At 43.0% G+C, this 144179-nt stretch overlaps 2 protein-coding genes across 4 annotated transcripts in view; one reads left to right on the top strand and one right to left on the bottom strand.

Annotated features, from left to right (window-relative positions):
• The window catches only part of sap18 (Sin3A associated protein 18), an 18522-nt gene extending 1313 nt beyond the window's left edge, over positions 1 to 17209 (bottom strand). Inside the window, exons 1-3 of the mRNA XM_043691927.2 lie at positions 17076 to 17209; positions 12270 to 12379; positions 11422 to 11544 (exon numbers count right to left, since the gene is read on the bottom strand). Coding sequence (XP_043547862.1) covers positions 11422 to 11544; positions 12270 to 12379; positions 17076 to 17189 — 347 coding nt within the window. The 5' untranslated portion in view covers positions 17190 to 17209. The remainder of the gene's footprint in view (positions 1 to 11421; positions 11545 to 12269; positions 12380 to 17075) is intronic.
• Positions 17210 to 34077: 16868 nt separating this feature from the next.
• On the top strand, positions 34078 to 125685 carry lats2 (large tumor suppressor kinase 2). Of its 3 annotated transcripts, XM_087988168.1 has the most exons (10): positions 34098 to 34221; positions 36557 to 36660; positions 48208 to 48318; positions 51778 to 52268; positions 80230 to 80359; positions 85595 to 87168; positions 95572 to 96154; positions 100649 to 100831; positions 109498 to 109604; positions 123203 to 125685. In XM_087988168.1, exons 4-10 carry the CDS (start codon positions 51930 to 51932, stop codon positions 123698 to 123700), a joined length of 3414 nt encoding a protein of 1137 aa, XP_087844294.1. In that variant the 5' UTR covers positions 34098 to 34221; positions 36557 to 36660; positions 48208 to 48318; positions 51778 to 51929; the 3' UTR covers positions 123701 to 125685. The 3 variants fall into 3 exon arrangements, with proteins under 3 accessions (XP_043547856.2, XP_043547857.2, XP_087844294.1); XM_043691922.2 differs by lacking the exon at positions 36557 to 36660 and having other exon boundaries at positions 34087 to 34221; XM_043691921.2 differs by lacking the exons at positions 36557 to 36660; positions 48208 to 48318 and having other exon boundaries at positions 34078 to 34221.
• The last annotated feature ends 18494 nt before the right edge of the window (positions 125686 to 144179 follow it).

Here is a 144179-nt window from a genome sequence, read left to right as displayed (position 1 = left end):
AGATATCACTATTTCTTCAGTGTCCTTTGGTCTATAAACAGACTGTAACAGTTCAAGAAGGCAGCTCACCACTCCCTTCTCAAGGGTAATTAAGGATAGACAGCCAGCGACAGTCACATCCCGGGAGTGAATAAAAGAAACAGGCTAATTTAAGCACCTCAGAGTTAAGGCTTTGGCCACCAAATAACTCTGCATCAATTGCATTCTCAAACTTATCAGATACATATTAAATGAGTAACAAGTAACTCACCTTATGAAAATATTATTAGGAAGCAACTTGTTTTATACATAGTTTAGTGCAACATATATTTTTTGACAGAAATCCTTTCCCCTTAGACGGTGAAAAATTAGTTGGAGTGGATTTATTCACCCACTTCACCTGCCTATTGCCTCCTATCCATCTTAACCATACTGCTGACCTCCAAACTGCCACTTTAAAGCTGACAGCCAACAACATACATTTCCTGCACATCAGGATAATTCAATCAGAGCTGATATCTTTCTCAAACCCATTCTCCTGCTTTTTCCCCATAACTTTTGATGCCCTTACTAATTAAGAATTATCTACCTCTGTCCTAAAGATGCCCAATGACTTGCCCTTCACAGGCTTCTGCAGTAATCAACTTCACTCTCTGGCTGAAGAAATTCCCCCTCATTTCAGTTCAAAAGAGTTGTCCCTTAATTCTGAAGCTGTGCCCTCAGGTCCTAGTCTCTCCTACTCGAGAAAACATGTGCTCCACATCCACTCTATCCAGGCCTCTCAGTGTTCAGTAAGTTTCAATCAGATGCCCCCTCATTCTTTGAAACTCCAAGACTCAAGATCCACCAGCTTTTTATAACAAACAGAAAACAGAATAAGCTTTATAATAAATCTAGTTAACAACTTGTAACATGAAAATTCAAACAAGCACTCCTCCAAATAACACACAGAACTACAGATATTTTACAGCACAAAGAGGCTACTCAGCCTGCCATCTCTGCCCTGGCTGAATAAATTCTCATCCCATTTTTCAGCACTTGGTCTGTAGTCTTGTTGGTTACAATGCTTCAGGTGTAGACCTAAGTTCCTATTTAATAAGTTGAGGACTTCCATTTCAACATCTAAACCAGGTAGTGAATTCCAGACATTTATGGTGAAAAGGTTTTTTTTCGTATGTCCCCTCTAGCCAGACCATCAAAAATCTGCAATCCATTGGATAATTGATCTCCCAACTAGAGGAAACAGGTCTTCCCTGTCCACTCTATTCAAGGCCATCATTGTTCTGTACACTTCAAAGAAGTCACCCCTCAGTTTTCTTTGTTCTCAGGAAGACAACCCAATCTTAGGTTCTCTAAGATACGACCTTCCCTTAACAAAACTATGCCCTAAATTTAGCATTACCACACTTGCTTTTTGTGGACACGTGCCTACGAATGTGCCCAGAATTGCACTTTTAAATGCCTCCCACTGACTTTATCCAATTCAAGTTTGCCAGATCATTCCAGGTTTGTCATGCTGTCTTACCACAACTTAGAACCTTTATTCACGTTATGTCTTTTCCTCCAACCGTAATGATGCTAAATCTAACTGTATTAGGATCACAGTGTCCAAAATGATCACCACTGCTATTTCATTCACCTACCCATCTTAATTTCCTAAGACAAAAAATGTGCCATCTCTTGATAAGCTTATTACATGCTGGCTAAAAAAAAATTCTCTTGAATGTATTTTAAGAATTATGTACCCTCCTTCCCTATCAGGAAGTCTGTATCCCAAATGACATTTGGGTAGTTGAGGTTACCAACCAACTGAGTTTTAACTCAGGAATTTGCCTACGTTTGCTTCTCTCTCTCTGTTGGGGATCTATATATGTGCAGCAGTGTGGCTGCCCCTTTATTTGCTTCTGAATTTAACGCACAAGTGGCCTCATTTGACACTTCATTTAAAATAGCATCCATTCTCTCAGCTGTAATTGAAGATTTAAAGAAGAATGCTAAGCCCACCTGTTTTATCCTCCTCTCTGGCCTGCTAAACAAGCTCTATCCAGGGATGCTGAGCTGCCATCATCGTCCCTCTTTAAGCCAAGACACCACAATAGTAATGATATAATGCTGATAGATGCCTGTGTCGACCACTCCTTATGTTTTGCTATACTCCTTATGTTTGCATTACCTTTTAATACTGCCAAATTCTTGTGCTGTACATTTCTCAACCTCTGCTTCCTGTCTTTCAGAGTCACTCACTAAATTTCTGCCCCATTTCTGGCTTTGAACTTGTCCTCAGGTTTCCAGCCCCATGCCAATTTAGTTTCTACAAACTTAAGCAAACAAAATTGAGAGAGAAACTCAACAGGTTTGGCAGTATCTGTGGAGAGAAAACAAAAGTTGATGTTTCAGGTCCAGTGACCCTTCTTTAGAACGAGCAATAGCAAAAGTCCCTTCAAAGGATATTTATCCCAGTCCTGTTCAGGTGCAGACCATCTGGCTTGTACAGGTCTGACCTTCACCAGTACAGTTTGCAATGCCCCAGAAACCTGCTGCCCAGCCATGTGTTCAACCACTCAATTTTCAAAGTTCTACATTCACGAGCACATGGGACCATCACCCCTATCTAGCACAGTGAAATCTGCTTTCAGGACCTTAGCCCCACTCCTATCTAGGTCACTGATACCAATGTCAACCGTGACCTCTGGCAGATTACCTTGTTTTGCAACAACTCTATAACATACTTTACCTTGGCATTGGGGAGGCAACAGACCATTCTGGAGCCATATTAATGCCCATAGAAATGCCTGTATGACCCTCTGACTATGCAATCCCTATAACTATTGCTCCTGTATAAGTCTTCCTCCACTGTCCAGCTGCCCATAGTACCACCAACTTAGCTCGAACTGCACTCTCTTGAAGAACCATTCATCCTTACTAGTACAGCAAATGTTTTATTAACTGGCACCTATGGGACCAGGAGTATGCTGATTTGATCAAAAGGTCTATATAATCAATGTAAAAACATACACTAAGTAAAAGAAACATAATGCGGGGGGGGGGGGGGGGGGGATGCTTTATTTACAGCATAAATCACAAATAATAATGCAACCTTGCCTTAAATAAAACTTATCGGCAGAGACAGCCTTCGCATTCACACCCTCAAATGACTACTTGGACATCACGGGAGATTTAGATAATACAGTAAACTTCTGGTTTACAATTTTTGCCCATTTATCAAGAATGCAGGTTCAAACAAAGTTTACTGTATCTAAATGGTATACCAATTCGCAAGCAAGATAGACTCCTGCAATACCTGTCTATTTTCTTCTTTAGATTGCCTGACAGTCATCCATTTGCTGTCTGCCTTTATCCTTCCAACCTGTGATTACACCACAGTGATTCCAGCTGCTGTTCCATTTCTGAAATCCTGAGCTCAGGGTTTTACAGTCTGTGATACTTCCTTCAGAGTGTTATCTAGAACAAATGGTGAATCAATGGCTTCACAAATATTGCAGAATGTACACTCCATTTGGCCACTCTGACCTGCCATCCTGTAATTTTTAAAATTATATACTCTGAATAATACAAAACATAACAGTTGTCACCAATCAGCTGCTTCTGCTGTACCAAAGGAAAAGCTAACTACAGGAATGAAAACATTAGGGAAGAAAGAAATGCGTCCAGTGTCTCACCAAACTTTGTCTATCTCAACAAATTCCTACTTTCCACCCGATTGCCAAAGCAGCACTGAGGAAAGCCTCTACTTATGCTTCTTGAAAACAACTGACAAACTTCAAAGAATTAGATTAATCCAGCCATTAACTAATTACAGTTTCTCTCAGTTTGAGAGACTTAAGGTTTCAATTAAAAAAACGTTACTCAACTCAAAGTGTAATATTTAGTTAACTGATAAATTAAAAGGGAAAACTAGACTTTAGATAAAAATTACCCCTTAATTTGTTTTCACTCACTACTTCCCAGTGTAGAAAATGCCTGAAGGAGAATCACCATCACCATCAACCACCGAAACACCACCTACCCTTGTTATAAAGGGAACAAACTATTTACATTGTTATGTTGGAGTTGAATGTAGATTTCATTTTACACGAGTTAACAAATTTACAGACTTGCTGGACTCCTCCTCTTAGACACTCTACCCTGTAACCTTAACACAAGTAGATGCTTCTTGATGCCTCGGTTACTGATGTAATGAAGATTTATACATCACATTCCTTGGGATTCAACCTCTTGGCAATTCAATAAACACAAACATTTAATCTGAAGTGTAAACTATGAACTGAAGGTGGGTTTTTTTGTTAAAACAAATTGTTATACATGGAAAAAGTAAAGAACATGTATTTTTAATATTTCATAGTTTCAAAGCCAACTGTATCTTGGCAACACACATTTGGACAATTATTTAAACCAGTTTAGGACAATTTGTCCTTGGGAAAACTGTCAGGCCATTCTTTCATCAAAGTCTAGCTTTTGATAACATTTGATATGATTAAAAACTAAATGTAATCACATCTCAATGGTATGCCAGTATGTTCTACTAGAATGCTTGGTGTCAGTTCAGACTTGCTCCAATTCATTATGGAGTCAGACAAAGGTCAGTATGGATTAACCAGGACCAGGGGCATAAAAGAAAATCATTCTGTATTCATAGAATCACAGAATCTCTTTAGTGTGGAAATAGACCATTCGGCCCAACATGTTCACACCGAACCTCCAAAGAGTAACCCACCCAGACCCATTCCCCTATATTTACCCCTAACTAGTGCACCTAACCTACACATACCTGAACGCTATGGACAATTGAGCTTGGCCAATTCACCTAACATGCACATCTTTGGATTGTGGGAGGAAACCCACACAGACATGGGGAGAATGTGCAAAGTCCATGCAGTTGCCAGAGACTAGAATTGAACCTGGGTCCCTGGCACTGTGAGACAGCAGTGCTAACCATGAGCCACCATGCTGCCCTGGATGATACTGCTTTTAAAATTGAAGCAGAACTGTAACTCTTTGTGGTGACTTGAACATCAGCTGTGTATATCGGTGACTGAAGTGACAAACTAAAAAAGTAATTTACTTAGAGGATTCTTTCAAGTCTACAGGAAAGCCATGTTGAGCGAGTAGAAGTCTCAACAAATTTGCTGAACTGTCACCCTAACAGCCATTAGGAAGGGATGGCCATGCTGTTCAACAGCAGAATTGAGAATGTGTTCTGGGACATCATCAGTCTGAAGTGGCAATGTGCCTCACTCATCTGGAGGAAATAGCATTAAGACTCTTGGCCTCCTGTATCGCCTCCACATCTTGAGAGGACCTTACACTACAACAGTTTAGCAGCTATAGGCCCTGGACTAGCTGGCTCATCTGTTCCTCCTTACTTTCTCTGACTTTGCTGCACCACTGTCATGGTGATAATCCTTGCTGTAGATGGATCCATTAGTCATGGCTCCAATGATGCTGTGGAGAGAATATCTGAAACCAAACAAGTTCTTGATATAATGTGAACAGTCATTCATGTCAATCACAAATGACAGTTTAGACTAGTCCTCTACACAGTGAGACTGGAGAACTCCCAAGAAGGAAAGCTTTTGACACAGGGAGCTTTATTCTATGTATATAGAGGGAGGATTAATGAAACCTTGCCCACTTACCTCAGCTCCCACAAGAAGGACAGCATTGCATGTAAGCATGTTCACAAATAGTTACCATTCAAGGTGAGAGGAAATCAGCTCTGTGCACTTGTGCAGCCTATGAGACCTTTGAATGTTTTTGCGAATTGAAGTCTGCAAGTGGTACTTTTTAAGGTTGTCTGTGATTGCTTTTGTTTCAGAGATGACTGTGATCAGTCAGTCATGATCAATGACATGTCCAAGATTGCTTGTGGCCAAGATTTGTATTCCACATAATTGGACAGTGTGTGCATTTCATGTGCAGGGTGTAATGATTCTGTGTAAATGCCTAATTAATGCAGTTTCTCCTGAAGGGCCACACATTGCACACTGATAGAGTCTGTGTTTTCCAACAAATAAAAACTCTTACTCCATTCACTTTGGGTGTGGCTCCAGTCATTTTCCATTTCCACTGGGCATTTTTGACCCAAGTAATGATGGAAGGCAGTGGCAAGGGTTGCACTTTGCAGTGAGTCTGATAATCAAAGCCTTCCATAATGCATGTTCTCCCATCCCCTCACCGCTCAATACTAATAAACATCATATCGATTTATCAAAAACTGAGTTTCCACATGTAACAACTCAACTTTTAATTAACATTCTCATCTCCCATGTTAGTCCCTGAGCCCCAGCCCTACAGTTTAATTGTGCTAACCATCTTGTTGCACTTACCCCAATCACAGCTCCTCTGATGCACTGTTGTCTTGAGAAAATCTATAGCCTAAAAATGTCTTTAAGCATTTAGACTAAAATATATTGCTGAATTATAGAACACGCCAGAAAATAGACTGGCAGGAAGGCTCAGAAAAAGGGGGAAACTCGAGGTATAGAGTCATAGAGATGTACAGCATGGAAATAGACCCTTCGGTCCAACTCGTCCATGCCGGCCAGATATCCCAACCCAATCTAGTCCCACCTGTCAGTACCCAGCCCATATCTCTCCAAACCCTTCCTATTCATATACCCATCCAAATGCCTCTTAAAATGTTGCAATTGTACCAGCCTCCACCACTTCCTCTGCCAGCTCATTCCATACCCGTACTACCTTCTATGTGAAAAAGTTGCCGCTTAGGTCTCTTTTATATCTTTCCCTTCTCACCCTAAACCTATGCCCTCTAGTTCTGGACTCCCCGACCCCAGGGAAAAGACTTTGCCTATTTACCTTATCCATGTCCCTCATCATTTTGTAAACTTCTATAAGGTCACCCCTCAGCCTCCAACGCTCCAGGGAAAACACTCCCAGCCTGTTCAGCCTCTCCCTATAGCTCAAATCCTCCAACCCTGGCAACATCCTTGTAAATCTTTCCTGAATCCTTTCAAGTTTCACAACATCTTTCCGATAGGAAGACCAGAATTGCATGCAATATTCGAACAGTGGCCTAACCAATGTCCTGTACAGCCGCAACATGACCTCCCAACTCCTGTACTCAATACTCAATAAAGGAAAGCATACTAAATGCCTTCTTCATTATCCTATCTACCTGCGACTCCACTTTCAAGGAGCTATGAACCTGCACTCCAAGGTCTCTTTGTTCAGCAACACTCTGTAGGCACTTCCCATTATGTGTAGAAGTCCTGCTAAGATTTGCTTTCCCAAAATGCAGCACCTCACATTTATCTGAATTCAACTCCATCTGCCACTTCTCAGCCCACTGGCCCATCTGGTCAAGATCCTGTTGCAATCGGAGGGAAACCTCTTCGCTGTCCACTACATCTCCAATTTTGGTGTCATCTGCGAACTTACTAACTGTACCTCTTATGCTCGCATCCAAATCATTTATATAAATGACAAAAAGTAGAGGACCCAGCACTGATCCTTGTGGCACTCCACTGGTCACAGGCCTCCAGTCTGAAAAACATCCCTCCACACCACCCTCTGTCTTCCACCTTTGAGCCAGCGTAGAAGATAAAAACATCTGTGCTCACCAAGTGACAACAGGATGCTCTAAGACAATTAAGAACATTTGCCTTAGCATCAGTGAATCTGTGTGAGTAGGACACCCAGTGATAATTTCACAAGGGAATGGTCATGAATGTTAATGAAAGTGTTTGATTCTGACCCGGAAACGAAACTCAGTACTATCAAAGCCTTGTAATTGATGGTCAGGTTCTGTCAATTATAATGTACTCTTAGCACCCTTGCAAGCTGGGCAGACACAGAAAAACATCTTTGCTGTTACAGGACCCTGACTTGAGAGTTCAAAAGGACACTAGAGAGCGAGAGCGAGCATTTTAGTGCTGAGGCTGTTGAAGCCAGTAGAAAATTAATGCTTACTGCATACCTGCTATGGATTGAATTTAATTGCATTTTGGGACTTTATGATGATATTGAGTAGCCATTACCAGTTATTAAATACAAACACTGTAAAAGGTAATATTGATGAAGCTTTAACTTACTTGCTGTTCTTGCAGACCACCCTACAGACCTTACAGACTGCCCCACTGTCAATTCTAACTAATTAGATCTTATGTCTCATTTGAATTTGAATCACAACCCTGAAAAGAAAGCACGTTTAATTCAAAGACTAATTAATTAGTTTAAATGCAACCTTGTGGGAACATATCAACCTCAGGTACAGAATGATTCAGTACTTAAAAAGTAGGAGTCTGCTCCTAACTTAGAAATTATTCTAGGCGTAACATTGAAGAGATTCTGGCACAATGTGTCATGGGGATGTACAGCATGGAAACAGACCCTTCGGTCCAACCTGTCCATGCCGACCAGATATCCCAAACCAATCTAGTCCCACCTGTCAGCACCTGGCCCAAATCCCTCCAAACCCTTCATATTCATATACCCATCCAAATGTCTCTTAACTATTGCAATTGTACCAGCCTCCACCACATCCTCTGGCAGCCATTCCATCCACCCTCTATGTGGAAAAAGTTGCCCCTTAGGTCTCTTTTATATCTTTCCCCTCTCACCCTAAACCTATGCCCTCTAGTTCTGAACTCCCCGACCCCAGGAAAATACTTTGTCTATTTACCCTATCCATGCCCCTCATGATTTTACAAACCTCTATAAGGTCACCCCTCAGCCTCCGACACTCCAGGGAAAACAGCCCCAGCCTGTTCAACCTCTCCCTATAGCTCAAATCCTCCAAACCTGGCAACATCCTTGTAAATCTTTCCTGAACCCTTTCAAGTTTCACAACATCCTTCCGATAGTTTCCGATAGGAAGGAGACCAGAATTGCACGCAATATTCCAACAGTGGCTTGTCAGAGAGCCATTTTATGGTCAAAAGTTTGCCCTCCTTGCTAAGAAGCCATTTTGTAAAACAATTGTATCTGACATGCGAGCTGTGCAAGGTTACCTTATGAACTCTCCAATTAGCTCAGACTGGTACCTCTTTATTATAGCTTATCTCGTTAGCAGGTGCCTAACTCAGCTGGATATGTTTTTCCCACCTAATGAATGGCTTAGGGCCTGTAGGAGTGATTAGTCAAGCATGCATAGACCTGTCAATTAATTTTTCTTCCTAATGAATTATTGTTTGTCACAGTTATCTGTCTAAGAACATGCAACGTTTTTGTAACCTTTTGTATAAAGGAAGCCAGAGCTGAAAATGTGTTGCTGGAAAAGCGCAGCAGGTCAGGCAGCATCCAAGGCAGCATCCAAGGAGCAGGAGAATCGATGTTTCGGGCATGAGCCCTTCTTCAGGAAAAAGGGCTCGTGCCCAAAACGTTGATTCTCCTGCTCCTTGGATGCTTCCTGACCTGCTGCGCTTTTCCAGCAACACATTTTCAGCTCTGATCTCCAGCATCTGCAGTCCTCACTTTCTCCTATAAAGGAAGTCACTTTGTCTCAGTACATCAGAGTAGCCTGCTGGGGCACTTGAAGAACTGGTACCCTACTCTCCTAGGTTATTAGAACCTAGTTAGTTTAGCTTATAGATATCAGTGTTATGGTGTAACAGTGATGCTATTGGTAAATAAAAGGGAATGACTAAAATTAAATGAGTCCGTAAGAGGTTTTTTTATTCCAGAGAGTATGATCTCTGGGACGAACCGAGAGAGAGACTTACATGTCTGAGTCTATAAGGGATTCCCTGGGCAGTCTCAAATCTGTATTTTAACAGTCTCCCACCCTTTTTTTTTTTAAATTGAGTTGTTCCTCTTCACAAATATTGCCCCTGCTGCATCCCCATATATTCCCTTCAATTGCTCTGGTTTCCTCCCACGATCCAAAGATGTGCAGGTAGGTGAATTGGCCATGCTAAATTGCCCAGTGTTAGGTGCATTAGAGGGAAACGGGTCTGGGTGGGTTACTCTTCGGAAGGTCAGTATGGACTTGTTGGGCCGAAGAGCGTGTTTCCATACTGTAGGGAATTTAATCTAATCTAATCATGACACCAAGATTGAAGGTGTAGTGTACAGAGAAGAAGGTTACCTCAGTGTATGATGGGAGTTTAATCAGATGGGCCAATAGTTCGAGTGGCCGATGGAGTTTAATTTAGATAAATGGGAGGTGCTGCATTTTGGAAAGGCAAATGAGGGCAGAACTAATACACTTAATGAGAAGGTCCTGAGGAGCGTTGCTGAATAAGGACACCTTGGAGTTCAGTTCATAGTTCCTTGGAAGTGGAATTGCAGGTAGATAGGATAGTGAAGGCGGCATTTGGTATGCTTTCCTTTATTGGTGAGAGTATGGAGTAGAGTTGGGAGGTCATGTTGCGGCTTTACAAGACATTGGTTAAGCCACTTCTGGAAGATTATGTTCAATTCTGCTCTCCCTGCTGTAGGAAGGATTTTGTGAAATTTGAAAGGATTGAGAAATGACTTACAAAGATGTTGCCATGGTTAGAGAATTTAAGCTATAGGGAGAGGCTGAATAGGCTGGGCCTGTTATCGCTGGAGCATCAGAGGCTGAGGGGTGACCTTATAGGGCTTTATAAAATCATGAGGAGTATGCATAGGATAAATAGACAAGGTATTTTCCCTGGGATGGGGAAATCCAGAACTAGAGTGCATAGGTTGAGGGTGAGAGAGGAAAGATTTAAAAGGGATCTAAGGGGCAACTTTTTCATGCAGAGGGTGGTGCATGTATGTAATGAGCTACCAGAGGAAATGGAGAAGGCTGTTACAGTTACAACATTTAAAAGGCATATGAATAGCAAGGGTTTGGAGGGATATGGGCCAGTTGTTAGCAAATGGGACTGGAATAATGGATGAGTTGGACAGAAGGGTCTGTTTTCGTACTGTACGTTATTGACTCGGAGTACTATATTTATGCTACCTGAAAAGAACTGGCAACACCAAGAAGAGTCTCTAAACAAACACAGACAAACACAAATACAACAAGTAAATGCGCGGGGAAGAGAACAGATTTCTCCCTGTGGAGAATCATTTTGGGAAAGATACATTTTGCTAATTAGTCCTTAAAGGTAAACAAAGAGAAGATGTGGAATGTCCATCTAAAGTTATCTCCTACAAAAGCCAATGCCATAGGGATCTTTCCCAATATAGCTTGCTTCAGAAACAGTATCTTCACAGAAGGTCCTCTGGATGCTCTTGGTGAAGACAATCAAGGTTCAGAAGGTCCAGAAACAAAGTTGAAAATCTCCTTTTCTTCCACAGACTGGCTATCAATTAATCGCCAGTGCAGTCGGAAGCTAGCATTTATCACCAGACACAATGTGAATTTCAAGGAAAAGTTCTATTAAAAATAGTGTCTTTTCATTCACAATTTAAGTAAAAACAATCCAGATATGCATACTCCTTCAATTTCAAGCTCATAAAAAACGATGAATATAAAGCTACACAAACCTGTAGCCAGGTCGTTTAGGATCTGGATACACAATTGCAAAGCTGAAATGTGTTCCTTTCTTCCGGGCCTCTGGATAGACTTCCTTTACTAAACTTGTTAGTTCCTTCAGTGTAGCATCCATCCTGAATAGAAACAACAATGTAAGTATAATTTTATTAAATGCTCATGTGCACAGACTTGAATTGTAGCTTACCATGGATGGTGAGGGAACAAAGAAAACAATTGCCACTTCTAAATAAATTTAAGATGTTAGAGCAACTTTTCTCACCAAGGAAACCACTCCTCAGGAGTACAAAACACAAACATTACAACCGATATGCTTGATTAGGGAATTTCATATTATATGTCTACTTCACAGACAAAAAGGCGGCAATAAGTTTAAACTATCTGAACAAACACTTACCATGAGTTGGTGAAGAAAATGGAAGATTGAAAATTGTTTGCAATGTTTGTTTTGATCTCTATTTAAGATAAATTTATTCAGGATATTCAACAAAGTGGGCAGGGAACTGTTATAATGGTTGAATCAGAGGCATAAAGGAGACATAATGCAAATCTTATGATTGTAGGCAAGAAGAAAATTGAAATCAGAAAAGAATTTGTATAATTTGATTGACAATTATTGGAGGTATGGCCAAAAGAACTATTAGTCAATGAAGCAAGGAGTTGGCTACTGAATCAGACAAATCTTTGAAATGAAATCTAGTTAAAAAAAATTCCTTGCAAAACATGTGATAAAGACAGAATAGACTAGTAGTTAAAACACCCATTTCCAAAAGCCACAACATCATTAAGCACACCATATAATGACTGGAAGCATGTTTTACAGGAGAATTACAACACTTACCAAGTGTAGATCTGTAGTTCACTAGATGGGACATTCCCTCGAGCAAAATCATCCACTCTGTGATGTCTTCCATTGTTAGTTGTGAACACTCTCAACAGAAGAGGGCAGGTCTAAATTTTGAAACATTCAATTAAGAAAAACTAAGTTAACAAATCAACATAACTTGTTTCTTAAATCACCATAAATTGCATTACTCTTTTGCAAAATTCTATTTGGAAAGTTAAAATTAAATCCCAAATGTCATTTTTCTGTAATGATTTTGCTATTACTCAAAACATGGGCATAAATGTCAAATCTAGGTCCAAGAAATTAACAGCAGAAACACAAATTAATAAGATTTAAGGGCTTTTTTCAGCAAAGTTTGGGAAATGGTGCACAGAGATTCAGTTGTATTTTTCGCTAATAAATATCCTTTTTTTTTTCTGAATCACAGCATGTAAAGTAAACAATGTATGCTCTCCAAATTGAAAGTTAATAGTAAATTAATAATGCCAATAGACACCTTATATTTCTGAAACTCTACCGCACCCACTTTACATGATTTAAATGTATGGCATCATGAGTTAGGATTAAGCTGGATAAAGTCAGTGTTGGGGGCTGCTGAACTTATGCAAATTTATGAGTATACACAGATAAACATCTTCGTGGAAGATTTTAAAAGGGTGATATTTGATCAGCTAGAGTGTAGATTTTAAAAGTGCAAGAACTGTACAGCTGAAATAAAATGTAACAGATACTGAACAGGCAAATAAAAGTTTAAAATGAGCAGGAACTGAACAAGACTGTGGGACCAGAGAGTCTGAACTTAATGGGAGGGAAAAATAATCACTTAGCGGCATCACAGAATAAGGCAACGTACAGAATACATCAGGGCGTTGAGAAAATTCATACCTAAAAGTGGTCAAAACTCTCACTGGAAGGTGTGGTGGAAAAATTGGAGTGTATGTGTATGAGGGTAGACGGTTGGGGTGGTTGAGGAGGAGGAGCAGCAGCAAACAGGCAAGAGTAGTTAAACATTTTAAACAAAACACATTTATGGTATTAGAATGAAAGTTGTGTGAACTGGATAATTTAACACTGAACACTATTTCAGATAGCCTTGCACTTGAGTTATGACATGTCAAAGCACCTCACATTCAGTCTTTTCTCATCTGATTTACTTAGATTTGTACTTTCTATCTCTTCCTGTCACAGTCTGCTTACTATTTTCTGTATTTATACCTTTCTCTTTTGCTTCCTCTCTTTGATTTATTTTCCTAAGTTTGATCCCTTGACCCCATTTTTCTTCAAAATCCTTTGTATTTCCATAGTTATGTGGTTTGCAGGACTCTCCAAATGGTACAGATCCCACTGTTGCCAGTACTCATGCCTATGCCTCACAAACAGGAATCCATTCCCCCTACACAAGTCTTTGAGGCATGCATTAATCTCTCTAATCTGGTTTGCTCCATGCCAAAATATATATGACCCAGGTAATAATAGAGATTATGATGCAGAATTGATTGAAATGCTTTGCAATATGATATTATAAATGTTTCAAAATGGTTTTTTTTTCTCTGATTCACGTTTGGGGAAAAAGAACACTTAGATTTTGAAGGAACAAAAAAGTACACACTGTTGAATGTTCAGATGGATGTCAAAATGACATGATGGCACAAAGATAAATCTCTAGACTCTTCCAGTAGTTGCTCAAGCCTTTATGGACTCAACTCTCTCAGAAAAGACTATCGAGAAATTGTCCAGACCCCCTTAAAAACAGAAAACCAAGTTTTACACTGGACTCATAACAAGCTGAGTCAGAAAGGTAAAGAGCAGCCTTTTTCCCAACTCAAAACCAAACAAACAATCTCAAGCAAAACACTGTTCAAACAGACTAACACCTGATGAAGGAGCAGTGCTCCGAAAGCAAATGCTTTCAAATAAACCCACTGGACTACAACTAGGTGGTGTGTGATTTTTGATCTTGTCCAACCCAATCCAACACTGGCACCTCCACATCAAACAGAAACTAGCTCCTTACCAATCATAAATCTTGTCAGATATCTTTCAGAAAATTCCTAAAACCACATGGTTTATAAGAAATACCCTGTTAAAACAATGGATATCCAACGTGACTTTTCAGGGACTCCTTTCAAAAAAAACTTACACAGAACTTGAAATAAATTATTTTTTCCACAATCCTTTTTATCCTAGATATTCCAGTTCAGCAGAGTAGTAGGGCCGTGCAACATGACGAATGGAGCCCTGTGTGAAGTTGGGATTTATCTCTGTGGTGATCACCAATAATAATACTATCATAGACTGGTGCATAGGTGACAGGTAAACTGGTGAAAAAGAGATATCCTGGTCTACAGACAGGAGTCTTGAAAGGTAGACATAAGGACCTCTGAGATATAACACAGGCAGTATGTCAGAATAAGTGTTGCTCAAGTTTAAACTTCCAATGGGCAATTACCATTTTGTGGAACCCTCTGAATAGGTCCTCAACTTGGAGTTAGGATTGCAGATTTTAGAGGGTTCTGACGTACCGTAATAGTCAATCAGGAAATAAAAAGGATTAAAATTAAAACATATCCTTATTCTTGGCTAAACAAAGAAATGATCCTCTAATCGCTCACATGGGCATACTCACTCCGCCATAGATCTGTCTCACTCTGGTCCCATCCCATTGCCACCGCCAACTAATCCTTTTGGCATATCTAGTTATTTGAATACCCAACATCTTTACTAAGACACATTACTCTCATCTATCAAATTAACATATTTTCAGCAAAGGAGTTAAGTGGCCATTATACCTCCTGGATAAACAATCTGTATCTTCATAGTCACAGGATAGTCACCACCTTTCATTGAATTCAGATGGCTGAACTTCCTCTTGATTACAATTAGGTTGAATGAAATGATACACCCAAAATTGATATTTATTTGAACTCATATCTGGCCAGTATCATTACAAACATCATGCAAAACAGCCAAACAAATAGCTCCATGAAAGCAATCCAAAGAAAACTCATCACTTTCTTTTAAAAATGTGAAAATTATGAAAGCTTCGAGCTGTGTAAATGCCATTTATGCACATCAGGCACAATATATTCACACCATGTACGAGTCACTCAAACTTCTGTCTCTCCAACACCTGCCCAGCATCTTCACAACACAAGTCAGGAGTGGCTCTCCATTGTCTGCATGCAGTTCCAAAAACAACCAAGAAGCTCAACACTATCCAGAACAAAAACCCACCTGATTGGCACCCCAACCACTACTTTCAATAGTCACTTCTTTTGCCACTGACATAGGGGCAGCAATGTGTACCATCTAAGAGGTATACTACAGTAGCTTACCAAGGCTCCTCTGCCAACATCTTCCAAACCACTGCTGCTTACTAAGTTTAAAATCACACAACACCAAGTTATAGACCAACAGGTTTATTTGAAAGCACTAGCTTTTGGAACACTGCTTCTTCATCAGGTGGTTGTGGAGTATAAGATAGGAAGACAGTTTATAACAAAACTGTAAACTTTTGCTATAAATTCTGTGCCTTACGATCTTATACTTCACAACCATCTGATGAAAGAGTAGCACAACCACCTGATGAAAGATTTTAACTCTGTACATCCCAGTCCAACACCTGCACCTCCAAATCATGACTACTGCTTACAAGGACAAGGATAGCATATACATGGGAACGTCGACAAAATCAAGCTCATCTCCTGTTGTGGATCAAAATCTTGGTACTCCCTTCCTAACAGCATTTTGGGTGTCCCTACACCCAAAGGGCAGAAGTGGTTCAAGCTGGCATCTCACCATCACTTTTGCTCAGACAATTAGGGACGGGTGTACATTAGATTAGGTATTCAGAATACTCACATCTCACAAGTGAAAAAAAGGAATGGAATTGTGGAAATTATTTCTAATGTGACTCAAAAATATATTCAAAGAAACAAAAAACCCACAAAAGTTCTCAGTGAGACTGAGATTTTTCTTTTTAAAAAATCATAAGTTATAAAAAACAGCTTTCTTGTTTAAAATTCTGCATTTAATTTCACACCTATTTTGAAACAATGAGAGATTAACGTTTTCATCTCCTGAATGAGTTCAGTTCACAACTGAACTAAGAAAGTAGTAAATGGACTGGCATAAAAGACTGGATGAAGATTCGGACATAGTGGTTTCTGCATACACAGCAATGAGCCATGTCCCTTTTTAGTTGATAATATATGGAAACAGAAGTTTGTCCTCAGCGCTGGCAAAATAGGAGTCATATCAACTCTCTACGACATGCCCGATATCCAATTTAGTTTCAGTCAATTAAATTAAACTGTAGGTGCTCACAGGCGACTGATCTGATACCGCCTGTTTCTCCCCTGCCCCAATTACATTGGTCCCTAGCCGTAATCCTACAATTTTATGTTTAGGTGCAGGTTCGCAGCTTGTTCTGACTGGAACCCTATTAACACCCTCACAATGTATCACAAAGAAAAACATTCAGAACAAAACAATTATTAAAAAAAAAAGACTTCTGGTTTTCGATGTAGAAATTTCCAGTTACCGGTTGAAATTGGGCCGAAAGGAGAAACCTTGGCCTCACCCTCAATCAGCTCAGACCGCGGCACCTCAGTCAGTCCACCCTGTGAAAAATGCTTCATGTCTGAGAGTGAGAGAGACCCCGCAGCGGCGGCATCTTCCAACGTGCACTTTCCCGGAATTGACATAACCCAGGCCTTGACCTGACTCAACCTGCAAGGCCGCCGCTACTGCCTCAGGTGATAGCCCTCGCCAACCCCCGTCATTGCGAACGATTTTCACCTTTTCGCGATCCACTGGCTTCTCCGGTTCTTTCTTAATCTCCTCCTGGGTGACTCTGGACTCCACCGCCATATTACCTCCCCTCCGCTCTCTCAGTGATGGCGACCGCACCATAGAGAGCAAACAGGCCCCAAGAGCCGCGCACGCAGAACGCGCATGTCAATAACTAGTTTGTGACAAATGCAGCAACCATTTTTTATCCTGGCAACTGCCCATGGTGACTGGCAATAGAGTGAGGGAATATGATAATGACATTAGGCGAAAATGAGGACTGGAGACAAGAGTCGAGAGTGTGTTGCTGGAAAAGCACAGCAGGTCAGGCAGCATCCGAGGAGCAGGAAAATCGACGTTTGGGGCTGATAATGACATTGACTGTCACTTATTTCACCCCCAATGAATATACTATAGCCATGTTTGTAGCTGATACAAACATAGGTGGGAAGGCAAGTTGTGAAGGTGATATATAGAATCTTCAAAGGGATATAGGCAGGTTAGGCAAGTGACCAAAAGCCTGGTTATTGGAATATAATGCTGGAAAATGCAAGATTATGCACATTGGCAGGAAGAATAGAAAAGCTGAATATTATTTAAATGGACAAAGACTGCAAAAAGCTGCAGCACAGGAGGATTTGGAAGTGTTGGTACATAAATCATAAAAGGTTAGAATCCAAGTTCAGTGGATAATAGTGAAATAAAATGATGACCTTTACTGCAAAGGGAATAGAGTATAAAAATGGGGAGATCTTGTATAAAACTGTACAAGGTACTAGTCAGACCAAATCTGGAATACTCTGAACAATTTTTGTTTCTTTAGCTAAAGGAAGGTATGCGGGCATTGGAGGCAATCCACAGAAGACTCATTAGACTGATGGAGGGATTTTCTTAATACAAAAGGTGTACTGATTGGAGTTTAGGAGAATGAGAGACCTTATTGAAACATGTAAGATTCTTTGTGGGCTTGACAGGATAAATGCAGTAAGATTGTTTTCCTTTGTGGGAGATTCTAGGACCAGTGGTCATAATCTCAGAGTAAGGAACTCCTGTTAGATGCAGGTGAATCTGTGGAATTCTTTACTGCAAGTCAGGATGGCTATCAAATCTGGGTCATTGAGTGTATTCAAAGCTGAGATAGGTTGAATTCTTAATCATTAAGGGAATTAGGGTTAGGGGATAAGACAAGGAAGTGTAGTTGAGGATCATCAGATCAACTATGATCTTCTTGAATAGCAGAGTGGACACAATGGACTGAATGGCTTATTACTGTTCCTATGTCTTAATCCCAATTTCCTTTAGCCATTTAGAATCCTGATTTTCAAATAACTGCCTTAATTACCATTAACAGATAATTATTTGACAAAATTTGACATCAAGCAACATATGGGAAAAAGTCAGGACTATAGATGCTGGAGATCAGAATTGAAGAGTGTGGTGCTGGAAAAGCACAGCTGGTCAGGCAGCATCCGAGGAGCAAGAGAGTCAACGTTTTGAGTATAAGCTCTTCATCAGGAAAGAGGGAGTGCCTCAAGAGAGCTGAGAGATAAATGGAAGGGGGGGGGGTAAATGAAAGGTAACTGGGAATGCGATAAGTAGATGAAGGTGGGTGTGAAGGTGAAATGTCGGAGAGGAGGGTGGAGCGGATAGGTGGGAAGGAAGATGGATAGGTAGGAAGTTCAAGAGGGCGGTGTCAAGTTGGAAGGTTTGATCTGGGATAAGGGAAAGGGAAGGGAAATGAGGCAGCAACTACAGGGGCGGAAGTGACGTGTTGGGTAGACTTCACGGTGGTTTTGGCAGCGGTGGATCTTGCGGCAGTTGTGGAATCGGTTGTCTTGCCAGCGATTGCCATGGTGGCATAGTCAGCAGTGGCAGCTTTCTGTGGGTCAGCAGGGGTGGAAGGGATGTCATCGTTTGCTGCGATAGTGGCGGCTGGAGTGCCCGCATGGCTAATGGCTCTGAGTGGTTCCGGAGGCTGGGAGAAGCTTCTGGAATGATTGAGGAATCTCGAGTTTGGAGGTAAATCCATGAAAGTTTGGATGTCCAATATTGTGGAGAAAAAGCACTTGCTGACCATGTGGATTCTTCTAAGGATGAAGAACAGCAAGGGTCCTTTGCAGGTCTGGGAGAGTGTGGCCCTGAGCTGGGGCAGGGCTGACTGCAATGAGAGTAGGTGGCGGCACATGGCTGCGAGTGTGGAGTGGAAGATCCAGAGGGAGAACCATTTCTGGAGGCTTTGGATTTGTTTTAGGTACTGGTTGTCCTCGTCAGGTCCAAATTGTGATGGTCTGGATGTAGTCTGGAGTCCATGCGGGATCAGTCCATTCCATAGGCAGGTGCTGAGGAAGGTGATGTGGTTGTGGTGGTGGGTCTGCTTCAAGATGTGGCTGAAGAGCTTCAGGGCAGAGGAGACAACCTGGGGGGGGTGCAGTGAGAGAGAGAGACTCACTGAGATCCTTGTTGAGGGAGGAGGAGAACCTCTTGAAGGGAGGCATGTTTGGAAGAGGCTTCACAGTAAGGTTATAATCAACAGGAGAAAGTGAGAACTGCAGATGCTGGAGATCAGAGTTGAAGAGTGTGGTGCTGGAAAAGCACAGCAGGTCAGGCAGCATCCGAGGAGCAGGAGAACTGACATTTTGATGCTGTCTGACTGGCTGTGCTTTTCTAGCACCACACTTTTTGAGTCAAGCAACACATGCAGATATCTGGAAAGTTGACCAAAAGAAACAGGTTTTAAAGAGCATTTTTAACAAGGAAAGAAAGTAGGAAAGTCTTTTTTTTTGTGGGTCATGGGGAGAGGTGGCAGTGGTGTTGCAGCATGGTGTTCGTGGTTTTGCAGAGATTCCAGATCTTATGTTTCAGCATGCACCTGAAGATATTTCCTCCAACAGTGCAACAATTAAAACTGGTGATGCTCAAGGGGCCTGAATTGTAGTAGCACAGATATCTTGGAGGATTGTAGAGGTTGCAGGAAATTACACAGGTAGGGCATGGATTGTGGCTGTGTAGGGCTTTGAAAACAAGGATGTAAAGTTTCAAACTGATGCATTAGTCAACTGGGAGACAATGTCTGTCAGTGAGAAAAGAATAACAGGTGAATGACAAGCTTAGGACATAGGTAGTTTTGAGCAAGTCTAAATTCATAAAGAGTGCAATGTAGGAGGCCAGCCAGAAAGGCATTACAATAGTTAAGTCTAGAGGTAACAGAATGAATTAAGATTTTAACAGCAAATTAGCTGAGGCAGGGGAAGAAACAGGTGATGATATGAAGCTGGAAAAGGCAATATTGTTGATGGAAAGGAGGGCTTGAAATCTCAGTCCAGAGTTTATTAGCTGCCACGATTACAAATATTCTGATTAAGCCTCAAGCAGAGGTTAAGAGGACAATTGGATTCTGTAGCTAAGGAATGCATTTTGCAGCATGAACTGAAGATAATAACTTCACCTTTCCAATACATAGTTGAAGGATATATATATATGTATATAGATATATATATTGTTGAAGAGAATACTGAGATACAAGGAGGAGGTGTTAGCAACTCTGGAAAGTGTGAGAATAGATACATTTCTTGGGCCGGGTGGGATTTGTCCTGGGATTCTCTGGGAAGCCAGGGAGGAGGAGATTTGGCTTTGTTCTTTTTATCAGCATTGTCTACAGGAATAGTGCCAGAAGACTGGAGGATAGCAAATATTGTTCCTTTGTTCAAGAAGGGGAGTAGAGACAACCCTGGTAATTATAGACTAGTGAGCCTTACTTCAGTTGTGGGTAAAGAGTTAGAAAAGGTTATAAGAGGTTATAAGGGATTTATAATCATCTAGAAAGAAATCAGTTGATTAGGGATAGTCAACGACAGTTTTGTGAAGGGTAGGTCATGCCTCACAAACCTTCTTTGAGCAGGTGACCAAATAGGTGATGAGAGTAAAGCAGTTGATATGGTGTTTATGGATTTCAGTAAGGCGTTTGATAAGGTTCCTCACGGCTATTGCCCAGGCTATTGCACAAAATACGGATGTATGGAATAGAGGGTGATTTAGCGGTTTGGATTAGAAATTGGCTAGCTGAAAGAAGACAGAGGGTGGTGCTTGATGGGAAATATTCATCCTGGAGTTCAGTTACAATTGGCGTGCCACAAGGATCTGTTTTGGGGCCATTACTGTTTGTCATTTTTATAATTGACCTAGCTGAGGGCATAGAAGGATGGGTTAGTAAATTTGTGGATGACACTGAGGTTGATTGAGTTGTGGATAGTGCTGAAGGATGGTGCAATTTACAGGGGGACATAGATAAGCAGCAGAGCTACTGAGAGATGGAAAATGGAGTTTAATGTGGAAAAGTGTGAGGTGATTCACTTTGGAAGGGGCAACAGGAATAAAGAGTACTTGGTAAGTGTAGATGATCTTGGTGTTCATGTACATAGATCCCTGAAAGTTGCCACCCAGGTTGATGGGATTGTTAAGAAGGCATTTGGTGTGTTAGCTTTTATTGGCAGAGGGATTGAGTTTCGGAGCCACGAGGTCATGCTGCAGCTGTACAAAACTCTGGTGCAGCCGCACTTGGAGTATTGTGTACAGTTCTGGTCACTGCTTTATAGAAAGGGTATGGAAGCTTTGGAAGGATTCAGAGGAGATTTACTAGGATGTTACCTGGTATAGAGGGAAGGTCTTATGAGGAAAGGCTGAGGGACTTGAGGCTGTTTTCATTAGAGGAAGAAGATTGAGAGGTGACTAATTGAGACATATAAGATAATCAAAGAGTTGGATAGGATGGACAGTGAGAGCCTTTTTCCTCGGATGGTGATGGCTAGTACAAGGGGATATACCTTTAAATTCAGGAGTGTTAGATATAGGACAGACATCAAAGATAGTTTCTTTACTTAGAGAGTAGTAGGGGCATGGAACACACTGCCTGCAAAAGTAGTAGACTCGCCAACTTTAAGGGCATTTAAATAGTCATTGGATAATCATATGAATAAAAATGAAATAGTGTAGGATAGATCGGCACCAGATTGGTTCCACAGGTTGGCGCAACATTGAGGGCCGAAGAGCCTGTACTGTGCTGTAATGTTCTATGTTCTTTGTTCTATGATATTTCAGCATGGCTTCATCAAGGGGATATTGTGCCTGACAAATCTATTAGAATTCTTTGAGGAGATAACAAGTAAGTTAGATAAAGGAGAGCCAGTGAACATGATCTATTTGAATTTCCAGAAGGCATTTGACAAGGTGCTGCACAGGAGACTGCTCAATAGGATAAGAGCCCGTGGTGTTGGGAAGGAAGGCACTGATATGAATAGGGGATTGGCTGATTGGCAGAAGGCATAGAGTAGGGATAAAGAAGTCTTTTCCAGGATGGCAGCCAGTGACTAGTAGAATTCTGCAGGGGTCTACGTTGGGACGTTATTTATTAACGATCTGGATGAAGGAACTGAGGGTATTTTTGCTAAGTTTGCAGATGACACAAAGATAGGTGAAGGGATGGTAGTGTTGAGGAAGCAGGAAAGCCCTGGAAGAACTTGGACAGACCAGGAGAGTGGGCAAAGAAACGGCAAATGGAATACAACGTGGGAAATTGTGAAGTTATCCACTTTGGTAAGAAGAAGCAGAGACTATTTTTTATAGGGGGAAAGGCTTCGGAAATCTGAAGCACTAAGGGACTTGGGAGTCCTTTTTCAGGATCCTGTTAAGGTTAACATGCAGGTTCATTTGCCAGTTAGAAAGGCAAATGCAATGTTAGAATTCATTTCAAGCGGCCGAGAATACAAGAACAGAGATGTGCTGCTGAGGATGTATAAGGTTCTAGTCAGACAACGTTTGAAATATTGTGTACAGTTTTGGGCCTTTAAGGAAGGATATTTAAGGAAGGATATTCTGACATTGAAGGGGGTCCAGAGGAAGTTTACAAGCGGATGAAGGGCTTGTCATATGAGGAGCAGTTGAGGACTCTGTGTCTGAACAGAATGGAGTTTAGAAGGATGAAGGAGGGTTTGATTGAAACTTACAGAATACTGAGAGGCTTGGATAGAGTGGAGAAAATGTTTCCACTAGTAGGGAACACGAGAGTCTGATGGATAATTCTTTAGAACTGAGAGGAGGAACAATTTCTTCAGCCAGAGGGTGGTTAATCCATGAATCTCAATGCTGGAGAGGACTGTGGAGGTCAAGTCATTGAGTGTATTTAAGACAGGGATTAATAGGCTCTTGATTGGTAGTGGGATCAAAGGTAATGGGGAGAAGGCAGAAGGTTGAGAAACGTATCAGCCGTGGTCAAAAGGCAGATTATACTCAATAATCTGAATGACCTAATTCTGCTCCTGTATGTTATGGTCTTATTGCAATCCAGAAACATTTCATTCTCGTATCTTAAAAGAACATAGAACAGTACAGCACAGTACAGGCCCTTCGGCCCTTGACGTTGTGCTGATCTTTTATCCTACTTTACGATCAAACTAACTTACATACCCTCCATTTTACTATCATCCTTGTGCCTATCCAAAAGTCCCTTAAATGTTCCTAATGTATCTGACTCTACTACCACTGCCGGTAGTGCATTCCACGCACCTACCACTCTCTGTATAAAGAACCTACCTCTGACATCTCCCCTAAATCTTCCTCCAATCACCTTAAAATTTTATGCCCTCTCGTGATAGCCATTTCTGCCCTGGAAAAAGTCTCTGGCTATCCGCTCTATCTATGCCTTCATCATCTTATACAACTCTATCAAGTCTGTTGGTCCATAGCCTTGTGCTCTATGATATCTCAAATGAATAGCCAAATTTTTTTTTTAATTTTATGAGGCTTTGATATCTCTCTTTTTCAAACAATTCGTTTTTGACAAACATGGTGAATTAAAAAGTTATTTATAACTTTAAGAATGTACCAAGTAATTCTGCAATTCTGCGAAATCTTTCCTCAGCTTTCTCTATAGATGTTAAATGTTTTATAATAACCATATTTTTTTCCAATCTTGGCAACATCCTTATAACTATCCTCTCGAGAATGACATCCTTTCTGTAAAATGGTAACCAGAACTGTATTCGTCCTCTAACTCCACCTAATTAATTTACTGTTTTTTAATAACTTCCTTGATTTTACTCTCTAGGTCTCAGCAAACAAAGAAAAGTATCTCATATACCTTCTTCAGGTACCTGTCCTACTATCTTCTTGGATCAATAAGCATGCTCCAAGGTGTCTCTGTTACTTTATATTTCTCAGAATCCTTATATTAATTGTAAGATTGTAAGAAAACGAACCGGAATAGGCCATTTCGCCCTTTAAGCCTATTCCACTATTCAGTTGGATCATGGCTGATTTGACATTCCTCATGTCCACTTTCCTGCATTTCCCCATATCTCTTGACTCCTCTACTGATCAAGAATCTATCTAGCTCAGCCTTAAATATACACAAGGACTCTCTCCCTCACAGCTGTCTGTGGAAAAGAGTTCCATAGACTCGCACACCTCTGAGAAAAGAAATTCCTCCTCATCTCAGTCTTAAATTAGTGTCCCTTTATTCTGAGAAGATGGGCTTTGCTCCTAGACTCTCCCATCAGCCTTCATCCTGTCAAGTCCCTTAGTAATCCTATATGTTTCAATGAGATTACCCCTCAATATTCTAAAATTCAGTGAGTAGAGCCCCAACCTGTTTAACCTTTGGTCTTAAGACAATCCCTCCATACCAGGAATCCTAGTGAATTTTCTTTGAACTGACTCCAATTAAGTCATATCTTTCCTTAAATAGAGGAAGCAAAACTGCTCACAGTACTCCAGATGTGGTCTCACCAGTACCTCCCTCCTCTTATACTCCAACACCTTTTAAATAAAAACCAATAATCCATTAGCTTTGCTGAGTATCTGCTGCATCAATGTGCAGGTCGAGGGTCAAAGCACCGATGTGGTTGACCCTTTCGGGATCTGGACCAGCAAACGACAGGTCAAGGTAACCCTGAGGGTGGATGCCAGCGGGAATATCCTGCACCCACCCTCCAGCTTTGCTATTGGAGGGAGCAGAGGGTACCTGACTTATGCAGGGCAGCCGAAAGTGTGCCGAACCTGTGGGAGGTCAGGCCACATGGCGGCGGACTGCAAGGTCACGATCTGTCGGAATTGCAAGAAGGAGGGTCACCCGACCAAAGAGTGCAAGGAGGAAAAGAACTGCAATCTGTGCGGGGAGGTGGGCCACGTGTACAGGGCCTGCCCAAGACGAGGGGCCGCCACCTACGCGCAGATGGCCGGAGGCGGGCCACAAAAGGACGGCAAGGCACCGCAAACCGGCAAGGGAATGGTGTTGGGGGCATGCAACAGAAAGGACAGGCCGGAGCAGAGCAGATGACAGTTACCGGAGAGGTACAGCTGCCGAGCGAAGCTCCGACAGGACAGGAGGAGGAGGCGGAGAAGGGAAAGAAGGAGGCAGAGGAATGGACCGTGGTGAAAAACAGGAAGAGGAAAACCCACCCGGTCACCAAGACCTCCCAGAAAAAGGGGAAAAGGCAGCTGCAGGTGGAAGACACGGACAGCTCTTCGGAGGGTGAGGACGGACGTAAGGCGGGTCGTCACCAAAAGAAGAGGCAGAGCGCTGCGAGGAGAAAGGAGAGCAGCAACTGCCAACCAAGGGATAAACCTCCTGAGGAAATGGGAAACCACCACCCCCCACCAGGTGAAAGCCAGGAGGGCCCCACCGCCACACAGCTCCAGGTCACTGGGAGCAGCGACCCTCTGACAGCCCCGCTGTCAGATATAGAAACAGACAGCGTGGACCCTGTCTCGGCCCGATGACACCGAAGCGGGCAAATGGGCCGAGTGAGGAACTGGACAGCTACCTCAGCCCTGTGAGGGTCCAGCAGTTTGCGTACTGCACGGGGATGCAGACAGCTACCCCAGAGGGGCAGGACCAGCGACAATCGGACATGGGTAACCTTACAACCTGTTAACAAAATGGGGTTTAAAATTGCAACTATTAATGTGCGCAGCATAAAATCTCCTGCACGATGTGTTTCAACACTGGCCTTCCTGGCCAACGTGAAAGCCGATGTCCTGTTTCTGCAGGAGTGTGGGATACCGCACCTCAGCAGTTACAGGAGATGGTCGAGCTTGTGGGCCCATGGGCCGTCAGTGTGGTCGGGGGGTAATGATAACCGCTCCTCGGGCCTGGGTATTCTGTTATGGGAGGCAACTTCACCATCTCCGAGGTTAAGGCGGTGGTGGGCGGGCGCCTCCTCGTTGCTGATGTTACATACAGAAACGCTCCCGTGAGACTAATCAACGAGTACGCCCCAGTGGGTAAGAGTGAACGGTTGGCCGTCCTGCAACAGCTTCCACTGTTGCTGGCTACGTCCAGGCCGGTCATTCTGGCCGGAGACTTCAACCGTATCATCGATGCAGATGGACGATCCGGCGGGGGGGACAGTAAACTGGACGCCACGTCCAGAGCCCTGATGGACACGGTCAAAGACGCCAAGCTGCACGACGTCTTCAGCACCCCTGCAGACGGAGCGCAGCGTAGATATACATGGTCACAGGCAGACGGGTCTATCCGCTCAAGGATAGATTACCTGTTTGTGTCCCGAACGCTCTCGGTCAGATCCACCGACGTCAAGCCGGTGTTCTTCTCTGACCACTGCCTCCTGCTGGCCGACTGTCACCTACAGGACGAGCAGCGGGCGGGTAAGGGAACGTGGAAACTGAACACCAAGCTGTTGACCCCGGGAAACATGGAGGAGCTCAAGAGGGACTACGCAGGTTGGAGAACCGTGAAGCCCCTCTTTGAGTCTCCAGTGGGAAACAGTAAAAGGGAACATCAAGAGGTTCTTCATCCTCAAAGGTGTTCAGGAGGCAAGAGAGAGACGGGGAAAACTGTCCCAGCTCCAGGAAAGTATGCAGAACCTGCTCCTGCTGCAGATGTTGGGGGTCGATGTCACGGAGGACCTCAAGGAGGTGAAGGGCCAGCAAGCCTCGCTCTTTGCCTCGGAGGCCTCCAAGATAATCTTCCGGTCCAGGGGACGTGCTCACATTTCTTCTTCCAGAAGGTGCACAAAGAGAGCTCCGTGCTCAGCAGCCTGAAGGAAGAAGATGGCTCGGTAACGTCATCTCAGGCTGACATCATAAGGATCAGCAAATCCTTCTATGCCAGTCTGTATGACTCGAAGCCAACCGACAGCGCGGCCTCCAAGTCGTTCCTGTCCTCTATCACGGAGGTCCTAGACGACGGAACACAAGAGAGGCTGGACCAGCCGCTATCTCTGGATGAGCTGACCAAGGCCCTCGAGTCCTTCGAAAAGAATAAAACTCCCGGAAGCGACGGCTTACCGGTCGAGCTCTATTCCGCTCTTTGGGACTTGATTGGTCGGGACCTGCTGGAGGTGTATGTCAGTATGCTTCGGGCAGGTACCATGAGTGAATCCATGAGAAAAGGCATCATCACCCTCATCTACAAGCAGAAGGGGGAGAGGGAAGAAATTAGAAATTGGAGACCTATCTCACTGTTAAACACAGACTACAAAATCTTGTCAAAGGTCATCGCCAACCGGGTCAGGTCTGCTCTGGGATCGGTGATTCGCCCTGACCAAACCTGTGCTGTACCGGGCAGGAAGATCGCTGAGAGTCTCGCACTCCTCAGAGATACGATGGCCTACGTGCAGGACAGGGGGTGGACACCTGCCTCATCAGCCTGGACCAGGAGAAAGCCTTTGACAGGATATCGCATACATATATGAGGGATGTCCTCTCCAAAATGGGCTTCGGGGAGGGAATCGCTAATTGGATCAGACTGCTCTACACCAACATTGTCAGTGCAGTCTCAATCAACGGGTGGGAATCAGATAGCTTCCCAGTCAGATCTGGAGTCAGGCAGGGCTGCCCTCTCTCTCCTGCCTTGTTTGTGTGTTGCATAGAGCCATTTGCCGATTCCATCAGGAAGGATGCGAGCCTGAGAGGGGTAACTATTCCTGGCAGCGGGGCTCTGCAGGTTAAGGCCTCCCTGTACATGGATGACGTCGCCGTTTTCTGCTTGGATCCGCTGTCCGTGCACAGACTCATGTGCATCTGTGACCAGTTCGAACGGGCCTCGGGGGCCAAGGTAAACTGAGGCAAGAGCGAAGCCATGCTCTTCGGGAACTGGGCCGACCAATCCTCTATCCCCTTCACCGTCAGGACTGACCACCTGAAGGTGCTGGGTATTTGGTTCGGGGGGGCTGGGGCGTGCACCAAGACCTGGGAGGAGCGGATCAGGAAGGTGAGACAGAAACTGGGCAGATGGGAGCAACGGTCGCTCTCCATCCCGGGTAAAAACCTGGTCATCAGGTGTGAGGTACTCTCAGTATTGTTATACGTGGCACAGGTCTGGCCTATCCCCAGAACCTGTGCCGCCGCAGTCACCCAGGCCATCTTCCACTTCGTGTGGAGATCAAAGATGGACCGGGTCCGAAGAGATGTAATGTACAAAGACCCGTGCAATGGGGGAAAAAACACACCCAATGCAACCCTCACCCTGATGGCCACCTTTGTGTGTGGCTGCATCAAGCTGTGCGTGGATCCCCGGTACGCAAACACCAAGTGTCACTACGTACTGAGGTTCTACCTGTCCCCGGTGTTGCTCCGAGTAGTTGGACCGTTCCGTACCACCTGTCCTTCGTGGAGAAATTTATCAAGAAAAACACCTTTGACCACAAGTCTATCAGGAAGTGGTCAGCACGTAGTGTCCTTGAGATCCTTCGGGAAAAGGAGAGGGCAGATCCTGTCGAGCGGTTCCCTGAGCAGACTGTCAAAGCCATTTGGCAGAATGCCTCATCGCCAGAACTTTCCAACAAGCACCAAGACATGGCTTGGCTGGTGGTGAGAAGGGCTCTGCCTGTGAGATCATTTATGCACGCCCGGACTCTCTGCCGCACCGCACGCTGCCCTCGAAGCGGCTGCGGGGGGGACGAGACTGTCACACACCTCCTTCTGGAATGTGCCTATGCAGAGGAAGTCTGGAGAGGAATGCAGTGGTGTTTGTCGAGGTTCGTCCCGAGCAGCGCCGTGACGCGGGACTCCGTGCTCTACGGCCTGTTCCCCGGGACGCACACCGAGACAAACATCAACTGTGCCTGGAGGATCATCAACTCGGTGAAGGACGCTCTCTGGGTGGTCCGAAACCTGTTGATCTTCCAGCTGAAGGAGTTGACCCCGACTGAGTGTTGCAGACTGGCACATTCCAAGGTCCAGGACTACGTGTTGAGGGACGCGCTGAAGCTTGGGGCAGCTGCCGCCAAGGCGCGGTGGGGAAAGACCACCGTCTAACATCTGCCTGCCTAAGAAGAACAGGGGGCCCACGCAGTCATTTGGGCTCCGCTGGCGCCTCAGCTCAATGTAATCGCACCAACCTGTGAATAGGAATGATTACCCTGTTTCGATACGCAAAGAAATGGAATGTTTACAGAATGATGACATGTCCAATTGTATAGATTAAATATATATGAATAAAGTATATTTTTGAAATATAAAAAAAAATCTGCTGCATCAATGTGCTAGCTTTCTGTATTTCATGCGCAAGCATCCAAAGTCTCTTATGTTGCAGCTTTCTGTAGTTTTTCTACATTTAAATAATGCTCTGTTCTTTTGTTCCCCCTTTCAAAATGAACAACTTCAAATCTTGCAACTTTATACTCCATTTGTCAACTTCTTGCCCACTCACTTAACCTATCAATTCCTCTCTGTAAACTGTATCCCTTTCGCAACTTGTCCTTGCATGTATTATTATGTCATCTGCAAATTTAGCTATACTACATTCACTTCCTTCCTTTGAGTCATTAATATGTATTGCATTGTGGTCCCAGCACCAATCTCTGTGGGAGCCCACTGGTCACAGGTTGCCAGTCTGAAAAAATAACCCCTTATCCCTGATCTCTCTTTCCTGCCCATTAGCCAATTGTCTATCCAAGTCAATATACTACCTCCAACAACATGGGCTCTTATGTTTTAACCTTTTGTTAGGTACCTTGTCAAACATGTTCTAGAAGTCGGCGGCACGGTGGGCGGCACGGTGGCACAGTGGTTAGCACTGCTGCCTCACAGCGCCTGAGACCCGGGTTCAATTCCCGCCTCAGGCGACTGACTGTGTGGAGTTTGCACGTTCTCCCCGTGTCTGCGTGGGTTTCCTCCGGGTGCTCCGGTTTCCTCCCACAGTCCAAAAGATGTGCAGGGTCAGGTGAATTGGCCATGCTAAAATTGCCCGTAGTGTTAGGTAAGGGGTAAATGTAGGGGTATGGGTGGGTTTCGCTTCGGCGGGTCGGTGTGGACTTGTTGGGCCGAAGGGCCTGTTTCTACACTGTAATGTAATCTAATCTAATCTAATCTAATCTAAGTCCAAATACAACACATCTGTTGGTTCTGTTCTATTCACTCTGGACTCTGGTTGAGACTTCCTTGAAAAACTTTTATAAATTAGTCATAATTTTCCTTTCATGAAGCCATGTTGACTCTCATTGATTAGGTTATGATTTTCCAAATGTCCTATTATTTCTTCATTAATAATTGATTCCAACATTTTTTCAACAATAGATGGTTAGGCCTATAGTCCCGTGATTTTTACCTCCCTCCCTTTTTGAGAAGGGGTGTCACATTGGCAAGTTTCCAATCTTTGGTAATTCTCCAGAATCTAAGAATTTTTGAAAAATTAAAACCAATGCATTCACTATCTAGGTAGCTACTTCTTTTAGGATATTAGTATGCAAGCCATCAAGACCAGGGACTTATCTGCCTTTAACACCATTTCTTTGTCTAATGTTACTTCAACTGTAATGGTGATGGGACTTAATTCTTCTCCTGCATTCTTTAGTATTAATGAGATGTTCAAAGTATCTTCCAATGTAATCCCTTCTGTATTTTCTTGTTTATTCAGCTCAAATGCATCCTGCTTTACATTGAATTCCATTTGCCATTTTTGACCACCTAACCAATGCATTGATATTATCATACTGTTTACATCATTCTCCATATCAACCACATGGCAATTTTTGTATCATCTATATATTCAGTAGGGCTTTTGATAACGTCTCACATGGCAGATTAGTTAAGAAGCTAAGAACCTATTGGATCCAAGACAATTTGGAAAATTGAAAAATTGGCTTAGCAGCATGAACAGCTGATGACCAAACACTGATTTTTGACTGCAACTTTCTGTCCAGTCTCATACCCTGCCTGTTTAAGGTGTATATTAATGATCTCGTTATGAATGTAAATGGTATGATCAGTAAGTTTCAGATGACATAAAAATTGGCAGTGTGATAAGCAGCAAGGAGGAAAAACCTTAGACTACAGGACAATATAGATGGCCTGAACAGTATCAAATAGAATTTGCACCTGAAAAGCTTGAGGTGATGCATTTTGGAAGAAGTAACAAGAAAGGGGAGTATATGTTGAATGGTAGGATCCTCAGAAATACCGAGAAACCTTGGCGTGCATATCCATGATGGGATGAGTTGGTTAGGTAGTTAAGAAAGCATATGGGATACTTGCCTTTATTAGTCAAGGCATTGGATACAAGAGCAAAGAGGGTTGTATATAAGGTTAGTTAGGCAACAGCTGGAGTACTGTGTGCAGTTCTGGAAACTACAATCTAGGAAGGATATGATTGCACTACACAGGATGCAGAGGAGCTAAAAACAATGACTGCAGATGCTGGAAACCAGATTCTGGATTAGTGGTACTGGAAGAGCACAGCAGTTCAAGCAGCATCCAAGGGCAGCAAAATCGACGTTTCGGGCAAAAGCCCTTCATCAGGAATAAAGGCAGAGAGCCTGAAGCGTGGAGAGATAAGCTAGAGGAGGGTGGGGGGGGTGGGGAGAAAGTAGCATAGAGTACAATAGGTGAGTGGGGGAGGGGATTAAGGTCAGGGAGGAGAGGGTGGAATGGATAGGTGGAAAAGGAGATAGGCAGGTAGGACAAGTCCGGACAAGTCATGGAGACAGTGTTGAACTGGAAGTTTGGAACTAGGGTGAGGTGGGGAAGGGGAAATGAGGAAACTGTTGAAGTCCACATTGATGGCCTGGGGTTGAAGTGTTCCAAGGCGGAAGATGAGGCCTTCTTCCTCCAGGCATCTGGTGGTGAGGGAGCGGCAGTGAAGGAGGCCCAGGACCTCCATGTCCTCGGCAGAGTGGGAGGGGGAGTTGAAATGTTGGGCCACGGGACGGTGTGGTTGATTGGTGCGGGTGTCCCAGAGATGTTTCCTAAAGTGCTCTGCTCGGAGGCGCCCAGTCTCCCCAATGTAGAGGAGACCGCATCGGGAGCAACGAATACAATAAATGATATTAGTGGATGTGCAGGTAAAACTTTGATGGATGTGGAAGGCTCCTTTAGGGCCTTGGATGGAGATGAGGGAGGAGGTGTGGGCGCAGGTTTTACAGTTCCTGCAGTGGCAGGGGAAGGTGCCAGGATGGGATGGTGGGCTGTAGGGGGGCGTGGACCTGACCAGGTAGTCACGGAGGAACGGTTTTTGCGGAAGGCGGAAAGGGGTGGGGAGGGAAATATATTCCTGGTGGTGGTGTCTTTTTGGAGGGCTTGGAGGCCCTGGTCATGGCGGATGGAGGTGTAGAGGGATTCGATATCCATGGTGAAGATGAGGCATTGGGGGCCGGGGAAACGGAAGTCTTGGAGGAGGTGGAGGGCGTGGGTGGTGTCTCGAATGTATGTGGGGAGTTCCCGGACTAGGGAGGATAGGACAGTGTCGAGGTAGGTAGAGATGAGTTCAGTGGGGCAGGAGCATGCTGAGACAATGGGTCGGCCAGGGTGGTCAGGCTTGTGGATCTTGGGAAGGAGGTAGATTTACCAGGATATTACCTGGAAAGCAGTGTTTCAGCTGTGAAGAGAAACTATAGAGGATGGGGTTGTTTTCCTTAGAACAGAAAAGATTGGGACGATCTTAATTGAGGTGTACAAAGTTAATGAGAAACCTTTTCCTAAGTAGAAAGGTTGGTATTCAGGGGCACAATTTTAAGGGAAGGAGCACGAGGCTTAGAGAGAATTTGAGGAAAAACTTTTTTTTTAACCCAGAGATGAGGTGAGTATACAGAACTCACTGCCTCAAGGCATTTCAGAAGTATTAAGATGAGCACTTGCACAAAGCTACAGGCCAAACACTGGAAAATTAGATTAGAATAGGTAGACGCTTGATGTGGACATGATGGGCCATCGGCATTTTCCATGTTGTAAAAGTTCTTAAATATGTATAAAATTGCTAGTTCTTTATATTTTAAATAGTTTTATAATTCACAAGTAACAACACCATGGTTTGATTCCAGCCTTGAGTGATTTTGTGGAGTTTGTATGTTCTCTTTGTATCTGCATAGATTTCCGCTGGATGGTCTGGTTTCCTCCCAGGGTCCAAAGATGTGCAGGTTAGGTGAGTCGACCATAGTAAATGCAGGGTTACAGGGATAGGGTGGGGCCTGGGTGGGATGCTGAGTTTGGAGTGTCAGTGCAGACTCTGGGCCAAATGGCCTTTTCTGGACTGTGAAGATTTTATAATTCTGATTATAAATACAACCACGGAAAGCCTGGTGGTAGTCGATCCAATGGTAACTTTCAAAGGGAAATTATAAAAATGCATGTAAAATTTAAGGAAATGCATGGCGATGTTAAAAGAGCAGGAAACTGACATCAATTAGAAACCTCTTTGGAAGAACCAGCAGTCGCCTAATGGTCATAATAGCGCCCTTCAGTTCTGAAAAATAGCATTCATGAACAAACTGAACGCTATTTCCATTGAACATTTTTATTCCACCACAAGGTCTGGTTGTTTTTTTTCTCAAATGTAGATGTTGGCTCAAGGGCACTGCAGGCCAAGGGTAGAACTCGACGTGGAGCAATCAGTCATTAAAGTCCACGACCAGGATACCGCCCCGCCCCGCCCCGCCCCGTCCTGTCCTGGAATGCCAGCGCAGCGACGCACCCGCGCGCGCACTGCCACGTGACCGCGATGGAATGAAAACAATGCGACGCGCAGTTGTCAATCAGGAAGGTCGGAAGCCCCGCCCACATTCTGTGGCGTTGGGAGCGGTGAGGAGAAAATAGATTTTGATCGCAGCTCTGAGCCCTGATACAGGCTTCATTTAAACAAGTGGGCAAACACTGAAAGGAATTAAAAATAAACTCGTGGGAAAGCCAACTCATCTAAACGGCGAAAGTAAGAAAAAGCATAAGACTGACCTTTCTGTGATGATATTGTATTACCGTATTTAGCTTGTGTATGCTTATGTATAACGTTTAAAGGCCCAGATTTTACGTCAATAATTCTGTTATTGTAGAATACAAGATGCATTCTGTGAGGCGTAGGTTCGTTGAATATTATTGCCCTGTGATGCTTGCTGATCATTTATAAGGCTGATCATGTTTATGCTAGGACTTCCCTGTGACATTTGCTGGTGTTGGTCGCTAAGTGAGACGGGTTTCCCCTATCCAGGATTGAAGTGTATTTTCTCCTGGCTGCGGAATGCGGGTTGTCGGTTCGGGTGGCCTTCCATTGGCTCCGATCCGCTTAACTTCGACAGAGAGAGAGAGAGAGAGAGACAGGGAGGGAGGGTACAGCGGTTAGAAACTGCGTGCAGTTACTCCATTTCAGGGCAGACATTCCTGTTTTAAGGTACAGTTGATGAGAAAGACTTTTTTTTAGTAGCAGTGGTAACGTATTACTTAAATCCCCCCCTTGCGCTGTCACCGACTTTTTAGAAAAAGTAATCGCTTCTCTCCATTAACTTGAAGCGAAGTTTTGTTTTTAAACTGGATTCTCAGCGACGCAAGGGATCGTTCACGAACTTTCTTTGGCCCGAATCAGTTGAGGGCGACTCTACTTTCGGAGAGTTCCCCTAATGCCCTTGACTGTTATTTCTGGGTGGAGTGGGTGGGGGTAAAAGAAAAATGCAGGTGAAAGATAACCGAATATTTTTGTTAAGGCTGGCTAAAAAGATTCGACGATGACAGCTTGGGATAGCCGATGATGTCTGCTGAATCAGGGCCGCAAAATATAGTCAGCGCTGGAATTTGCATGCTTTCGTTATTCTGTCATCGGTAATTTTGGCGATTGGGTTAGATCTATAGTATAGAGCTTAATGGGGTTTAAATTTGCGTTCGTACTTCTTGAAAAATTTAGATCGTCTGCATTTTCGACTGAAGTCTTTAAAATTGCAGCCAAAAACGGTGGATTAATATTTCAATACAGTCAATTATTGTTGGAAAAGGTGCTTTGAAATGACCGAGTACTTTTTAGTTAACTTTACCTTCTCCTATTTATTAAATGCCGTAGTCATCACTAATGTTGATGTTCCTACCAGCTTTGATACATATTATTAACGACCGACAAAATGTTTAATTGTACACATTGTGTAAATGCGTCCAAAATCAGCAATCTGCACATGTAATCCAAAATGCGAGCCGATGTTTTATTTCATGTTTAAAAAATAGGTTTCCCTATGCACCCAAAATAAAGCAGAATTTTACTGAATTGCTGTGTCTTCCTGATACCTTAAAGATCACACAGCAACATTGTTGATAGCGATTATTTTGGACCGGGAAAACTCGCACACTTTTTTTGGATTGCATGCATTTCGACTGTATCTCTCTACATGTTTCTGTTTTTCCTCATAAAACTGATTAACTCTTCGAGACATTTGCAAAGCAAAGTAACGTAAATAATATTAAACTAACTCCAGTTATTTAATGTGCAATATTCGTATAGTCTCTGTAATAAAAACGTTAACGTTGAATTTTATATGGGTAAATTAACAGACAATTATTCTGATAAATTTGTTTTAAAAGTAACAGTTTAATTTGTGCTTGAGAACTTCACAGGTTCCCTGAGCTGTGTACACAGTAGGTTAAGATTATGGGGGATTTAACGTGTTTGCAGGTTGCTGTGACAAAAAAACGCTTGTTTGGATAGTCATTGTATATTAAATTTGGTACTAACAAACGCTAGTATGAATAGTGTGATTTACTCGGTTAAGATGTTAGCTGATGTAGTTTTCATTATTTTGTATTTCAGATGTTTGATTTGATTTTAAAATTGTGTTGCTTGCTTTAGTAACACAACTGATTAATTATTTTTCCATATAGAATAAACAGCTAATTAAATCTATTTAGTTGCTAGATCCTTTTGGTTTTCTAGCTGGGGTCTGCAAGTTCACATTTTTTTGGTGGCTGCCATAGCAAGATCCTGAGATTTTGATATTTTATGGTATATTTTGACTTATTATCATGTAGTTCCTGCAGTCATATTTCAGCTGTGAGTTACATGGCTATAGTGGTGTTTTCTTCTGGGTAATTAATACACTTTTGGCATCAGTGTGTCCTTGTTGCTTGATGATTTACTTGCCATATTCCTTCACCCATTGTTATAACAGCTACTGAGCCGTCATCATAAATGTAGAACTTTAGTAAGATTTTGGATAAATGACAGGGAAGTGTAAGATACTCATCAATGCCTTAATGTTTATGTTTGTACTTTTTAAATATATTTATACTAGAGAAAGATTCCTTTGTATTCCATATGCAATTATAAATCGAAGAGTTGATTGCTCAAAACATCAGTTTAAGGCTGTTTTGTCAACACGTTTGAGGTTTGATAAAGGTAATTTACAGTCATTATGGAATTTATTAAATATTTGTGTTATTCCAAAATTGCATGTATCACAAAATATTTTGTTACCATTTATGATTTAACTGTGATTGAAGTATGTTAAAAGCTTTGTAATATGAAGAGAAAAATACATTAAACACTATAATCAAGTCCAACAAAAAAAGTTTCTGAAAGTAATTAGGATGCAGTAAGCACTTGTTATCTTGTGAAATGTAAATACTTTTAATTACTTACTAAGTACAACAAATTGTTTTCTATTCCTGATCAAGTCTTTGCAAGTTATAACCCCATTGATTGACAGTATGACCCGAAACAGTTCCATTCAAGGTCAAAGCAAAAGAACTGAAAGGAGTATCTACTTGCCTAAGCATGTTGTAAAATGCATAGCTTGCATTTTGTTCTACATAGTACCTATCGTGAAATGAAAGAAAAAAGAAAATATAATTTGTGTGGACTTTGCACATTCTCACTGTGTCTGCGTGGGTTTCCTCCGGGTGCTCTGGTTTCTTCCCACAGTCCAAAAATGTGCAGGGTAGGTGAATTGGCCATGCTAAATTGCCCCTAGTGTTAGGTGAAGAGGTAAATGTAGGGGAATGGGTCTGGGTGGGTTGCTCTTCGGAGGGTCGGTGTGGACTTGTTGGGCTGAAGGGCCTGTTTCCACACTGTAAGTAACCTAATCTAAATATTCCATTTTTACTTATCAAATATTTTTAAAACAGACTAGCAATTGCTTTAAATTCTGTATACTAGCTAGAGATGCTGACCAGAAAATGCAAAATGGATGGCAACATGTAGTTAAGTGGACCATTCTAGTAAATTATTCTCATCAGGTTGTATTTTATCTCTACACAAACCACATAAGATAATTGTCAACTATTGTCGAAAATATTAAGCTTTAATACGTCTCCACCATTTGATATTATTTATCTGCATGTGGCAGTTTTTTTTGTGTAATCTTTACGTAATTGTAGTTAGTAAAGATACCAGTGGCATCTTTTCAGTAGAAGTACTGGCACTGCAATCTGGAGGGCAAAAGTTCAAGATCTTGTATTCCCTGATAGTAAAATTTTGTTATTACGGTGACTTTTTAAAATTCTTTTGTGGTGTGGTCATTTCAGAGGAAGGAAATAACTGACATGGTCTGGCCCAGTAGAAGTATTTCTCATTCCCTGCTTGCCAATTGCGTAAGTCTGTTTGGTATTGGCACAGTGGGGAAGCTAGTCTAGCTTCCTCTTCTTTCACCTGCAAATAATGAGCTATTCCTCAGAGCACATTTCCTTCATTTCAAAACCAGAATGCCAGTTACTCTAAGGGAAATAATGCTGAAGGTGCAGTCAGAGTTATTTTGTTAATATATTCAAAAATAGCATGTTAGTAAATGAACAAAATTAGAAATAAACACAGGATAACAAAGTTAGTTCTCAGTTTTGGGGATGGCCCCATTTATATAGAAACCTAATGATTTAGATGTACACTTGTGATGTCAAGGCATACGTTAGGCCAAGTTCTGAAAAATGAGATTAGAAATGTTAGGTGGTTGCTTTTGACTTGCACAGACTCGATGGGCCAAAAGCCATCTTCTACGGTGCGTATCTCGATGACTCTATAATATTTTAGGCACTGTTTCAGGACTTGTGAAAAATGTCAAGAAGATCTATCAAAGGGACCTATCAAGCGAAGCTGTCAAAGGGAGTTGTCAAGCTCTTGAGGCATTAAAAAGTCTACTGTTTAAGTCTTTGAAAAAAATTCCTGGAGTTTTTTTTAAAGTAGTGATTGTCTGTTATTTAACACTGATATAAGTTTGAGTGATTTTATTATTGGATTACTGCTGCATGATTGACTTTTTGTCCATCTACTATTTCATTAGGATGCCTGCTGTTTCACAGTTTGTTTGACAGCTACAAATGGTTATAGACTCTTTAAAATGGGACTATCAATTAATTCAATTACCTGTTCTTTTATTGTGCACATACATTTGATGTTTATTATGAAGTGTTTCTGTTGACAAAATATAAGTGTAATTAATGTGTTTTTATGATTTGACACCACTTTATGCACTTAGACCTTTATTTTGTCTCATCTTTGCAAGGATCCTGCTGATAGTGGATATTGGAGAGTTGTAAAGACCAAAGGTGGTGGATGGGATGAGCATAAATTGGTTTGAGTTGTGAAGAAGTTGAGCAGTAAAGGGCCATTAGGGTTGTGTGAAGGGAATAGGTTGCAATGCAGGGTAGAAAGGTCGGTGGAGGGACAAATGTTAGCATGGAGGATAAGAGTGTCATAGATGGGTAAATGGAAAGACAGACCTTGACATTATGTTCGACGCATGCATCATATGGTGTGCATTGGAGGGGAGTGAGGTTTGGAGGGATGTTTCAGATTCTATAAAGTTCTTTTTAGCTTTGGACACTGGAGCTAGAGCCCCAAGGTAGTCATTATGGTACCCCACCCAGCTTCGTCCTCAGTCCTGTGATTGCCCACCCTGAATTCTAAACCAGTCTTTCTGCCTGTCATAGAGTCATAGAGATGTACAGCACAGAAACAGACCCTTTGGTCCAACTCGTCCATGCCGACCAGATATTCCAACCTAATCTAGTCCCATTTGCCAGCACTTGGTTCATGTCCCTCCAAACCCAAACTATTCATATACCCATCCAGATGTCTTTTAAATATTGCAATTGTACCAGCCTCCACCACTTCCTCTGGCAGCTCACTCCATACAAGCATCACCCTAAGTTGCCCCTTAAGTCCCTTTCAAATCTTTGCTCTCTTACCCAAAACCTATGCTGTCTAGTTCTGGACTCCCCCACCCCAGGGAAAAGACTTTCTCTATTTAGCCTATCCATGTCTCTCATGATTTTATAAACCTCTATATTGTCACCCCTCTGACGCTCCAGGGAAAACAGCCCCAAGCCTATTCAACCTCTGGCTCAAACCCTTCAACCCTGACAACATCCTTGTAAATCTTTTCTGAATCCTTTCAGGTTTCACAACATCCTTCCGATAGGAAGGAGACCAGAATTGCACACAATATTCCAAAAGTGGCCAACCCAATGTCCTGTACAGCCACAACATGACCTCCCAACTCCTGTACTCAGTACTCTGACCAATATAGGAAAGCGCACCAAATGCCTTCATCACAGTCCTATTACCTGTGACTCTACTTTCAAGGAGCTATGAACCTGCACTCCAAGGTCTCTTTGTTCAGCAACACTCTGCAGGACCTTACCATTAAGTGTATAAGTCCTGCTAAGATTTGCTTCCCGAAAATGCAGCACCTCGCATTTATTTAAATTAAACTCCATCTGCCACTCCTCTGCCCCTTGGCCCATCTGATCAAGATCCTGTTCTAATCTGAGGTAATCTGCTTCGTTGTCCAATACATCTCCAATTTTGGTGTCATCTGCAAACTTACTAACTATACCTATTATATTCACATCCAAATCATTTATATAAATGATGGAAAGTAGTGGACCCAGCACCGATCCTTGTGGCACTCCACTGGTCACAGGCATCCAATCTAAAAATCAACCATCCACCACCACCCTCTGTCTTCTACCTTTTAAGCCAGTTATGTGTCCAAATAGCTTGTTCTCCTTGTATTCCATGTTCTCCTTGCTAACCAATCTCCCATGGGGAACCTTTGTCAAATGCCTTACTGAAATCCAGATAGATCACGACCACCACTCTGCCCTCATCAATCCTCTTTGTTTCTTCTTCAAAAAACTCAATCAAGTTTGTGAGACATGATTTCCCACGCACAAAACCATATTGACTATCTCTAATCAGTCCTTGCCTTTCCAGGTACATGCAAATCCTGTCCCTCAGGATTCTCTCCAACAACTTGCCCACCACCGACGTCAGGCTCACTGGTCTATAGTTCCCTGTCTTTTCCTTACCACATTTCCTAAATAGTGGCCCCACATTAGCCAACCTCCAGTCTTCTGGCACCTCACCTGTGACTATTGATGATACAGATATCTCAGCCAGAGGTACAGCAATCACTTCCCTAGCTTCCCACAGAGTTCTCGGATACACCTGACCAGGTCCTGGGGATTTATCCACTTCTTTGCATTTCAAGACACCCAGCACTTCCTCCTCTGTAATCTGGACATGTTTCAAGATGTCACCATCTATTTCCCCACATTCTATATCTTGCATGTCCTTTTCTAAAGTAAACACTGATGCAAAATACTTGTTTAGTATCTCCCCATCTTCTACAGCTCCACACAAAGGCTGCCTTGCTGATCTTTGAAGGGCCTTATTCTCTCCCTAGTTACCCTTTTGTCCTTAATGTATTTGTAAAAACCCTTTCAAGTTAATTATTTAATTACCTGTTTTCTGATTGCATCCCATGCTACAAAGTAGTCATTTGATGAAGACCAGGTGAAGCTTGGCTGTGATATTCCTCATAGATATATGGAGCAGTGACGAATGCTAAGTTTTTGCCTACTCGCTTAACCTGTCTATGCCCCTCTGCAGACTCTCTCTGTCATCCTCAGCAATTGCCCTCTCACCTATTCTTGTGTCACCCACAAACTTAGTTATAATACATTCACTTTCCTAATCTAAGTCCTCTAAGTCATGAATATAAATTGTAAATAATTGCATTCCACCACTGATTCCTGTGTCACTCCACTGGCTACATCCTAAAAATGTCCCTATTATACCCCAACTATCTCTCTTTTATTAGTTGGCAAATCTTTGATCCATACTAATATAATACCTTCAGCACCATGGATTTTGCTAATTAACCTAATGGATAGCACCCTATCAAATATCCTCTGAAAATCCAAGTATATTAAACCCACTGCTTCCCTCTTATCTATGATGTGGAGGCGCTGGTGTTGGACTCGGGTGGACAAAGTCAGAAATCACACAACAGCAGGCTATAGTCCAACAGATTTATTTGAAATCATAAACTTTCGGAGCTTAGCCCCTTTGTCAGGTGAAGTGAGAGGGAAGCACACAAAATTTATGGGCAGAGAGATCAAAAGATCATACAAATGGTGTGAGTGGAGTGTTGAACAGTAAGTCTCTGCAGGTGACCAAGTGTGTTAGATGGTGTGAGTAAAGTAGCGAAAGAACAACTAAAGGGATGACCTATAATCCGACTAAATGGGGCAGAGAGGTAAGTGCAGAAAATTAAAAATAAGGTGGTGCTGGAGACAAACCAAATGACTGGAATAACAAAAGCAGAAGCTGCTGGAAAAGCCCAGCAGGTCTGGTAGCATCTGTGACGAAAAACCAGAGGAAGGGTCACCGGTCCTGAAATGTTAACTCTGATTTTTCTCACGGATGCTGCCAGATCTGCTGAGCACCCCCAGCAACTCCTGCCCCTGCTCCTGATTCACAGCATCCACTGTTCTTTCAGTTTGTATTTGACTGGAATAACATGATAGGTACAAGGGTCACATGCTGAGGGTTGAACCAAACTAATAAGTTATCCAAAACCAAACAAACTAATTAAGGTAGAGAGATCATAAAAATTTACCAGTGGTGTCAAAACAGGTAAGTAAGGAGGATTTTACAGATACAGAACAGTGTGGTAGGGTCACATGTAGTGAACCTAAGATCGTGGTCAAGGCCATCTTCATGGGTAGGGAACTTGGCTAGAAGTTTCTACTTGGCGATCCTGCATTGTCATGTATCTCAAAGGCCTTGGAGGACGCTTACCCGAAGGTTGGAAGCTGAATGTCCTTGACAGCTGAAGTGTTCCCCGATTGGGAGGAACATTCCTGTCTGATGATTGTTGTGCGGTGTCCATTCATCTATTGTCGTAGCATCTGCATGGTCTTGCCAACACACCATGTCTCAGGGTATCCTTGTGTGGTGTCCATTCATCTGTTGTCGTAGCATCTGCATGGTCTTGCCAACACACCATGTCTCGGGGTATCCTTGCCTGCAGCAAATGGGATAGACAACATTGACTTAGTCACATGAGTATCTGCAGTTTTCATGGTGGGTGATGTTTCCTTGTGTGGTGGTAATATCCATGTAGATTATCTAACATGTCATGCAGAATGGAAAGATTTTGTGGTGTTGTGGTCGATGTTCTTAAGGCTAGGTAGTTTGCTGCAAATGTCCAAGCATCCTGCAAGGCAGCCTTATGCAACAATGCAGAATTGGCGAGCAGAAACTGATAGCAAGTTTCATATCCAGGAAGATGGTTTCAACTGTGATCTTAGGTTCATGTCACATGACATGTGACTCCAGCACACTTCTGTATCTCTAAAATTTTCTTTACTGTCCTGTTTTGACACCATCTTGATAAATTGCTATGATCTCTCTACCTTAATTTAGTTTATACAGTTTTGGATAACTTATTACTTCAGTTAGACCCTTAACATGAGACACATATACCTATCATGTTATTCCAGTCAAATAAAAACCTAAAGAACAACAGATGCTGTGAATCAGGAGCAGGGGCGGGTTGCTGGACATGCTCAGCAGGTCTGGTGGCACATGCAAAGAAAATTCAGAGTTAATATTTCGCAACCGGTGACCCTTCCTCTGGTTTTTCTTCAGATGCTGCTGGACCTGCTGGGCTTTTCCAGCAGCTTCTGTTTTTGTTCCATGTTATTCTAGTCATTTGGTTTGTCTCCAGCACCATTATATTTTAAATTTTTTTTTCTCTGCTTCATTTTAGTCGGATTATAGATCATCCCTTCACTTATTATTCAGCTATCGATAATTTACTTACATGCTCTAACACCCTTGGTCACCTGCAGAGAATTATTATTCAACATTCCACTCACACTATTTGTATGATCTTTTGATCTCTGTGCCCAAAAACTGTTTGTTCTGTGTGCTTCCCTCTCACTTCACCTGACAAATGGGCTCTGCTCCAAAAACTTATGATTTCAAATAAACTTGTTGGACTATAATAGACTTGTTGGAAATAAACTTGTTGGAAATAAACTTGTTGGAAATAAACTTGTTGGAATATAACTTGTTGGGTGGCACGGTGGCACAGTGGTTAGCACTGTTGCCTCACAGCGCCAGAGACCCGGGTTCAATTCCCGCCTCAGGCGACTGACTGTGTGGAGTTTGCACTTTCTCCCCGTGTCTGCGTGGGTTTCCTCCGGGTGCTCCGGTTTCCTCCCACAGTCCAAAAATGTGCAGGTCAGGTGAATTAGCCATGCTAAATTGCCCGTAGTGTTAGGTATAGGAGTAAATATAGGGGTATGGGTGGGTTGCGCTTCGGCAGGTCGGTGTGGACTTGTTGGGCTGAAGGGCCTGTTTCCATACTGTAATGTAATCTAAAAATCTAAAATCTAATCTAAAATCTAAAAAAATAATCTGGAATCATGTGATTTCTGACTTTGTCCCTTTTATCTATCCAGCTTGTTACCTCTTCAAAGAATTATGGAAAATTTTCTATAACGGATATGACTTCCCGTTCTTAAAGCCTGACTCTGCTTGATCATATTATGCACTTCTAAATGTGTTGCTATTGGATCCTTTATAATAGACCCCAACATTTTCCTAATCATAGACTATAAGATAACTGGTCTATAGTTACCTGTTTTTTTTTGTCTCCTCTTTTTAGACAAAGGTGTTACATTGGCAATTTTCTGATCTTCTTTTCCAGAACCTAAGGATTTCTAGAAGATTGTTACCAGCACACCAATCATTTCTAGCTATTTCTTTTAATATCCAAAGATAGTAGGTCATTAGCCCCATTAGATTCCCTGGCATGCTTTGCTAGTGATAATAGTTGTAATTTTTTTTCCCCTCTTTTTTGCCTCTTGTCTATTTAGTAATTTTGGGATGCTGTTAGTTTTTCTACTGTGTGAAGATTGTTTCAAAGTATTTATTCCAACTCCTCCACCATGGTCTGGTTCCCCTTTATTATTTCCCCAGCCTCATTCTCTAAGGTGCCTATCCTCACTTTAGCTTCTCTGTTCCTTTTTATATATTTAAAGAAACTCTTGCTGTGTGTCTTGATATTATTTATTACTTGGAGCAGAGAAAATCTAGGAGGAACCTGATAGAGGTGTATAAGATTGAGGGGCATGGGCAGAGTGAATAAAAAGCAGCTGTACCCCTCTGTTGAAGGGTCAGTAATAAGGAGGCATAACTTTAAAGTGAAAGGCAGGAGACTTAGAGGGGAATCTGAGGAAAACATTTTCACCCAGAGGGTGGTGCTGGTCTGGAATGCACTGTCTGCGAGGATAATTGGTACAGGAAACCTCACAACGTTTTAAAAAGTACTTGGATGAGCACTTGAAATGTCACAATCTTCAAGGCTATGGGTCTTGTGTGGGAAATTGGGACTAGTGTAGGTAAGAACGTATTTTTAGCAGTACAGACTTAATGACCTAAAGGGCCTCTTTTGTACTGTATGAGGCTATTTACAAGTTTACCCTCAGTTTATTTTTGCCCTCTTTATTATACTTTTGGCTGTATTTTTTTTTTGGTTTTTAAAACTTCCCAATCCTATAGTTTGCCACATTGTATTTCTTTTCAATTTGATATCAGTCCTTAACTTCCTTGGATAACGATGGTTGGCTTATTCCTTTCCACAAATCCACAAGATAATGTCTTTGCTGTGAGCCTTGAACTAATTTCTTAAACGTCTGCAAATTGTTCCTCAACCATCTTTGCTGCTAAACGCCTTCTGCAGTCCATTCCAGTCAGCGTTGCCCTCATTTCTTTGGAATTAACTGATTGGTTTCTAGACCATTATTATTGAGAAACACAGGATACTTCAAAATCTTCAATGTGTATGTTTTGAAATAGCTTTAGACAAGTATATCAAAATATACATTCCAAAATGTTCCTGAAATATCAGAATTTTGAGTCTTTCTTTTTCCCTGTAACCCTTAGATTCATAGATGTATATTGAATCAACAAAAGAGGAAATAAATAAATGCAATCTAATGACTGTTTGTCCAGCAATTTTGAATGTAATTTTTCTATTGTCATAAATGACAGTGTCACAGTTGCACAAAAGAAAAGGAAGATGACGTGTCTGCCTGGGACCCTCCAACCACATGGGATCAATGTCGATTTCACCAGTTCCCTGATCTCCCCATCCCACCCCTTATCCCAGATCCAACCCTCCAACTCGGCGCTGCCCTACTGAACTGTCCTACCTGTCCATCTTCCTTCCCACCTATCTGCTCCACCCTCCACTCTGACCTATCACCATCAACCCTCCCTTTCATCTACATATCGTGTTCCCAGCTAACTTTGGCCCCAGCCCGAGCCACCTCCCATTTATCTTCTCAGGTCCCTTGCCCCTCCCCCCCCCACCACCACCCAAAATCCTGCTGAAGAGTTTATGCTCGAAATGTCACCTCTCTCTCCCTCCTCGGATGATGCCTGACTGGCTGTGATTATCCAACACCATACTTTTTAATCCTGATCTCCAGCATCTTCAGTCCTCACTTTCTCCTAGTAGTGCAAGAGTCCCCCTAAAGTTCTGTGCACATATCTGTTTTCCATTTTGCAAGCTAATGGCAGAATTACTCCCTCAGCGAAGTGCAGTCAGAACCATGTCTGTGTTACCACTAGTAGCTCAGTTGTTCAAAAGGGATGAAAAAGGAGAAGGTAGAAGTAATAATGACAGGGGAACAGATAGGTTTTTTTGTGGCCAGAAATGTGACTCCACGATGGAATATTTCCTCCCTGGTGCTGGGGTCAAAAATGTCATCGAGCAGCTGTAGGACATTTGTTCTGTAGAGGGTGAACATTCGGAGCTCATAGTCCATGTTGGTATTAAGGACTTGGGATGTGGTCCTGCAACCAGAATTTAGGGAGTCAGGTAGAAGTTTAGGAAGCAGGATCTCCCTTCATTGTGCTTTAGAAGAATGAGAGGTGACCTTATTGAAACATGCAAGCTTTTAAGGGGGATTTAAAAGGTGGATGCTGAAAGGCTGTTTTCTCCTTGTGAGAAAGTCTAGGACCAGAGGGCATAATCTTACTGTAAGAATTGCAGAGTTTGGACAGAAATTAGGAGGAATTTCTTCCTTGAGGATGATGAAACTATAGAATTGTTACAGAGGCTGCGGTCGCCGGGTTGTTAAGGATATTTAAAGGTTGAGTTAGACAGATTTTTAATAAGTAAAGGAATCAAAGATTATGGGGAAATGCAGAAAAGTGGAGTTGAGAATTATCAGATTAGCTATGATCTCATTGAATGGCAGAACAGATCCGAATGGGCCAAATGGCTTACTGCTGCTCCTATTTCATTTGGTAAAATGTGGTAATCGGTGGATTACTCCCAGTGCCATGTGAAAATAAGAATGTATATACTAGATTAAGACAGATGACCTTGTGCCTGGAAAGATGGTGCTAGATGCTGGGCATTGGATTTCTGGGACGAGCTCTAGGGAAAGTAGCACCTGAACAAGCCAACAGGTGCACCTGAACAGCAGGCATGAGTTTCTTGGGGAGCCTTTGGTTAATGCTGTAGAGAGGTCTTTAAACAACTTTATGAAGAAAGTCTTTTATACAAGAGTACCATTGTTGACAAAATACATGGAAAGACAGTTAGCACTAACATATAGTAAAACATTGTAAAAACAATGACTGCAGATGCTGGAAACCAGATTCTGGATCAGTGGTGCTGGAAGAGCACAGCAATTCAGGCAGCATCCGACGAGCAGCAAAATCGATGTTTCTGGCAAAAGCCCTTCATCAGGAATAAAGGAATATAGTAAAACATTGCAAGGCAGAATATAATGAAGTCTATATTAGGGTTACTACGCGACTCCGTGAATGCAAGGAGTGTAACAAATAAGACCTGGGAATTACAGGTGCAGATTGTCATGTGGATATAGGTTATGGTGATTACCGAGACCTGGCTCAAGGAAGACCAGAACTTATTATTAAATATTTCTGTGTACAAGATGTTCACAGGAAAGAGTGAAACAGGAAAAACAGGAAAGAAATGAGGGGCAGAATATTGATGAAGGAAAGCAGTGGAGTACTGGAGAAAGAGGATATCTCTGAGGCTATAAAGACAGAATCAATTTTGCTCGACCTAAGGAACAAAGCAGATTCAATTACATTGCTCAGTGTAGCCCATAGATCTCCAAGTAGTAAGAAGGATGTAGAAGGACGGTTAAGTTCTGTTTCCTGAGGTTCTTACACACTTGATGCAACTGCAGCACACCAACTTTTGTGAACGAGCAACCAAATTTATTAAGCACAGTACAGTACAAGCTTTGGAGACACTTTGAACACTCCTCGCCATTCTTGCGAATCGTGTCCAGGGGTCTCTGTCTGGCGGAACCTTTAAAACACACCTTGCAGGACTTACGGGGTCATGGCAAATGCTCTCTCTGAACAAAGGAAACAATCCTTTTTATACAAAATGTTTACATCAAAGTTAATAACGCTCACAAGACAACTCCCAGTCACTCCCTCGCAGTCACATGCCACTCAAGATAAAAGTGACCACCTCCCTTCCAGAAACAATATAATGCAAATTGTCCCTTAATGGCTAGATGTGGTGTGAATTGTATTCTGTCTAAACTACAGGAAGTAGTCGGAATTCCAACTATGAATGTTCTTATTGATTTCTAGATGAAAATGTAAATCATCCCTGAATGGCAAGGAAATGGCCACGGAAACCTCCCACATTCAACCAAAAGACAGACGCACCACCTTACCCATGGGGCATTCAATTTCTTGCAGGTCAGCAGTGCAAATTAACTCTTTAATATCACAGGACAAGACTGCAGGGAAATTAGAGATAGCCACAGAGAGTAGTTTATAATAGAGGACTTACACGAGATATCCCATTCAATATTTGAGTAAGTAAAGGGACAGTAAGAGACAAATGTTCATGTATCATGTTCAAGAGAATTTCCAACCTCAGTCTGTATCTAGACCAACAAAAGAGATGCATTGTTGGACCTGGCTTTTGGCAATGAGGTGGGCCAAGTGCCTGAACTGCTGTGCTCTTCCAGCACCACTAATCCAGATTCTGGTTTCCAGCATCTGCAGTCATTGTTTTTACCAAGTGGAGTAAGTGTCAGTGGAGGAACACTTAGGAAATAGTGGTCATTGTCATTCTCCAAAATCATCCTAAAGCTTACAATGGTCAGTTCAGAGTAAGAAAAAATAATCAGCAGAGAGAGTGAACTTCAGTGGCGCAAGAATAGTACTGGGCATGAAAGATTGGCAGGAAAAACCGTAATGGAGCACTGGGCTACTTATTTAAAAATGAGGTGGTTCAGATACAATCAAAGTATATTCTCTCAAGGGAAAAGTAAGACCAAAAAATCCAGAGCTCCCTGGATGGCAAAGGAAATCAAAATAAAGAAGAAAGGGTTTGCTTGTGATGTGTGGGAAATACAATTGAGAACCAAAAGGATTTGGCTGGCAAGTGAAAAAAGAATAGTAGAGGAGAGAAGAGAAATTGAGACAGTGTGGTAGACAACATAAGGGGCAACCCTAAAGTCTTCCATAGGTATATAAACAGCAAAGAGTGGTAAAAGGAAGAGTAAGGCTGATGGGGACTCAAAAAGAAGATTTGCACATGGAAGCAAGGGCTATGGTTGAAGTATTAAATGAAAAACTTTGCATCTGCCTTGTCTGTATCAAGGAGTTAGATGCTACCCAGGCCATGGTGATAGAGGAGGAAACTCTGTCACTATCAAGGTTCAAATTGATGAGCATGAAGTGTTGGATAGATCGTTGGTTTCTAAATCAGGACTGGGTTAGATGCACCCAAGGAAATTATAGGGGCACCAACTACGATCTTTGAGTTTTCTTTAGATTCTGGATGTGCCAGAAGACTGTAGAATTGCAAACATCACACCCTTGTTTAAATAAAATGTAAGGATAAGACCAGCAATTACAGACAAGTCAGTTTAGCTTCTTTGGTGGCAGTGAAGCTTCTAACAACAATTATTCGGTAGAGTTAATAGTCACATGAAAAATGGTGAATGATTAGATAAAGGGAGAAAGTGAGGACTGCAGATGCTGGAAATCAGAGCTGAAAAATGTGTTGCTGGAAAAGCGCAGCAGGTCAGACAGCATTCAAGGAGCAGGAGAATCGACATTTCAGGCATAAGCCCTTCTTCAGGAATGATTAGGTAAAGCCAGGATTTCTAAAGAAGAAATTGCACTAAACTAACTTGCTGGAGGTTTTTTTTTTGAAGAGATAATGGGGATAGTTGCTGAGGGTAATGCTATTGATGTGGTGTACATGGAATTCCAGAAAACGCTCAACTCAATGCTACACGATAGATATAGAAAACAGGGAGTGGGGATAAAAGGGTTCTTCTCATGATTGCAACCGGTGACAAAATGGTGTTCTACAAGGTTTGGTGTTGGGACCACAACTTTTCACTTCATACATTAACGATCTAGATGAAAGAATCCAGGACGTTCTGGCTAAGTTTGCAGACAATACAAGGATAGGTAGAGGGACAGGTAGTATTGAGGTAGGGAGGCTGCAAAGGATTTGGACAGGTTAGGAGGGTGGGCAAAGATGTGGCAGATTAAGTACAATGTGGGAAAGTGTGAGGTCATAACTTTGGTAGGAAGAATAGAGGCATGACTATTTTCTAAATGGGGAGAAAATTTAGAAGTTTGAAATGCAAAGAGACTTGGGAGTTCTAGTCCAGGAGTCTCAAGATAAACTTGTAGGTTGAGTCAGTAGTTAGGAATGCAAATGTAATGATGGCATTTATTTAGAGAGGACTTGAATATTAAAGCAGGGATTATACTTGTGAGACTCTGTAAGGCTCTGGTCAGAGCACATTTGGAATATTGTGCACAGTTTTGGGCCCCATATCTCAGAAAGGATGTACTGGCCTGGGATGTATTCAGATGAGGTTCGCAAGAATGCTTCCAGGAATGAAAAGATTAATGTACGAGAAACATTTGAGGACTCTGGGTCTATAGTTGACAGAGTTTAGAAGGATGAGGGGGGGATCTAATTGAAATGTACAGAATACTGAATGGCCTGGACAGAGTGGGTTTTGGGAAGATGTTTCCATTGGTAGGAGAGACTAGGACCCAAAGGCACAGCCTCCGAGAAAAGGGAAGACCTTTTTAGAATGGAAATGAGAAACCTTTCCAGCCAGAGAGTGGTGAATCTATGGAATTCATTGCCACAGGTCATTGAGTATACTTAAGACTGAGATAGATAGGTTTTTGAGGATAAAGGGGATCAAGGCTTACCGAGAAAAAGCAGGAGAATGGAGTTGGAAAACTTATCAGCCATGATTGAATGGTGGAGCAAACTCTGGGCTGAATGGTCTAATTTCTGCTCCTACATCTTATGGTCTTAAATGTGTTATTGTGCATGGAATAAAAAGGAAAGTAATAATTTAGGTATTGAATTGCCTGAGTGATAGAAAACAGAGTAATAGTTGATTTAATGTTTTTTGGGCTGGAATAAATTTTTTTTATTGTGGAGTTTACCAAAGATTGGTATTGGGACTGTTGCTTTTCCAGATACATAGCTCTCTGGACATATCAAATAACAGAGAATATAATGCCTCAGGGGTGCAGGAACTGAGGAACCTCAGTGCATATGTGCTCAGATCATTGAAGGTAGCAGGACAGGTCAATTAATAATGCGTCAGTATTCTGGGTCAAAACATGTGGCACTGGAAAATCACAGCAGGTGAGGCAGCACCCGAGGAGCAGGAGAATCTGCATTTCAGGCATAAGCCCTTCATCAGGAATGTAGAGGGGAAGGGGGCTGAGAGATAAATGTGGGAGTGGGGCTGGGGGGGGAGATAGCTGGGAAAGTGATAGATAGATAGAGGTGGGGGAGTGACATGTTGAAGGCGAGGGTGGAAGGGATAGGTGTGAAGGAAGATGGATAGGTAGGACAGTTCAAGAGGGCAGTGCCGAGTTGGAGGGTTGGAACTGGTATGAGGTTGCTGTGTCTTCAGCTACCAAGATTCTAAGCTTCAGAATTTCTTGCCTAAAACTCTCTTGATTTTCCGCTTTTTCTTCCTTTACATTTATTGTACATTTCAAATCTAGCTGTTTGGCCTAGTGTGTGATATCTAGCCCAATATCACCTTTATGAGTGTTTTTATAACTCTGAATTGATGTACCTTAGGATATGATATAAATGTAAGTTTTTGTTTTTGTCATCATCATTTTATTGTGACTTCTACATTTCAGATAAGGATGCCCATAAGAAGGAAAGCAAAGCAGATTTTATGTTGAAACAAATTTAAGGACCACAAGCATCAATAAAAAGAAGGATTGAAAATCTTTGCAGTGCCTGAAACTCAAACACAGCTTATTTATGATAAACAAAAATTGGTTTTGTGATGAGGCCAAAGACCTTTCCAGCCACTTCATATACCGGAAACAGCCGCCAGAGACTGCAGGAAATTCGAGAGGGGTTGAAACAACCTCATAAACCTTCAGGCCAGGCTTTAACTGGTGGCTCCAACAATGAAACCCCACTAGACCTGAAATCTGTTGTTGCAAAGGATGCTACTAGACAACAGCAAATGCGACCTGTACCGAAATTTGGGCCTTATCAGAAAGCTCTCCGAGAAATCAGAAACTCCCTGATGCCATTTGCAAATGAGTCTGGTTCATCTACTAGTGTTGAAGTAAATAGACAGATGTTACAAGAATTGGTAAATGCTGGATGTGATCAGGCAAGTCACCGAATTATTTTAATATTTTTGCTATTTGTCATTATTTTATAAGCTTGTGTGTCTTAAAGCTTTTGATTCCATCTTGGAAAAATACTGACCCCTATGTTTTCATGAGGTCAGCTGCTTATTAATGGCGTACATTGGCTGTGATTGCAGTATGTAAAAAAGAATAGAGCAGGACTCAGAAATGTTGGATCCCAGCCCAGGTTTTGGCCTTCTATCAGAGTCGATCTGGGTGAAACTCAGAAATCACAAGCCATACGTGATGCTGACAGAGGGGGCATGGATAGGGGTAAATTAATTCTGACTGTAGAATTGTGAAATCTGCCATGCAGTGTCTCTCATGCACTCATTTGATTTTCTGTATTTTTAATTACTCTTTGCTGAGAGAAAACTTATGTATTATTGTTCCAGAAGTTCACATGCACCAATATGAACTTTTCCCGATCATGAGGTTCTGGAATCCTGTCAGCTGCTTTTGATTTTTTTTTATTGACAGTATTGTACATTACTCAAGGTCTCTTTTAGATTTCTTTTGTAATTGAAACAAGGTTTAAAAATTGGGCATGTTTGCTGATCCTTGATCCATCATAGCGTGTTGGTTCCTTTTCTTTTCCTATTCCTAATTAACAATTACAGTTCAATTTGCTGTGCCTTCCTGTAGATATTTTTGATATTTATTGAATTTGGGTTAAAATGTAAAATAACTGCTATTAAAGATAAATTCAATGCATTTTTAATTATTTGATTGCAATGTGAAGATAAAAATGACTTTTTCCTTACAGTAACAAAAAATATATATTGTACTTTGTGAAAATACTCTTCTTCATGTTGAGCTGAGTGTAAAATACTTTTTTTTGAGAAATCTTTTGTACATTGTTCCTATATATTCATTCTTGCTCTGCTGGAGAACAAATGGATTCATGCTATTGCACAACAGATTGCTTGAGAAGTATTAAAGTCAAGCAAAGGTAAATGACAAAGCTGCTCAAGTTTGAATTACAAAAGACAATCGCTTTGTCATAATTTGGAGGTGCCGGTGTTGGACTGAAGTGTACAAAGTTAAAAATCACAATACCAGGTTTTAATCCAACAGGTTTATTTGGAAGCACTAGCTTTTGGAGCGCTGCTCCTTCATCAGGTGGTTGTAGAGTATAAGATCGTAAGACAAAATTTGTAGCAAAAGTTTACAGTGTGATGTAACTGAAATTATATATTGAAAAAGACCTGGATTGTTTGTTATGTCTCTCATCTTTTAGAATGGACATGTGGGTTTCAGTTCTTTCATATGTAAATTCCAGAACTTTCTTCAAGGTACAATCTCAAGTGAGCTTTTGCAACAGGTACCAAGCTGGCCCAAATAATGCATTGAAGGTATGAGGTGCCCTATATGAGGCTGTCTGTGCCCCAATATTCCGACTGATTCTCATCTTAAAAAAAGGGATTTACAGAATCTTACATGGATTCATGCAGTTTTTGAGCAAATTAAAATGTAATTCTGCAAGTACAAATTCACCCGACAAACTTATATATGTGGGGGGGGGGGGGGGGGGAGGTGGGGTGGAGACTGTATGTGTGTGAATGAGAATGTAAAGGGGTGTAAGTCTGTGGGAGTGTATGACAGAGAGCTTGTGTATGGGAGAGGGGGACAGAGTCTGCATGAGTATATGGGTCTGTAGGAATATGTGTGTGTGTTTTGTGCAATAAGTAACGTTTAATTCACTACAGTGCTTAGCAAAGTAACATTCAATCCCGTCTTTCAGCTGAGAAGTATTACCAGGGTCCTGCCTGCTCTAAAGTAGACACAGACAATTCCATGTCACTGTTCGAAGAAGAGAAGGGAAGATTTTCTCCGTATCCTGACTAATATTTATCCACAAACCATCATCATAATGTCATGTAAATGATAAATTATGGACTTTCAATTAATGAGAGTTGAAAATTTGTTTTAATATCTTCAGCCATCGTGGATTTAAATAGTTTCATAAAAGGAAGAAGTTGATCCATAAAATTGCTACAATGAGCACCTGGCCACAGCTTGAGGCAGATTCGGGAAAATCAATGTGAAATAAACCAAATTGTCTGAATTGAAGTTAGCATTTTACCTGAAGACATTGAAACTAGTGAACTGAGTCAGGTATCAAGAAACTCTCACTTCCTGTTTTAATTTGCATTTGTATGATAAGTTACACATGTACATCATGAAAGGGTTTCCTGTAACTATCCAGTTTGGGAAGACAATTGAGCTAGACTTGGAATACAGAAATTTTCATGAGCTGCTTGACAAAGCAGAAGTCAGAAAGGAAAGTGGATTGGTAACATTCAAATTAGGAGATCATTTTTCTTTCTCCTTGTTTCTCTAAAGCTAGAAATGACATGAAAATAATTAGAGAAATGTCCATTTATTGGAAACTCCAGATGCTATAATTCTGAGGAGACAAGACATCAACTAAACAGTCATGGTCTTAGAGTTCTTTTGTTGTTATAGCTGAACCTAAGAATTAGAACTGGAATTCCAACAGAAAAAAAGAATTATTCAAGTTTGCCAATTTAACACGTGAGTTGAGGGAAAGCAGTAAACCCTTCTTTATATCTTTTGTATAGTTGGCAAAGCAATTAAAGTAGCCAATTGAAAAAAGGGGCACTGCTGTGATGAAGCTCAAAACCTCTATGCTTTCCATTCTGATGAATGCAGAGGAACAGTTTAGCAGCCATTCTATCTGACAACTGAATTAATGCACCAACCTATAAACTCCAGGAGGTTCAAATCTGAAAACTGTCATTGACTAGAGAGAGATAAGGGCAAAGTAAATCCTGAGGTGAAGTGAAGTTGGGCACTGCATGCATTTCGCATATAGGGTACTGAGATTATTGATATCTGCAATCTATATTTTGAAAGTGGTTGATTAATGCAATTGCCACTCTTGCTGCTCACAAGTAGAGCCAACATGCTCAAGGTAGAACAATAAACATTTATTCTACCCACTCCAGGTGTGGCCAAAACTGTATTTTCTATTTTCATTGCACATGAAAGGTGGAGGGCATCACAGGTCGTGCTTGGCATGGTGATTCACGTGCTCAGCCTGGTAATCAAGGAATGAACTGCCTGACTTATCATGATCTCTGGACTGATGACTCAATCTGCAGGACAGACGCTGGCCCACTCCCTGAACTGCAATAATATGAAGCCTCTCTAAGCAGCCAATAATGTTCAATACTCTGGACTGAGATAGAACACAACCCTTGACTGCAGCAGCAGGATCCCAAATGATGGCAGTCCTCCAGATTTGATTATTCTCTGACTTGGAGACCTAGTCATTTGATTGATTGAAGGACATTGCATGTTTACTGGGTAAGCAGCTGGCACATGCATAAGTACTTTCAAAAAACAAGTTAAGATATCACAAATCAGTATTCTGTAAAGAAGATTACCTCAGTGTACAATGGGATCTTGATCAGGTGGGCCAATGGGCCAAGGAGTGGCAGGTGGAGTTTAATTTAGATAAATGTGAGGTGCTGCATATTTGGAAAGGCAAATCAGGGCAGGACTTATACACTTAATGGCAAGGTCCTGGGGAGTGTTCCTGAACAAAGAGACTTTGGAGTGCAGGTTCGTAGTTCGTTGAAAGTGGAGTCACAGGAGGATAGGATAGTGAAGAATGTGTTTGATCTGTTTGCCTTTATTGGTCAGTGTAAACATATCCATACAGATTAAAGTAATTAGTGATTTTTGAGAAGATTTGTAGCTCAGGTTGATGATAAGTCTGTAAGTTAGTTCGCTGAACTTGAAGATTTATTTTCAAATGTTTTGTCACCATACTGGGTACCATCAGTGAGAGTCTCTGGTGAAGCACTGGTGGTACGTCCCACCTCTTTACTTATAGGTCTTGGTTTCTTAAGGTGGGTGATGTCATTTCCGGTTTTTTTTATTGGGAAAGTAGATAGGATCTAAGCCGATGTGTTTATTGGTGGAATTCTAGTTACAATGCCATGCTTCTAAGAATTCTCACACATGTCTTTGTTTCACTTGTCCTAGGATGTGTGTGTTGTCCTAGTCAAAGTGGTGTCCTTCTCTCTCTGTATGTATGGAAACTAGTGAGAGTGAGATTAAAGTAATGAAGTTGAGTCCTGACAGTTCAGTTGACAAAGTGTTTGGTTGACACAAGATGATCAAGTAACAGTCTATATCAAGTAATGGTCTACATTTAACATTCTTGCTGCGATGCTAATTTAATGAATTGACACATACAGAGTATTCTGCTTCATATTTGGATCAAAGGTTTCTAAACCTCCATACTGATAAATTGTCTCTGTGAAGAATATTTAAGTTTTCAGCAGTGTGAAAATGATTTTGGCATTGGATTATCGCTGCGTTAAGAAGATGTGTACGCTTTGTCTAACAATACTAACTTCCTATTTTGTCACAGACACTGCAATATCCAAGTATAAGTATTTCCTAAAGGTGTATTAGTTAAGAATTATCCAGCAGTGCTTCCATTCTGGCATTTTGAATGATTTCTTCATATAAATTGTGTTTACATCACACCGTCTGTGGAAGGTATTTCTTCCAAACAGGAGTACTCCAAGGAAATTCCTGGTAAATGTTTTTAAAAATACACATTTGTAAAATGAAGATGTGTCTTTGAGAAAAGATGCATGTGGTGTTGAATAATTGATATTCTGTGAATGTAATTCCATCAGGACCAAAAAGTTAATTTTCCACCCAGATTTTGGACATAATATTTTGTTGGGTAAACAGGATGGAGTATAAAGTAATGCATTCACATGGATGATTGCCCAAGAAACTTGCTTTGTAGCAAGGAAGATCCAAACTGTAGACTAAAATTTTCTTATTTTCTAAGCAATTAATTGCTATAAATTTCCAAAAGAAGTTTCAAATGTGTGTTACAATCTAGAATGAGGTGCTTGTAAGGGTGGTAGAAATAAATTTGATCCCTTTCAAAAATAAATTAGATAATTTATTTTCATTTTGACTAATGGTATAGACAAGGTCAGCGTAGAGTCATAGACGTGTACAGCACGGAAACAGACCCTTTGGTCCAACACATCCATGCTGACCAGATATCCCAACCCAATCTAGTCCCGCCTGCTAGCACCCAGGCCATATCCCTCCATACCTTTCCTAATCATATACCCATCCAGATGCCTTTTAAGTGTTGCAATTGTACTAGCCTCCACCACTCCCTCTGGCAGCCCATTCTACACATGCACCACCCTCTGCATGAAAATGTTGCCCCTTAGATCTCTTTTATATCTTTCCCCTCTCACCCTAATCCTATGTCCTCTAATTCTGGACTCCACCCATCCCAGGGAAAAGAACTTGTCTATTTACCCTATCCATGCCCCTCATGATTTTATAAACCCCTATAAGGTCACCGCTCAGCCTCCAACACTACAGGGAAAACAGCCCTAGCATATTTAACCTCTCTAGCTCAAATCCTGCAACCCTGGCAACATCCTTGTAAATCTTTTCTGAACCCTTTCAAGTTTCACAACATCCTTTCGATAGGAAGGAGACCAGAATTGCATGCAATATTCCAAAAGTGGCCAACCCAATGTCCTGTACAGCCACAACATGACCTCCTGACCCCTGTGCTCAGTACTCTGACCAATAAAGGAAAGCATACCAGATGTTTTCTTCACTACCCTATCTACCTGTGACTCTACTTTCAAGGAGCTATGAACCTAAACTCCAAGATCTTTTTGTTCAACAACACTATCCAGGACCTTACCATTAAGTGTATAAGTCTTACAAGATTTGCTTTCCCAAAATGCAGCACCTCACGTTTATCTAAATTAAACTCCATCTGCCACTCCTCAGCCCATTGGCCCATCTGATCAAGATCCCATTGTAATCTGAGGTAAATGTCTTCGCTGTCCACTATACCTCTAATTTTGGTGTCATCAGCAAACTTACTAACTATACCTCTTAAGCTCACATCCAACTTATTTATATAAATGACAAAAAGTAGTGGACCCAGCACCGATCCTTGTGGAACTCCACTGGTCACAGGCCTCCAGTCTGAAAAAACAAGTCTCCACCACCACCCTCTGTCTTCGACCTTTGAGCCAGTTCTGTATCCAAATGGCTAGTTCTCCCTGTAATACATGAGATCTAACCTTGCTAACCAATCTCCCATGGGACAACCATTATTGACCCTGGGAAGGTAATCTGTCTTAGTGGTTTTTCAGGCCATTTCACAGGGCAATTTCAACCATATTTTGTGTGGATTTTAAGTCGCATTTAGGCTGGATCTAGATAAAGATAGCTTTCTTCCCTAAGGGACATTAGTGAATCAGTTCGGCTTTTCCAACAATCTTGTAGCTTCATGGTCGCCATTACTGATATTTTTATATTTCAAAAATATACTTTATTCATAAAAAATCTGTATTTATATTAATAGTCACAAATGCAGTTCAATTCTGTACGGTGGCATATCAAGGAAACAAACATTGGATATTGATAAGTATGTAATGTAGCTCACTGAGCTTCAAGTTTTGTTTTCAGATGTTTCGTCACCATACTAGGTAACATAGTCAGTGAGACTATCTGAAGTGCTGATGATATGCCCTGCCTCTCTCTTTACATCTACCTTCCCTTGGGGAAAAAAAGAACCGGACATGACATCGCCCACCTTAAGAAACCAAGACCTATAAATAGAGAGTGGGGACATACCACCAGCGCTTCGTCGGAGACTCTCACTGAGAATGTTACTTAGATTGGTGACGAAACACCTGAAAACAAATCTTCAAGCTCAGCAAACTAACCTACATACTTATCATCAACCTGAGCTACAAATCTTCTCAAAAATTGGAGTTTGACTCTATCCAAACAAACCAAAGGCTTGTCATGCTTTGAACCAGACTATATTTCATTAGCAAAACTTACATGCATTTGAGACATCAGGAGGGTCTGATAACTGAACTGACCACCATTTAACTTCAGCAGGAAGACCTTAGACAGTGGTTTTTCTCCACTGCGCCTTAGCAGCAGCTGTCCCAAGTTTTAGTGCAATTGAATTCAGTTCGCAAGTTACCATGGTGAGATTTGAATGCTTCTCTCCAGATTAGAAGCCCATGCTTCATTATTACTTGTTCAGTAAAATAACTACCATTCCCTGAATTTGAAGGGGGGAAAATAATGCGAAGCTGTGCAGAAAATCAGAGGGGTGGGACTAGTTTGGTCGCACTTTCAAAGAGCTGGGATAGGAATGATGGGTCAAATATCTTCTTTTGGTGTCACATCGTTCTGTGATATAGAAGTAGAAGTCAGTGGAATGTGAATCAGATAGATCCTATAATGGGTGAGCTGCCCAACCAAATTACAGCCTTGGCAGTGAAAATGAGAATTTACCCTACCATGCTTTGTTGACTTACTTCTATGATTTTTTTTTAAATAGCAGCATTTGAATCTTGGAAGGCCTATGTACCAATCCTCAATTCTTGATCCTGTATAATAAATAACATTATTACAAACTCATTTTGAATTGCCTTGGAGATTGTTTTTGAGAAGCAACCAAACAAAATAATTTTGATTGCAACATATATGAGCTGCATAACTGCAATATACTTAGAATGAGTTCAACTATTGCTGAACAAGAAAATGTGTAAATAAATCAGAGGCTAGAATGTAAATACAACAGCTGGAATTCTCAGATTTTGTTATGCGGCCAAGAGCGTTTTAAAATTCTTATTCTGTTATACATATCGCTAGATAGTCATTTTAAAAAGTTCATTTAAAAAAAAGTGTAATTTCACTGTTCTCCCCCTTCATGCCACAACCTAAAGGACTAGCTACACTACCATACATCAAAAACATTTCTGAACTGACAGCCAGACTACTGCGATCACTAGGACTCATAACAGCACACAAACCAACAGCCACTCTCAGACAACTCACCAGGACAAAGGACCCGATACCCAGCATGAGCAAAACCAATGTAGTGTACAAAATCCCATGCAAGGACTGCACAAAACACTACATAGGACAAACAGGAAGACAGCTAACGATCCGCATCCATGAATACCAACTAGCCACGAAACGACATGACCAGCTATCCTTAGTAGCCACACACTCAGATGACAAGCAACATGAGTTCGACTGGGACAACACTACTATTGTAGGTCAAGCCAAACAGAGAACAGCCAGGGAATTCCTAGAGGCATGGCACTCATCCACAGATTCCATCAATACAAATCACTATAAATGCCGGAGGAAACATCACAGAAGCGCTTCACAGGAGGCTCCCAAGCACTGAGGATGTCACCTAGACAGGGGACGAAACGTCTGCAACACAAATTCCCAGCTCGGCAAACAGAGCCACAACAAAAAATTGAAGAACATTGTTCATTAGAAGACACCTTATGGTTCCAAAGTTTCATCTCTTGAGTGCAATGTGCTCTAATGTCAACTCATGAATAGCATGTTTTGAGTAAACCGTTAAGCTTAACTTTGAAATTATACTGTAAATGCTTTGAAAGATAAATGCCAGATTCCTTGGAGATTTAGCATTTAATCTAGGCTCTAAAAATTGCGTTTTGCTACATAATGTCTATATATAAAACAACTAAGTGCATTCTTCAGGTTGTTGGAATTATAGGGACATCAAAATGAAGATTTAAAGTTAGGATTGTGAAACTCGAGGCCAGAAGAGGGCGTTAGAGCAGAATACTCGAGAGCAGTGGGATGTTTGGAGCAGAGTTAGAGGCTGGAGAATAGGGGGAAAAAAATAGAGGAAAATTTTTTTGAGAAGCTAGAGGAGAATAGAAACTGTGTGGAGTTGGAGAAGCAGATTAAAGGGTCATCAGTGAATGTTGCAGTGAATTTAAAAGCAGGGAGGTTATGTTGCAGCTGTATAGGGTGCTGGTGAGGCCACAGCAGGAGTACAGCGTGTAGTTTTGGGTCTCCTTACTTGAGAAAGGATATATGTGATGGGGTGCAGAGGAGGTCACTAGGTTGATTCCAGAGTTGGGGGGGTTTGGCTTATGAGGAGAGACTGAGTAGACTGGGATTATATTCATTGGAATTTAGAAGAATGAGGAGGGATCTTTTAGAAACATAAAATTATGAAGCAAATAGATAAGATAGAAGTAGAGAGGATATTCCCACTGGCGGGTGAAACTAGGACAAGAGGCCTCAAAGTTAGGGAAAGCAGAGTTAGGATTGAATTGAGAAGGAACGTCTTCACCCAGAGGATTGTGAATTTGTGGTATTCCATGCCCAGTGAAGTGGTTGAGGTTTCCTCATTAAATGTTTTTAAAGCTAAGATAGCTTTTTCTTTGAACAATAAAGGACTTGAGGATTATGATGAGAGGGCGGGTAATCGGAGCTGAGGCCAAGAAAAGATCAGCCATGTTCTTATTGAATGGCAGAATGGCTCGAAGGACCAGATGGCCTACTTCTGCTCCTATTTTTGATGTTCTTATGTTCTAATTTGAGGGAACGTGTTCCATTGATGTGAAAGAAGGACAGTAAGCTTAACTAGAATGGAACTGGGGGATGAGAGGCAGTTTGGGAGAAAAGATAGAGGTAGAATGGGAAGGGAAGAAGGTGAGAGATGGGGTATGTTTTGAACTTATTTGAGTTTAGTTTCAAATATACATCGATATGTCAATGGGGGTGACTGGCAGACCATTGCTGCATATTAAAATCCAACATATGTTTGCCTGTGCATTTTGGACCCAATGGGGATGTTTTGTGTTTAAATAGCAGAGGTAAAAATGCAGGTTGACAAAGTCAAATACTTAGGTAAAAACAATGACTGCAGATGCTGGAAACCAGATTCTGGATCAGTGGTGCTGCAAGAGCACAGCAATTCAGGCAGCATCTGAGGACAGGCAAAATTGACGTTTCGGGCAAAAGCCCTTCATCAGGAATAATCCTGATGAAGGGCTTTTGCCCGAAACGTCGATTTTGCCTGTCCTCGGATGCTGCCTGAATTGCTGTGCTCTTCCAGCACCACTGATCCAAAGTCAAATACTTGTCTAGTCAGAGGTTAATTTCGAGTTTACACATCACACAAACAGGGACATTCGGCCTCTGATTTTCGGGTGATCATCTTCCAATGTGGACTTCGGGATATGCAGCAATGCAGAGTGGCCAAGCAGAGGCTGATAGCCAAGTTTGGTAACCATGGGGATGGCCTCAACCGGGACCTTGGGTTCATGTCATGCTACAGGGGAGCCCACTACACTATACGCTGTCTCACACTCAAAACACTCTCTCTCTCTCTCTCTCTCTCTCTCTCTCTCTCTCGTTCTCTCTCTAAGTATGGGGTGACTTCGCATTTGCAGATACATTCTGTTTTTGCTCAAAAAGGACACACCTACATCCATATAACATTTTATAAATTCCTACTTTGGAAATAGAACCAGTCTGACTCCTTACTTATGGTCTGGGATACAGACAGACTCTGACCTCATACCTTTAATACATTGTCTGAGCTGAGATGTCACTTTTTAAATATAAAACCCTAAGTTATCTCAAGAATGTGCCTTAAAGGAAGTTTTGGCATTTACATATTAATGAACTGAAACCTGCAACCCACTCTAAAAAATGAAAGATGTAACAGCTATCTAGGTTTAATTGCATTGCACTGTGATCTTTTGCTATAAACTCTGTGTCTTATGATCCTGCCCCACTAGTTACCTGATGAAGGAGCTGTGCTCTGAAAGCTAGTATTTCCAAATAAACCTGTTGGACTTAACTTTGATCACAGACTCCAACAACACTGATTACTTGCTTGTCAAATTTACACACCCAGTTATTACCCAATTAACCCTTAATATATATCATCCTCTTCCCGAATTCTATGGGTGTCAGGCAACCCTCCCAGATTCTACAAATTGATAACATATTCCTTTTTTTATTTTCAATGTTTGTGTGTGTCATATATAATAAAACAAAAAATATAAAATTACATTATACATTTTTTCTCTTATAATACATATTTTCTAATAATTTATTTGAGCTTGCTTCTTTTTTCATAAAGCATTGCTATCCAGAAATTTCAATTTGGAGATTTCTCTGTTCTCCAGCATCTTTTTTTTTAAACTGTAGTATTGATTCTCAGTCCTCCTTTTATTCACATGTTGCATTGGATACATGTTAACCCATAGTGACTTCTCATTGACATCGCACACGGTGGGTATTGCTACTGAATCCCTTTCTAGAATTTCTTCCAATAAATTCACCAAGGAATGTGCCATATCTACTGAGAATTTCTGCTGATGGGGTAATTTTTACTCTTCAGGTCTTTTTTAGATTCTCAAGCTAAAGGGTAACATTTACATCCTTCACCCAAAAGAAAAAGATATAAATCTTCATGCACTTTAGAACCTGTTTTGAGATTTGCATAAGTAAAAAGAGTAATTTTGTATTCCTGACATCTGACATTATGATTTGAAATTTCCATTTCAGTTTGGAAGCTGCTGCATCTTTTTATGAGATCCTATTTTGCCTAACAAAAAAGAGGCTAAGATTTTCCAAAAAGAGGTGAAGCAACCGCTATTCATTTTCCCTCATCAAATAAATGTACTTAAAATCTCTTGTAGCCTGACTCTGAATTTTAAGTTCTGCTTAATGACAATGTTTTCAGGTTTGCTGCTTCTGTCTCACAGAAGAGATCACCCATGTGCCTATAAAGATGCCTGAAAGGTTGTCCCTCGTGGTACCAGTAAAACCGTGCGTCTTTCAACTGGAGACAGCCCATTTTGTAATAAGACAAATCTTGCTGAAAAGTTCCATACTCTAGAGCCATTATTATGCATTATAAGAATATATATGCATTTATTTAACTTTGAATATTCCCACGCATTCGTGCCTCTTTCGGAGGGTGAAGAAACACTTTCCTTTTGAGCTGGCCTCTTTAATGCAACTTTAATATCAATTGACCCATATTCCTAAATATTTGTTGCTAATAAAGCAGGAAAATCTTGAAAATTGACTTTCCTACTTTTAGGTGAATCGACAATACTCCTTGATCTGTTCAAAACTGTGGCACTAGTATTGCTTTAGCCTTAAGTCCGATCAGAAGATGCATTGTCCACGCATATTAAATTGTATGGAAGAATTATTTGTATTGAAATGGTACCTATGTGTACACCCCAATTGCTTCAGGTGACATTTCTGGCCTGGACTGTATTCCTTGACCTTAAACCTATATCTGTATTTTGCCTTCTATCTCTTTCTGAACTGTTGATCTTCACATGAAACGGATTCCTTTCCCATAGTTCATTAGCCCTAGAAAGAGATGTTGTTTTCACACAGTGTCTGTTTGACCTTCCACTGTTTGAGTAGAGTGTGTCGTTCTGTTGGCTGTTCCAAAGGAAGGATGTGATTGCATAAGAGAAGAACATAGATATTACCCGTGTTGGAATGTTTCAGCTTGAATAGAGACCAGATGGTTAGGTATTGTTCTCCTTAGAGCAGAGGAGACCTGATTTAGATGTAGAAAGTTATGAGAGATATTGATAGGGAGAAACTTTTCCCCTTAATAGAAGGGTCAGTAACCAAAAGGCATAGACTCTCTGGTTAAGGTAAAGGGGAAGAGGTTTAGAAGGGAAAATGGAGAATTTTCACCTGGAGGTATCTGCAACTCACTGCCTGAAGTACTCAAGTGTTTGTTTAAATATTTCCTAAAATGAGATTAGTGTAGATAGATGATTGATGTCTGGTATGGATACAATTAGGTAAAGGGATTCTTTCCATGTGATAAAATCCTATGACTCTATAATTATGAAAACAGGAGTTCATTCAGTTTGACAAGTGCAAGCAGCACCACAAAACCACAACTCAAAAGCCAAAAACTGCAGGTGTTGGAAATCTGAAGTAAAACATTAAACGCTGGAAATGTTCAGCAGTTCTCATAAAAGTTCACAGACCTGAGCTTTTAACTCTGATTTTTTCTCTTCATAGTTTCTGTCAGATCTGCTGAATATTTCCAGCATTTTCAGTTCTCCCATTGCAGAGTTCTATAAAGTGCAAAAGACAGCACTCACCTGCATAATCATCCTGTAGTAAATTGGTCAAACTTATTCTGAACAGTAAAAGCTTGCAATTAGAAAGGGTTTGGAGGGATAGGGGCCTGGTGCTGGCAGGTGGGACTAGATTGGGTTGGGATATCTGGTCGGGTTGGACCGAAGGGTCTGCTTCCAAGCTGTACATCTCTATGACTCTGTCTATGACTCTATGCTAAATGTACAAAGTCTATGTCATCAGAGGCAAATAACTGTGTGAAGATGTCAGATTTGTCAGAAGTTGTCATGTTTTACTTTGCTTTGCTCATCAGGAATTCTGCCTTCCTTGATTTTGTCAAGGGAAAAAAAAAATAACTAGGAGTTTTATGCATGACAAAGTGTGTACCTTGCTGCCATGGATCTTGACCTTGCAATTGAAGAATGCTACAATAACGTACCCATTTCTGCAATTTGAAACTAAGAAAACTGTTAGGAATCTTTCTCTGCCTTGTTAGATCTTGAATTCTCTGATATGCAAATAGACTAGATTAGGTTGGGATATCTGCTTGGCATGGACGAAGGATCTGTTTTCGTGCTGTACATCTCTATGACTCTAAATAGAGATACAATACCAAACACCTTGCAGAAAATATAGTCATCAAGTTCCTGATGTCACTAGGTTGTGTGAAGAAGGACTAATGCAGCACTTACAAGGTTAACTATTGTAGGCAGCATTTGTTATACAATGTATTCAGAATAATAGTCTGGCACCAGACCGTACTTTGCTGCTAAACTTATGGTAAACTAACTAACTCTTCTCTTTACTGGTTGGCTCTGTGGAATGTCATGTGGCCAGCTGTGTGTAAACTGTGAATAATTCTCAAATGCTCTCTCAATGCATAGAAAACTTCACTTCGGATATTTCATCCTCTCATTGTTGTTCTTGACTTTAAGTGACAAAAAAAAAGTTGTTAGGCTGTGGAATGCCTAATAAACTAACTGTTCATGTAGTTTATGAAGAATAGTCAGAACTACAACATTGGGGTTGTTTGTGGAGACTATGAATTGCTAATCGATTGATGAATGAAATGCTTGTAAAAGTTCATTCTTTCATTATTCATGGTAGGGTGTTAATTCATACACACTTAAATATATTCCATGTTAGGTTAGTCCTGTTGCACTATTCATGATAAGCAGAGAGTAAAGTGACAAACCTGCTTTCAGAATTATGCCAGGATACTCTTCAATCAGCCACATCATAGAAACTCTACAGTATGGGAAAAGGCCATTTTGCCCATCAAGTCTGCACTGACCTCTAAACCCAGCATCACATCTAGATCATTTACAGTGGCTAATTCACCCAGCCTGCATATCGCTGGACTACGGGAGGAAACCTACATAGACACAGGGAGAATGTGTGGAGTTCTCACAGACAGTCACCCAAGGTTGGAATCGAACCTGGGTCCCTGGCATTGAGGCAGCAATGCTAACCACTGTGCCACCTGACATTGCTCGGATGATGTTTCCTTTGCTTAGCAACCTTAAGTTGTCTCCTTGCTGCTCAGCACCTTTCCAAGTGACTCAAGTGGAATTGGGAATTCAGTATCTTCTAAAATATTGAGATTTTTGCTCGTTGTCACACATTGGGACCAACATTCTTCATTTTGAAAGCTATTTCACAGCATCATTGAACTGTACAGCATGATCCTTTGGTTCAACTCGTCCACACCGAACAGATATCCTAAATTAATCTAATCTCATCCCGTTTGCCAGCATTTGGCCCTCAACTCTTCCTATTCACATACTCATCCAGATGCCTTTCAAATGTTGTATTTGTACGAGCTTCAACCATTTGTGGGCGGCACGGTGGCACAGTGGTTAGCACTGCTGCCTCACAGCGCCAGAGACCCGGGTTCAGTTCCCGCCTCAGGCGACTGACTGTGTGGAGTTTGCATGTTCTCCCTGTGTCTGCGTGGGCACCCTCCGGGTGCTCCGGTTTCCTCCCACAGTCCAAAGATGTGCAGGTCTGGTGAATTGGCCGTGCTAAATTGCCCGTAGTGTTAGGTAAGGGGTAAATGTAGGGGTATGGGTGGGTTGCGCTTCGGCGGGTCGGTGTGAACTTGTTGGGCCGAAGGGCCTGTTTTCACACTGTAAGTAATCTAATGTAAACAAAAATCTAATCATTTCCTTTGGCAACTCATTTCATACACATATCACCTCTGTTTCGCAAAAGTTGCCCCTTGAGTCCCTTTTAAATCTTTCCCCTCTCACCTTAAACCTATGCCCTCTAGTGTTTGGTTCCCCTACCTTAGGAAAAAGAGCTTGGCTATTCATCCTATCCATTTCCATAATAACTTTATAAACTTCAATGAAGTCACCCCTCAGCCTCTGATGTTCCAGGGAAAATAGCCCTAGCCCATTTAGCCTCTCCCTAAAGCTCAAACTCTCCAACCCTGCCAACATCCTTGTAAATCTTTTCTGAACCCTTTAAATTTTCACAACATTCTTCCTATAGCAGCAATACCAGAATTGAATGCAATATTCTAATAGTGGCCTAACCAATATCCTATATAATCGCAGCATGATTTTGCAATTCCTATACTCTGAAGACAAAGGCTACTTTATACTTGCCACACATTTCCAGGGGTATCGTGTGAATGATGTAGGGTGATCTAAAAATGCCTTATTCTTTATGTCTAGGATTTCTGTGAGGCAGACAGCTCCAGAGAAGATTTACCTGAGCAATTGAGTGCTCCAAGTCAAGAAGGGTCTTAGGAATACTAACCTTTTTTTGTTAACCAGCAAAGTGGAGAAGAAATTTTTTTTTGATAGCAGCCTCTAAGCCCAGAAGCTGTTTAGAATTTATCTTTTTAGTCTTGCAGTAGTACACAACAACTCTTTCCTAATCCGATATCTGGAGGATATATTCCTATCTGGGAATGTGCAAATGGGTGAACCTGGAAATTTGTTTCCAAGAGCAGTGTTAATTTCATGAATGGCATGTGAACAGAAATAGATAACATGCATAAAATATTAGTCATTCTTGAATAGCATGGGATAATCTTAAAGCAAGCACTGTTGTCTCTTTGCAATCTCCACCTGGAGTTCCAAATCTTGAGGGTAGTTTGGAAATTTGGCAATTTAACCTTTTATAATACAGTAATTGTAACTGTTGCTGTTCTATTTCAACGGTGACTTGAAATGATTTTATTTTTGCTATTTGAAATAATACATTCACAGCCATTGACTCCGTTGGAAAAATAATGTTTCTGGCCTGCAATATTCATTTGCTGTTCCTTGGCAACTATTTTCATTTGTAAAGGAACTGAAGAGTGGAAAGTATGCTAAAGCACGATGATTCTGTACAGTGCTGCAAATGGCACCTCCAAGAAAATGCAGCAGGTCCCAAATTAGATTTATTGATAAACCCCATGATTTCCCTTTTATAACTTCAAGCTTCTTCCACATTTGGATGCCAATTACTACGTTAATTCAGTCGATGATCCCTCCCCTTGTTGTTTGCAACAGATCTTTTCTGGAGAATGAATTATGTTTCAAAATTTGACTGCCTGCCTTTGGTGTACTTCTTACAGCAGGATTTACAGCCATTCTGCATTTAATCTTTGAAATAATGGGCAGATTGTTCTGTTTGCAGAGGAAGCAGAATTGGAAGTGGATCAGCCCAAAATTTTCTAGCATTAGTTGGCATGCTGGTTCCCTGGCATATTCCTGCCTTTGGGCCATTTTGTGGCCAATTGTTTTATTGTAAAACTTTTTTATATGTTTTGAGTTAATATATCCATGATGTGCTTCTCTAAGTTCCAGGCACTCTATTTCAGTTTTATAGTAAATGTACTGAGAGAGATAAAGAAATTCTGGGTCGAGTTACCTAACTTGTGTTAGATTCCAGCCCATCATTTCTGGTGTCCATAATTTCTGGTGCCTTGGTTCAATCCAGCCAAGACTTGTAACAATGTTCCCTCTCTATGGTGAGTAAAATTCTTATATGATATAAGTTTGGTCAGTTTCAAAATAGCACAGAAAGTATTCCTAATTTAGCAATTTCACTTTCTAGCATTGAGATGGTAATATATCAGCCTTATATCACAGGGACTTCTTCATTTACCAGTAATAGCATGTTGATGAATACAATATTCACTTTAAAAATCATTAAAGAAATCAAATTCTATTTCAATTGCCAATGAAATCAGTATTTTTAGGTAAAATATTTTTGTAGTTAAATTGTGCAATGATAGTTCAATATTGCAACTAGTAGACTCCTAATACTTACACAGTGGCATTTTTGAAATAGTTAACAAAACTTTTGCAGAGTAATTGGATGCAAGTAAGCAGTAATTAATGTGTTGACAGATATATGTTCTTGTATAATTCTAATCAACAATCAGCTGAACACATAGAAGGGAAATGAAGTGTAAATATGCACACCTGTACAGAAAGATTGGTTTTGTTCCACTTTCTTTTGCACACAAGCATAGCTATTTCTGCTGAATTGCTTTGTATTTGATTAAATGTGGAATGTGCTACTGAGGTAATAAACGAAGCTGGAATGTGTTTACCAATTATCAAGCAAAAGTTGTGCAATTAAATAATATCATTTGGGAGATTCTTACAGTGAACTACTGCAACCCCTGAAGAAGAAAATTTGAAAATACAAAAATTGTACTCTGGAGACTGCAATGTTCCTACTCTATTATTTTTCAGTGTTCTACAGTGAAATATTTTTCATATAATTTGGCTATGGTTTGGATTGGATTTGCCTGTGGTCCCTTACCTGGTCAGGCTCTCTGTTTCACTGTGTATGATTTGAAGGTGAAGAATATATACTTTAGAGAGGTCCTCCATCTGAATTAGCATTTTAAACAGAGAAGAATATCTGTAAGACGAAACTAAAACTATTTTAAAGTTAACCTTGTCACTTTGTGTAATTGGTGATTTAAGTATTCAAGAATTATGATGTTGTAGATCTCTCATCATTACCCAGCCTAGCAAACAGTCAAAAATTGTTCACTTATCAGACTTTGCTTTTTTTTAAAACTGCATCTCGGACAAGTTCAAAAGTGAAGCATCTAACAAGCTTGTAGTACAATTTCTTACATACCAATTTGCCGTACAGTTATTTAAACTGAGTTCTGACAAAAGATAATTGCCATTGTTTCACATTGCCTAGAATAGACTAGAATGTTCAAAACAATTGTCTATACACTTATGGGATCTGGAAAAATCCAAAATATTTATGGTCAAAGTAAAAGTACAGTCAATTACCTACGATATGAATACAGATGCTTAACCACAAAGAAAATAATTAAGATCAAAAAATGCTGGATCAGTAGATCAGGCAGCCTGCAGCATCAGTGGAGAGTTAATGTTTTGGCCAGTGACTTTTTGACAGAACAGTTGTTGATGAAGGGTCATCAATCTGAACATTAACTCTTTCACTCCACAGATGCTGCCCTGACTTGCTAGATATTTCCAGCATTTATAGTTCGCATGGGTGTGTATATTTCAGATTACCATCATCCATAGCATTTTGTTTTGGAAAAAGCAGAAGTACTAATTAACAAATCGTTTCAGATTTGAGTAACAGTTAACTAGAATAACATTGTTCTGGGCCTTGAGTGCCCATCTACTAGTGATTCACTGTGTGAAGACACCAAATCTAGCCTACAGACTTTAGATGTGACTGACCAGTTCTGACCCAACCAGCTCTGCAACAGTGAACAAGGGCTTTGGCTGAGTGGATGATGGAGAGCAAACATTATGTTATCTTAACAGAAAAGGAGGCATGACAGATGGAACCAAAGCCCAGTTTCTGTTCTTAAGGCTCTGCGTGAGAACAAGAGTGGAGGATGAAAGTGACAGCATGAAAGTTTCTTTTAACATTGGCCCCTCCAGCAAACTTAGTATCTGTCAGAGACTCCATTCGGTGTGTTCATGAAGCTGACCTTTTGCTGCATGCTTGACAGAATGGTGTCCACGTTCTGTGCAAAGCTCTTCTGTAAGTTAGAGCTAGATTCTTCAATAATTCCATCCACTCTGCATAGACTACCCATCATACCTAGCATTTTCTGTGTATTCCTCAGAACCACCTTGGATAGTCTGGATGTTCAAAGTCGATACATAACAGTCTGGTACCTGTGGTGCCCTACGCTTCTTTTCTAACCTTTGATCGTTATACTTGTGATTCACCATGTGAAGACCCCATGTCTAGCAATGTAAGCAAGTGTTATTTTACACTGAAAAAGAATAGATCAGGGTATTTTGTATGATATGAAGTTAAATACAGTGGCTGTCCAAAGAGACTTGGGGGGTTCATATGCATAGATTTTTAAAATGCCGCAAACAGGTGCAAAAAATAATCAAGTCATCTAATGGATTGCTGGCTTTTCTGTTTAGAAAGCTGGAGTACAAAGATGCAGAAGTTACGCTGCAGCTATACAAAACCCTGGTTAGATCCACCTAGCATTCTAAGAGTAGATCTGGGCACCATACCTCAGGAAGGATATATTGGCCTTGGAGGGAGTACAGTGAAGGTTAACAAGAATTATAACTGGACTTCAGAGATTAAGATATAAGGACAAATTATTCAAATTAAGCCTGTTTTCTCGAGAATTTGGAAGGTAAAGGCGCCTGATTGAAGTCTTCAAGATATTATCAGAAAAGACAGGGTAGATAAAGATAAACAGGTTGGAGATTCAAGAACAAGGTGCCATGTTCTTAAAAATTAGAGCTGGACCATTTAGGAGAGATGGGAATAGCACAGAAACAGACCATTCGGTACAACCCGTCCATGTTGCCAGATATCCCAATCTGACCTAATCCCATTTACCAGCATTTAGCCCATATCCCTCTACACCTGTCCTGTTCAAATACCCATCCAGATGTCTTTTAAATGTTGTAATTGTACCCATCTCCACCACATCCTCTGGCATCTCTGCATCGTACATGTACCACCCTCTGCATCAAAAGGTTGCCATCTGGTCCCTTTTAAATCTTTCCCTTCTCACCTTAAAGCTATACCCTCTAGTTCTGGTCACCCCACACTAGGAAGAAGACCTTGGCTATTTCACCATATTTATGTCCCACATGATTTTATAAACCTATAAAGTGACCCTCAGCCATCGATGCTTCATGTTAGGAAGCACTTCCATATGCAATAGTGGTAGAGGTTTGGCACTCTCTTCTATAAAAGGTAGTTGCTGCTGGATCAGTTGTTAATTTTAAATCTGAGATAAATACATTTTTGTGAAGCAAAGTTATTAAAGGAATATAGGCCAAAAGCAGGTATATAGAGTTAGGCCACAGATCAGCCATGATCTCATTAAATGGCAGCACTGGTTTGAGAGGCTGAATGGCCTACTCCTGTTCCTATAACTTCTAAAGTAACTGCAATTTCAATCCTGAGTTGGGTGTTTGCTTAGGTCAGTTCAGACAATGTATCATCTTGTGGAAAATTGCCCTCTTTGTGAAGTGGCACTGGGGATTCAGATATGAGAAGAAGTAAGTGGATTAAATTTAGGCAACATGGCGGCTCAGTGGTTAGCATTACTGCCTCACAGTGTCAGGGCCCGGGTACGATTCCACCCATAGGTGACTGTCAAGTCTGTGTGGAGTTTGCTTATTTTCCCTGCGTCTGCATGGGTTTTCTCTGGATGCTCTGGTTTCCTTCCACAGTCCAAAGATATACAGGTTAGGTGACATAGTCATGCTAAATTGCCCATTATGTCCAGAGATGTGCAGGCTAGGTCAATTATCTCAGGAAAATACAGCATTACAGGGATACGGCAAGGGTCTGGGTCTGGGTGGGATGCTCTTTGAGGTTCAGCATGATCTCGATGGGCCAAATAGCCTACTTCCACACTGTTGGATTTCTATGATTCTAGGATGTAGTCCAGTAATGGTAGGAGAGTGAAGAAAGGGTTAGGAAGAAGGAAAGTGTTATGAGTTGTGGTTCTGTAACTTGGGTTGACTTGGGTAGATTTATGTCGAGAGTCTGATGCTGGAAAAGTACAGCAGGTCAGGCAGCATCCGAGGAGCAGGAAAATCAACGTTTTGGGCAAAAGCCCTTCATCATAAACCCCTCATCCTAATGAAGTGCTTATGCCCAAATGTCAATTTTCCTACTCCTCGGATGCTGCCTGACCTGCTGTGCTTTTCCAGCACCACACTCTCGACTCTGATCTCCAGCACCTGCAGTCCTCACTTTTTCTAGTTGGGTAGATTTAAATAAGGTGAGTGTTATAACTCTGAATACTTAGATCATTAATAGGAACAGGAATAGATCACAGGCCAATCAGCTGTCTCAACTCTACTTTGCCCTCCTAACTCCATCTCCTGATTCCCTTGGTGTCCAAAAGTGTTGTTGACCTCAGTTTTAAATATACCATTCTTAAATTGACAACTTTGCTGAGACCAACAAATCTTTTTATGACATTTCAGCCATGAATTGGTAAATAGGCTCTCTGTGATGTCTTTTCCGTAGTGTTCTGGTCTGGAGGGCTTTCTCATTCACTCCCACTTCCAGTGAAGTGGATTTGCTATCCTGGATCAATATCTCTAGGCAGCATTAGAGAATTTAAGGGCCTGATCTGCAGGTCTTGCAACAATTTTTATCCCTTTGAACACTCCCTGTTGTTTGCTGCTCTCTCAGAATTGTAGGCTGTCTCAAGTTTCATCAAAGATCTCCAATTTTCTACATTTACCTTCAAAAGGCTGTGAATCCAGTAATTAGACTGCAAGTTTCAGCTATGATGATGAGCTGCCAGAACTGATTCTATATTTTCTATGTCAGCATAAAAAGGTGTAGACTGGGTCTGTGCATCCATCAATTTTTGGATAAATGCTCATTGGACTATTAGGTTTGGACAATAAAAGATAGATGTTTTTAAAAGGTCTGCAAGTAATGAAATCTGAGAAAAAAAATTGTAAGAAACAACTATTTGAAGAAAAGATTGAGTGTTTTGGTTGTAAGTTTTTACCAGACCTCATTCTAAATAGAGTATCCAGTGTTGTATACTAACTGGCAGATAAACCCTTTCAAAAATACCATATTAAACCTTAAAAGAATGGGACTTAATATCTAATCTATAAACTCTGAGTAAGTAGCAATAAACAGCCTTCTGCATGTTTGATTTAAACACTTTTTGCAGAAGCTTTGCCCTTAATATGCATGAGAGTTCCATTGCAATATAGACATGCGCCAAAATAAAGTGATCACCTAATTAATCCAAACATTAAAGTGTCACTGTTAGTGCAATCCTTCATGGGAACATGGAGATCTAATGCTTTAGAGCTGTCCTTATTCATGACAAGGATAAAATGCATCTCCCATGACAGGCCCTATTCATTATCATATTCTCAATCTTGCGTAATTATGCTGGTATTGACATTAATTGCATCACAGATCTATACTATAATCGAGCAAATGCAGAAATAATTATTTCTGATTTGACTGAAAGTGTTTATGCAATGAACAGGTAAAACATACAGACTGGGAACAACTCCGTTTCAACTCTTGTGTGAATTAGCTGATTCAAAGAGCATTGAATAATTGTGAAACAATGAACCTCAGAGCTTCTGCATTGGTCAGGGAAGGAAAAATATCAGTCTGTAATCCAGTCACTGATCTGTATCTGTAATCACCCAGGAAGTCAATGGCCCAGGTATTCTGATGAGAGTTATTGAAGCAGCACATATAGGATACTCACTGTTGACCAGGCATGCTTACCCCACTGGCCTGAACTATCCTCCCTACCAATTGGGTCCCGCTTGACCCAACATACACTCTCACCCATCCCCCTGATCCCATCCCATAGCTTCCTTCCTACCAACTCGTCTCACTATTTGACAATTGCCCTGGCTTTCTCAGCATCAGTGTTAGCCTCCCTCAACATCTCAGGTAAACTCCACTTGTTCCCAGCTGAGAGAACAGTGTCTGGTGTAGTCCCCCTCATCTAAGTTCTCCCCCCATCATTGAGCTATGTTGTATACTATGCAGCGAGCAGTCACTATTCTGCAGATTTTGTCTGACGAATACTGTAATGCATCTCAGCAGTCCAGGCAACAGAAGCATTGTTCTGTGACAGCTCTACTGGATGCATGGGAAACATTGTAGCACTGTTTGGCATCAATCTGAGTAGCTCACATGGTTCATTAGCCATGCTTTCATTGACACCAATGACCAACCCTGGAGATAATGTTGCAGAGATGGGCAGAGAACTGTAGTATATAACATTGTGGCAACTTGTTGTCTGTGATCAAAAACAAGCTAGACATTGATGCAGTATTTAGATTTCCTGTTCAGATGATGCCATGAACCTCTGAGCATTTCATGTTTGCACTTAATGGCCCCTTTGCCCTGAGAGAACTCAACAATGGCTGCAAATTTGACCACTCTGGCACCTTGGCTTTCTGGGTTTGTGGTGAACTAAATAAACTATTGCTTTCCTTTAATAGAGATCAGTGAACTCTCGTTCACACTTGAGACTCCTGATTTGAATTGCCGTACAAATTCTCAGTTGAGATTTGTAACAAACTGAAGGGTCACACTGGACTCAAAACCATAACAATGTTTCTCTTTCCACAGATGCTGCCAGACCTGCTGAGTTTCTTTGATCTGTGCTTTTTTTAAAATGAGTTGATGGCAAGGAAGTTTTGTGCAGCTGTGATCTCCAGTTTTGTAGCACTGCCTCACATGCAGCATTTCCGCTAATTTTTTTTTCTGCTGCATGGATCTCCTAGGTCCATGTGTGGCAGCAGCTCTGCAACTAGAGGTCAGTGCAGATCCTATGAGCAATTGCGCAAAACATGGCTCCCATGTCAAATGGCTATAGATCTGCTTGCAGGAGTTGACAGATGTGAGCAGTTGTGTCCTAGTCATGTATATATGCCTCTGGCATTGTAGTTTGCTCATGGTCATGTAACTGCAATGCCTTCTGCTTGGTAGAATGGTCAACAGTGTTGAGGACTCTGGTTCCCCTCATCATGCACTGCTTGCTTGTCTATAGCGATAATGCCATGACCCTCTTATCTCTAATTGTATCTCTCTTTGGTCTTTTCTGCTCATGCTGGGTTTAGTGGTTCCTCCAGCTGTCATGAATGTACTGAGATTTTGACTTATAAGTATGCTGCCATGGTTGTGGGTATGTTTGCCGAGCTGGGAAGTTGATTTGCAGACGTTTCATCCCCTGTCTAGGTGACATTTTCAGTGTTTTGAACCCTCCTGTGAAGCGCTGCGGTACTGTGTCTTCTGGAGTTTATTTAGTTCCATTCCTGCTGCTTCTGGTTGCCGGTTTCAGTTGTTCATTGTAGTGGGGTCTAGGGCTATGTGTTTGTTGAGAGAGTCCGTGGATGAGTGCCATGCCTCTAGAAATTCTCTGGCTGTCCTTTGTTTAGCTTGTCCTATGATCACTGTTGTCCCAGTAAAATTTGTGGTACTTGTCATCTGTGTGTATGGCAATTAGGGAGAGTTGGTTGTGGCATTTAGTGGCTACTTGGTGTTCATGGATGCAAATTGCTAGTTGTCTGCCTATTTGTCCTATATAGTGTTTCGTGCAGTCTTTGCATGGAATCTTGTAAATTATGTTTATCTGGCACATGATGGGTATAGGGCTTTTTGTTCTGGTGGGATGTTGTCTTAGCGTGGCTGTCGATTTATGGGTGTCATGAATCCGAGTGGTTGGAGAAGTCTGGCTGTCAGTTCAGAGATTTTTGTTTAATATCAGGTTGAGTGGTTCGTGTATTGAAGAGCTTAAGTGATACTGTGATCAAGAGTCATCTAGACTCGCAACGTTATCTTGCTCCCTCTCCATGGATGCTGTCTTACCCGCTGTGATCTCTGTCATTTGTTGTTTTCAGCTGAGGTTTCAGCATCTGCAGTAATTTGTTCCTAAATGTAACTATCATTGTCCCTCGTTAACCTCTGCAACGCAACTCTTAAATATTGATAGGTTTAGCCTGCGTAATGCTTTCATCCTGAAGTCATTAACTTCCACAATGCTACGTGAATGGTCTTACATAGTTTGTGCATTAACGCCCCTCCTAAAAAGCAAACCACATTTAGTAAATCTTCATTTCCCTTCTCGTGAAAGGTCAATGAATGATAGCCAGTTTTTGCTTTAACTCATTTGCAGCCTTTAATTTGCAGTGAGTGTTTGCCTTCAATTGCCAAATGCCTTAATATATTGCTTGTGCAATGGTTTTTTCCAGTTTCATTTTTGATTTCCTTTTTTTGAGTATTCACTCTGCTTTAGCACCTTGGAGCCCTCTCACTTTTGCACTGTGCATTCACATGATCCTGATTTGGAGAAGATATTTCAGCAAAATGGCTGTTGTAAAACTGTCTTTTGATTGCCCCCATCACAAGTACTTTTCTTATTAGTTTTGATGGTTTTCACATCTCTTCTCCTTTCACCTTTAGAGCCTCCTGACTGCCATGCAGAATGATTACTCCCGGTTTAGTTCCTAGACTAAAGCCTCCAGTGTTGCATTAGAGAATCCAGCAATCCTCTCTGAGTTGTTACTTGGTTACAAGTCATCTCTCATCCACCAAAGAACTTAGTGTTGGTTTCATCAACATTTGTAGATTAAGTGTACCATCCCTTTAATAAGGTTCTTTGTCTTTAAGAAGTAAGTCTAGTTGTTTGTAATGTAAGCTGTCAATCCAAAACACATAATGAGAAGCCATTTTTGGATGGTTAGTTAATTAAAACTAATCAGTTTTGCAGTTGCTTCCACAGACCAGCCCAGCCCCATTCCTTTAGATATTTTCTAATCAACTTGATCAGAGATGATATTATCCCATCTCTAGAGTAAGTAAAACTTGAACCCAGGCCTCTTGGCTTAGAGGTAGGGACACTTGCACCACAAGAGCCATCCACTGATCCCCATTTATGTCAACTGATATTTTGTCATCAACCTATTTAGAGATGTAATTACACACCCCTGGAATAGGTGGGTAAGTCCCATTGGGGAGTACCTTTTCTCTGTATATCCATCTGTATAATAATGCTGGCTGTCCCCTATCTGGTACCTCCATTTAGACACCAAATTCCTTCTAGCTCTTCAACTGTTTGTTTGGAATCCTTTATCAACTTGTTTTAATTTGTTTCTAGCTACTAAAACTTTTGATTATAAAGGCTTCTACATCTCATGGAATTTCCAGTCTGTTCCATAGTCTTTGTTCTTGTCAAACTTCAGGTTCATTCACCCTCCTACCTTGTTCAACATGATTACCACAAGATCTCCTCCAATGATCAGAATTGCATTTATAAGTTTATGATCCTTTTCTAGGGTCATGTTCACTTCTGAGTCATTCTACATTTTCTGGCCTTCTATATCCTTATCTCATTTTGCCAATCCACAGATCTTGTAGAATGAATGCTGAAAATGGATCTGGAAGTTATCAAAACATGTATGATTACTAGGGGGCTTGACAGACTAAATGCAGTGATTGTCCCCCCTGCTTTTGAGAGAGTCCAAGACCAGAGGATATAATTTTAGAGTGAGGGTCACCTATTTAAGACTGAGATGAGGAGAAATTATTTTGAGGGTGGTGAATCCATGGAATTCTTTACCATAGAGAGCAGTCAAGGCTGAGCTGTTTATATTCAAGGCTGAGATAGGTGGATTTTCAATCAGTAAGGGGAGTTGAAGACTATTAGATCAGCCATTATCTCATGGAATGGTGGAACAGACTTGACTTGGTTCGAATAGTTAGTTGTGTTCATAAACCTTACGATTTTATGGCCTATTAAGCCAATGTTTGTATTTTCCAATGGTGTCGGATGCTCTCCCTACAATGATGATATTCATTTGACACTTCTAGTGTATATATTACTTTATGCTAATTGTTTATTGTTCTTCTCTATGACAAATAGTTTTACTATGTTCTCTGTGTATCACTTAACCTATACTAGATCAGCTCATTATCGTCCTAATTATTCAGCATTTGTGCATGCAAAATGGATAGTACCTCAGCAGTTTCTCTGTGTTGTTAAGATTCTGTAAATGTGTAACCTTGAGAAATGCACCCTAACAATTTGGTTTCTGTGCTTTTAAACTCACGGTATTTTCAACACTACCTATTACTTTATCTGGATCTTTCTAATCTTTCTGCTCTTTTCCATTTTGAACGTACCTTTCTGATGACCTTATATAATGCTAAAGGTTTGCTGAATTTTCTCTGAAACTTCAATCTTAAAGAATGTCTTTCTGTCAGCATGCATGGCATTCAGAAATGGTGGAGTTTATTGTCATCCTTTCCCATGTTAGGATCATTTATAACTGAGGAATATTTGGATTTCTCCCAAAAACCAATTGGTATGCTAACCTTCAACCATTCATAGTATGTTCTTTATAGGGACTGCCCATGGGAGGGCAGATGTTAACTTACAACTTGTTTGGTCTGCTAGGATTTTACAAAATCTCTCATCCATTACTGCATGGTATATTTCATACACTCCATAATTAAAAAGGCCTTTCAGCTACCCTGTTCAATACCACAATGCTTATATTTTCTCGCACACTCCTGTGTTCAACATTCAGTAAGTGCTCCTCACCTCCATTGTCAATTAGAAATAGAGATGGTGCCCCCAGTCTGTTCTCCATGACCCTTTCCACTATTACTGTTTTTCTTTACCATGTCTTGTTGTAGGCTAAGTATAGTTGTAATGTTTATGAAATGCAAGCTGAAAATATTTTTTTTCCTATCCCAGATGTTCAAGATTGTTGCAGCAATGCCGTTCAGGTGTCTCTACGTTCCACAGCCTGGTTATACTTCTGAATCACTCTTTTTGAACATAACGTAGGGAGTTAAAAATATCTTGCTGGGGAATTTACCAATCTGCAGCAGTTGAAAATGCCACCTATTCACATTGTAACTGTTATCCAATTGTAGCTATTGTCTGTCATGTCAATCTGAAAGTTATAATTTTAGTTTCTCATTTTAAATTGTTTGTGCTTTTAGGAAATGGCAATCCGAGCACTGAAGCAGACTGGCAGCAGAAGCATAGAAGCTGCTCTAGACTTCATAAGTAAGATGGGCTATCTAGACCCTCGGACTGAACAGATCGTAAGAGTAATTAAGCAAACATCAGGTAAATTCACAGAATCAATTAAGTTAAGTAAATTTAGTGCTATTTGTTAAAAAAAAAAAATTCTTACATTGAGAGTTACAAAGAATACATGAGTATGGCTTTCTATTCCCGATTTACTAGCTTTGGGTGAATCTGAGCACAGGTGGGAAATCCGAGAAGCTATTCTGCTAGTGGCTGATTGTTTAGGATTTTTCACCAGAAGTAGTTCTACCAATGGCAGCAGGTCTGACAAACCACTGTAATAACTTTGAAACTTCACTGTGCTCTCACTCCCAGTAACCTCCATCTCCTCCTTCCTTTTCTGTGATAACTTTTAGTTCAAGCACACCTATGTGGACTTCTACCTCCCGACTTTCTCATCATCCAAAATCCCAAATATACCTATTTTTATTCTGAAGAGTAGTACAAAAGAGAAGTAATTGGCCATTTTGGTAATTGAATCAACACTTTTATATAATGTTGTGACTGTGGCTCGAGCTTGATTCTTGGTGTTTTCTTCCCATCACTGGCGTGACATCACAGATTGTCATTGAAAGGAGCTTATGGATACCCAGTTTTGAATTGCTAGATTTGTTCAAAGTCTGTCTGATATCATACAATGGGAGTGAGTGTGGGAGGTTTTGAGAGTACAAGTGAGGTTTTGAGAAAACATGCACTTGTATGGGAGTGTGTGTGTCTGTGTGTACATGTACCTATGCTGCCAATTGTGCTCTTTCCGAACCAAAAAAAAAGGCTTTTGCTTGAGGAATGAAGATTTTATTAAGTAGATTGAAGCAATACTTCTGTGCAAATCTCCAACCAAACTGGAGGGTGCATTCAAAATGGAATTGGTGAGATTGCAAGCTCAAAATCTTCCATTTAGGAGTAAATGTAGGAGCAACAACTCCAGAGATCCCTGAATGTCTAAAATATTCTGGACTGTATAAGAAAGAGAGACCTTCAACAGGGAGCAAATCAATGGAGGCTTTGTGGTGTACAGAAAGTGCAGGGGAATCTTAAGGAAGCAATTTTAAGAGAGCAAAGAGAGTGCATGATAAACCAGAGGCAGAGAAGCTGAGTGAGAATCCAAATATATTCTACAAACGTATCAAGGGGAAGAGGATAACCAGGGAAAGAGTAGGGCCTATTGGGGATCAAGAGGGCAATCTGTGTGTGGAGCCGGAAGACTTTGGGGTGGTGTTAAATGAGTACTTCACATCTGTCTTCATTTTGGAGAAGGAGAACGTAGGTATATTATTCAAGAAGAGGGTTTGTGAGGGTCTAAGCAGTTTGACTTGGAGGTGAGAAGATTTAAGTGGGCTTAAAAGTGGATAAATCCAAAGGTCCAGATGAGTTGCATTCCAGGCTGTGATTGGAGATGAGCGAAATTACAGACACTCCTACCCAAATTTTCAATGCTTGTCTGGCCTCTGGAGATGTCAGAGGACTGGAAGACTGCCTATGATGTTCCACTTTTCAAGAAGGGTGGTGGACTTAAACCAGGAAAATACAGACAATTTGTCCTGCATCAGTGGAGGCAAGTTGTTGGTAAATGTTCTGAAGGAAAGAATTAATCTTCACTTGAAGAGGCAAAACCTGATCATGGATAGTAAGCATGAGTTTGTCAGGGCGAGGTCATGCCTAACAAGTTTGATTGAATTTTTTGATGGGATGACCAGATGTGTAGATGAGGTTGTGCAGTTGATGTAGATTTTATGGATTTCAACAAAGCCTTTGACAAGGTCCCACATGGGAGATTGATAAAGAAGGTCAGATCTTGACAGGTTAGATCCAAACTTTGCTTAATGGTATGAGACAGAGGGAGTTGGTGAAAGTTGTTTATGTGACTGAAAGCCAATGACCAATGGCATGCCAGAAGGATCAGTGCTGGGTCCATTAGATTTTCTTATATACACGATAGAGAAGAAAATGTTGGTGGGGGATGTCGATAAATAAGTTTGCGATGACACTAAGATTGATTGGGTGGTCAACAATGAGGAACAATGTTTTTGGTTACAGGATGATATAGCTTGATTGGTCAGATGGGCAGATCAGTGGCAGATGGAAATTTACCCTGATAAGTGTGAGGTGACGCAGTTTGGAAGAATGAACATAACAACCTAGTACTCAATGAATCACAGGACACTTCAAACCTCAGAGGAACAGAGGGATCTTGGAGTGTTTGTCTACAGATCCCTGAAGGTAGCAGACAGGTTGGTTGACAGGGTAGTTAAAGAAGGTTACAGTACTGTTGCCTTTATTAGTCGAGGCATAGATTAGAAGGACAGGGAGTTATCTTTGAGCTATACAGGACTTTGGTTAGGCCATAGCTGGGGTAGTTTGTGCAGTTATGGTGACTGCAGTATAGGAAGGATGTGCTCGCATTGGAGAGGATGCCGAGAAGATTCATCAGGATGCTGCCTGGAATAGAGCAGTTTATTTATGAAGAGAGACTGGATAAGCTAGGGTTGTTTTCTTTCGAGCAGAAAAGGCTGAAAGGAGAGACATTTAAGTTTGAGGGACATGGACAGAGTGGAAAAAAAGCAGCTGTTCCTCTTAGTTGAAGGATCAATAACAAGTGAGCATAATTTTAAGGTGTAAGATGAGAGCTTCAGAAGGGATTTAAGGAAAAAAACTCTCAGAAGATGGTGGGAATCTGGAATGCCTTGCTTGGGAGAGTAGTTGAAGCAGGAAACCTCACAACCTTTAAAAAAGTACTTGCGTGAGCTCTTAAAATGTCAACATTCAAGGCAATGGGCCCAGTGATGGGAAGTGAGACCAGTTATGTTTTATTTGTCAGTGCAGACTCATTGGGTCAAAGAGCCTCTTCTGAGTGATTCTGGTGCTTGGCACTTTGTGATGGCCAGAATTCATTGTTTTGGAATTTTAAAAAAGCCACATTTATCATTGTACAAAATCTTTTTAAAATTTGCTCACTGACCTCCTGGATGAGTGAAAACTTGAAATGTGATCCTCCATACAGAAAGATTAGACAAACACTATGTTAAATGCTTTTTTGTGCATTACTGATTCTGATATTCCTGACCTCCAGGCATTCCCATTCTTGAATATACAGAGGAACCTCGATTTTCCGAAGGACACGGGCGGGGAGTATTTCGATTTGTTAATCAAATTTCAGATAATCAAATGCCGGATAACATAGGTTAGCCAAGCTCTGGACCTTACGATCTTGCCGGATAATCCGATATTTGGATAATCGAATGCTGGATAATCGAGGTTCCTCTGTATTGCTCAGATACTGAAATACTAATTACACAAAAAAAACACATAACCTATATACTTGTTTCTAAGCTCTCAAACTTTGCTGGCTTGATAAGACAGAGAACTGTAGATACTGGAGATCTAAAACAGATACAGAAATTGCTGGTGCAACTCAGTGGGTCTTGCAGAATCAATGGGAAGAAATCAGTTAATGTTTCAAGTCCAGTGACTCTTCATAAGAATTGTTAGCAGCTAGGAAAATGTGGTTTAGGAACCTGTGGTTTAGTGACTCTGCTAAAAGTCTGCTATGTAATAATAGAACTGGGTGTGGGGATGGGTATTAAGAAAAGGCTGTTTTTAGCACAGTCATCCATTGCCTAATATCATATTATGTGGATTGTTTTCAGTACTTCAGTATAGCTCACCCATTCTCTCTTACTCTTTGCACTTATTGTCACTTATTCAATTTCCTTTCTGTCTTGGCATACTATCCATTCTCTCTCTCTCTCTCTCTCTCTCTCTCTCTCTCTCTCTCTCTCTCTCTCTCAATCTCTCACCTTCCCTGTGTCTCTGTCTCAACTCCACCTCCACCTCTCCACTCACCTCTCTCCTTCCCCTCCTTCCTCTCCCAACTTTGTCTTCAGCATAAATACTACTTTTTCCTAGCTGCAAACAGTTCTAAAGAAGAATCACTGGACTTGAAACATTCACTTTGCTTTATTTCTACAGACGTTGCCACACCTGCTGAGTTTCACCAGCAATTTCTGTTTTTGAATAGTTGGCCAATTCATTTGTGAGACAAATGAAGAGGTTGCTCTGTGGAATTGTAACCTAACAAGGAGTCCATACTTTAAATCTCCTCTCCTTTTCTTTAGACAGAGGAAACTGAATAAGTAAATAAATAAAATTAGGAGCTAAATACCACCAGTTTTTAGATTTGGGGGTGAACATTATAAAGTATCAATTATAAATGGAAGAAACAAAGAAACTTTGGAATACTTTGCTTCCAAGATGTTGTTAATATTTATCCATTTTGGAATTTGTAGACAGATTTTCAAATTAGATGATGAACTTGTGAAAAATACTTGTGAAAAAGCTTGTCAATCTTCCATTAATTAGTTTCTACATAATGAAAACCATGAGTAACTTATCTGATTTATGCCCTACTAAGCCCCTTCACCCAAATACTGAAGAGCTATAAAATGTTATTGTGTTGTAGGCACCGTGTCATATGGCACTGAGTAGATTGATATTCAGCCAGGTTTGCTACTAAAAAGTCTAATTGTCTCAAGTGTTTCACAGGAAAAAAATTAGATTTGTTTTATTGGATTAAACAACTTTCCTTTTTAACTTTAGCCATTTTCAATGTGCATGCTTTCCCACTTCCTACACAGCCTACGGCTAACTTGTCTTTAGGTCTCTCATTTTGCTTTTTTCCTGTTCTGTGGAAGTTTGGAGTGGCTCAGATTGACATACAGTCATATGCATGCACAATTCTAGCAAGAACAGTGAATAGCAATCAGGATCAGAATGCCAATTTGAAATTCCCAGTCTTGAGAGTGCTAAAACTAATTGTAACAAAACCACTGCTGCTCTAATGAGATAATATTGATGTGGACAATTGCACTGGGGTGGACAAAGTTTAAAAATCACACAACACCAGGTTATAATCCAACAGGTTTATTTGAAAGTACAAGCTTTTGGAGCACTGCTCTTCCATCAGGTATTTGGTAATATTAGAAATTAGATCTATAACTTTCCTAGCTACTCTATAAATAAATTCACAGAATTATTTAAAAAGAAAAGAGTTCTGGGTCTGGCATAATCTGTTGAGATAGAAACAGAGTTAGTATTTTGAGTTCAATGTGATGCTCCTTCAGAAAACAAATCTCCACTACCTTTTAAGGCATCAGACATTGGAAGGTGATATAAACAGACTCATTTTCTTGATTTCTGTTTAGCTATTTTCCTGCTTTTGATAATTGAACCCAAATAGATTGTGATAGTAATGCCATCCCATTTGTTTATTTTAAGGAAAAAGTATTGGACCACATCCTCTTGATCGTAGGCCAAGTTTTGAAGGATCAAATGACTCTTTGTGTACCTATCACCAGTTGGGCAATCCAATGTATGATTTAGCAGATTCTGGAGCTGCAAATGCACCGAATATGAATTTTTTAGTTGCTGCTGGACAAGCCATAACTGTCAACACTCCAGGGCAAAGGTGCTCTCCCTTAGGACTTCACTCTGCAATTGTTGGACAGAATCCTCCATCAAATGCTATATTCCCATCCACAAGCTGTGATATTAAACATCAACAAATACCATATTCGGCCAAAGGAGAAACAGGCCAATCTCTTCAAATGATAAATTACACTCTTTCAAATCACAGCGGCCAATCAATTACATTGCAAAATCCTCAAGTGTCAAGCAATCCACATTATATGAGGCAGCATTTAATGGCTCAAGGAGAAAATAATGTCTCCTTAGGTTATGCTGTCCAAAGGAGTTCATCTTTCCAAAACAAGGTGCAACAGGAAGGCAATTATGGAACCCTTCAGAATAAAAGCCCTGTTACTCAAGGCATTCCTGGCCATACGTTCCAACAACCTCCAACAGTTTTATACTTGTCGCAGTCCCATCATAGACAACAAAGTCCTACATCTCCTCAAATACAAATGTTATCAAGCCGCACTTCTTCATTTGGAAATGAGTTTTCAGAACTTGCTCCAAATATGATCACACCCTCAAGAAATAGCCTCAATGTGGACATTTTTGATATAAATCCTTCCCAGGTGCAACATTGGCAAGTATCATCTCCATCAAGGAGGGATTCCATTCAGAACACTGGACTAGAAACATTGCCAAGACCAGCTGGCCATCTTAGGCCAGATAGCCAAATACCAAACAGAACTAATTCGTTCAATAATCAACTTCAAACTTCACCATCTGTGAGACAAATTCAAACAGGCAAAACAGAGTCATCCCTAAACACTACCAATACTATCACAGCAGTAACATCAACCCCTATTCTTCAACCTGTGAAGAGCATTAGAGTTCCAAGACCTGAACCTCAAACAGCTGTAGCACCTTCACATCCGGCATGGTTGCAGAATCAGGGTACGGACAATAATGATATACTGGAGCAAAAATCCTTGACAGCAGCAGGAGCAGCAGCCTATGTCCTTGAAACTGATGATTACACTATGAAAGAGCGTAGATGTCCTCCACCACCATATCCAAAACATTTATTACTTCAGAACAATACAGAGAAATTTGATGCTAACTCTGTAGCCATGGATGTGGAGCAGTGTATCCGTGGTGTTCACAATTTGACATGCAATAAAACTGAGGACAACAACAATGAAAAAAGTGAGAAAAGTAGCAAGCCTAACAAACCAGAGAAGATGGGAAAGGACAAAAAACGCATTCAAACCTCCCCTGTGCCATTTCGCAAAAATAAAGATGAAGAGAAAAGGGAATCACGAATTAAAAGTTATTCCCCTTTTGCTTTTAAATTTTTCATGGAACAACATGTAGAAAACATCATGAAAACATATCAGCAAAAATTAAACAGAAGGTTGCAGTTGGAGCAAGAGATGTCAAAGGTATTGATTTAACATTGAATGATAACTGTACAACTGAACCATTTAATGTTTATATTTCACTCAAACTTAATTTTGTCATTAATCAATCTTCTTTGAAGTACAGATTTAAAGAGTTTAGTTTCAAAGATAGCATACTAAATCAGAATGGTTGAAAGCATATTTGAGTCCTCATTCCATTCAGTTTCTATCAGAGTTGTATTGTTTTTTATTAAAGAAATAAATTGCAGTCTATAGTATGCTCTTCTGAAAAAAAATCAGCAAGGATTTTGTTCCCAGCTCCACTTGCACATCTCCTTTTGGCTAGTTCAAAACCAGCTGATATGTAGCTTTTGAGAGAGAGAGCCTGATTTTGCAAATGTGGCAAACACAGGGATCTGCTGACCCATTGCACTAACTCATCTGCCATTGCAGCTGAGCAAGCGAACTATATAACTATAAGAGGTAGGAGCAGAAGTAGCGGCAATTTGCTTTTCTGTCACTTACTAAGATCATGGCTAATCTGATGATTCTCAATTCAATCTTACTGATTTATCCTCATACCCTTAATGCCCTTACTGATTTCAAATCGGTTCTTCCTAGCCTTGAACTTACTTAACCCAGCTTTGACAGCCTCCGCAGTAAAGATTTCTGCAGATACACTTCTCCTCAGAGATAGAATTCCTACTCATGGTCTTAGGTGGGCAACTCTGAGATTATGCCCTCTCTTCCTAAATTATCCCAGAAGGAGGAACAATCACTTTGCCTAAGAATCTTATGATTTATTAATTGCTCTATTCAGTCTACTAATTTCCAATGAATATAGGTCCAGCCTACTCAACGTATCTTCTATGAGACAGTCCTTCTATTCTCAGAATCAGCCTAGAGAGCCCAGTCTTAACTGCTTCCCATGCCAGGATATCTTTCCTTGGATAAGGGGACCTAAACAATTTACAGTATTCCAGGTGTGGTCTAGCTCATGCCCTTTTACATTTGATTCCCTTTGAAATAAAAGTCGAACAGTTCATTTGCCTCCTATTACCCACTGAACTAGATGTTAACTTTTTGTGATATATGATGTGTTGCAGCTTTCCACAGTCTTTTCCCCGTTAAATGAAACAATAACATCCCATCCCCGATATCCAGCATGCACAGGGAATGGAGTGCATCAGTTACATTAATATTTGCAGTCAGCGCCGCTCATAAATACTATCAGCAAGGTTTGATCAAAACAGGAGAGGGGTAATCAAATGATCAGTTCCCAAAGCAAGGAAACCTACTCTCATCGATTGCACTTGCATGAGAGTTCCAGATGAAGGGATACCTGATAATGGGAACTCTGTTGTATTTAGTTTTTTTATAGAATCCTTGCAGTGTGGAAGGATTCGCCCAACAAGTCCACACCAACACTCCGAAGAGTAACCCACTTAGACCCATTCCCCTACCCTATTACTCTACATTTACTCCTACCTCATACATCTCTGAACACTATGGGCAATATAGCACTGCCAATTCACCCAAACTGCACATAATTGGATCGTGGGAGGAAACGGGAGCACCTGGGGGAAACCCAAGGCTGGAATTGAACCCGGGTCCTTGCCGCTGTGAAGCAGTAGTGCTAACCATTGAGCCACCGTGCTGCCCTTAAGTTCTTCAATCCTTACTGTCAAACAGCACACCCTAATTTTTTTCCCCCCACATTACAGTACCTTTGACTTGCCAAATTTTTGCTCTGTCAAGTAACCTGTCTATGTCCCTCTGTAGACTCACGTCATCATCACTACTTGCCTGTCCAGCTATCCTGACTATGTTGAATATACAGTTTCTTCCTTAATCTGAATAAACTGTTGGTAAGGGCAAAGCTAGTGCAGAGATCACACGTGGAGAGAAAACTTAAATTCTGTCAAGGCAGCAGTTCTTTAAGGATTGAAACATATTCTAAATGGGAATTTGCAGCAGAGATTGAAAAGTGGACTAATAGTTCATTGGCATAAAGGACAAACTTGGTCAACCTGGTTTCTTTGCTGAATGGTTGGAAGTGGAAATGGCAGCTTCAGAAAGAGAACCCAAAGAACAGTTGGTCATTTGGGACGAAGACCATTCTTCAGTAAATGCTGTAAAGGAAAACTTGCTTATATTGTAACTACATTCTCTTTTTAAGACCATGGCTGTATTTTCCCTTCCATGCAATTATAATTTTTCTGCTCCCAGGAGGATCAGAATGTTGCTCTGGAACTGGTGATTGAAAGGAGGTGGTTTACTAATGACTATCTTAATTGTGATTTTCCTTTGCTGTCCTGAAGATAGCAACTCCTACTGTGTTGTCTATTTGTTGGCCCCTTAATTACATGAACTTTTTGCCATTCCTCTTATTAAAGCACGATGTCTGTCTCAACAATGAATAGTAGCATGCCACTTACCTGTTGAGGCATCATTTTAAGAAGCTGCAAGATTTAATGAGATGGCCATTTTAATTTTGAAAATTTAGGAGAGAAAGCTTGTGACAGAGTGTGCGAGGAGTATGTACAGTGAATGGTCTTGTCTTCTGGTGTTTAGAAATTGAGAAGCAGAACAGTCTTTTGTAGCAAGTTCTACAAGCTCTTGCTTATTTTTCACTTGTCCCTATACTTCATCCAAGGGTTGGGAACTAATATGAAAGTCACTTCCACAGTGTACAGTTGGATATATTGCTGAAAGTTCAAGACTTTGTCAGATTAGGGAAACTTAATATAATGAAAAATACCAGAATATCTGTGGTACACTGAGTACACTTAGTATCCTCAGCCTTCACCTGAAATTGTTCCTTCAATCACAGCAAAATCATACTGCAGACTGACAATAAGCCCAATTTTAAGTCCTCATGTCTAGCAAGAATGGGCATTTCCGGATTCTTTTTCAATCCTTGCTGGCATGGACCATTTTAAAATGGGTATTCTGGTTACCCTTCTTGTAGACAGATGAGGATTTTGTTTAATTCAGAAGTTAAGCTCAGATGATGTCACTCAGACTATATTTTAATTCTGGTCAGCTATGCGTGACATCACATGCAAACCTTGCCTGAGCTCAAAGGAGCAGCAGGCACAGCAGACAGTAGAAATAGTGAGTAATTGTTTTTAGGTTGCCTGGTGAGCCAGGTGGTGCAGAAGTTTCTCCTCCAACCCTCAGTGTCATTGACACTGGATTTGAGCAGGACTCAGTTTACTATATCCACCCTCCCCAGCCCTGCAGTAAATATCACTGCTTTGTCAGTGTTTTTCATTTTAACAGTGGGTTATTTTTAGTTCTTTCTACTCTGCTTGCAGAAGACACCAAATTTCAAAAAAGAGAGAACTTGCACAGGAGGAGGCCCTGGCTATTGACCTCTAATCCTAAACCTTAAACTTGTGGATGCAAAATATAGACAATTTAGGAGATGGAAAGTTGACTGCTTTTAAATCTCAACTCATTCTCTAATTGATTTTTTGACTAAAATATAGAATGCAGGCCATTCTAACATCACCTTTTTTAATGGAAGCTGTGGGCCAATTTTGCATTTGTGTCTTAAGGATTTGTGTTTTAAATATCTCCAAGCATTGAACTCATTGGTTTGCTCATTGGTGACTATGCTAATCATGTGTTAGCAAGGACAGCATTTGTTACCCATTCCTAATTGCCTTTTAACAGTAGGGCTTACTGGGCAATTTCAGAGGCCGGTAATTTAGATTAGATTAGATTCCTACAGTGTGGAATTAGGCCTTTCGGCCCAACTAGACCACACTGACCCTCCAAAAAGCAACCCACTCAGACCCACCCCCTAGATTTACCCCTACACCTAATACTACGGGCAATTTGGCATGGCCAATTCACCTAATCTGCACAGTCTTTGGACTGTGGGAGGAAACCCATGCAGACACAAGGAGAATGTGCAAACTCCACACAGACAGTTGCCCGAGTCAGGAATTGAACCTGGGTCCCTGACACTGTGAGGCAGCAGTGCTAGCCACTGAGCCACCGTGCCGCCCATGGTGATTTCAATCACTGTGTATTGGTCTGGAGTTGCATGCAATACCAGACCAGATAAGGAAGATCTACCTCCCTAAAGAATATTAGTGAATCAAGTGGGCTTTTACAACATTTCATGACATTTTATGTAGTCACCATACTGAGACTAGCCTAATATTCTAGCTTTGTTAATTCAATTTAAATTCCCTTGACTGTCATGTTGGATGAGCCTTTAGATTATTAGTTCAGTGACATTATCACTGTGGCTCCATTTCTACACAAAAATGGTGATTTTGGTGCATGTCTACATGGAACCTGCATTAGAGCTCGATTATACAACATTGCCATCCATTGTGGAGTTTGCGGCAACTCTGCATTGGAACTCCACATGCCACAGACCGTAAGGGCAGTTGATGCCTCTCCTAAGAAATTACCAAAGGATATTATAATTCTACCTTCAGGCATATCAGTCACTTGGTAAAATAGTTTTCTTCCTGTCGTCAATTGTATTTGGAGAATATTGCTTTACACATAAACAGCTGGTCAGCCTGAAACACTAAAGTTAGGACTATGAATAACATTTTCCAGAACTTTGATGGAGTTTATGTATTTTGCTACATCTGTCATTTTATCCATTACTAAATTGAAGCCTTAAATGTGCCTCAAATCAATAGAGGTTTTTTTAAAATCCTGGTTTGGGGCTTCTGGTGGGTCCAGTGCATATCTGGTGTAGCCTGCTCTACTTGAAATCTCAACCTCATTTTAACCTCTGCATTTTGAAGGTAATCAGATCGAGTGGATCAGTTGGAGAAACAGATAGAAGCGACAAGGAATTTGCAACAGCAACTGTATGTGATGGATGGCAGTTATAGGAAGGGGGGAAAGTCTCAGATACAGTCACATAGATGGGTTAACTCCAGGAAGGGTGAGAGAGGTCAGCACCTAGGGCAGGAGTCTTTTGTGGATATACCCATTTCAAACAGGTATGCTGTTTTGGAAAATGTAGGGGGTGATGGATTCTCAAGGGAACGTAGAACGAACAGCCAAGTTTCTGGTATTGAGACTGGCTCTAATGCAACGAGGGGTACGTCAGCTTCCAAGAGATCAATTGTGTTAGGAGATTCTGTAGTCAGAGGTACAGACAGATGTTTCTGTGGCCAGCAGCGAAAAAGCAGAATGGTGTGTTGTTTCCCTGGTGCCAGGATCAAGGATGCCTCAGAGAGGGTGCAGAATGTTCTCACGGGGGAGAGGGGCCAGCAGGAAGTCATTGTCCACATTGGAACCAATGACATTGGAAGGGAAAAGGTTGAGACTGAAGGGAGATTACAGAGAGTTAGGCAGAAATTAAAAAGGAGGTCCTCAAGGATAGTTATATCTGGATTACTCCCAGTGCTACGAGCTAGTGAGGGCAGGAATAGGAGGATAGAGCAGATGAATACATGGCTGAGGAGCTGGTGTATTGGATCATTGGAATCTCTTTTGGGGTAAAAGTGACCTGTACAAGAAGGACGGATTGCACCTAAATTGGAATGGGACTAATATACTGGCAGGGAAATTTGCTAGAACTGCTTGGGAGGATTTAAACTAGTAAGGTGGGGGGGTGGGACCCAGGGAGATAGTGAGGAAAGAGATCGATCTGAGACGGGTACAGTTGAAAACAGAAGTGAGTCAAACAGTCAGGGCAGGCAGGGACAAGGTAGGACTAATAAATTAAACTGTATTTATTTCAATGCAAGGGGCCTAACAGGGAAGGCAGATGAACTCAGGGCATGGTTAGGAACATGGGACTGGGATATTATAGCAATTATGGAAACATGGCTCAGGAATGGGCAGGACTGGCAGCTTAATGTTCCAGAATACAAATGCTACAGGAAGGATAGAAAGGGAGGCAAGAGAGGAGGAGGAGCGGCATTTTTGATAAGGAATAGCATTACAGCTGTGCTGAGAGAGGATATTCCCGGAAATACATCCAGGGAAGTTATTTGGGTGGAACTGAGAAATAAGAAAGGGATGATCACCTTATTGGGATTGTATTATAGACACCCCAATAGTCAGAGGGAAATTGAGAAACAAACTTGTAAGGAGATCTCAGCTATCTGTAAGAATAATAGGGTAATTATGGTAGAGGATTTTAACTTTCCAAACATCGACTGGGGCTGCCATAGTGTTAAAGGTTTAGATGGAGAGGAATTTCTTAAGTGTGTACAAGACAATTTTCTGATTCAGTATGTGGATGTACCTACTAGAGAAGGTGCAAAACTTGACCTACTGTTGGGAAATAAGGCAGGGCAGGTGATTGGGGTGTCAGTGGGGGAGCACTTTGGGGCCAGCGACCATAATTCTATTCGTTTTAAAATAGTAATGGAAAAGGATAGACCAGATCTAAAAGTTGAAGTCCTAAGTTAGAGAAAGGCCAATTTTGACGGTATTAGGCAAGAACTTTTGAAAGCTGATTAGAGGCAGATGTTCGCAGGTAAAGGGACGGCTGGAAAACGGGAAGCCTTCAGAAATGAGATAACAAGAATCCAGAGAAAGTATATTCCTGTCAGGGTGAAAGGGAAGGCTGGTAGGTATCGGAAATGCTGGATGACTAAAGAAATAGAGGGATTGGTTAAGAAAAAGAAGGAAGCATATGTCCGGTATAGACAGGATAGATTGAGTGAATCCTTAGAAGAGTATAAAGAAAGTAGGAGTATACTTAAGAGGGAAATCAGGAGGGCAAAACGGGGACATGAGATAGCTTTGGCAAATAGAGATAAGGAGAATCCAAAGGGTTTTTACAAATATATTAAGGACAAATGGGTAACTAGGGAGAGAATAGGGTCCCTCAAAGATCAGCAAGGCGGCCTTTGTGTGGAGCCACAGAAAATGGGGGAGATACTAAATGAATATTTTGCATCAGTATTTACTGTGAAAAGGAGATGAAGATATAGACTGTAGGGAAATAGATGGTGACATCTTGCAAAATGTCCAGATTACAGAGGAGGAAGTGCTGGATGTCTTGTAACGAATAAAGGTGGATAAATCCCCAGGACCTGATCAGGTGTACCCTAGAACTCTGTGGGAAGCTAGAGAAGTGATTGCTGAGCCTCTTGCTGAGATATTTGTATCATTGATAGTCACAGGTGAGGTGCCGGAAGACTGGAGGTTGGCAAACGTGGTGCCACTGTTTAAGGAAGGCGGTAAAGACAAGCCAGGGAACTATAGACCAGTGAGCCTGACCTTGGAGGGAATCCTGTGGGACAGGATGTACATGTATTTGGAAAGGCAAGGACTGATTCGGGATAGTCAACATGGCTTTGTGCGTGGGAAATCATGTCTCACAAACTTGGTTGAGTTATTTGAAGAAGTAACAAAGGGTGGTACATGTATAGAATGAGCTGCCAGAGGAAGTGGTGGAGGCTAATACAATTGCAACATTTAAGAGGCATTTGGATGGGTATATGAATAGGAAGGGTTTGGAGGGATATGGGCCGAGTGCTGGCAGGTGGGACTAAATTGGGTTGGGATATCTGGTCGGCATGGATGGGTTTGGCCAAAGGGTCTGTTTCCATGCTGTACATCTTTATGACTCTATGACTCTAAAAGAAGCCCCATGGGAAAAATCTGTGACATTGTTGCTACTGCACAGTAATAATTCGGCGAATGTTCCTAGCATACATATTTCAGAGAAATAGTACCAATGTAGCCTCAACATTGTTTACAAATTTAGTCCTTAACAACTCAAGAGTCCCCGTTTCATTACTGGATATGCTGGATAATGCATCCACATAGATTTCATGAAAATAAATAGGTAAGAAAGTTATGCTATCTGAAACATTGATCCGAACACTAAGCAGAAATGTTTTGCACCTGATTGCTCCTATTGTCACCTTTTTTCTTGGAAAATGCATGTAATGCATGAAAAGGGTAGACTTCGGTGTAACAAATTTTCAACTAATTTTTCAGTAAGGGTCCAGTTTGTGTATGGGAATAAATAATCTTAGCTGAAGGGATAACAGAGTTTGGGAGTCCAAGCAAGCTTAATTAATTTTATTCTCAATTTTCTTTTCCCTCTTGATGGTTTAGAAAATAATAATTTCTCAGAAAATGATAACTCCATATCCTGATTTTCCAACAGAAGACAATGGATATCAATTAAAAAAATTTAGTTTGGCAGTTTTTATTTCTTCCTTACAATTGGTCTCAGGATCCCAACTGTATCACCTCCACTGCTGTTCCATCTGAAATCAAAACCCAGGAATTGAATTGAAGCTGTAATGTCCCGGGTTGTCAGTTTAGTAATATTGTTTGGCACATTGGCCCAAGAAGACAACATGGGAGGTATCTATACTTGCCAGCAAATGAATTATCAAATAGTCTTTCAGTTCCTTTGAATGTTATTAAGCTTTATTCCTGATTATTTTCATCCATTTTCAACTAATTTATACTGTATGACTTCCAAAGGCAGGACTATCCGAGGCAGAACAGGAGCAGATGAGGAAAATGCTTAATCAGAAAGAGTCTAATTACAACAGGCTGAAAAGAGCAAAAATGGACAAGTCACTCTTTGTAAAAGTTAAGACACTGGGAGTTGGTGCCTTTGGGGAGGTCTGCCTAGCTCAAAAGGTGGATACAAATGCTGTATATGCAATGAAAACTCTACGGAAAAAGGATGTGCTGAGTCGTAATCAAGTGGCTCATGTGAAAGCAGAGAGGGATATTCTGGCTGAAGCTGACAATGAATGGGTAGTCAAGCTCTACTATTCTTTTCAAGATAAAGAAAATTTATACTTCGTGATGGACTACATCCCAGGTGGAGATATGATGAGTCTTTTGATACGAATGGGAGTTTTTCCTGAGTCACTGGCAAGGTTCTATATTGCAGAATTGACTTTAGCCATTGAAAGCGTTCACAAAATGGGATTTATTCACAGGGATATTAAACCTGACAACATCCTTATTGATCTTGATGGACACATTAAACTCACAGACTTTGGTCTTTGTACTGGATTTAGATGGACTCATGATTCCAAATACTATCAGAAAGGTAGGTCTCGATTATGTAATTTTCTACATTTTCCTTTAGTGTTTAACACATGTTTGAATTAATATTATTGATTTTTAAAAAATGTTTTGTTAGCTCATAGTAAAGCAATATTGTACTTATCATAAAAACATTAGACTTGCAAATAGCAAATACTAGAAATATGCAGCAGGCCTGGCAGCATTTGTTTCACCTGGAATTGTATTTGGGCCTCGGACAGTGAGGTGGGGGGGGGAAGCAAAAAATGCAGGTGTTGCATCTCCTGAATGATATACATGTATCAGAAGATGCAATAGGAAAGTGATGTAAGTAGGTAGTTAAAGGAGAACCAGTGGAGGTGGTGTATTTGGATTTCCAGAATGTTTTGATAAAGTCCTATTTAAGACATTAGTATGTGAAAATAAAGCATATATGACTGAGGGTAATTTATGGGCATGGATTCAGAATTAATTAGCTTCCAACAAACAGACAGTAGGACAGTTGGATCTTTTTCAAAGTGGAATTGTGTCTCAGTTATTCACAGTATATATCAGAAGTTTGAGGGAATCAAATATAATGTTTCCAAGTCTGGTGATGACATAAACTAAGTGGGATTGAGTGCTGAGGAGTATGTAAAGAAGCTTCAAGGTGATTTAGACAGGTTCAGTGAGTGGGCAAATGCATGGAGGATGCAGTATAACATGGATAAGTGTGAAGTTACCACTTCATTGGGAAAAACAGAATCACTACTATTTGATTGGTCCACTGTATACAACAGACTTGTAAGCAAAGTTAGAGCTGACAGAATAAAAAGATAGGAGCAACATTAAAATGAAAATGGTGAATGACAGGAGATGGTTGGGGGGGAGGGCCATGGGGACAGACAATGGTGAGTTGGTGGCCCTCAAGTTTGCACAGGGCAACCTCTACCTTAAAATAAGGTATTGCAAATTTAGGCATGAACATTGAAATATTCAAGTCAGTTACCTTGTTAACAGGCTCAATTTCCCATTAATTATCCTTTTAAAATGGCAAGCAGACTTCCTATATTAGTGACCTCCCACTTTTATGGGAAACAAGTCAGGGGTGAGTAGACAGGCAAATGGGGTAACTATCCAGCATGTTTTATGGGTGCTTGCCAAAAACATACTTAGGCTGGATTTTGCAACACCCACAATCAGCACATTTTCTTTTTCTTTTTACAGACTGTTAGGTTTGCTGAATAGTTCCAGAATTTCCCATTTATTTCGTAGTTGCAACACCTGCATTATTTTATTTTTGTATCATGTTGAGAGCCTAAGCATTAATTTATCTTTTCTGCCCAAATCAGCTTATCATTTTATACAGAAAGACCTTTAATCTCAGTTTGACCTGCATGATCCAGATTCATCAGCTGATGTTGACAAGAATTATGAGGTAGTCCATGTTCTGGAAGATCTCTGATGGAGGGAGATCATAAAATGTACAGTAACCTCATGTTTGTCATGGGTGCTCTGAAATTTCTAAGAGAAACGTTTATGTCAGAGTTGACAACCATAAAGGAAAACTAATCTTGCTTGCTTTTCCTTCAGCTAAAAGTATATAGTGCATAAAACTGTTCCATTCAAACTGCAACCATATTAGACACTCTTATGTTAGGTTAGCTTATTGAAGTTAAAGGCAGTTTTTCCTTGAATATTGATTTCAGGAGATTGATGTCACATAGATTCCACTGTTCACTGTTAATGTTTCACTGTTAATGTTTCACTGTTCTCCTCTTCCCTAAACACTGGAAATCAATTCCAAACAGACTTCAGTGACCATGTGAAATGTCAGAGAAAAAGTTTTCCATACTCATTTTTAAAAAAAAACAATTTAGGTCATCAGGCCCTAAGACTATCAATTTTCAAACTTATGATGATTGTGGGTGGTTCTAGTTCTCTCATGTTACTAGAGTCAGGAATACATATTTTAAATGAAATGGCAGCGGTTGCCACTGGCTGGTGGCCAGTATATCGTCATAATGCTCAAATTGAGCCCTTTATGGTGTTGATGGTCATTGAAGCACTAACTTAGCCTGTGTATTGTAACATATTCTACTTTTACTGTAAAAATCCCTAGGCTACCAGTTATATTTTTTAATAAATGTTCCTTGATATAATGAGGGTACCAGGAGATTTAGATTCTTATGATTCACAAAATGCAAGATCCACAAAAGTTGGGTATGTATATAAGTTTTGACAGGAACCTCTGGAGATGTTTTGATTTTGGGTGAGAATAGGTATCAATTCATTGAGAGTATGCAAAAGTGAAAATATAAGATCACTGTAGAAAGAATGAAAAGGAAAATGTTTAAAAATGCTTTGTTTTCCCTTACTTCCTCCATCTTGTCTTTCTCTTTATCCCCCAACCTTTTATGTACTCACCTCTCACTCCCGCCCTCTCTTTGTTTTTCTCTCAATTTTCTGCCACAATCTTTGTTTAACTAGATAAATTATTTTATGGGTTAATTACATTGCTTCAAGAGACAAATATGATAACTTCTGAGGCATTAGCAAGAGATTGGAATTATACGAAGAGGCATATGTGAGGAAAGATACCAATCCTGATTTCCTATAACATTTTTGTTTCAAACCTGTTAGACTATTAATATTTTATAAGAAATCTGAATCTCTCATGATTAAATGTCAGGACTATGCCAGAAGGTTTCATGTTTTTTAAACAAGAACAAACTTTATTGTTTATGAAAATGCTTCAGCAACACTGTACAGTTTATAACTACTTTTGCTATGAACACAGTTCTACCTTTTACTATTCTCCTCACCCAAGAGTTTCTTTACGTAAAACAAAAATCTTGATGGTTCATTCATTTCTTTAGGGACCAGTTTACAAGGTATTCCACAATCTTAATTCTCCTTAGTTTTTCACCAGTCTTTCAATTTAATAACTTATGATAATCTTTCCATTAACTTTTGGGAAGTCACCATCCAAGTTTTAATTAATATCTCACGACTGAGGATACCTCCACTCCAAACAAATCTTCCAGCTGTTTTCTTCCTCACAAATTTTAAATTGAGCTCGAACTCCACTTGCAATCTACACAGTGAATACTAAAGTTAGTATTTTCTTTGTTGAGAGTACAGGCCTGGCTAACAATAACCTCCCTGCCACCTCTCTCAATAAAATGAATGTACAAAACCAAAAACAACAGCCTGCTTTCTGAGCAAACACCTAGATAACTTACACAATAAAAACATTCGACCCCCACAGCCCATCTCCATGACAACATGGCATACTTTGTGATGTTTTGAAACTTATTTTACTTTCAACACAACCTTTATCTTCTTTAAATTGTGAGGAAGCCACAAGGAGGCTTTAAGGGGAGTTGTGCAAATTAATTGAAGGACTAGAACATGGCATGTGGAACAAAAAAAAGGCAAAATATTTCTTAACTGGAGAGGTTGAAAAGTACAGATATCCAAAGAAACCTGTTGTACCCTTTCTCATGAGTCACTAAAAATTATCATATAGGTTCAGCAAACAATTAAAAATACAAATGGTGTGTTGGCCTTCATTGCAAGAGGATTTGAGCATAGAAGCAAACAATGTCTTGTTGTGATTGTATAAAGCCTTTGTGAAGTTTCACCTGAAATATTGTGTCCAGTTTCAGTCCTCTTGTCTCAGTAGGGGAATACTTGCCAGAGAGAGTTTGCAACATAAATTCATTTGACAATTCCTCAGAAAGTGGGATTAACTAGTGAGAAGAGATTGAAAAGACTAGGTCTGGATTCTTTAGAGTTGTGCAAAATGAGGGATGGCCTGACTGAAATTTCCAAAATCTGATAACGTGTGGCAGGTGAAAATAGATGAGACATTTTCCATGGCTGTGAATAAAAAAACCATGGACAAAACCTCAGGAAAAGGATAGGCCATTTGAGATTGAGATAAAGAGGAATTTTTTCAATTTTTGGAATTTTCCAGCCCAGAAGACTTGGAAGTACAATTATTGAGCATGTTCAAACCAGAAGTCTTCTGGAAACATGGTGTCATGTGATATGAAGATAGTGTAGGAAAGTGGTGTTGATGTAGATGATCAGTGATAATCCAATTGACTAGCAGAGCAGATATGAAAGGCTGAATGGCTTACTCTTTTTGTATTCCTTAAGACAAATACAACTAACACCCTGTATTTCTTAATCTGAGGATAGATAGATGTGTCAGTCTTTTAAATGGAAGGTAATATATGGAATGAATCTGAATGCAATAGAATTGAAAATCGTATGCCATTTTGAAATTATTCATATTTCCTACCAGTATGTAATTATTGTAATTAATCCAGTTTAGTAAGATCATGCACATCTTTGTCTGTATCTGACAAGAGGCTTAAATTTTCTTAACTCATTTGCCAAAGTTAAGCATCTAGTCTTAGGTTAATATAAAATAATTAGAATTATGAGTAGAATGTTTTGCTATAAAAGTTGATTATTAAATATGAAAGGAATTTTGTATTCATTGTTTTATTTTCCAATGTATAAAAAGGGAGCCATGTGAGACAGGACAGTATGGAACCAAGTGATCTCTGGGGAGATTTGTCTGACTGTAAGTGCGGTGACAGATTAAAGACCCTTGAACAGAGGGCTGCCCGACAACACCACAGATGCCTAGCCCACTCATTAGTTGGAACTCCAAACTACATAGCTCCTGAGGTTCTGCTACGAAAAGGTTAGTGTTTATAAGGTTTGTTTGGTTTCAGTATATTTTTAAAATAAATATATAGCAGCAAAGTATTGAATCAAAATTCTGCAGACATTTTAGCAAACTCCACCCTAATTCCAACAGAAGCCCATCAGAGTGACCACAAAGACTACTGGGCCTCCCAGGTTCCAGTAGCTGCCTTACAATCCTCATTATGTAAGAAGGAAGATTGCATGAAAAAAGACGCTCTTCCATCAGCAAAAACTGTCAAGAGTGTCAAAACTTTGACAAGTGGTACTCTGTGCACTTTTGCTCAAACTATCAAAAACCCACTTCTCCAGCCTCCTCCAATTTTAATGGGTTCACCAGTGGAATTCAGCAATAGACATAGTCTGGAACAGTACACAGTGCTTTGGCTGTGATTTTACCAGACCTATGTACAATAGCAGCAACAGATACAAGGGGCTTGGAGTTTACAATACTGACCTGTTACCATTTAGAGTCATAGAGTGATACGGTACAGAAACAGACTCTTCAGTCTAACTCATCCATGCAAACGAAGTTTCCTAAACTAAGCTAGTCCCATTTGCCTGCACTTGACCATATCTTTTTAAACCATTTTTATTCATGTACTTGTCCAAATGTCTTTTAGATGTTGTAGTTGTACCTTCATCTACCACTTTCTTTGGCAATTCATTCCACATAGGAGCCATCCTCTGTGTAAAAATGTTGCCCCTCAAGTCCCTTTTAAATCTTTCTCCTCTCATCTTAGTTTTGAACTCGCCTACCCTAGGGAACGGACCTTTTGCTATTCCCTTCATGATTTTATAAACTTCTTTCGGGTCACCCCTCAACCTTCAAAGATCAGCGTCTCAGCCTATCCTTATAACTCAAGCCCTCCAGTCCCGGCAACATCCTTGTACAGTAAATCTTTTCTGAACCCTCTCCAATTTAATAATATCCTTCCTAAAGCAGGGCAACCAGAACGGTACACAGTATTCCGAAAGTGTCCTCATCAACGTCCTGTACAACTGCAACATGATGTCCTAACACCTATAAATGAACTCCAGTATTTCCCAGAAAATTCACTTTAAGTTAAACAAATTTAGAATTCTCAATTTTCTTTCTGTCCTTCCTTGAATAGAAATATTATATTTGTTTTCTTACAATCTGCGGTATTACGAATGATTGAAAAAATTTTGAAAGATCTGAGTCAATGTATTACTATTCTTGTAGGCAATTGTTAAAACTTTAGAATATAGGCCATTAGATCTAAGATATTTTTGCTTTTAATCTCAATAATTTTTCCAGTTTTTTTTATTAACATACCTTACATTACTTATGCTAGACTTTGTGCCAAGAGGTTTACCACAACTGAATACCATTGACCAGGAACCAAAATGGACCAGCTGTATAAATATAAAGGCTACAAAAACAGATTTGAACTTAAGAATTATGTGTCAAGTAGCTTCCCTCTAGTCAACTACATTTCCTATAACTTCTCCTGCAATTGAATAGACCTCCAAGGTCCATGTGCAGTAGCAGTTTCTGCAACCAGAAATCAATGGATCCACATATGAATCAACACCCTCCAAGCAGCTTGACAGCTTAAAAAGAACACTGCCTGTGTCCTCAAGGCACAGGCACAGAATATTTTTCATTTATTAGGATTGCTGTAGTTCCAGCAGCACTGCAGAGGCTTGACACCATCCAGGAAAAAGCATGCTTGATTGTCATCCTGTCCAGCACCTTCAATATTCATGTTTTCCACCACTGATCCACAGACCCAGCATGCATAATGTCTACAAGACGCACTGCAACAACTCATCAGGGTTCCATCGCAGCATCTTTCAAATCTGGGACTTCTACCACCTAGAAAGACAAGACAGCAGACACATGGAAAAATCATCAATTGCAAGTTCTTTTTCAAGCCACACACCACTCAGACCTAGAATTACATCACGTTCCTTCATGAATCACTTTCTATCAGTATGGAGTGTGTACCCAGTACCCAAAATTTGCAGTGGTTCAAGAAGGCAGCTTACCATCACCATCTGCAAGACAATTACAGATGCGCAACAAATTCTGGGCTCACCAGTGATGCCAGCATCTCCTGAACAAACAAAATGGGAACAAATTTATCAACATTAAGGAGTATGAGTACTGTGGTTCATGACACTTTCGCTTCCCTAGCATTCAAGGCACACAGAACATGCACTTATATAAAGTTAGAAGAGAAAAGAGAAACTTAACAGATCTGACAGCATCTGTGGAGAGGGAGATAATATGACTGTAAGACAAGCTCAACAAGCATTGTAATAAAAAAATTTAAAGCGGAACCTGTCGTTTCCAATTGACCATGAAAATCTGCAGAATGTACTGGAAAACAACACAAAGCAGCCATGTCCTCACACAGAAATGCCAGTCTGCAAAGGCATAGATTTTGATGTAGCGGGAAGTTTGTGGGGTGGGGGGGGGCAGCAATGGGCTAGTTTCATGGTGAAGATTAGAGTGGTGCTGGAAAAACACAGCAGGTCAGGCACTATCCGAGGAGCAGGAAAATCTATGTTTCAGGCAAAAGCCCTTCATCAGGAATTTTCTCCTCGGATGCTGCCTGACCTGCTATGCTTTTCCAGCACCACTCTAATCTTGACTCTGATCTCCAGCATCTGCAGTACTCACTTTGGTCTAGTTTCATGGTGGTCTACTGGCAGGAGCTTACATCCTATGGAATACAGACACTTTGCTAATTACGTATGTGGTAAGGTCACATACCTCAATGACGTGCCAACTACCTCTTTGGGAAACCTCGATGTGTGAGGGAATAATATGCAGTTGATTGTTAAGGATGTGAAGAGTTAGGCAAAAACACTACGTAATTTCTCTGACTTCTCTCACAGCTCATTTACTAACAGAGCTTAACTGGTAGATGCCATTCCTGCATTTCTTGTAGCATTGCTCCTCTTAGAAGGAAGTGGAGAAGGAGATAACGCATGCAAGAACTTTGAGCCCAGCAAAAAATCATCAAATGTTAGCAGCTGCTGCAAACGTTCCAGAGCAAGAAGCAGCAGGACAAGATCCATCAAGGAGGTGGAGAGGAATGATGACAAGCAGGGTTATTCACCTCACTACAATTATCTGCAAATGATAGAATGGTAATGTCACAGAAGATTAAGGATGTTCCAATTCATAATTTCTGAGCTGTGCCAGCTGCTATACAAGGACTTATGCTTTCAATGACTGGGTGGCAGTCCGATCCTAGTAGCTTTAAAGGTTACAGCTGCCCTTAATGTTTGTGCTGGAAGTCATTTTAGGGAGTAATTGGGGTCCCCTGCAAGAACCCTCCAGTTTTAAGTGCATCGAAGATGTATCCAAGGAAATGTCATACCATGCAATAGAACACTCACTGATGCCTGTCTTTTACCAAGATCCTTGGCCCATACAGGAATAGCTGCTTGGAGACTGGGGATACCTACTCCAAAACAGTCTTATGACACAAAAAAATCCACAGACAATGTAGAGCTAAGCTACAATGATGCTCACTTTTCCACTAGAGTCGTAGTGGGACATAACATGGCCCTCAATGTATATGTGATTTATTAGCTTGGACCAGTTTAGTGGAATTTGGAAATAGAAATTGAGAGGTTATCCTGAATACAAATTAAATGATGGATTGTGGGCAAACCTCTGAGGATGAAGTTGAGGCTGAGGAGCAGGAGAATGTCCAGGTAGGCTGGCCATAAGAAGAAGATAAAGCAATGTTTTAGAGAGCCTGAGAGGCCAGAGACAAGCTTTGTTACCACCTGCTTCCTGGATGCCTAAGCCAGTTTCAGAATTTGCACATTTAAGTTGCTCATCTGATTGGCAACCTGCTGCTTAGTTTAAAGGAAATGGCTAACTTGTTTGTTTGCTATTCTTCATATTGGTTCTTGGAGATTAAATGGTGTTACTCTTGCAAGTGAAAGGTTGTTTCAACTGAATACATGTTAAAGCAACTAAGCACTATGTGCCATTGGCGAGATAGTTCATATATGTCCTATAGCATTGATGTTATTTAGCTGTGAAACCATCTGTGAGGAGGATATGGTATATGAGTCTTCTGTAGTCTTCTCCAGTCCCTCAAGAGAACCACCAGGTTGACACTGATCCTGATAAAGCTCCTTTTGACTCTTCATTCATCTCTATCTTCCACTGCTTACGAATGCATTGAGACTGTAATGTTGCTTTGATAATAATTGAGCATTCTCTACAACAACATGTAACCTGCAAAAGTTAGTGATTCAAGCACCTCCTCTCTCTCTCTCTCTCTCTCTCTGGACTTGTTATGCCAAGAAGGGTTTTACATGGGAGCTATCAATTGAATATTTCACAGCCCTTGAACGTAACAATACTTCCTTGAAAAAAGGAACTGCTTTTTCCTACTAAGACATAGAGGATAAGTAGAGTGTCTAAAGATATATTCCGTCTGGGCCTGGTACCTTCATTATACGTTGTCCTTAGCCTCACTAGTCTCCAAAATAATGTGAAATGCCTTGGCTGCAATCCTCAAAGTTAAGTTTCAAGGATCCTGAACAGAAGGAGCTACCTGCAAGCAAGGACTTGGTTACTTGAGACAGAAGAACAATGTTTGCAACTTGCAGCAGCTTACGAGACTTGTGAAGAGGCTCTTCACCTTTTCCATTGATCTGACTTAAGCAGGTCTCAATGTGAAAAAACACTACAGACATTGTAACAATACAAATGAAAATATATGGACAACATAGAAGTCATTTTTACAATGATGCCACTCACGTGCCCTAAGTGATTTTTTAAAAAATTATTTGTTCCTTTCCACTATGCCTAGGTGTAAGGCAGACTCCCACAGCTGCTTTGGAGGCAGTCTGCTCAGTTGTTGGTCCTATTGACATTAGAATACTTGGGTGGTATTGCAGTGGGTGCTCTCTACCTAGAGAGTTCATGCATGCTGAGTCTTCTGCCCAACTGCAAGCTTACTTTCCTATGCTTGACCTGTTGTTGACAGTGGAGAGGTATAGGGACAGATCACCTCTGGAGTGTTCGAAGCAGAAGCTTCTGGGATGCCTTTGTGTTACTATTCCTCCCAGTGAGCTCCTGCTGCCACTATCCAGCTTCCCTGAGTGAAAGAAGATGGAGTGAGGTCAAAGAGCCTCTTCCCCCTTTTACCATGCCATTGATGCTGAGACCCATAGTTAAATTAACAAAGTGCATGCCAGATTGCATATTTGGCAACTACTGAGCATTCTGCTGGACCTGGAGTCTCCAAGCTAATTGCCATAAAGACATCACATACGATTATCAGAACTACCAAAATATATTTACTGGAACATAGGACAGTACAGCACAGGAACAGGCCATTTGGCTTATGGTATTGTGCCAAATATAATGCCAAATTAAACTACTTCCTTCTGCCCACCCTTAGTCCATATCCCTCCATTCCTTGCATATTCATGTGTTTATCTAAAAGCCCTTTAAGTACCCCTATCATATCTGCCAACACCATCACCCCTGGCAGCATGTTCCAGACTTCTACCACTCTGTGTAAAAAAAGACATTTGGCCCTTACATCGACTTTGAATTTGCCCTCTCTCACCTTAACTGCATGTCCCCTAGACATTTCAACTCTGGGGAAAACAAAATTCTGACTGTCAGACCTATCCATGCATTTCATAACTTTAAAGACTTTTGTCAAGTCTCATCAGCGTCTGCAGCTCCACAGAAAACAACCATAATTTTTCTAGCCTCTCCTTTATAGCACATGCCCTCTCATCCATGCAGCATCTTGATAAGCCTCTTCTGCACCCTTTCCAAAGTCTCCATATCCTTCCTGTGATGTCACAACCAGAAGTGAATGCAATATTCTAAGTTTAGCCAAACCAAAGTCTTTTAAAGGTACAACATGACATCCTGACTCTTATACTAAATGCCCCAACCAGTAAAGGCAAGCATGCCATATGCCTTCATTACCCTATCTACTCGTGTGGCCACTTTCAGGGAGCTGTGGACTTGACCCCAAGGTTCCTCTGTACATCAATGCTATTCAGGACCCTGCAATTAACTGTATACTTTTACTTAACATTTGATCTCCCAAAGTGCAGCACCTCATGCTTACCCAGATTAAACTCCATCTGCCATTTCTCCATCGTATCTGCACTGATCTACATCCCACTGTATCCTTTCACCACCTTTTACACTATCCACAAGTCCATGGATCTTTTGTCATCTGCAAATGTACTTACCCACCTATCTACGTTTTCATCCAAATCATTTATATATAATCACAATTAGCAGAGGCCCCAGTATGGATCCCTGTGGAACACCAGTAGTTACAGACCTCCAGCTAAAAAAAACACCCGTCCACCACTACCCTCTGCCTCCTATGGGCAAGCCAATCAGAGAGGAGCTTGATTTCTGTGTTGTTTGGCCATCATTCCACCCCCCCCGCCCTCCGCATTATAAGCAGTCTTGGTTTTCCCTGGCATTCTCTTGATAGGTGATGCGTGCCAGCTCCCCAATAGTCTTGGACTTCTTCACCTGGATGTGTGCCAGTTTTTCTTACAATGGTAGAGAAGGATTGAATACGATGCGAGTGGATACAATAGCAGTTAATGATCATGCATGAGCACAAGAGATGGTGAGGTGTCTCTATTGAGTGAGTGGGAAGTGCAGAGGTAGACAGGGTTATTAATAGTAATAGATGAAGTGATGCAAGCCCTTGAGTAGGCATAATACGTGTGATGATGAGGGTTATAGTCCATCATCCTTCATGAGATACATAGATACATATGCAGTGGCACAGTGGTAATGAGTAATGGTACTGTACCTGTGAGGTAGCAGGAAAATGATGGTGCTCCTTCCCCTTGTGGAGGAAATCAGTATTGCAAATCTGTCCATACCAGCTCGGGCAGGGTAGCCTTTTGTTATGGTCAGACAGAACAAGACTGAACTTCTCACCATCACTGAATCCAACAGCACCTCCAGATCTTTCTCTGTGAAGTGAGAAAACAACTTCATTTGTTTTTGTGTCATGTGTTAAGAGGTAAACACCACATGTAAGAGGAAGGTCCTGGATTGCACAGTCTGAAGTGGTGTCAACTGGGTGTTTAAATATGGTGCCATGGATGCCTGAAGCTGCCATTAGTAGCAAGCACTTTCATATCACTCACCATGTGTTTTGCCAAATGACACAACCCACATCTCACTTGCATAAGTAATGAGATGAGAAGCAGGTGATCATACAAGGTAATTCTGTTTGGACCATGATGGGAATAATGCCATGAAATTTCAAATGGAAAAGTCCAGTCCATGGTAAATTGAAAGCATCCTTGTGAGGAATGATTTTCCTCCCTCCCCTCCATTTGTCAAAATCATCTGAAATGCAAACCACCTAAAAAGGACTGACTTGTGCTTTCAGAAAAATCCACATGTAAGTTTGCACTTGTACTTTCAGGTCATTATCTAACCCTTACAGTTTCACAATAATGCCATTGGAAAGGGCTTGTCTCCAATAATAGGGGAGGACATTGCTCAACTCCTATAGAACATAGAGGATTACAACAACAGCAATGGCCCAAAACCAGCCAGAAAACCAAGGATGAGTCATCAACCTAACGTACCTGGGGAACAAAAAAAAAGTCGTTTTACATTTTGACGCTTCTAAGAATTTCTAGCCAAACCAAGAATATTCTCAGATATTTTCTCCAAAAAAAAAGAAGGCTTAAGGATGAACTGATCAGGGACTTTAAGATTATCAAGTAGTTTAATTTTAAGAATCTAAAACTGAAGACCATAATTAAGAGAGAGCCACTATTAAGGAATTGAGGAAAAGCATACTTAGTCAGAGTCTGGTTCAAATCTGGAATCTCCTATCACATGAATTATGGATTATGACATGGACATAATTAAGGTCAAATTGGTTAAGTACATGGCAAAACCACCACTCAGTAAAGCAACAAACACTTGTGCAGAAATGTAGCATTGCAATGCAACATTGGTGTTTGAAGGAGAGAAATGTTTCCATGTTAAATGATCTTTGATTTTGTTGGATGCATCAGGAATTCATACCAAATAATAGATAGTCAATGATAGCTCGTATAAGATATGTCAGCAACATATCACAATGAACTACCCGACTAAGTAAGCAATTTTCAAAACAATTAGTTGGTACCAAATGTTATACTTTGTCTGTCATGTGATGTGATTTGTAAAAAAAGCTTAAAATGCCATAAGGAAGAGGAGTACAAAAATAATTTTCTCTAGACTGAGAGATTGGTAGCCTGTTAGTTAAGTTTTAGTTGTCATTAACTGAAGCATTGTCCATGGCACCACCTCTACCAATCAGCATGCTTCTCAAATACAGTATATTTTCCCTTCATGTGGATATTTTTATGAATTGTCCTGATGAATGCAAAATGGAAAACTTTGACAAATGCTTTTTAGCAATATATCAAATAATATATATCACAGTTATCATTTGTATACAGATTTTACAGCAGACCAATTCTGTTGGACCTTGTAAACATAACTGGTTTAGAAATAGAAACATTTGACTTAACTGGTCTGTCAGTTTTAACTAATTTTTGAAATAAATAAAAGTTTACTGCTCTATTCTCATCTCAGGTACTTAAGTTTTGACTTACAATTGGGGATTGTCTTGGGTAATGGTGTCTGTTTTACAGGATACACTCAACTTTGTGACTGGTGGAGTGTGGGAGTTATCCTCTTTGAAATGTTAGTCGGGCAGCCTCCTTTTCTTGCTCCAACACCTGCGGAAACTCAAATTAAGGTAGGTACCTAGAGCACTATGTCCTTACAGCAATACATCAGAACCTATGTTTTACAGTTTTGACGCAGTATCTCATAAACCAAATTGTGTACTATGTGAGGGTACAGTAGTACAGTGGTACTGTTACTTGACTAGTATTCCAGCCACCAATAATACTCCAGAAACACAAGTCAAATTGCTCCTCACCATTGGGGAGAATCTCAATCAAGTAGTAAATGTGCATCAAAAAACTGGTCTCAGTAATGATGATCACAAAAATCCATTTGATTTGCTAATGTATTGTCCCTACCTACTCTATCCTATTGTGACTGAGACCCACTGCAGTCTGGTTAATCGTAAACTACCCTCTGAAATGATTTGGCAAGACATTGTGCCAAACTGTGACAGATTGAATAAGAATTAAACTGGATGAACCACCGACATTGACCGAGGCACTGGAATCAACAAAGGTGCACATTGCCCAATTGACTTTGCAAAGTCCTCCTCATTAGCATCTAGCACTTTTGCCAAAATTGGTAGAGTCAGAAGCCTAACTGAGCAACAGCCTTGCAATAATTATTTTCACTGAATCATGCATCGGATCAAGAGAGTAGCTAGGAAAAGGATAGGTCCACTCGAGGACAGGGGAGGGAATTTATGCATGGAACTAGACGAATTGGGTGAGGTCCTTAAGTACTTCGCATTGGTATTCACCAGTGAGAAGAATATGGATAATAAGGTTAGAGAGGTGTATATTGATGTTCTAGATATTAAGAAGGGTGTTTTGGAAAAAATGAAGGTAGATAAGTACCCAAGGCCTGTAGGGCTGTATCCCAGGATATTGGAGGGAGACAATGGAAGAGATTGCTGGGGATTTGATCAAGATAATTGTATCCTCTTTAACCACAATTGAGGTTCCAGAAGACTTGAGAATAGCCAATGTTGTTCCTTTGGTAAAAACAATGACTGCAGATGCTGGAAACCAGAGTCTAGATTGGAGTGATACTGGAAAAGCACAGCAGTTCAGGCAGCAGCCGAGGAGCAGTAAAATTGACGTTTTAGGCAAAAGTCCTTCATCAGGAATCCTGATGAAGGGCTTTTGCCCGAAACATCGATTTTACTGCTCCTCGGTCGCTACCTGAACTGTTGTGCTTTTCCAGCACCACTCTAATCTAGAATGTTGTTCCTTTGTTTAAGAAGGGCAATCCAGGAAATTATAAACTGGTGAGCCTTATATCTGTTACAACACGGGAAATCTCTCATGCTTAATTTTAAAAAACACAGCAACACAGAAAAAGTGCATCCCGTGCAGTAGTCTGTGAAAATTCAATAGGCCAAGAACTATTTAAAGTAAAAATTAACAATTACTTATTTCTTAAAGTATAACAGAGAATAATTAAGTTACAACTATTTACAATTCCTTCCTCTAACCTATCTTCTATAATACTAGTCTGATAAAACTCCCAATTAAGATAAAAAAAAACTTATTTCAAAACCAGGCAGCCTTTCAGTTTTCTTTGAATTCCTGTGTTCTTTTCTTCTTCTTGGGGAGCTTGCTTCACAGGTTACTGATCGATAAAGGTACCTTTTAAGAGGGCTATTTTCTGGGCAGTGTTCAGATGTCATTGGCTTGGCAGTTCTGCTCTCAACTGTTCAATTTTCCTTGATCTTATACCCCCAAAGCATTGGATTGTGTTATCGGCTTTTAAGATTGTCAATATACTAAAGTCAAACTGGATTGGTGTTTGTATTTTTCGAGGTATAATTTAAATTGATTGGCCTAATTCAAATCTGCTTTGTCGTTTCCAAGCAACCATCTAATCAAATTGTTCGACCAAATGTTACATTATATTTCTTTTCAGAACACTTAGTTCTGTCAGGTAGTTCTGTAGCTTTTAACTCTCTTAAAGGTACAGTATACCCATATCTTCAAAACAACCTCCCATTAAGAAAACAATGAACCACCATAATGAAAAAATGGCTTCATATTTTTACTTTTAAATGCATTACCCTAACATACAGATAACTTTGAGATAAGTTCACCTTAATGTCTTCCCATATACCTAATAAAATATTAAATAAAGACAAAACTCATCTGAACTTTATCAATTGAATCCACGATAACATAATTTGCGATTTATATTCTTCCGACTCGCAACAGGTATGATTTTTAAATTGAAAGTCTGTAACGTAAGTCTCCAGTGAAATAGTCTCATTCTTGTCTTTAAAGTGTTCTAAGATTGTAAGCAGATTGTGACCTATGTACATAACCGTTTCCAACACATTGTTCGTGACATACATATTAAAATTCTATAAGGACAGTACTAAACTCAATAGTTCCTTTTTAGTTGTTGAGTGTTTCCTCTGGTGGATATTGATCTTCTTCAAAAAGTAACCAACTGGTAGTTCAATCCCATCCTCATCTTCCTATAGGATTACAGCTCCAACTCCTATGTCACTGGCATCGATGGTGACTTTAAAAGCTTTTGAATATTTTGTTGTACCTAAAACTGGTTTGGTGGTTAATATGGCTTTCAAATGGTCGAACGCGACCTGGCATTGTTCTGTCCACCGAAACTTTGTGTTCTTCTTCAGCAAATCGGTTAATGGTAGCCGCTGAAGTTTGGAACAAACCTCCAATAGAATCTGCTGAGTCCTAAGAATCGCAGCACCTCTTTCTTCAAAGTTGAACATGGAAATTGCTTGATGGCCTTCGTCTTTGCATTCTGTGGGGACAACCTTCCATGACCGATGTTACGTCCCAAGAACGTCGCCTCTGCTTTTGCAAATTCTGTTTTATTTAAGACGATCTCCAGTTTTGCTTCTTATAGTTTTTCAAAGGGCTCTGCCAACTGTACCATGTAATCTTTCCAGGATTTACTAAAGATCACTATGTTGTACAAATAGACTGCACAATTTGTTAACCCAGCCACAACTCTATTCATGGGTCTTTGGAATATGGCAGGTGCGTTCTTCATTCCAAAGGGCTTCACTTTAAACTGATATAGCCCATTTGGGGTTACAAATGCAGAAATTTCTTTTGCCGTCTCTGATAAAGGTACCTGCCAGTAACCAAGCATTAAGTCCAACTTTGTGATGTAACCGGCTTGTCCGACTTTCTCGGTACAGTCCTCCAATCTAGGAATTGGATAACAGTCCAATTTTGTAACAGCATTGACCTTCCGATAATCCACGTGGAATCATTGAGTCTGATCGGTTTGAGAACTAAGACAATTGGCGAACTCCACTCGCTCTGGCTTGGTTCGATGATGTATTCATCGAGCATGGCTTCCACTTCCATGTGGACTTGTCTGGCTTTGAAAGGATTAAGACGATGAGGGTGTTGTTTTATTGGAGCAGTATTCCCTACACCTACTTCATGTACAATAGCATTAGTCCTCCCCATCTGATTGTTACATATGTCCTTATACTGCAGTAACAAATCTTTCAATTGCGTTCTATGCTCCTGAGACAGATAGCTTACTAACATATCCCACTCCTCAAGGACTTCTTCACTTTTTGATCTATTTTGAGGCACATCAAATCCATATCATCTGGATTTAATTTCTCACTCTGCGGGACAGTAACTAACACCTGTTTCTCCAGTTCTTTCTCTCTAATATAATATGGTTTCAACATGTTCACATGACATACTCAATACTTTTTTTTCTATCTGGCATCTTTACTAATTAGTTTACCTGACTCAAATTTTTCTCAATTTGATAGGGACCACTAAACCTGGCTTTGAAGGGATCTCCTATCAATGGTAACAGTACTAACATGTTATCTCCTCGGGAAAATGTTCGCGTCTCAGAGCTTTTATCTGCCACCTGCTTCATTCTATACTGTGTCCTCTTTAGGTACTGTTTAGGCAACTCACCTACTTGATTTAGTCTCTCCTCACCTCATATAGATAATGTAAGCGTGAGATCTCAGACTTTGCTCCTGACAATTTTTCTTTAATTAATTTCAAAGGACCTCTCACTTCATGACTGAATATAAACTCCAAAGAGAGTGAACTGAGTAGATTCATTCAGGGCATCTTTAATGGCAAACAAAACAAATGGGATACCTTTATCCCAATCATTAGGGTAGTCCTGACAGTATGCTCTCAACATGGTCTTCAAGGTCTGATGCCACCTTTGTAAAGCTCCCTGGGATTCAGAATGATACGCACTGGATTTAAGTGTTGTATACCTAAGCTATCCATGACCTCCTTAATAGCCTAGCAGTAAAATGTGACCCTTGGTCCAACTGAATCTCTCTGGGTAGCCCATACTGTGTGAAGAAAGCTACTAACTCTTCTACCATCTTTTTTGCCTTGATACTCCATAATGGAATTGCCTCCAGAAATCTGGTATACACATCCATTATGGTTAACAAGTACTGGTTTCCGCCTTTAGTTCTTGGGAGGGGACCTACAAAATCAATTATAACCCGTGTGAAAGGTTCCTCAAATACGGGAATTGACAATAAAAGTGCTGGTTTTATTAATGCCTGTGGCTTACCTACATATGTCACGTATGACATGTATGGCAAAAGTTAACCACATCCTTGTGCATTCCAGGCCAATAAAAATATTTTTGTACTTAACTTGAGTCTACCACACCCTGAGGTGACCTCCTACAGGTAGTTCATGTGCTACCTGTAACACTTCCTGTCTGCATGCTACCAGCAACACAATCTGGTGCATTTCGGCCCATTTCTCCTCTATTTTAACCAACTGTGGTCTCCATTTCTGCCTTAGGATTCTAGCTTTCAGATAGCTGTTGCAAGTCTCTTAGCTTTTCAGGAGTAAATGCTTTTGTCAGACCCTATGCCTGTTCAGGTTTTTCCTGCACCATTACATCAAACAGGATATCCGCTAATTGAACCTCAACTCCTTCACCTTTCTCTTTACTTTTTGCTTTGTGCTGTGACTTCTGATAGTGGGATCTGGGTTACCACACAGTCTGGGAAAAGAACAGGATATTTCTGTTTTAACTCCTCAGTCTCTTCGTCTTTCTTGGGCTTCTCCACAACAAGGGGTGTCATGCCCACCTTGGATCCTGCCAAATCATTCCCAACAACAAACTGAATTCCTGGGACTGACACTCTGTCAATCATTCCACTGTAACTTCCCCAGTCTTGAGTCGGCACTCCAACCTGATCTTACATAGAGGAACACTAAATCTATCCCACCAATTACCATACTCTTTGGTAACAGATCAGAAAGAGTGCATATTCGCTCATCTCTTGCTATCAGTGACTGGTTAGATCCTGCATCTCTCAAAATTATAGCTTCTTGCCCTTCTTCCTGTTCTTTCTAAGTAAACTTTACCCACAGACGCAAATTCTTTGTAGAGATCAGGTACTAACTCCATACCCAGCCCCTGCCTAGGCTGTGCACTCTCCTGCAGCACCTCAGCTCTTCTTGGGATCTCCTTTATTACCTTCACTAAAGTCACTGGCTTAGTTTCTTTTGCCACATCCTTTCCCACATCTTTGCCCTTCTTGAACGATCAGCACTGTGTCATTATGTGTCCCACTGTCTGCCAGTGAAAACACCTTTTCCCAGTGCCCTTCTGAAAGCACCGGCACTGTAATTTTCTGTCCCACTCCATTACAGTGAAAACAACTGAGGTCTTTCACCTCCTTTCCACCCTCTTGGGCTTCTTTTTTACTCTGTGGTAAACTCTTACCAGTGCTCTCTACTCTTGGTTTAGTAGTGTAGGATCTCCCCTTCTCCCAACTTCTGTTCCTCACAGGATGAAATTCTGGCTGGAAGCTTGTCTTATGCACCAACACATACTCTTCTGCTAATTCTGCTACCCTTCTCACTTCCTGAACTTTCTGTTCCTCCACATGACTTCTTACCATCTCTGAAAGTGAGTTTTTAAACTCCTCCAGCAAAATAATCTCTTTTAGAGCCTCAATTGTCCTATCTATTTTCAAAGCACGCACCCATCGGTCAAAATGACTGTGTTTAATTCTTTCAAACTCAACATAAGTCTGACCTGGTTCCTTCTTTGTGTTTCTGAACTGCTGTCTATATGCTTCTGGTACCAATTCATAAGCACTTAAAATAGCCTGTTTAATCTCTTCATAATGTCTTGACACCTCATCTGCCAGTGCAGCAAATACCTCACTAGCTCTGCCTACTAGTTTAGTCTGAACTAGCGTTACCCATAAAATCCTTGGATCACTCCATCTGCCTAGCCAATTTTTCAAATGAAATAAAGATGGCTTCAACATCTTTCTCAACAAAATGTGGCAGAGTTTTGACATACTTATAGGTATCTGTACCATCTCTTTTAATTTCCATCCTGTTGACTTGACTTTGCTGACTAAGTGAAAGTGAGGACTGCAGATGCTTGAGATCAGAGCTGAAAATGTGTTGCTGGAAAAGTGCAGCAGGTCAGGCAGCATCCAAGGAGCAGGAGAAGCGATGTTTCGGGCATGAGCCCTTCTTCAGGAATGAGGAAAGTGTGCCAAGCAGGCTAAGATAAAAGGTAGGGAGGAGGGACTTGGGGGAGGGGTGTTGGAAATGCGATAGGTGGAAGGAGGTTAAGGTGTGGGTGATAAGGTGAGGGTGATAGACCAGAGTGGGGCTAAGTCGCAACTTCTCAAGTTCAAATTTTCTCTCTTTTTGCTCAACTAAGAACTTCCTGTCTCTTTTTCCTCTCTTTCTCTTTCTCATTCCCTCTCTTTTCTCTGTTTCTCTCTCCCTCTCCATCCCTTTCTCTCTCACTTTATTAATCTTCTAATTCCATTTTCCTCAATTGTAATTTTCTACTGCACTTGTCTGTTCTCTGACACAGCTAAGTGTTTGAGTCATTCCCTGACAATTTCAGCTTTACTTTTGTCCTTTGGTAAACCCAAGTCGAACTTATTTGCTAATTCTAAAAGTATGGCCTTTTTCTTTCCTTCTAAACTTTCTTGGCAAATATGAGCAACATCTTCAAATCCCAGAACCTCTTTAGCAATTTTAAGAGCTATTTCTCTCACTTTTAATCAACCACAAGTAAGCAAATTGTCTCACTTACGCTTTATTTAAAGATCTAGGACACTAACCTGCTGGGAATTTTTGTACCCCCAAATCTATTCAAATCTGTCTAAACCAGTTCAAATCACGGACCTGAGCCCCCAAACTGTTACGGCACAGGGTAAACTCTTCTGCTTAATAAAGAAAAAAAACCAGCAACACAAAAAAAGATTTATCCCGTGCAGTAATCTGTGAAAATTCATTAGGCCAAGAACTATTTAAAGTAAAAATTAACAACTTTATTTCTTAAAGTAAAAGAGAATAATTAAGTAACAACTATTTAAAATTCCTTCCTCTAACCTATCTTTTACTTTCCCTTCTACAAGACTAGTCCTATAAAACTCCCAATTAAAATTTACAAAACGACACTTCTTACAAAGAGAACAAAGAAAATTTACAGCCCAGGAACGGGCCCTTCGGCCCTCCAAGCCTGAGCTGATCCAAATGTACTGTGTAAACCTGTTGGTCAATTCCTAAGCATCTGTATCCCTCTGCTCCCCATCTACTCATGCATCTGTCCAGAAGCATCTTAAATGAATCTATCGTGCCTGCCTCTACGCTGGCAGCACGTTCCAACGCCCATCACCTTCTGTGTGAAGTACTTGCCACGTGTATCCCCCTTAAACTTTCCACCTCTCACCTTGAAAGCGTGACCTCTCATTATTGAATCCTTCACCCTGGGAAAAAGCTAGTCTCTATCCACCCTGTCTATACCCTTCATGATTTTTTAAACCTCAATTATGTCCCCCCTCAATCTCCTTTTTTTCTAAAGAAAATAAACCTAACGTACTCAACCTCTCTTTATAGCTAGCACCTTCCATACCAGGCAACATCCTCGTAAATCTTCTCTGCACCCTCTCCAAAGCGTGCACATCCTTTTGGTAATATGGCGACCAGAAATATAAACAGTATTCTAAATACAGCCAAACCAATGTCTTGTACAATTTTAACATGACTTGCCAGCTCTTATACTCAATACCCCGTCCAATGAAGGCAAGCATACTGTATGCCTTCTTGACCACTATCCACCTGTGCACCAACCTTCAATGGATCTGCACTCCCAGATCTCTCTGCCCATCAACTTTTCCCAAGGCTCTTCCGTTCATTGTATAATTCGTTCCAGAATTAGTCTTGCCTAAATGCATCACCTCACATTTGTCTGGATTGAAAGCCATCTGCCACTTTCCCACCCAACTCTCCAATCTATCTATATCCTCCTGTATTCTCTACAGTCCCTTATGCTTTCTGCTACTCCACCAATCTTCATGTCATCTGCAAACTTGCTGATCATACCAACAGTGCCCTCTTCCAGATCATTTATGTATATTACAAACAACAGTGGCCCAAACACTGACCCCTGTGGAACACCACTCGTCACCTTTCTCCATTTTGAGACAATCCCTTCAACTACTACTATCAGTTCTTATCTCAAAACCAGGCAGCTTTTAGTTTTCATTGAATTCCTGTCTTCTTTTCTTCTTGGGGAGTCTGCTTCACAGGTTATTGATCGATAAAGGAATCTTTTAAGAGAGCTATTTTCAGTATTCAGATGTCATTGGCTTGGCAGCTCTCTCAACTGTTCAATTTTCTCCGGTCTTATACCCTCCCCAAAGCATCAGATTGTCTCATTGGCTTTTAAGATTGTCAATATACTAAATTCAAACTGGATTGGTGTTTGGTATTTTTCGAGATATAATTTAAATTGATTGGCCTAATTCAAATCTGCTTTGACGTTTCCAGGCAACCAGCTAATCAAGTTATTTGACCAAATGTTACATTATATTTCTTTTCAGAACACTTGGGTCTGTCAGGTAGTTCTGTTGCTTTTAATTCTTTTAAAGGTAAAGTACATCAACATCTTCATAACTTATCAGTGATACAAAAATCATTGTGAAAGATTCTTAAGGGCAGGATTTACTTGCATTTGGAAAATAATTATTTGGCATAATCAGCTGACTTTGCTCAGGAAGGGTCTTGTATCTCAAATTTGATTTGAGTTCTTTGAGGAAGTGACATAAGGTGATTGTTGAGGGTGGGGCAATGGATGTTATCTACATGGACTTTACTAAAGCATTTGACAAGGTCTCTTATAGTAGGCTGCTCCAGAAGATTAAGTTATGTGGGATCTGTGGTGAGTTGGTAAGTTAGATACAACATTGGCTTGGTCATAGACACAGTGGTTAGTGTGGAGAGGTGTTTTTCTGCCTGGAGGTCTTTGAACAGTGGTGTTCTGCAAGGATCAGTGCTGGGCCCTCTATTTGTATTTTATATAAATGATATGGATGAAAATTAGATGTTCTGATTAATTTGTTTGCAGATGTTATTAAGTTATGGATAATGAGGAAAGTTGTCAAAGGATACTGCAGAATATAGGTCTTTTGGAAGTGGGTTGGAGAAATGGCAAATGGAGTTTAATCCAGAAAAGTGTGAGGTGACATATTTTGGGAGGTCAAATACAAGAGGAAAAAAAACCCAGTAAATGGCATGACCTGTAGGAGCATTGTTTTACAGTGAGATCTTGGGGTGCAAGTCCATAGCTCTTTGGAAATAGCAACACAAGTGGCAGAAAAGGCATATGGCATGCTTGCCTTCATCAGTCGAAGTATTGAGTTGGCAAGTCATGTTGTAGCTGTATCAAACCTTAGGTAGACCATATTGAGCTCTGTGTGTACAGTTCTGATCGTTACACTATAGAAAGGATGTGGAGACTTTGGAAAGGGTGCAAAAGAGATGTACCAGAATATGGCTTGGATTACAGTGTATTAGCTATAATGAGGGGTTGGACAAACTTGGATTGTTTTTAAAGGTGTGTCAGAGGCTAAGTGGTAACTGATATATGTATTATAAAATCGAGATGCGTGGATAGTTGGAGTCTTTTTTTTTTCCCAGGGTGGAAATATCAGATATTAGGGGGCATAAGTTTAAAGTGAGAGGGGAAAGTTTAAAGGAGATATGTGAAGCAAGTATTCATGCAGAGGGTGGAAGGTCCCAGAATGTACTGCCAGGGTAGGTGGTAGAAGCAGGTACGATAGCAATGTTTAAGAGGTATTTAGACAGACACAAAGAGGCAGTGAATAGAGAGATACGAACCATGTGCAGGCAGATGGGATTAGTTTAGAATGGCATCATGGTCAGCAAAGACATGATGGGCTGAAGGGCCTGTACCTGTGCTGTACTGTTCTATACTGACCAGTGAAAAAAGTAGTAGACAGTAGTAGAGAACACCTGGCTGATTTCTCAAATAAAACATCGAGGAAAGGGAACTAACTTACTTATTCTGTTTGAAATGAGAAATTGTGTCCCTGAGAACACATAAGGCATTCTGCAGCTGTGGATTCAAATACTGTATAGCACATGTATCATCTACATATCAGAAATATTCAAGTAGTAGCAGGTTAGGTGTCACTTCATCAAAGACACCTCTCTTATTGATTCCCCTAAAGACCTGTGATGATATTACCTGTACTGGATGTAGGTTTGCTCGCTGAGCTGAAAGGTTCATTTACATTTCGTCACCATACTAGGTAACATCATCAGTGAGCCTCCGGATAAAGCACTGGTGGCATGTCCCACTTTCTATGTATGTGTTTAGGTTTCGTTGCGTTGGGGATGTCATTTCCTGTTCCTTTTCTCAGGGAGTGGTAAATGGGATCCAAGTCAATGTGTTTGTTGATAGAGTTCTGGTTGGAATGCCATGCTTCCAGGAATTCTCGTGTGTCTCTCTGTTTGTTTGGCTTGTCCTAGGATGGATGTGTTGTCCCAGTCGAAGAGATGTCCTTCTTCATCTGTCTGCAAGGATACTAGTGAGAGTGGGTTATTACGTGTACATTGCACAAACTTATGAAAAGCCTTAAAGTGGCTACTGCCCTGAAAAATGTCCAGTTCAACTCCGATTACCCCTGAATGGCAAGGTATCTCAAACATTCGAGCAGCAAATAGTGTTCCCAACTCTCAGGATACTGATGCCAAACCAATCCTGCAAATGAGTAATGTGATATATGAACTTCAGTGCTTGTCTGATGCCAGGTATATAGAACATACACACTGCAGCATACCCATTTGACTATTCACAGCAAGCAAAGTACTGACTATAGTCACCCATCACATGAGTATTACAGTGATTCTGCAATTAGACAAATTTTGCTAGACAATCAAAGTAGGATGGTCAGTTGGACTTAAGTGTGGTGCATGTGTGTCTAGCAAGCTCCATATTTTAACATACTGGGTCCTGTTCTTTGCAAATAGAGAGAAAATGTACACACATTGCGTCTGTTTCGACTCAAATAAAAAAGGTGACATCCTTTTGCTGAATCATTGGTCGGGGACTTGCCCTGAGAAATTAGACTCAAACCATTGATGTAAAATTTAAACAAAGTCTGCCAATCACTAATTAGTGATGTATCTATGGCAACACCTCAACCAACTAACATCCATTTTCAAACCTATCAACATACTGCTTTCATGGATTATAAATGTTGATTTTCCCTATTAATTTGTATTGTTGCAGATTGTTCTGATAAGAGCAGGACAAAAAGCTTCACTAAAGTATCAAAATTGATAATGTAGATGCAGCAGGTGATAAGAAACACTAATAGGATATTGGCCTTTATTGCACAGAGAATGGAATATAAAATTAGGACAGTTTTACTGCAGCTCTAAAGGGTACATTTGGTGTACATTGTCCACTTTTTGTCTCTTTATTTGAAAAGGATATAACTGCATTAGAAGCAGTTTACTAAAGCAACTGATAACTGGGATGAAGGATTTCTCTTATGAAGAAAGAGTGAACACATTGGATTTTTACTGATTGCAGTTTAGGAAAATGAGAGCCTATCTTATTGAAATATACATGATCCTGAGGGAACTTGTTGATACTGAGAGAGTGTTTCCTCTTGGTTACACAGATTCAAAATAATAGGTCTCCCTTATATATCAGATGAGATTTTTTTCTCCCAGCTCATTGTCAATATTTAGAGTTCTCTTCTTGGTGGCGTGCCTCCTTGTTGCGTGTAAGGATTGTCAACTGCAACCTGGTAATTGACCTGAATGGGGAAATCCCACCTTCCACTGAAAATCTGAACAAGTTTCAATTGCTTAAGGACAGACCATGGCAAGTGCTTTACAAGTGGAATGTGAAGAACAGCTCAAATTCTGACTGTGGCTTTCCAAGTAAGATTATCATCCACATGTTGAACTTCTGCCCTGGGAGATCATTCCTGTTGGCATCACAGTCATTCAAATTGGATCAGCAGAAACTTTTGAATAGAGTGTTAAACTCGACATTGAACAATAACTGCTTCCCTAGCAATAGAAATAAAAATCAAACCTTCTGTGAGGGAAATCAGTGAGGACAGACAAGGTGGGTAACAGGTTGAAGATTCAGATAGATATTGTTAGTGAGGAGAGGTCAGAGTCAGATAAAAGTCCAAGAGTACTTTATAAGTCTGAGAAATTGCAAAGTATGTCTGCAGTATTGGTGCAAGTGATGTAGGAAGTAGACCTGGTGGTTTATTCAATCTTTTATGACTTGTCCAGCAGTTGTCAGTCTTGCATGGGATGCTTGACCAACATTCAGTACTGGTTAAGTAGAAACTTCCTTTAATTAAATGTTGAAAAGACTGACATCATTGTGTATGATCCCTGCTATAAACTTCATTCCCTAGCTCTTAACTGGATTTGTTTCTCTGGAAGAGTCTGAGATTAAACTCATTTGGTCACAACCTTAGTGTCATATTTGACCATGAGATCAGCTTTGAACCACATTTGTGCTGTCACCAAGATCACCTGTTTACACCCACACAAGATGGTTCCAGCTTTGCCTTGTCTCAGCTCATCACCTGCTGAAACCTTCATTTTTGTATTTCTAGACATGACTACTCCAACATGCTATCTCCCATCTCCTATCCACAGTAAATTTGAAATCATCCAAAATTTAGTACCCTTGTCTTAATGTGTATTAAGCGCTGTGTTCACCCTTTACTCTATCCTCACTGACCTACGTTGGCTCTCAGTGAAGCAATGTTTAGATTTTAAAATTATCGTTCTTGTTTTCAAATGCCTATACAGTGTGCCCATTCCCTACCTGTCTAATCTCCAATTGCCACACAATATTTGTGCTCATCTAAGTCTGGCCTTTTGAGCATACCTGATTTTAATCACTCCACCATTGATGCCCACTCCTTTAGCATCCTAGACCCTAAGCCTTGGAATTCTTTCTCCACACTTTGCCTGCTTCTCTACCATGCTTTCCTCCTGTGAAAGACTCCTTAAAACCTATCCCTCTGACCAAGCATTTGGACTTAATGTCTCCTTATGAGGCTCAATGTTATATTTGTTTTATAGCTATCCTGTAATGTACTTTAAGACAGTTCCTGATATTAAAACTACCATATAAATGTAAGCTTTTGTTATTGGATCCAATATTCCAGGTGCTACCTCTGATTGATAGCAATGAATCTGTGTATGGGCCAGTGGTAGGAGGCAAGTGAAAACAGTTCAACTCCAAATTAAACCACGGTTTCTCAGCTCATGGTTGGTAAAAATTAAGTTAATATACAGGGTGAAATAATCATATGCATTATAATTCTCTCCTCAGGTGATAAATTGGGAGAGCACACTCTCCATTCCTCCACAAGTAAAGCTTAGTTCTGAGGCAACAGATCTCATCATAAAGCTCTGTTGTGGAGCCAGTGACAGATTGGGTGGAAAAGGAGCAGATGAAATTAAGGGTCATCCTTTTTTTATTACCATTGATTTTTCTGAAGACATACGCAGACAGCCAGCACCCTATGTCCCAAAGATAAGCCATCCCATGGACACTTCCAACTTTGACCCAATAGAAGAAGAGAACTCCTGGAATGACAGCAGCGATAGCACCAAAATGTCTGACACACTAACTAGTTCTGTTAGTGGCAATAAGCATCCTGAACATGCATTTTATGAGTTTACCTTTCGAAGATTTTTTGATGACAATGGTTATCCCTTTCGATATCCAAAGCCCTTGGACACTGGTGAGCCCAAACAGAATCAGCCAGATGTGAGCCAGAGGAATTCTGTTGACCACAGTGAAAGCTATCAGCCTGTATATGTTTAAAGTGTATATATACATTTTATGTGAAGTTTCTCTGTTATGCCATATGAAACAGTGCAACATACAATAGAAATGAAGATTGATTGTTGAAAACAGAAAGCACTTACTTTGTCTTTGTGGCATATTATGCCCTCTGGAATGGTTGTTGAGCTCCTGCTGCTGAGTGTGTTCTTTGCAAAATGTGCGATATTTAACATCATTAATTTTAAAGCAGAGAGTGTAGCTCTGCTGTATAAAAAACAAATAGACAACAAACTCTGAATATATCTGGAACATAGTAAAGATTGCAAATATATGGAGAAAGCTGTAAGTGGTTTTCTGGCTACGTGCAATAATATGTAAATCATTATATGTTTTTATATATAGTACAATTGGTAACTGCAATACAAAAATGTACAATTATCTTATAAACATTGTTAATTTTATAATAATCTATATTGAAAGGTCTGGAGCAAATTGCATAATACTTGATGCTGCTTTATGTCCTTGTATGATACATACAAACTATTTTTCAATACGAACTGAGAAAAGGGTGTGTTGATGAATGGATAATGCATCCTCGTATGCTTTTAGTGTGTGGAACTGAATGCATGAACAGTATTCTTTTTCTTCTTAGTAAAATCACTTTATGGAATATTTTTAAAACAGGCAGGTCCTGTGTGAGTTGATTCATTTATATGAATTTTTTAAAAAATTAAGCTCTTTCTTGAGAAGCCATTATGTTAGTCTGCCTCTTTAGTACAGTCTGTGATTTTGTTTCCTTTGTGTGTTCTACATATCATAATTTTGTTCTTCTATTCACAATCATACATGTTTTAAGATGTTATTGCAGTCAAACTAGCTGCCATTTTCAACCTATTTACAAATTAATATGGACACAGAATGTTTCACTATTAATCAGTGTGAAGTCACTATGGTCCAATGGAAATTATGTTGTAATAAACTGAATTTAAAATTATTGAAAAAGTTCTATTATTAGTTATTATCATTGATTTATTAGTCTAACAAAAACCTCCTAATGTAATTACTTATAGAAGATAATTTATTTTCTGTTGTTTCTTAGCTGCACTTAATTAATTTTAATTGATATTGATATGCAAAATTGTGACATTTATCAGGTTTTCTAATCATTTATGCTGTTTCCTTACTTCTGAAATTAATTTGACATAATCAAAAAATAATGGATCTGTTTTTACTACCAGCTCCAGAGGTGTGTTGTAGCATCTGTGAACAGTTTGATAAGAAAAATAGATACCAAAAATCTGACCAATGTTAAGATTAAGAAAACTTGCAACAATAGTCAGTTTGACTGACTGTTACAATATTAATGGACTAACGTTCAATAAATTATTGTTGCATCTATTATTGGACAAGTCATAAATTATAAACATTACATTTAGTTTTATTCCTAGGACATTCATTAACTAAATTTGTAACACTTTTTTACCATTCAACCTACTTGGTTACATTTAGTCAGGATCTTTTTGTTGCTTTGTTTCCTGCAGATAAATTCTGTCAATTTTTCAAAGGGGTAAGTATGGAAAATAGCTGAAAAGCTACAAAGGTATGGGATAAGGGTAGCAGAACATTTGGAAAAGTGATAACAGATTATTATCTAGAACAACATTCTGTGTCAAATTGAAATGTAAAGAGGTTGATTACTAGGAGATATTTCTGTTATACAGTCATCAGCAAATATGCCCAAATCTGATATGGAAAGCTGGACACAATTTGGAATAACTGCATTTACATTTATTATGACAATTTTATTTGGCTGTACAATGTATCAAGTTTTTTCCAATTTTGAAAAACTTTGAGTTATCTATGCAGTGTGGAGATACAATTAGTAAATGTCCTTGTAAACCTTTTTAGAGCACACAATCTTCTAAAATAAAAAGCATATGCTATTCAAACTTTATGAAAACTGTTATCTATTTTGTAAAAATTTGTTTACATTTCTATATAAAGGTGTGTTCTGAACATGAGAATTATTGTGTTGCTTGTTCTGTGACAGTCTCTTATTATCCAGTATTATTGGTTTTATAACTTGGTCACACATCCAACAGAAGTCCTGTTACAATTTTCCTCAGGAATTCAAATATAATTATTTATTAGTATAATATGAATGCCTTTTTGGATCTTTGTTTTGGAAAAATCTCAAAAGTAAAAAACCTAAACAAAATATGTTTACAATGTTAGTGTGGCAATTTATAAATGAGTTAAATAATTTTGAAAGATCCACAACAGTTTTGATATTATTTTACTGAATCATTCAGATGTATTTTATTACTGATAGGAATTTGACCTCAAAGAATATGCCTATTTTTAGAAGTTACTCATTATGTTTTCAGTACACTGTGCAACATTATAAACCAAGTGAGCACATAGATTTCCTACGTCTTTATGACTCTGTATACAGGACCCTGTTTAAACCATTCTGCTTTTACGTCATTGATATAACTGGTATTATGTGCATGCAATGTCAAAGTTTCAGTTTTAAAGTTGTTTCATTCAGGGACCAATGCATGACCTGATTTGGTACCATTTTGGAGTAATCACTCTTGCTCACCATCTCTCTCTCTCACTTACTGTCTCACCTATACCCTGACCATGCCTCTTGCTGTCTCTCCTACTTGCCACTTCTCCCACCTGCCCCATCCCCTCTAAACTATTGTTGTACCATAGCTCATCTTATTCCTATCACTACTCCTCTCCCAAACATTTCATGTAATTCTATGTGAGATTTGCTACAACTGCATTTTTTTACAATCTCCAACTTCTAAAGACAGTAACATTCATACTTTCTTTGCAATGTGCAAACTCAGATGTTGCTCCATGTAAGTTAGAAAGCCCATACAGCATTAGTACAGCACTCTCAGTGAGAGTTCAGCAGCATCAGAGAGGGAGAGGCAGTAAGTCGAAAAATGGTGAGCTTGAGAAGCTGGGGTGGGTTAGCAAGTGGGGAGGACCAGTGAGCAAGACAGGTGGCTAGTGGAAGATACGTAGAACAGTTAGCATAATTACTTTTTTTGAAGCAAAATTCTTTCATTTTAAAAGTTATTACATTTAAGAATAGAAGAATTTAGGAATGTGATATTTCAACCTTAAAAGGTATAATTTTACAATGTTTTCCCAACAAGAAAGGTCTTAAAAACCTAACTACAGCTATAAATTGGTTGTAATTAGACTATCTTATTTGGTTAAGGTCATTTAAGTTAATGTGGAATTTTTCAAGAACTCAACCAAAACATTAAACAAGGGATTACTATATTGTTTCCTCGATGGCTATAAAATGTACCATCTGAGGTGCACACACCTCAGGAATGAGACAGATTTGCACCAAGTTAGCCAATTTCAGCTGAGGATGCATGAAGAAAATTGCAGTTGGCTGTAAAATAATAGAACCAGGCAGGAAGAAAACTGATCCTAAATTCTAATTGCTCTTTGGAGACACCTACTGGAAACTCACATCTGGACAGCAAGTAAATATATAATTAGATAAAGCAAAGAACTGCAGATGCGGAAGATTTGAAACAAAAACAGAAGTTACTGGAGAATCTCAGTTGGTCTGGCAGCATTTGTGGAGAGAAAACAAGAGTTAACTTTTCGAGTCCAGTGACCCTTCTTCAGAACTGTTCTACCAGAGTGGAGTTTCTGTTTTTACAATTTCTGTTTTTGTTTCAAATACATACTTAGGTTTGTCTTCCAGAATCAAGTAACAACTGACAGTTGAGGAATAATTTTCGGATGATCTTCTGGTGGAAAGTCTTGCTTACTGAAAACATATTTGGGATTATGTGTTTAGATACAACTTTCATTATTCATTCCCAGCAGTTGCACCTTTGCAGTATACATCATGGCTGAAACTTTATTGCTGGAACAGCACAGCAGGTCAGGCAGCATCTAGGGAACAGAAGATTCGACGTTTCGGGCACATGCCCTTCTTCAGGAATGAGCAGAGAGTGTTCAGCAGGAGAAGATAAAAGGTAGGGAGGAGGGACTTGGAGGAGGGGCGTTGGAAATGTGATAGGTGGAAAGAGGTCAAGGTGAGGGTGATAGGTCGGAGTAGGGTGGAGGCGGAGAGGTCAAGAAGAAGACTGCAGGTCAGGAAGGCGGTGCCGGGCTGGAGGGATTCGGCTGAGACAAGGTGGGGGGAGGGGGGATGAAGAAACTGGTGAAGTCCAAGTTCATCCCCTGTGGTTGGAGGGTTCCCAGTCGGAAGATAAGACGCTCCTCCTCCGACCGTCGCGTTGTTGTGGTTTGGCGGTGGATGAGTCCAATGACCTGCATATCCTCGGTGGAGTGGGAGGGGGAGTTGAAATGCTGTGCTACAGGGTGATTGGGTTGGTTCATCCGGGTGGCCCAGAGGTGCTCTCTGAATCGCTCCGCAAGTAGGCGGCCTGTCTCCCCAATATAGAGGAGGCCACACCGGCTGCAGCGGATGCAGTAGATAATGTGGGTGGAGGTGCAGGTGAATCTGTGGCGGATATGGAAGTTTCCTTTGGGGCCTTGGAGAGAAGTGAGGGGGGAGGTGTGGGCGCAAGTGTTGCACCTCCTGCGGTTGCAAGGGAAGGTGCCGGGAGTGGAGGTTGGGTTGGTGGGGGGTATGGATCTGACAAGGGAGTCGCGGAGGGAGTGGTCTCTACGGAAAGCTGATAGAGGAGGGGAGGGAAATATATCCTTGGTGGTGGGGTCCGTTTGGAGGTGGCGGAAGTGACGGCGGATGATGCGCTGTACATGGAGATTGGTGGGGTGGTAGGTGAGGACCAGTGGGGTTCTGTCCTGGTGGCGGTTGGAGGGGCGGGGCTCAAGGGCGGAGGAGCGGGAAGTGGAGGAGATGCGGTGGAGGGCATCGTCGATCACGTCGGGGGGGGGAAATTGCGGTCCTTGAAGAAGGAGGCCATCTGTGTTGTGCGTATTTTGAACTGGTCCTCCTGGGAGCAGATGCGGCGGAGACGAAGGAATTGGGAGAATGGGATGGCGTTTTTACAGGGGGCGGGGTGGGAGGAGGTGTAGTCCAGGTAGCTGTGGGAGTCGGTCGGTTTGTAGTAGATGTCCGTGTTGATTCGGTCGTCTGAGATAGAAACAGAAAGGTCTAGGAAGGGGAGGGAGGAGTCCGAGACTGTCCAGGTGAATTTGAGGTCGGGGTGGAAGGTGTTAGTGTAGTGGATGAACTGTTCAACCTCCTCGTGGGAGCATGAGGTAGCGCCGATACAGTCATCAATGTAGCGGAGGAAAAGATGGGGGGTGGGGCCAGTGTAGTTGCGGAAGATGGATTGTTCCACATACCCTACGAAGAGGCAGGCATAGCTGGGGCCCATGCGGGTGCCCATGGCTACTCCTTTTGTTTGGAGAAAGTGGGAGGATTGGAAAGAAAAGTTGTTCAGGGTGAGGACCAGTTCAGTCAGTCGAAGGAGGGTGTCGGTGGAAGGGTACTGGGTGGTACGGCGGGAAAGGAAGAAGCGGAGTGCTTTGAGTCCTTCGTGATGGGGGATGGAGGTGTACAGGGACTGGATGTCCATGGTGAAGATGAGGCGTTGGGGACCGGGGAAGCGGAAATCCTGGAGGAGGTGGAGGGCGTGGGTGGTGTCACCATTAGTCCAAGAACTCCCCACCTAACAGGCTATAAATTCTGTGTTACAATCGAGTCCTCCACAATCACCTGATGAAGGAGCGTAGCTCCGAAAGCTAGTGTGCTTCCAATTAAACCTGTTGGACTATAACCTGGTATTGTGTGATTTTTAACTTTGTACACCCCAGTCCAACACCGGCATCTCCGAATCATAAACCACTGCAGTCCTTCAAATGGAGGAACACTAATAATATGGGGTGAAGAATTCCAGGATTTTAACCCGGCTAAAGTAAAAAATGGCATTATGATTAAAGGTTGGGATGATGTATGGTTTGGAGGGGAACTTGCAGGTAGTTGTATTCCTTTCCATCAGCTGTCCTGTCCTAAGTGGTAGAGACTGCAGTTTGGAGATGCTGCTCCAGAAACCTTGGCGAGTTGTTGCAGTGAGACTGTTGAAAATGGCATGTTGAATGTGATGCTATCAAGCAATGTGCTTTATTTTGAATAGTGTTGAGGTTCTTGTGTTGTTATAGCAGCATCCATCCAGGCAATTGGAGAGTATTTCATCACACTGTCTTTTAGATGGTGGATTAACATTGTTGAGAAAGGGAGTTAGTCGCAAGAGAACTTCAGGCCTCTCACCTACACTTTTACCCAGTTTTTCTAACTGTTCTAGCTCAGTTGCTGGCATTTTTTACCCCAAGGATGTTGATAGAGGGGGATTCAGTGATGGTAATTTCAAAAGGAGATATTTGATTAATACTGGTGGAAGATGGTCATTACCTCCTACCTGTGTGATGTGACTGTTACTTTCCACTTTTAGCGCAAGCCTAGATATTGTTTGGGTCTTGCCATGAATGGTGCTGAGCATTGTGCAACCAGGAAACCTGTTCACATCTGACTTTATAATGGAGGGAGGGTGACTGATGAGCAGCTGAAAATGGTTGGGTCTAGGTCATTACATTGAGGAGCTAAGAGTCTTGTGGTATAGTGGTGGTGTCCCTACCTTTCAACCAGGAGGCCTGTGTTCCAGTCCCACCTGCTCTAGAGGTCTGCTATAACACATCTGAACAGGTTGATTCAAAGTATTTACACTGAGGAGCTCCTGCAATGATGTCCAAAGCATAAGAAGGGTGATCACCATCAAACATGTATGTACTAAACACACAAACCAGGACAAATCTGATCTGGCTACTTTCAGCCCATTCAGCCAACTCTTGAGCATCAATGTGGAATTGAGCAGCTTAGCAAAGCTAAAGTCAATGACAATGAGGGGCGAAGGTCTTTATCTAGCACAAAGAAAGATGATTGTGGTTGTTGGAATCAATCATCACAACTCCAGGACATTTATGCGGGGGCTCCTCAGTGTAGTATCCTAGGAACAACCACCTTTTACCATGCGCTTTCCAAGAACTCTGCAATCTCATCCTTAATAATGGACTCTAAAATCTTGCCAACAATTAATGTCAGGCTAACCAGCTTAGAGTTGCCCATCTTCTGTCTCTCTCCCTTTTTAAATATGGGTGTTAAATTAGCCTTTGGGACCTTCCCTGACTCCAGTGGCCCATGAAAGATCACCACCAATGCCTCTACAGTCTTCTCAGCCATCTCCTTCCAGAACTAGTGTTGTCCATCTAGACCAGGTGACTTATTTATCTTCAGTTCTTTTAGCTTTCCCAGCACCTTCTCCCTAGTGATGGCCACTACACTTACTTCTGTCCCCTGACTCTCAAAAGTTTTGGTAAGCTGCTGGTGTTTTCCATTGTGAAAACTGATGTAAAGTGACTATTTGGTTCCTCCACCATATTTTATTTCCCATTATGACTTCTCCATCCTCATTTCCAGCAGTCTAATGTCCACACTTGCCTTTCTTTCTTTTTATAGGTCTATAAAAACTTCTGCAATCTTTTTTATTACTAGCTAGCTTGCCCTCATATTTCATATTTTTTTTCTGCTGGTTTTTAAAGCTTCCCACGAATGAGTTTTGACAACATTTGTAGCTCAGGTTGAGGTTCTGGATGTAGGTTTGCTCGCTGAGCTGGAAGGTTCGAAGCTGAAAATAAACCTTCTAGCTCAGCGAGCAAACCTACGTCAAGCTTCCCAATAATCTTCACCACATTGTATGCTTCTTTTGCTTTTATGGTCTCCCTGACTTCCCTTGCCTTAATATCTTTTTTCTTCCTTGGGATGAATTTCTGTTGTGCCTCCTGAACTAGTCCCAAATCTTCTCCAATATCATTACTGAAACCTCCATTATTAAAATCCTAGGGTGATCAGGAACTGAACTGGATTAGCCATGTTTGTACTATGGCTACAAAAGCAGGTTGGAGGCTTGGAATCCTACAGCGAATAGCTCACATTGTCACTTTATGAACCCTGTCCACCAATTACAAGGCACAAATCAGAAGCGTGAGGGAATAATTCCTCACTTGCCTGGATCAGTGCAGCTCTAACAACACTGAAGAAAATTAACACCATTCAGGGCAAAACAGCATGCTTGATTGGCACCACAAAAGTCTACGACTTAATGATATAGCATATTTGTATGGATTGAGGATTGGCTAACCAACAGAAGACAGAGTATTGGAAAGGCAACCTGTGACGAGTGGCACCACAGGGATTAGCGCGAAGACTGCAATTATTTTCAATATATGTTAAATGCTTGGACTGGAATGTATTATTGCCAAGTTCGCAGCTGACATAAAAATAATGGGAAAGCAAGTGCTGTGGATCACAGAAAGAGTCTGTAGACAGGTTAAGAAAATGGGTAAAAGCTTGGCAGATGGAACATAATGTAGTAAAATGTGAGGATAGAAAATGTGAATGTTATGTAAATGAAGAAAGACTGCAGAAAGCTACAGTGATGGATTTGGGAGTCATCATCCATGAATCAAAAAAACCTGGCATTCAAGTTCATTGCGTAATAGGAAAGGCAAATAAAATGTTGGCCTTTGTTTCAAAGAGGATAGAAATAAAAGTTTTGCTAAAACTATAAGGCACTAGTCAGATCCAGCTGGAATACTGTGAACAATTTATGCGTCCATTATCTTAGAAAGATATACTGGCATTGGATGCAATCCAGAAAAGCTCTAGGCCAGCCCAGAGATGATGTCCAATATGAAGTTCACCAAGATTAGGAGTTGGCTAGCATTATTAGGGGAGGGGAGGAGAGCGGAGGGGAGGGGAGGGGAGGGGAGGGTAGATCCTCCAGAAGAACCCATTCTGCTTTCCCTCTTCCTTCCTTCATTTCTCCTTCCTCTCACCCTCTCCCATGCTCTCCGTCCTCCCCAGTATTTTCCTCTGATCCCTTCTCTTCTCCACCAAGCTGCTCCTCCTCTTTCACTCCACCCTCCCTGCCCTCTCCCTTTCACCAAGCTGCTCCTCCTCCTTCACTCCACCCTCCCTGCCCTCTCCTTTCACCAAGCTGCTCCTCCTCCTTCACTCCACCCTCCCTGCCCTCTTCCCTCTCCCCTTCACCAAGCTGCTCCTCCTGTCTTCACTCCACCCATCCTGCCCTGCTCCACTTCACCAAGTTGCTCCTCCTCCTTCACTCACTGGCCCTCTCCCCTTCTCTCCTCCTTCCCTGCCCTCTACCCTTCTCTCCTCCACCAAGTTGCTCCTCCTCCTTCACCCCACCCTCACTGCACACCTCGCCCCTTCTCTCTCTCCCTCCCACCTTCCCCCCTCTCGCCCCACCCCCTTCCTCCCTCCCCCACCCCTCGCTCCCTTCCCACTCCCCTCCTCTCCGTCCCCCCTCCTCTCCACCTTCTCCCCTCGCCCTCCCACCCCGACTCCTCCTCCTCTCCCCCTCTCCCTCCCCTCTCCCCTCCCTTCTCGTCTCTCTCCCCTCTCCCTCCCCTCCCCTCCCTCTCTCTACCCTCGCCCTCCTCTCCCCGCTCCCTTCCTCTCCCCTTCCCCCCCTCCCCTCTCTCTCTTCCCCTTCCCCGCCCTCTCTCCTCCCCTCTCTCTCCTCCCCTTCCCCCCTCCCCTCTCTATCTTCCCCTTCCCCCCCTCCCCTCTCTCTCTTCCCCTTCCCCCGCCCTCCCCTCTCTCTCTCCCCTTCCCCCCTCCCCCCTCCCCTCTCTCTCTTCCCCTTCCCCCCCTCCCCTCTCTCTCTTCCCCTTCCCCCCCTCCCCTCTCTCCCCCTTCCCCCCCCTCCCCTCTCTCTCTTCCCCTTCCCCCCCTCCCCCTCCCCTCTCTCTCCCCCCTTCCCCTTCTCCCCCTTCCCCTCTCTCTCCTCCCCTTCTCCCCTCCCCTCTCTCTCCTCCCCTTCCCCCCTCCCCTCTCTCTCCTCCCCTTCCCCCCTCCCCTCTCTATCCTCCCCTTCCCCCCTCCCCTCTCTCTCCTCCCCTTCCCCCCTCCCCTCTCTCTCCTCCGCCTTCCCTCCTCCCCTCTCTCTCTCCTCCCCTTCCCCCTCCCCTCCCTCTCTCCTCCCCTTCCCCCTCCTCCCCTCCCTCTCCTCCCCTTCCCCCTCCCCTCCCCTTCCCCCTCCCTTCCCCTCCCCCCTCCCTTCCCCTCCTCCCCTCTCTCTCCTCCCCTTCCCCCTCCTCTCTCTCTCCTCCCCTTCCCCCTCACCTCTCTCTCCTCCCCTTCCCCCCTCCCCTCTCTCCTCCCCTTCCCCCCTCCCCTCTCTCTCTCCTCCCTTCCCCCTCCCTCTCTCCTCCCCTTCCCCCTCCCCTCTCTCTCTCCTCCCCTTCCCCCCTCCCCTCTCTCTCTCCTCCCCTTCCCCCCTCCCCTCTCTCTCTCTCTCCTCCCCTTCCCCCTCCCCTCTCTCTCTCCTCCCCTTCCCCCCTCCCCTCTCTCTCTCGCTCCTCCCCTTCCCCCCTCCCCTCTCTCTCTCTCTCTCCTCCCCTTCCCCCCTCCCCCCTCTCTCTCTCTCCTCCCCTTCCCGCCTCCCCTCTCTCTCTCTCTCCTCCTCTTCCCCCTCCCCTCTCTCTCTCCTCCCCTTCCCCTCTCTATCTTCTCCCCTTCCCCCCTCCCCTCTCCCCTCCCCCCTCCGCCTCCCCGCCTCCCCTCTCTCTCTCCTCCACTTCCCCCTCCCCTCTCTCTCTCCTCCCCTTCCCCCCGCCCCTCTCCTCCCCTTCCCCCCTCTCCTCTCTCTCCTCCCCTTCCCCCTCCCCTCTCTCTCCTCCCCTTCCCCCCTCCCCTCTCTCTCCTCCCCTTACCCCCTCCCCTCCCCCCCTCCCCTCTCTCTCCTCCCCTTCCCCCCTCCCCTCTCCTTCACCCCCTCCCCTCTCTCTCCTCCCCTTCCCCCTCCCCTCTCTCTCCTCCCCTTCCCCCTCCCCTCCCTCTTCTCACCTTCCCCCCTCCCCTCCCTCTCCTCCCCTTCCCCCCCTCCCCTCTCTCTCTCCTCCCCACCCCCTGTCTCCTCCCCTTCCCCCTCTCTCCTCCCCTTCCCCCTCTCTCCTCCCCTTCCCCTCTCCTTCCCCCCTCCCCTCTCTCTCTCCCCCCTTCCCCACTCCCCTCTCTCTCCCCCTTCCCCCCTCCCCTCTCTCTCCCCCCTTCCCCCCTCGCCCTCTCTCTCCCCCCTTCCCCCCTCCCCTCTCTCTCCCCCCTTCCCCCCTCCCCTCTCTCTCCCCCCTTCCCCCCTCCCCTCTCTCTCCCCCCTTCCCCTCTCTCTCCTCCCCTTCCCCCCTCCCCTCTCTCTCCTCCCCTTAGGCCTCCCTCTCCTCACCCCCCTCCCCCGCCTCTCTCTCCGCCCCCTTCCCCTCGCTCTCCTCCCCTTCCCCCCCTCCCCGGCACCTCCCTCCACTCACGCCCCCCTCCCCCGTCCCCCTCCGCCCCTCGCCTCCCCTTCCCCCCCTCTCTCCTCCCCTTCCCCCCCTTTCTCTCCTCCCCTTCCCCCCTCCCCTCTCCTCCCCTTCCCCCTCCCCTCTCTCTCCTCCCCTTCCCCCCTCCCCTCTCTCTCCTCCCCTTCCCCCCTCCCCTCTCCTCCCCTTCCCCCCTCCCCTCTCTCTCCTCCCCTTCCCCCCTCCCCTCTCTCTGCCTCCCGCTTCCCCCCTCCCCTCTCTCTCCTCCCCTTCCCCCCTCACCACTCTCTCCTCCCATTCCCCCCCTCTCTCTCCTCCCCTTCCCCCTCCCCTTTCTCTCCTCCCCTTCCCCCTCCCCTCTCTCTCCTCCCCTTCCCCCTCCCCTCTCTCTCTCCTCCCCTTCCCCCCCTCCCCTCTCTCTCTCCACCCCTTCCCCCGCCCCTCCCCTCTCTCTCTCCTCCCCTTCCCCCCCCTCCCCTCTCTCTCTCCTCCCCATCCCCCTCCCCTTCCACCCTCCCCTCCCCCCTCCCCTTCCCCCCCTCCCCTCTCTCGCTCCTCCCCTTCCCCCTCCCCTTCCCCCCCTCCCCTCTCTCTCCTCCCCTCTCTCTCCTCCCCTTTACCCTCCCCTCTCTCTCCTCCCCTTCCCCCTCCCCTCTCTCTCCTCCCCTTCCCCCTCCCCTCTCTCTCCTCCCCTTCCCCCTCCCCTCTCTCTCCTCCCCTTCCCCCTCCCCTCTCTCTCACCTCCCCTTCCCCCTCCCTTCTCCTCCCTTCCCCCCTCCCTTCTCCTCCCCTTCCCCCCCTCCCCTCTCTCTCCTCCCTTCCCCCCTCCCCTCTCCTCCCCTTCCCCCCCTCGGCCCTCTCCTCCCCTTCCCCCACTCCCCTCTCTCTCCTCCCCCCTCCCCTCTCTCCTCCTCCGCCCCCTCCCCTCTCTCTCCTCCCCCCTCACCTCTCTCTCCTCCCCTCTCTCTCTCCTGCCCCTTTACCCTCCCCTCTCTCTCCTCCCCTTCCTCCTCCCCTCCCCTCTCCTCCCCTTCCCCCCTCCCCCCTCCCCTCTCTCTCCTCCCTTCTCTCTCTCCTCCCCTTTACCCTCCCCTCTCTCTCCTCCCCTTCCCCCTCCCCCCCCCTTCCCCCTCCCGCTCTCTCTCCTCCCCTTCCCCCTCCCCTCTCTCTCCTCCCCTTCCCCCTCCCTCTCTCTCCTCCCCTTCCCCCTCCCCTCTCTCTCCTCCCCTTCCCCCTCCCCTCTCTCTCCTCCCCTTCCCCCTCCCCTCTCTCTCCTCCCCTTCCCCCCCCCTCTCTCCTCCCCTTCCCCCTCCCCCCTCTCTCCTCCCCTTCCCCCTCCCCCTCTCTCCTCCCCTTCCCCCTCCCCCCTCTCTCCTCCCCTTCCCCCCTCTCTCCTCCCCTTCCCCCCTCTCTCCTCCCCTTCCCCGCCCCCTCTCCTCCCCTTCCCCCTCCCCTCTCTCTCCTCCCCTTCCCCCTCCCCTCTCTCTCCTCCCCTTCCCCCTCCCCTCGCTCTCCTCGGCCCTTCCCCCTCCCCTCTCTCTCCTCCCCTTTCCCCTCCTCTCTCTCTCCTCCCCTTCCCCCTCCCCTCTCTCTCCTCCCCCTCCCCTCTCTCTCCTCCCCTTCCCCTCCCCTCTCTCTCCTCCCCTTCCCCATCCCCTCTCTCTCCTCCCCTTCCCCCTACCCTCTCTCTCCTCCCCTCCCCTTCCCCCTCCCCTCTCGCTCCTCCCCTTCCCCCTCCCCTCTCTCTCCTCCCCTTCCCCCTCCCCTCTCTCTCCTCCCCTTCCCCCTCCCCTCTCTCTCTCCTCCCCTTCCCCCTCCCCTCTCTCTCTCCTCCCCTTCCCCCCCTCCCCTCTCTCTCTCCTCCCCTTCCCCCCCTCCCCTCTCTCTCCTCCCCTTCCCCCCCTCCCCTCTCTCTCTCCTCCCCTTCCCCCCCCTCCCCTCTCTCTCTCCCTCCCCTTCCCCCTCCCCTTCCCCCCCTCCCCTCTCTCTCCTCCCCTTCCCCCCCTAACCTTCCCCCCCCTCCCCTCTCTCTCCTCCCCTCTCTCTCTCCTCCCCTTCGCCCTCCCCTCTCTCTCCTCCCCTCTCTCTCTCCTCCCCTTCGCCCTCCCCTCTCTCTCCTCCCCTTCCCCCTCCCCTCTCTCTCCTCCCCTTACCCCTCCCCTCTCTCTCCTCCCCTTCCCCCTCCCCTCTCTCTCCTCCCCGTTCCCGCCTCCCCTCTCTCTCATCCCCTTCCCCCTCTCTCTCCTCCCCTTCCCCCTCCCCTCTCTCTCTCCTCCCCTTCCCCCTCCCCTCTCTCTCTCCTCCCCTTCCCCCCTCCCCTCTCTCTCTCCTCCCCTTCCCCCCTCCCCTCTCTCTCTCCTCCCCTTCCCCCCCTCCCCTCTCTCTCTCCTCCCCTACCCCCTCCCCTCTCTCTCTCCTCCCCTTCCCCCTCCCCTCTCTCTCTCCTCCCCTTCCCCCCTCCCCTCTCTCTCTCCTCCACTTCCCCCCTCCCCTCTCTCTCCTCCCCTTCCCCCCCCCTCTCCTCCCCTTGCCCCCTCCCCTCTCTCTCCCTCCCCTTCCTCCCTCCCCTCTCTCGCCTCCCCTTCCCCCCTCCCGCTCTCTCTCCTCCCCTTCCCCCCTCCCCTCTCTCTCCTCCCCTTCCCCCCTCTCCTCTCTCTCCTCCCCTCCCCCCCTCCCCTCTCTCTCCTACCCTTCCCCCCTCCCCTCTCTCTCCTCCCCTTCCTTCCCCCCCTCCCCTCCTCCCCTCCCCTCCCCCCTCCCCTCTCTCTCCTCCCCTTCCCCCCCTCCCCTCTATCTCCTCCCCTTCCCCCCCTCCCCTCTATCTCCTCCCCTTCCCCCCCTCCCCTCTCTCTCCTCCCCTTCCCCCTTACCTCTCTCTCTCCTCCCCTTCCCCCCCTCTCCTCCCCTTCCCCCCCCTCCCCTCTCTCTCCTCCCCTTCCCCCCCTTCCCTCTCTCTCCTCCCCTTCCCCCCTCCCCTCTCTCTCCTCCCCTTCCCCCCTCCCCTCTCTCTCCTCTCCTTCCCCCCGTCCCCTCTCCTTCCCCCCCTCCCCTCTCTCTCCTCCCGTTCCCCCCCCCTCCCTCTCTCTCCTCCCGTCCCCCCCCTCCCTCTCTCTCCTCCCCTTCCCCCCCTCCCTTTCTCTCCTCCCCTTCCCCCCTCCACTTCCTCTCCTCCCCTCTCTCTCCTCCCCTTCCTCTCCTCCCCTCTCTCTCCTCCCCTTCCCCCCTCACCTCTCTCTCCTCCCCTTCCCCCTCACCTCTCCCTCCTCCCCTTCCCCCCTCCCCTTTCTCTCCTCCCCTTCCCCCCTCCCCTTTCTCTCCTCCACTTCCCCCTCCCCTTTCTCTCCTCCCCTTCCCCCCCTCCCCTTCCTCGCCTCCCCTTCCCCCCCTCCCCTTCCTCTCCTCCCCTTCCCCCCTCCCCCCTATCTCCTCCCCTTCCCCCTCCCCTCTCTCTCCTCCCCTTCCCCCCCTCCCCTCTCTCTCCTCCCCTTCCCCCCTCCCCTCTCCCCTCTCTCTCCTCCCCTTCCCCCCTCTCCTCTCTCTCCTCCCCTCCCCCCTCCCCTCTCTCTCCTACCCTTCCCCCCTCCCCTCTCTCTCCTCCCCTTCCTTCCCCCCCCTCCCATCCCCCCCCTCCCCTCTCTCTCCTCCCTTCCCCCCATCCCCTCTATCTCCTCCCCTTCCCCCCTCCCCTCTCTCTCCTCCCCTTCCCCCCCTTACCTCTCTCTCCTCCCCTTCCCCCCCCTCTCTCTCCTCCCCTTCCCCCCCCTCTCTCTCTCCTCCCCTTCCCCCCCTCCCCCCTCTCTCTCCTCACCTTCCCCCCTCCCTCTCTCTCCTCCCCTTCCCCCCCTTCCCTCTCTCTCCTCCCCTTCCCCCTCCCCTCTCTCTCCTCCCCTTCCCCCCCTTCCCTCTCTCTCCTCCCCTTCCCCCCCTTCCCTCTCTCTCCTCCCCTTCCCCCCTCCCCTCTCTCTCCTCTCCTTCCCCCCCTCCCCTCTCCTTCCCCCCTCGCCTCTCTCTCCTCCCGTTCCCCCCCTCCCCTCTCTCTCCTCCCCTTCCCCCCCTTTCTCTCCTCCCCTTCCCCCCCTCCCCTTCCTCTCCTCCCCTTCCCCCCCTCCCCTCCTCTCCTCCCCTCTCTCTCCTCCCCTTCCTCTCCTCCCCTCTCTCTCCTCCCCTTCCCCCCTCACCTCTCTCTCCTCCCCTTCCCCCCCTCACCTCTCTCCTCCCCTTCCCCCCCTCACCTCTCTCTCCTCCCTTCCCCCTCACCTCTCTCTCCTCCCCTTCCCCCCCTCCCCTCTCTCTCCTCCCCTTCCCCCCTCCCCTCTCTCTCCTCCCATTCCCCCCCTCCCCTCTCTCTCCTCCCGTTCCCCCCCTCCCCTCTCTCTCCTCCCCTTCCCCCCCTCCCCTCTCTCTCCTCCCCTTCCCCCCCTCCCCTTTCTCTCCTCCCCTTCCCCCTCTCCCCTTCCTCTCCTCCCTTCCCCCCTCCCCTTCCTCTCCTCCCCTTCCCCCCTCCCCCCTCTCTCCTCCCCTTCCCCCCTCCCCTTCCCCCTCACCTCTCTCTCCTCCCCTTCCCCCCACCCCTCTCTCTCCTCCCCTTCCCCCCTCCCCCCTCTCTCCTCCCCTTCCCCCCTCACCTCTCTATCCTCCCCTTCCCCCCTCACCTCTCTATCCTCCCCTTCCCCCTCACCTCTCTCTCCTCCCCTTCCCCCCACCCCTCTCTCTCCTCCCCTTCCCCCCCGTCTCTCTCCTCCCCTTACCCCCCCTCCCCTCTCTCTCCTCCCCTTCCCCCCTCCCCCTCTCTCCTCCCCTTCCCCCCTCTCTCCTCCCCTTCCCCCCTCTCTCTCCTCCCCTTCCCCCCTCCCCTCTCTCTCCTCCCCTCCTTCCCCCCTCCCCTCTCTCTCCTCCCCTTGCCCCCTCTCCTCCCCTTCCCCCCCTCCCCTCTCTCTCCTCCCCTTCCCCCCCTCCCCTCTCTCCTCCCCTTCCCCCCTCCCCTCTCTCTCCTCCCCTTCCCCCCTCCCCTCTCTCTCCTCCCCTTCCCCCCTCTCTCCTCCCTTCCCCCCTCTCTCCTCCCCTTCCCCCCTCCCCTCTCTCTCCTCCCCTTCCCCCCTCCCCTTCCCCCCTCCCCTCTCTCTCCCCCCTTCCCTCTCTCTCCTCCCCTTCCCCCCTCCCATCTCTCTCCTCCCCTTACCTCCCTCCACTCACCCCCCTCCCCTTCCCCCCCTCCCCCTCTTTCTTCCCCTTCCCCCCCTCCCCTCCTCCCCTTCCCCCCTCTCTCCTCCCCTCCCCTCTCTCTCCTCCCCTCCCCCCTCTCTCTCCTCCCCTCCCCCCTCTCTCTCCTCCCCTCCCCCCTCTCTCTCCTCCCCTTCCCCCCTCCCCTCTCTCTCCTCCCCTTCCCCCCTCGCCTCTCTCTCCTCCCCTTCCCCCCTCTCTCCTCCCCTCCCCCCCTCTCTCTCCTCCCCTTCCCCCCTCCCCTCTCTCTCCTCCCCTTCCCCCCTCCCCTCTCTCTCCTCCCCTCCTCCTCCCTCCTCCCCTTCCCACTTCCCTCTCTCTCCTCCCCTTCACCCCCTCCCCTCTCTCTCCTCCCCTTCCCCCCTCCCCACCCTCTCCTCCCCTTCCCCCCCACCCCACTCTCTCCTCCCCTTCCCCCCCACCCCCCTCTCTCCTCCCCTTCCCCCCCTCTCTCCTCCCCTTCCCCCCCTCCTCTCTCTCTCCTCCCCTTCCCCCCTCCCCTCTCTCTCCTCCCCTCCCCCCTCTCTCCTCCCCCCTCCCCCCTCTCTCTCCTCCCGTTCCCCCCCCTCCCCTCTCTCTCCTCCCCTTCCCCCCCTCTCTCCTCCCCTTCCCCCCCTCTCCTCCCCTTTACCCGCCTCCTCCCCTTTCCCCCTCCCCGCTCTCTCCTCCCCTTCCCCCACTCCCCTCTCTCTCCTCCCCTTCCCCCACTCCCCTCTCTCTCCTCCCCTTCCCCCCCTCCCCTCTCTCCTCCCCTTCCCCCCTCCCTTCTCTCCTCCTCCCTCCCCTCCCTCCCTCTCTCCTCCTCCCTCCCCTCCCTCCCTCTCTCCTCCTCCCTCCCCTCCCTCCCTCTCTCCTCCTCCCTCCCCCTCTCCTCGTCCCTCCCCCTCCTCCCTCCCTCCTCCCTTCCTCCTCCCTCCTCCCTTCCTCCTCCCTCTCTCCTCCTCCCTCCCTCCTCCCTCCTCCTCCCTCCCTCCCTCCTTCCCTCCCTCCCCCTCTCCTCCTCCTCCCTCCCTCCTCCCCCCCTCCTCCTCCCTCCCCCTCTCCTCCTCCCTCCCTCCTCCTCCTTCCTCCTCCCCCCTCCTCCCTCCCTCCATCCCTCTCCTTCCTCCCCCTTCCTCCCTCTCTCCTCCTCCCTCCCTCCCTCCTTCCTCCCTCTCTCCTCCTCCCTCCCTCCTTCCCTCTCCTCTCTCCCTCCTTCCCTCTCCTCTCTCCCTCCCTCCCCCCCTCCCTCCCCGTCTCCTCCCTCCCTCCCCCCTCCCTCCCCCCTCCCTCCCCCTCTCCTCCCTCCCTCCCCCCTCCCTCCCCCCTCTCCTCCCTCCCCCCCTCCTCCCTCCCTCCCCCCTCTCCCTCCTCCTCCCTCCCTCCCCCTCTCTCCTCCCTCCCTCCCCCCTCTCCTCCCTCCCTCCCCCCCTCTCCTCCCTCCCTCCCCCCTCTCCTCCCACCCTCCCCCCTCTCCTCCCTCCCTCCCTCCCCCCTCTCCTCCCACCCTCCCTCCCCCCTCTCCCCCTACATCCCTCCCCTCTCCCTCCCTCTCTCCTCCCTCCCCCCTCCCCCTCCCTCTCTCCTCCCTCCCTCTCCTCCTCATCCCTTCCTCTCTCCTCCTCCCTCTCTCCTCCCTCCCTCTCTCCTCCTCCTCACTCCCTCCCTCTCTCCTCCTCCCTCCCTCTCTCCTCCCTCCCTCTCTCCTCCCTCACTCACTCTCTCCTCCTCCTCCTCCTCCCCCCTCCCTCACTCACTCTCTCCACCCTCCCCTCCCCTCTCTCCTCCCTTCCCCTCCCCTCCCTCCCCTCCCTCCCTCCCCTCCCCTCCCCCCTCCCCTCCCTCCCCCCCTCCCTCCCCTCCCCTCCCCTCCCTCTCTCCTCCCTCCCCTCCCTTTCTCCTCCCTCCCCTCCCTCTCTCCTCCCTCCCCTCCCTTCCCTCCCCTCTCTCCTCCCTCCCTCTCTCCTCCTCCTCCCTCCCTCCCTCTCTCCTCCCTCCCTCCTTCCCTCTCCTCCATCCCCCTCTCTGTCCCTCCCTCTCTCCCTCTCTCCTCCCTCCCTCCCCTCTCTCCTCCCTCCTCCCTCCCTCTCTCCTCCCTCCCTCAATCTCTCCTCCTCCTCCCTCCCTCCCTCCTCCTCCCTCCCTCCTCCTCCCTCTCTCCTCCCTCCCTCTCTCCTCCTCACTCCCTCCCTCTCTCCTCCCTCCCTCTCTCCTCCCTCCCTCACTCTCTCCTCCTCCTCCCTCCCTCTCTCCTCCCTCCCTCCTCCCTCCCTCTCTCCTCCCTCCCTCCTCCCTCCCTGCCTCCCCTCCCCTTCCCTCCCTCTCCTCCCTCCCTCCCCTCTCCCTCCCCTCCCCCTCCCTCCCTCCCCTCTCCCTCCCTCCCCTCCCTCTCTCCTCCCTCCCCTCCCCTCCCTCTCTCCCCTCCCTCTCTCCTCCTTCCCCTCCCTCTCTCCTCCCTCCCCTCCCCTCCCTCCCCTCCCCTCCCTCCCCTCCCGTCCCTCCCCTCTCTCCTCCCTCCCTGTCTCCTCCCTCCCTCTCTCCTCCCTCCCTCTCTCCTCCCTCCCTCCCTCCTCTCCTCCTCCTCCCTCCCTCCCTCTCTCCTCCCTCCCTCTCTCCTCCCTCCCTCTCTCCTCCCTCCCTCCCTCCTTCCCTCTCCTCCCTCCCCCTCTCTGTCCCTCCCTCTCTCTTCCCTCCCTCCCCTCCCCTCCCTTCCCTCCCCTCTCTCCTCCCTCCCTCCCCTCCCCTCCCTTCCCTCCCCTCTCTCCTCCCTCCCCTCCCCTCCCTTCCCTCCCCTCCCTTCCCTCCCCTCTCTCCTCCCTCCCCTCCCCTCCCTTCCCTCCCCTCTCTCCTCCCTCCCCTCCCCTCTCTCCTCCCTCCCCTCCCCTCTCTCCTCCCTCACTCTCTCCTCCCTCCCCTCCCCTCTCTCCTCCCTCCCTTTCTCCTCCCTCCCTCAATCTCTCCTCCTCCTCCTCCCTCCTCCTCCCTCCCTCCTCCTCCCTCCCTCCCTCCCTCCCTCCCTCCTCCTCCTCCTCCCTCCCTCCCTCCTCCTCCTCCCTCTCTCCTCCCTCCCTCTCTCCTCCCTCCCTACTCTCCTCCTCCTCACTCCCTCTCTCTCTCCTCCCTCCCTCTCTCCTCCTCCCTCCCTCTCTCCTCCTCCTCCCTCCCTCTCTCCTCCTCCCTCCCTCCCTCTCTCCTCCTCCCTCCCTCTCTCCTCCTCCCTCCCTCTCTCCTCCCTCCCTCTCTCCCTCTCTCCCTCCTCCCCTCCCCTTCCCTCCCTCCCTCTCCTCCCCTCCCTCTCTCCTCCCTCCCCTCCTTCCTTCCCCTCTCTCCTCCCTCCCTCTCTCCTCCTCCTCCTTCCCTCCCTCTCTCCTCCTCACTCCCTCCCTCTCTTCTCCCTCCCTCCCCTCCCATTCCCTCCTCCTTCCCTCCCCTTCCTCCCCTCTCCTCCCCTCCCTCCCTCTCCTTCCCCCTCCCATCCCTCCTCCCCCCTCCCTCTCCTCCCTCCCTCCCTCCTTCCCCCCTCCCTCCCTCCCTCCTTCCCTCACCTCCCTCCCTCCTTCCCTCTCCTCCCTCCCCCTCTCTGTCCCTCCCTCCCCCCTCTCCTCCCTCCCTCCCCTCCCTCTCTCCTCCTCCCTCCCCTCCCCTCCCTCCCTCTCTCCTCCTCCCTCCCCTCCCCTCCCTCCCTCTCTCCTCCTCCCTCCCTCCCTCTCTCCTCCTCCTCCTCCTCCCTCCCTCCTCCTCCCTCCCCCTCTCCTCCTCCCTCCTCCTCCTTCCACCTCCCCTCCTCCCTCCCTCCTCTCCCCTCCTCCCTCCCTCCCCTCCTCCTCCCTCCCTCCTCCTCCCTCTGTCCTCCTCCCTCCCTCCTTCCCTCCCTCTCTCCTCCTTCCCTCCCTCCCTCCCTCCCTCTCCTCCATCCCTCCCCCCTCTCCTCCCTCCCTCCTCCCTCCTCCTCCCTCCCTCC

This window comes from Chiloscyllium plagiosum, unplaced genomic scaffold, assembly GCF_037043375.1.
Source record: "Chiloscyllium plagiosum isolate Xiang-an unplaced genomic scaffold, Cpla_swu_hap1 HiC_scaffold_6, whole genome shotgun sequence".
Classification (NCBI taxonomy): domain Eukaryota; kingdom Metazoa; phylum Chordata; class Chondrichthyes; order Orectolobiformes; family Hemiscylliidae; genus Chiloscyllium; species Chiloscyllium plagiosum.
This window is presented reverse-complemented; position numbering and strand designations above follow the sequence as displayed.

Excerpts from the sequence above, each read along its gene's own strand:
- lats2 (XM_043691921.2), top strand. The coding sequence starts at position 51,930 with ATGAGGCCAAAGACCTTTCCAGCCACTTCATATACCGGAAACAGCCGC. Across the intron at positions 52,269-80,229 it reads TAAATGCTGGATGTGATCAG|GAAATGGCAATCCGAGCACT; the intron begins GCAAGTCACCGA and ends TTGTGCTTTTAG. Across the intron at positions 96,155-100,648 it reads TTCCAAATACTATCAGAAAG|GGAGCCATGTGAGACAGGAC; the intron begins GTAGGTCTCGAT and ends ATGTATAAAAAG.